General features: G+C 35.1%; 1 protein-coding gene across 1 annotated transcript; it reads left to right on the top strand.

The window, feature by feature from the left end:
- Window positions 1-27,906: 27,906 nt before the first annotated feature.
- Window positions 27,907-139,654, top strand: LOC140137887 (orexin receptor type 2-like). Its single transcript, XM_072159692.1, has 7 exons — window positions 27,907-28,037; window positions 61,872-62,230; window positions 101,688-101,924; window positions 107,336-107,437; window positions 111,462-111,658; window positions 125,870-126,000; window positions 139,001-139,654. Exons 1-7 carry the CDS (start codon window positions 28,025-28,027, stop codon window positions 139,222-139,224), a joined length of 1,263 nt encoding a protein of 420 aa, XP_072015793.1. The 5' UTR covers window positions 27,907-28,024; the 3' UTR covers window positions 139,225-139,654.
- The last annotated feature ends 4,525 nt before the right edge of the window (window positions 139,655-144,179 follow it).

The following is a 144,179-nucleotide window of genomic DNA, read 5'->3' as shown; positions in this document are numbered from 1 at the left end:
AGCTCAGCATGTTTTATGCAGTTTTTCTTCATTGTTATTCCAATATATCTAGTCTTTTTTCACACAACCTCCGGTAATGCTGGCAAACTCTAACAGCTAACATGAAAGTGATCTGATAGTCAATATTCCCATAGATAACCATTTGGGTTTTTAGTTGCACGGACGGATTCATGTCATTCTAATGAGCAATATATATACTTGAGGTGAAATAATAGCAGCAAGCTTGAGCCATTCCAATTTAGGGGTCGTGTGTTTTATTCTGAACGATAAACGATTGGAACGACATGTAATATTATGTTTGCAAGAGAGGTAACAATGCATATATAAGAGAAGGAACAGTGTAAGAGAGGGAACAATATGACAAGAATCTGAATCTGAAGAAAGGGAACAGTGTAAATATGATGAGAAAATAAGTTCAGCACCACTTGAGAGGAATTCGCTGTCATAAAATCTCAAATAACTTATAAAATAAGATGATTGAAAAGAGTTTTTAATGAGGTTCATAAAATTTACAAGACAGTATCTTTGTCCTTGTTGTGTCATCACTAGGGGTAACTAATGACCTGTTGTAGAAACCAATGAAATAGTTTCAGCAACATCAGTTTATCAGCTAATTTATTTCCTCTAATCAACCTTTTCTTGAGTTTCAATATTCCAAGTTAATTATGGTAAGCGTGGGTTTGTAAATTTCCTGTCGTACACAGAGTGTAAAGAAGATCAAAGGAGTGTGATATCTTAAGCATTTTCTGCAATTTAGCGCGTATCAAAGTGTCTCTTTCAATTCACACTTGCTTTTCTAACTTCACAGAAAATACAATTCCACTTGTTCGGTTTGGGAATTAACACAGATTGAAACTACTACTAAAAGGGTGTCCTAATTTGGGAATGATAATGTAAATAAAGTGAAGGAAACAAAATACGCTCTTGCCGACACCAATAATGTATTGTACATGTGTGCATAGAACTTAAATAAATATAAAAAGGGCATCTCATTTAAGCAATAAAAAGATTTTATTGATGTGTATTTTATCTTCATTTTCATTTCCATTACGATTTACTTCCCAAATGGGAGATTGCTTTCATTGTTTGTTACTTTTTTATATATCTTTTCAAATTAAATCTAGTTAGCCTTTTGTGTTTTCATTCCCATGGTTCAATTCAGTTGTGGCCCAATAGGTAGCACCAATATCATTTCAAATAGAAGTATTTGTAAATTATTACAATCAATATAATAATACAGTTTCATTGCGTATATCGCGGTGAAACTCAATTTATCACCTGCAGAAAGAAAGTTTCAGGCCGGGTCAAAGGTCAGGTTTTTCCCGGGTAACTAGCTTTGGCCAATGGCGTGATTCGTTGGTGCGTTTGTAGGGTCCAATCACGGGTGTCGGTATTGCGTGCTCGACGCCATGCTTGTGAGCGAGAATGTCATTCTCTGTCGATAAGCATTGGAGGAAGATCGGTGAAAAATTTTCTTAAGCTTAAAGATTTTCGTGCCGTACTTTGTGCATTTCATATGCACTTTATTTTACTTTACTTTACAAAGACAGTATAAATACCAGCTATATTTTCGTTTGGAGCAGATAATTCAGTGTGAATTTTGCCGTAAACATTGTCGAGATCGTCAGGATTTTAATGGACTAAAGATTTTCGTGCCGTACTTTGTGCATTTCATATGCACTTTACTTTACAAAGACAGTATGAAATACCAGCTATATTTTCGTTTGGAGCAGAAAATTCTTTTCTGGAGTGTGAAATTTCGCCGTAAACATTGTCGAGATCGTCAAGATTTTATGGACTAAATGTACCTGACTTTGCCACTAGCGGACGTACATGTACCATATACACATGTACAATAGCAGCGTAAACTAATTAATTTGTCAAGATTTATTGGGACTTTGCCACTACCGGAAGACAGGTAATACAGATAGTATCAGCGTAAGCTTACTAGAAATTATGGGGAGAAGAAAATCAACCAACAGAAATCAGCGCTTAAATTGAATAGTTCGATATTCAAAGAACTGGAACTCAAGCTCAGTCAGGGGCTCGTAGTACACCAGGAGACCGAGGAAGGGAAGAACAAGAGTGAAATCGGGCGAAAAATGGCGTTGAGCAATAAATACAGCCACCGTCGCCGAACTCTAACCAACAAGTAGAGCGTGCATGTTGATAAAATGCAACTTGATAGACAGGTGCAACAAAACAAACCATAGCAACCATAGCAAAACAGCAACATCAAGTTCAACAAGTGCCGGTAGAACAGCAACAAGTACGTGAAGTACCAATACCAGTCATACCAGTCATACAACAGATACAACTTGTACAACAGTATGCAAGTATGGCAGACAGGCTTATAACAGGTATATAACCGTATATTTAACAATGCTCAATCTCTTGATAATAAAGTTACAAATGTTAGTACAGCATGGTGAATCCATTGTCAATCGTCAATCAGGCAAATAATACCAATAATGCATGTACTCCAATCAATAGGTTAACAACAATAATGCAAGGGCCTTGTCAATCAATAGGGTGACCAATAGAGGGTATTCATTACTACGTCATTGATGTAATTGCTCATGCATAAATTTCCTCCTCATAGGCTGTTTGGCTTAATTGGGAAAGAAACATCTTGAAATGATATCACAGCGATCGTTATGTTATTATGAGACCCATTAGTGAACGATGCTACCGCCAAATTCGACTGACGTGTGTACAACGTGGGAAGCTGTGGGGAAATTGAACTCTCGTTGTCTGATCATGCATGTGTTTATGGTTCGGATAGCGCTTACTCAGCAACTTTCGTTTCGCTGGGGTTTATTGAATAAATATAATAATAACAATACATTTTCAATCAACAGGTTAGCCAACAATAGTAATGTAAGTGCTGCTTCATGCAATTATCCAGTAATAATACGAGAGCCTCGCCAATTAATACACACATGGTACCTGGTAGTCACAACAAATGAATTCAAATGGGGCACTCATGAATAGGGGTGGGAGAATTTAGTCAATACTTGGCCATTTCATGTGGTCGTGAATACAGCAACCATTTGCAATGATTTTATTTATTTATGTACGGTATTTATTACACTTTGAGGCTATTAGGCAACATCAACATCAATAGAAGATAAAAAGTCAATACATACACAATGCAAAAAAAAATAAAAATAAAAATAAAATAAATAAATATAAAAAAAATAAATAAAAATAAATAAATAAATAAATAAAATTAAAAAAAATAAAATAAAAATAAAAATAAATAAAATAAATTATAAGGCGCTTCTTACAGAGCGATCAGAGCGCACACAAAAAAGAAAACAAAAATAAGCAAAACATATCAACATTCTGGATACAAATGTCATTTAAGCATTTTTTTGAAAGAGTGAAGTGATGAAGCCTCCCTGATGTCACGTGGGAGGCTGTTACATAATGAAGGTGCCGCAACACAAAACGATTTGTCACCGATGCACTTTTTACCAACACGAGCTTTTAGTAATGTGGTGTCTTTGGAAGATCTTGTCCTACAACCAGTTGAAGGTATTTCTCTATGAGAGAGTAAAACACATAAATATTGAGGAGCATTACCTTGGAAACGTTTATAGACATACATACAAATCTTGAACTTGATTCTATCAAAAACAAACAAACAAACAAACGTGGGCGATATTAGATGAGAAATTGCGGGCCCTTTATGTACATGCACTCAGGTGTTGCACCGGTGACAGCAGGGAACAGGAACTACAATTTTTGTTCCTTTCGTGCAACCACGAGGGTATCATACTCAGGGGAATGCGCCAGCAATTTGGAAACAGGGCTAAAACTTGCAGCATTAATTTGTGAGAAATTAGGCGTACCATTATCCCCAGATACGTCAGTAGGCCCAACAACTAAGATCGTTTATTTGAGATTGCAGATTGCAAATTGATCAATATTAGAGGTAAAATCAAGAATGCGCTTAAGCTGACAAAAATAATGCTAAGGGATCGGCAATCGATAATAGGTTCGTTAAATTTTGGTATGTAAAGCCGTTAATCCAGGAAGGGCTTTCTACGTCGCTCAATTGACGTGCGTGTGCAAGAAACCATGGTACAAAATTAGATGGTCAGCGGGAGCACAAAGCAACTTAGAAATGCGGCGGGTGTTCTTAGGTCATTTTAATGGGGCAGCCATTATACCGGAAGTAACGTGGTCGGATGAAAGCGATTTGCAGCTATTAACCATGTTAACGGATGCTAGCGGTGAGATAGGATTCGGGGGATTTTTGGAGGTAAGTGGTTTCAAGGATAGCCAAATGAAACTGCCTCGTCATTCAATTGCGTGGTTAGAATTTTTTCCCGGTTGTGGCGCAGTAGTGTTATGGGGAGATTAATTTAAAGGAAGAGGGTCATCATCAGGTCAGATATATAATTTGCCAGTATCTATCATCAATAGACAATCTTCAAAGTGTGCCAAAATCATGAGGCTAGTGCGGTTCTTCGTGTTGCAATGTTCAAAATGGAAGCTAACATTTTGTGCTAAGCATATTCCAGGCAAACTTTATAGTATAGCTGATGCCTTTTCCCGCTTCCAGATGGAACAGTTTAGGAGGAGGCACCACGAGCAAAACCAGTGTCTATAACGGTGCCCCAGTTTTTATGGAAGCTTTAAAGGAGGAGTCGCATCAATTGGTACGTGCATCAGTAGCTTCAAGTACATGGATGTCATACCGTAAAGGTATAGAGAATTGTAGGGATTTTTGGGAGAAATTTATTAATTTAGGATCGTCATGGCCAGCGAATCAATCGCACATAGTGGCGTTCAGTTCCTTCCTATCGTCAAAAGGGGGCACCTCATCAATAAATTCAAATATTTCGGCGATAGCTTTCGTACACAATATAAATGGTTGGTTAGATCAGACAGGTTCCTTTTTATCAAAAAACAAAACAAAACGTGTATGTTACCTATTACTCCAACAATCTTGAGTAAATTGATTAAGGCAGCTTTTATTTAAGGCAGCTTTTTGCTAGCCTTTTTCCGGTTTTCAAGGGTCGGCGAATTGACATGACAGAGGAAACAAGGGAGTGATATTTCGAGATTGATATGAAAACAGGACATAAGAGTACTAGATACAAATCCAAAAGTGCTGGAAGTAGCAATTAAGTTTTCAAAAGCTGATCAGAGAGGGTCAGGGGTCAAGTTAAGGATAGAGAGTTCATCATATCAGTCATTATGTCCTGTTAGGACAATGCTAGAATTATTGAAATCCAGACTGGTACGACCAGGTCCTTTATTTATTCATTTTGGTGGTGACCATCTAACACTGTTTCAATTCTCACATATCTTAAAGCAAGGAATCAAACTAATAGGCTTGGAAATTGGAACCAGGTCATTTTAGTCATCATAGCTGTAGAATAGGTGACGCGACGGCGGCAGCTATGGGGGCATCAGTGACGAAATATTAATAGGGAAAGTGGAAATCCTCAGCCTTTCGATTATATATTAGGCTAGTCAACCTGTGTAATCCATAATTGTATGTATGTTTCAGGTAGTCTCTCCTGTGCAGATCTTGTAGTAATCAGACAGGAACTCACACAGATTGTTAGTCCATTGTAAAGTCCAATATAGACTATTGAAAGCAGCAATTAATTGTTATGAATTTATATATTAATCTTTTTTTTTTTTTTGCTCCCTAGCATCTATTCGCTAGCAGGCTGTCGGTAATCGCCTGCCCAGAAGAAAATAATTTATCGTAATAAGTATTACGATTGTACTGAAGCATTTAATAGCAAAACTTTATTATCCCACATAGATCCTTGGTGTAGTATCCAGACACAGCAAATTGGGAATGTCAGACGGCGGCATAGGAGTCAAGTTGTCTCATAATTTCATTAGCTCCTTTTCTGTTTCCGCCTATCAGGTAGACATAACTCATCAGCTGGAGAAGGAACCTTTGTAGTATTAATTATTAGCTTTTGGTAGAAACAATTTGCTGCTTGTTGTTCTGTTTTGCTTAATTACAGAGTCTTAACATGAGAATGTGTGTGGTAGGGGACAGTATCGTGAGACAGGCAGGGAAGAGCCAAACACAACTCCACGGCGGAGGCGATGTAGAATGAGACTACCAGGGATAAATTAAAAGGCTCAAGACATGGAGATATAGTGGACAGAGTAGCTCGCCTAATGTACAATGTATAAGAACCACTTTCCCGCAACGGTAATATTGCACAATGCACACAGGGACAAATGATATTTTAAAGCGCCCTACATGGGAAATCAGGAACAAGGTGAAGGAGTGCTTGGAAGGGCTTAGAGCGCTATTGCCATTCACAAGATTGATCTTGGTGGGCTACGCGGATGAAATGGGAAAAGGTGCAAGGAATATAAGTAGATATATGCTCACAAAGTCATTGGGGAGAACACTCACGTGGTCACGCATTTTGCCATTTTAAATCGGCAATTACGCAAGGTAGACAACAGGCCTGCCTATATTTGATTATGACTGTGCAACCATCAGAATTTGGTCTCTGGCAGTACGCGAATGCGATAGACCTTTTCAATGCCAACCCTCGTGCATTTTCATACCCTCCCGGATGAGCCAATAATTAAAAAATCCGGATCAGTAAACTCGGGGGGGCGGGGGGGGGGGTGTTTGGCAATTTTTTTGCATAAATGACAAAAAACTTGTTTGGCAGTTTTTCTGTCCGAAATTTTGATATTTAATGTAATAGTGTAGTTATTACATTAACTTAACCAGTTATTTCAAAACAATCATTATTTTCTGTCAGGTAATCTTCCTGAAGAGCAATTATGGCTTCAGTAGTCTAGTGGAGCATGCTATGTATTTATATGGAAAACGAAGGTTTCAGCCAGTCAATGTTTGCTTTTTATTGAGATCATGCTTTGATCAATTATCTTTATATTTGAAGGCCTCATTTTTGCAAAGACCGCGGCATTTTAGTGAGCAACCGGCTCTATAGGTAATCACGAATGGAGCTCACCACGTATTTTCATACAGGGTAAAGTTGTCTCCTTAATATTTATCTGGGCTTTTTATGAGTCAACTTACATGGACTCCAGGATGTCCCGGCGGAGTTCGTCATGAGGTATATTCACATCAACAAAGTTGTCTCTTGCTTGCTTTGCCCTTTTTTGCTACTTCTAGGTAACCACCACAAAAGTATAGCACCGGCAATCGCCTTGTTCAATTTTTTGCTTTTTATGAGTCAACTTAGTTGTCTCTTGCTTGCTTTGCCCTTTTGCTACTTTTAGGTATCCACCAGAAAAGTATAGTACCAGCAATCGCTTGTCCAATTTTGGGCTGCTTGTGTAATGGCTGATTCCAGTTTTCTTTGTTAAAAACATTTGGTAAATAAATTCACTGATCTTTTTCTAATGTCGACATGAGTCGCAAATGGTTGTTATCGTGTTGTTTTATTTCTGTCTGGGGATAATACGCTGATGGATGCAGACAACAATAACGTCAATTCCTAAAGGCCCGATAAAATGTGGATAAGTGTAATATTGTCAAACACGATTCAAATTAAAGTATCAGCAAAAGTCAGCATTGTTGCGGAAACCATCGGTCGCATGCAGAGTGGTTCAATTGTCCCAAATGCATCATTCTCATACAGCACTATCTCAATGATATTCGCAAACATGTGCAATTCTCACATTTGTTGTTCCAACAAAATTTTATTCACAAATGAGGCTAATTTTTACTGTAGCTGTCAGCTGTCTTCATTCAATCTGAAATAAGAATAAGAAGCTATCAACAGAAGCTATTTTTTCATCATTTTGAGATAGGGAATATAATTGCTCCCATCCGCAACAGTTTAATTGGCAAAACGAAGCTTTTCCAACGATGATCAACATGATAAAATACAGATATCTATGTATTTATCTTTTCTCACAAGTCGTGCAATAATTGTGCTTATGATAAAATGTGAACAAATTATCAAACTTTAAAATGTCAAAAAATGTGTAGTAGTAAAGGCATAGCTTTGTTCCCACACAAATAGACGGATATCGCTATTGTAAATGTATAATGTCGAGTCGCTTTCAAATATCTCAATGCTTTTGATAAATCTATGTATAAATAGAACAAAGTAGTACATTCGCGACAGATACCGTTGGCATTACTTTCAATTCAAAACAAAAAACAAAATCTATGTATTGTTACCATGGCTTGTTACTTCCATAATTTATATCATTAATCATAATAAATTGATTCTGCATTAGTTATCTCTGCTCTACTCTTACCAAGTTCTGGGACGGAGCTAAATTATTTATATTAACAGTCTTATGTGGCCTTTGGGAGAATTGATGGGTGCGTGTGTGCATACGGTAGGGGACAAAGTGATTATATAGTTTTACATAACTATTTACTCTGCAGGAAATGACGATAGTAAAATCCCGCCTTATCCATGTTTATTCCCTTTTATCATTCTTATATTATTTTCAACTATAAGCATGGGAGAACAAGGGGTTGTCCTCTAGTATTCTGAATACATAGCCAGACTGATCGTAAGATCTATTATTCCGTCATTCATATATTTATTATTGCTTGATGTTGAGGTACTTTTCCTCAAACTGACTTCATAATTCAGAAACTGGCGATGAGCTGTTAATTACTGACCAATGAAATCGTTGCTTCCTGAACCCCCAAATACAACCCAATTCATTGGCCAGAATGATTATAATCGGATCAAGCATGTCATAGACATAGGCATGTTGGATCTTATCTTTTATATAATAACCACGATAACGCATATTTGACACATAAACAACACAAACAGGAATTAAATGTGTGAAGATACCCTGAAAAGCCTGCGATGCCCTCAAGTGTCTTCTATCACTTTCATAAGTAACCTCGTTTTATGACTTCCGCACATTACGGAATTAAAGACTAAAATTTTAAAGATCGGCTTTTTAGGAATCAAAATGTTGATAAAGGGTCAGTCAAAAAGGTGCAATAAGGCAAAGAAGCCATATTTATTTTAAAATCAAGTTGTCATTTACTTATTGAAACTTACTTGTGCAAAAAATGAAGTGAATCAGCTCTACCATTTCATTTATATGAGTATTTATACTGCGACACTCATTTCAGTTTTTGTCCAACGTACCAGGGGCCTGCATTATGAATTAAAACCCACAGTATACAATATAGATAAAGACTACACCAGGCACAAAAAGAAACTCGTCAGTTATAGACATCCTTGCTGTTCAGCAACCTGATAATTTTGAATTATTCTGAAATATATATATTTTGTTAATTGGACTTTGCTTTCTCATTTGACACCCTGTTCGTGAAAATCGAACAAGAATTGACCACGACATGCGCCTCCAAACCCTCAAACCACAAAATCAAATTTCTACTTCTTTTGATTTTGGTGTTGAATTGAAGTGGAGTTAGCTAGTAAAATTAGTAAATTATCTAGGGCATAGAGAATCTAAAACTGAATTATTTTTGAGGGGTATGAAGTATTTAAGAAATGCGAGACACTTTATTTGAATATAAACATGATGTAAAAGAAGGCAAAAAAAAATCAGGTTTGAATTAAGTTTAGTGTGTGTTCTCATTCCATATGTAGATGCCTCGTCGAAAAACATTGAAAGTGAGTGTCGAGGTAACAAGGTAACATTCACTTAATTTTTTTACACATAATGACTATTGAACATAGCATTCACATAGAATTTCTACGACTGAAAATTTCAACTTGGTTCTATACTAATTATGGCATATTTGCCTTATTGCACTTTTTGACTCATCCTGTAACTGGGTCCTGTAAAAGACAATATTTAGAACACAGTATGCATAATTTTGTCAATAAATGATCATGAATGTCAGTCCAGAACGTCTCGAACTATCCCCAAATCTTAACCAACAATGCCAGTCAACGGCAGCAGTATCCTACATGTCTACTTTCTTGTCTATATATTGCTTTTAACAAAGTTTGAGCAACTTTGAATTTTGACCCCTGTATAAACTTCAGAATTTTAGGATTCCACAAATGGTTACAACGTCGGCAAACGTATTTTTCCTAATAAGTGAACCACACAGAGAGTAGGCTGAGGCTATATGCCAATTGCTTGTATCATCTTGAGCTTATTCACGAATCTACAGTACTATATACAACCTGTAACGAGGGGGGTGGGAAGGGGCAGCCGGCACTCAGGAGACCCGATACTCAGAAGGCCCACTATTCAGAAAACCCGTCACCCAGAAGGTACGCTATTCAGAATTCTGAATAGCGGGCTTGTTTTCATTTAAAATGACCCGCTAACCAGAAGACCCGCTAATTAGACAACCCTTTAATCAGAAGACCCGCTACTCAGAAAATATTTTTTTGAGTAGCGGGTCTTCTGATTAATGGGCCCTATGCAGAATCGCACCCTCTGTTCAGAAAATCCGACACTCAGAAAACCCAGTTCTCATGGTTAGGGTTAGGCATGTTAGGGCTTAGGGTTTAGGGGTTAGGGTTATGGTTAGGGGTTAGAGTTAGGGGTTAGAGTTAGGGGTTAGAGTTAGGATTAGGGTTAGGGTTAGGGCTAACTCAGTTCTTTAAAATGATTAAAACAGCCAACTGGTCAGAATTCTGAATAGTAAGCATTCTGAGTAGCGGGTCTTCTGGGTAACGAATACAGCCCGCTAGCCAGAAAACTCGCTAGTCAAAAAATTCTGAGTAGCGGGACTTTTACATGAAATACAACAACAAAAACCCACTATTTAGAAAGTGTGTTATTTAGAAGGCCCGCTACTCAAACAATTCTGACTAGCGGGCCTTCTGAATAATGGGTTTTCTGAATAACGGGTCTTCTGACTACCGGGTCTTCTGAGTGACGTGCTGCACCCGCTGTAACACTCAATTTTTAGCCTTCCCTATCTGATGTGTCACGGTGCAATAAGTCTGGGGTTTAATCCTTGGTAGCGGAAAAATCATCCACTCACTTGCGTAGCAAGTCCCGATCAGGGCAGCGTATAGCTTTTGAACACACTGCCTTTGAGTTCAATGCCGTGACTGAAGGATCACGGAAATATTCACCCAACTTTAATCCTAACCCTATATCTCTCGCCTTAATCCTAATATCTTGGGGTGATGTTGGTGATGGTAATTATTCTACAGCCTCGCTGAACCATCTCGCCACGTTGCCCTATAAAATTATAATCGCAAACCGACACTGTCACCTTAGCCATTAATATTCCCTGTTTGCATGCCCGATCTTCTCCCACCATTTAGTATCGATTTCCTTGGGTGTCCATTTTAGTATCAATTTCCGTCTGTTCATTTTTGTAAATAAACTGTGTGATTTGGAGTTAAATAACGTAGAATTAAATGTTAATTTCTGAATTCTGAATTTCTGAATTTATTGACCAGATCCATGCGTTTACGCATGGTATTAAAGTAAATCTTTACTTTTCCGCACTAGTTTGTTCTTGCATCTAATACCCTTACTACTGGATCAATTTAATACAAAACTTAGAATAGGACTGTTTGATAAAATCGGACAATATACTTGTAATTGGGATTTACATTGATACAATAATATTTTGACATTGCATTTCTCACTGGAAGGCAAGATGTTTAAATTAGAGAGGGCGGGTTAGTGTAGTGATCTTCTCACTCTCTTCTCACCACTGTAGCCGGGGTTCAATTCCCCACGGTGCCACATGTGAGTGTGGTTGCCGATCCATGCTCGTCCTCGGTTTTTCTCCGGGTGCTCCGGTTCTCTATACTTTACGGTTTTCCTCCTGCATCTAAAATTGGACCTCTTCCCTTCCCATATCCCTGTCCTATCCGGAGGGCATGTCTTGAATTTAGTAGTCTTGAACATACTCAGAAAGTAGTAGTCTTGAACATACTCAGAAAGTTTGAATGGCCCCCTGGAGTCAAATGTTAAACACTTACGGTACAAAAACAACTGCGCGTATTCCTGGTTGTCCAATAAACTCACGCTGTTTCATTTGACCACAGGGAGCCATTCAAACTTTCTGAGTGCGTACCACTTTAAAGAGCCATATTTTTAACAGCTCCTCCCACTGTCAAAACTAGCAGATTACACGTGCATTTCAGTTCTGACGAACACTTATTGGTATTCGGGTCCAGTAAATATCACCTCAAACCTCAATAAATTTGATAATATCAGAATAGTGTTGCTCAAGTTCGGAAATTTTACCCCCACAAAAATCAAATTCAGTCTCATTAAATCCGCCATTTTAGGCTACTTCGCTACATATGAGCGCCATAATGTAAACTAATGGAAAGTACATTTTCTGTCAAACAATTATTTTACACCATGACACACCCCAATTAATATTTAGCCCGTGCAGTCTTGGAATGTTGCGAAAAAATATTACATATTAAATGTCAAGTCTGTATATAACCTTATACATAGTACATGTATTCAAAATTATTATGCTTTAAGATGGAAAATAAACCTTCTATTGTAATTCTCTAATAAGGTGGTTATTAAAGGAACAATACAATACATGTGTTTGACTCACATTCATGAGATGCCTAAACATGATATGCAGTTAGAGGTAAATAGAAGTCATTATAACGGGCTCAATAAATATTATGTTCGCTCCATTGATATCACTGGATACTTGTTTCGTGTTTCAATCATTTGAATTATTGCACATATAATTTTGGAGGAAATATATTAACGCTTAATCTTTTGTCAGTCTGCTTTACAATAATAATTATTTGTCCATGAAAACAATGTGTATTATTTGCATTTTAATACACTCCTAGTCCTAGATAGTGCGAACAATCAGAGCAAACGTTAGTAAAATATGAGGTGTGCATAAATATTGTATAATTGCGCGGCGCGCACTCCGCGTAGTATGATAGCCAATCAGAAAAGTCGTTAGAAAAATACGTGGAGTGCATAAATATTGTATAATTGCATTGCGCACAGTATCGCGTTCTACTCGCTGTGCGTTCGCGTTTTGCAGGATTGATTTATTTTTCTTGACGGTCGGTGCATTAATATTAGTCAAATATTTTGACATTTTTAATATCTAGTTTGTTTCTCTCTCAACAAGTGATACGCATATATTAACCTACAAAATAAAACGGATGAAAACCCTGATGAAAACTATACAAAGAATATTATAAGAAAAGGTTACATTAAACTTCACCATGTAAACTGTTACATTACTGTCTTATGTAGGAAACAGTGTTAGATAAATGTATACGGTAAAAGTAAATATAAAAAAGTCAAAACACGCCAATGTTCTTTGAAGTTTATTTTCTGAATCTATATTAAAGGGGGGTAACCCTATTGGTTTTGGATATGGATTGTCTTTAAAATTACATAATAATATCAAATATCTCCCCCTTTATGCTGCTTTGTGAAAAAACGAGAGCATTTTCAGCGTAAATGTGAATAAATAGCCAAATTTGCAATCCAATACCTTGTATACGTGAATTGCATTCTGGGTAGGCATGCAACAACAACAATTCCCGTTCGTATGATGAATGCTGACATGCTGCAATGCCCGGCCCGTATTGAACGGAAAATATTTTTTTTTTTGGTTTTTTCGTAAAAATAAAAAAAAAAGGAAACAAAATATATTTCCCCTTGCAATATGTACATTTCAAATGAATATAAAAAAAGTTTGGGTTAAAAATGGAGAGGAAAAAACCTTCCGATACCGGGTTTTGAACCGGGTACCTTCGGGGTAAAAGAACGGCGCGCTAGCCAATTGAGCTATTTCACCAACTGAAATAATCAAGGAATTGTTTTAATTATATACGGCGGACCGTCTCCTCAGCGCTTAGCGTAGTTCGCTTTTTTCTCTTCCCATGATCCGAAGTAATTTTTATTGTTTACAAACTGGTATACCTGTAAAAACAGCTGTGATTCATGATTTCTCCGGAAATACATCGACTTGGAGCGTCAAATTTCAGGATAGTAATGAGAAAAATAGTATCTATTATGTGATACCAAAACCTCATCAGCTGCTTAAAGGGGGGTAACCCTATTGGTTTTGGATATGGATTGTCTTTAAAATTACATAATAATATCAAATATCTCCCCTTTATGCTGCTTTGTGAAAAACGAGAGCATTTTCAGCGTAAATGTGAATAAATAGCCAAATTTGCAATCCAATACCTTGTATACGTGAATTGCATTCTGGGTAGGCATGCAACAACAACAATTCCCGTTCGTATGACGAATGCTGACATGCTGCAATGCCCGGCCCGTATTGAACGGAAAATATTTGTTTCTTTTTGTTTTTTTTTTGTTTTTCGTACCGTTTCAGAAAAAAGGAAACAAAATATATTTCCCTGCAATATGTACATTTCAAATGAATATAAAAAAGTTTGGGTTAAAAATGGAGAGAAAAAAAACCTTCCGATACCGGGTTTTGAACCGGGTACCTCTCGGGTAAAAGAACGGCGCGCTAGCCAATTGAGCTATTTCACCAACTGGATTAATCAAGGAATTGTTTTAATTATATACGGCGAACCGTCTCCTCAGCACTTAGCGTAGTCTCCTACACAGCCAGTTTGCGTCGGTCTGACACTCGTCGATCCTCGTGATAGCCACATACAGTCTGGCCGCGAGACTACACTTAGCGTAGTTCGCTTTTTTCTCTTCCCATGATCCGAAGAAATTTTTATTGTTTACAAACTGGTAACCTGTAAAAACGCTGTGATTCATGATTTCTCCGGAAATACATCGACTTGGAGCGTCAAATTTCAGGATAGTAATGAGAAAAATAGTATCTATTATGTGATACCAAAACCTCATCAACAATGAAAAAAATCGGGGGATGATGCTGTCGATCGGGTTACGGACCTTTAAGAGACAGAATATATTATATATGACCTAGAATTATGAATTTCGAAATTACGTTTTTCATTCTAATGGGCTGAAAATAAGGTAAGTAGCAGCGACAGGCAAGAATCGTGTCGCCATTTAACTAAGTATTTGTGTTTTATAATGTCAAAATCTTAAACAAATAAAAACAAAATTATGCAATTTTACGTAATTTTACGTAATTATTATATAAAACTGACACTCTGGAGTCAATGGATCCTCACAATTCAATACCGCTAATCCTACAACTCCTACAAAAGTAATCATGGGAATTTTTCTGGAAGAAAATAAATGACCCTAAAAGTTCCCGGAAGCTTTAAAAATTAAATTGTTTTGCAAATAATTATATTTGCAACATTTTCTGAACTAAAAAAGATTCTGTCAAAATCAATCCATAAAACGGTTGTTTTTAATTCCATGCAGCTAACAAAAATCTCCAAAACACCAACATGTGGGTCGGTCAGAACTGTAGAACAGGGTTTTTTCGTCGCCTTAACCTGAAGCTTTAACTGAAATATGCATCAACGTGAGTCAACGAGATTGATACCTGAGACTGTAATTTTACTGTAAAGGCCAAATTATGGCAAATGGATGTAAGACGGTAGCAAAACCCCTCACTTTAATATCTTCTTCATACCCGATTATTTTGACTTAAACCAATCAGAGGATGACGTATCACCAACAGATAGACTAAGACCAAAAAGTTCTTCAGTTTACGGAGTAAGCTTCCGTGAGCTTTATCGTTTATTAAAGGCTAAAATAAAAATTTCCCCCTGTCGATAGCAATAGTTATTTTTAAAATTACAAATTGGGAGTTTTTTGATACCCTGAAAAAAGCTTAAATGGGTATAATGACATAATGATGTCAATTGAGAATATTTAATATGCAATGAAATGCGTCAACAATACGTGTTGTAATTTTATAATATATCAAAATATGATGCAAAATTATACTAACAAGTATAAAGGGTATGCATATTATATTTAAAATAAACTTAAGAAGGCAAATTTTCACACAACCTCAGGTAATGCTGGCAAACTTTAACAGCTAGCATGCAAGTGATCTGATTGCACGGACGGATTCCTGTCACTATAACATGAACAACGAGCAATACATTTTCAACATGGTTCAAGCGAATTATTAGCAGCAAGCTTGTAACATTTCCATTTAGTGGTTGTGTGTTTTGTTCGTCAGCCAGCTTCGCTAATTGCCCAAGTCATTTTTTGTAATTTTGAGAACAAAGAACAAAATGTGGTTCAAGCATGCAACCCTTTCATTTGTATAATTATCATTTGTTCTTGTGCAAAGATTGGTGAATAAATATGTTTAAATGTATGCTTGAACCAAATGTTGTACTTTGTTCTCAAAATTACAAAAAATGACATAGGCAATTAGCGTAGCAGGCTAACGATGAGCTTTTTATATCAATAAATGATTGGAACGACATGTAATCTATGTTTGTAAGAGAGGGAACAATGTTGAAATTCGTTCAGCACTAACTTGAGAGGAAAGCTGATACATTAAATCTCAAATATCGTGGTCAGCATGGTCAGTAAATCTGTTTCCTCTAATAGCTCTTTTCTTGAGTTTAATAAATTAATTAGTGTAAGCGTGGTGGTGTAAATGTCCTGTCCTCCCTAAGTGTGAACAAGATTAACAAGGTGTGATATCTCGAGAATTGTCCAGATTTTAGCGCGTATCAAAGTCACGCTGTCTATTTCAATTACTACTTGTTGCTTTTCTAGTTCGGTTTCACAGAAAATACAATTCAACTTCTTCGGATTTCAAATGAACCCAAATTGAACTAAAAGTACTAAAAGCGTGTTCTAATTTGGACATGATAGCAAAAGTATAATGTAAATAAAGCGTAGAATGTATCGCACGAAAATAATGGCGAGGTTTTATTAGAGTGTATTTTAGTCGATTCCTTCACCGTCTATCTTCATTTTCATACCCATTATGACTTCTTTTTAGAATGAGACTTTCATTGGTTTTTGCTTTTTTATCTTTCTCAGTTACCTCTAGTTATCCTGACGTTTTTTTCATGTCCGTGTTTTATTCAGGCATCAGCAGGTAAAGATAAAACCAATATCATTCAAAGAAGAAGTATTTTGCAAATTATTACGATCAATATGAGCTACGCAGGTAAAGGTACCATAATAAAGCCAATTCCTAAAGGCTCCATTTCAAATGTTGAAATGAGCATTAGTGCAACATTGTCAAAAACAACATTAACGCAATGCAAATAAGTAACAACAAAAGAAGCATTGTCGCAAAAGCCATTGGGTGCAAGCAGAGTGGCCCAATTGTCCCAAATGCGCCATTCTCATTCATTCATCACATTCTCAATGATAAGCGCAAACATGGGCAATCGTCACATTTGCTGTTGCTGTTCCGGTACCAAATGAAATTTAACTTTCATTCATAAATGAGGCTTGGTTTTGTTATCTACATTTGATCTTAAGTAAGCGTAACGCCATCAACAGAAGCTAATCTTTCATTATTTTGGGATAGGGGAATATGAATTTTAAGATTCGTTTGACAAAGATGATCAAAATCATGAAATACTAATGAAATACGGATATCTATGTATTTACCTTTTCTAACAAGTCGTGTAATAAAAAAATATCATATTATTGTGCTTGTTACATGCGGCATAGGACACGTGACACGTGACGTTCGAGGCTGGCGAAAATACAAGGATGACAGCCTCAATCAAAATAGACGGTTAGCAGTTATAAATTGAAAAACAACATACTTACAGTGGGGTACTTTGTCGAACCCCAACGGTTTTAGAGTAAGATAATTTTGCTTTGACACCACATAACAAATTTAGAATTGTTTGTGAAGATTTCATGATTATGTGTTAATCCAATGGCTACGTCACAAATGGCGATATCGCATCCGTTATAGAAAGTGTACAAATCATTCACTCTCTACCATTTCAAAAAACATCTAATAGTTATAGAAAGTGTACAAATCATTCACTCTCTACCATTTCAAAAAACATCTAATAGTTATAGAAAGTGTACAAATCATTCACTCTCTACCATTTCAGAAAAACATCGAATAGTTATAGAAAGTGTCTAAATAATTCACTCTCTACCATTTCAAAAAACATCTAATAGTTATAGAAAGTGTACAAATCATTCACTCTCTACCATTTCAGAAAAACATCTAATAGTTATAGAAAGTGTACAAATCATTCACTCTCTACCATTTCAGAAAAACATCTAACAGTTATAGAAAGTGTACAAATCATTCACTCTCTACCATTTCAAAAACATCTAATAGTTATAGAAAGTGTACAAATCATTCACTCTCTACCATTTCAAAAAACATCTAATAGTTATAGAAATTGTACAAATCATTCACTCTCTACCATTTCAGAAAAAAACATCGAATAGTGAATAGCTTTGTGCTCAGACAAAGAGACTAATATTCTTTGCTGTAAATATATGATGTCGAGTTGCTTTTTAATATCGTAACACTGTGTTACTATTAACACTTTTCGATAAACTGGTATAGGCTATGTATATTTGGAATAAAGAACTTCATACATTTGCATTACTTTCAATGATTAAAAAATATCCCGAAACACACATATATCTCTTGTATCGCTACTCTGTATTGTTACGTCCATAACTTATTCCATTAATCATTAAATTGATTGTGCATTATTGTAATCTATGTTCTTTCACTTGCCAATCTCTGCGACGGAGCCAAAATATTTACATTAACAGTCGTATGTGGCCTTTGGGAAAATTGATAGGTGCGTGTGCGCATACAGTAGGGAACTAGTTTTATCTACCTATTTACTCTGCAGGAAACGACTACCAAGATAAAGTCCTTATTCATGTGAATTCCCTTTTATCATTCTTATTTCATTCTAAAGCTGGCAACTTCTTCTACCAGTCACATCCATGAATCATTTTTTCCACCATCATATTCCTGATATCTCGTAACAAGCAATTAAACCACTTGGAAAACATTCTAATGACATCTGAGCATTTTGTGGACTAAAGTTTCTTCGTCTTTGCATCCAAACGGATTTCCGTCTTTCAGCCATTGTAAGCATTAGAATAGGCAAATGATGTCACCGCAAGTGCCACCTTCCATCTCATTTATTAGTCTAATCCTACTTATTTCTTGCTACATAACATTTCCATCCAGTCCATCGTGTAAAATTGACAGGATATTGAATCAATGTTCAACTTACAGTCTGCAGAATTCATCTCGTTTTGGATCCAAATTTGTTAAGGAAAAAAGTATTTTGGTGTCCTTGCTTGAAAAACTAACACCAGAAATGGATTTTAATGACCTATCACACAGTGTCGACTTCCTATTCGATAAATATAAATTTAATACTCCGTTGGTGAGCGACGGGCGACTGGTATTTCACCGAACGCAAGAAAAGGAGTTCTATCTGATTGGCTAGCAATCGATCGCTTAGGTCGCTTAGTAGTCAACTACAAACTCAAAACTGAGCATCGTATTCAATTCGATTGAAATCGATATTCTATTATTGCCGTAAATAAAGAGAGTGATAGTGTGTCAATAATGTACATTGTATTGCAGCTGGATTTTACATGCATTCTTTTATATCAATTTTTTCTCAAAGAGTTGAATATGATCAAAATTTTTACTCAGGATTTCAAATTTTTTACCCGCAAATTGCAGTTAAACATATCCACAGCAAAATACCGGTCCTCACTAATTAGTGTATTTAATTTCCAGTTAGTGTATTTAAGATAAAACCTGACAACAAATAAAATTTTCTTGCAATAGAAATATCATATGGGATACTGATATGGTAGGCCGCAACCGCCACAACGTGGAGCTGCTACGCGTAGCTGACTTTTTGCTCCGTGGAGCCAAATTGACCAATCATGATCATGTTAGAGTTTTTCATTACTCGGAGGTAAAACTGACTAATTAAGTACGACTTACTCATTACGTGAAGCGAATTTATTCATTAAGAATTTGCCAGACGAGCGTCACGTAGTTGCAAGATATCCTCGGTCACGAAAGTTATGATTCAAAAAGTAGTTTATGAAAAGTACGAACTGACTTATTATTAAGATGGACATGCACTCATAAGAAACTCATACAGTATTGTACATAACTATATAGCTAGGCAGAGTGGTGGTAAACTATGCACACAGTTCTGCGATCTGCAGTGTATCGCCGGGAGCTAATTTGTATAACTTGCGCGGTGTCCCTGCGGAATTCGACCTTCAGCAAACTGCAAACCAGTTCGGATTTACTTTATATACTAGTAGTAGGCCATAGGCCTACATACTGTAGTTACTGTCCGTTTTCCTATACACAATACTCAGTGCGCTCACCATTGACGCGTGACCTCTACAAATAATGTATGTTAGAAGTATAGGCCATTGCCTAGTTGACGTCACTACTGTGTAAAAAATAACCGGCCAATATTTAAAGTATTCTCTGAAATTCTAGAAAATATAGTTTTGCAACATGTCCTAAATTTTTAGCTAATTTAGGTGTTTGGAAATATTGGTACTTTTGTACCAAAAAATATGAAGAAATTATTTCTAAACCGTGTTAAGTCATTAAGCTTCTCATTTTCAAGAACGCTGGTTAACAATAAGCAGACTATTGTCTCATTTCGTAAACAAAAGCCCACAGTATTGTTACCTTGCGTTCGCTTTATAATCGTTCACCCAACTGAAACTATAATACCAGCTCATTGCTCATTGCACAGGTAAAACAGACACAAGTGCAGTGTGTATTTAACCAGAGAAGATCTGATGTAACATAGTTGAGCCGTTTTCATTGAGTGTTATCTTGGTTTAATATCTTTTAATAGGGTTTAAGTCCTTCAAAGGTCGTGGTGAGTTCTACTGTAGACATGACTGCATCATGATTATTTTTAAGTCAACAACATTCAACAATATGATCACCGTGATAGTATGAGAGTATCAGTACCGTGGGTGTCAGTGATCCTGGCCTGACACAGTAGACAAACAAACAAACAAACACGCCACACACATGACACATGCATGCAAGGTAACATTGACTCACTATGAAATTTTGTCAATGAAAAAAGCACTGAAAAGCAAACCTCAACACTGAAATGACCAGAACAAAAGAAAGTCAACTCTGAAATTGTGTTTCAGAAGTATTTCAGTGTATTTTCAGTATTTTGATACTTGCTATAATGAGCAATGATTCAGAGGATAAATTTACATAACAATAGCACTGACCAGCTCATTTCAGTGTGATTAAATCAATTTCAGTGGGATTAAAGAATCGCCACTGCCACGGTTGTGAACAATTTCATTGTGATTTACCAAGAGGTCAATTCTTTTCAGTAGATTTTCAGTGTGATTTGCCCCAGGTTAAAGTTTTCAGAGATATTTCAGTGAAAATGAGCATTATTCTCATTTGCATAACTGCATAACAAAGGGTTTGTTTTCAGTGTGTGATTTTCACACTGAATTTCTTTTCAGCATGTTTTCAGAGTTGAGGTAAATATCAGTGTGATTTTCATTGTGAAAATTTCATAGTGACTATACACTAATCAAACAATGGTATTGATCCTGTACAACTGGTCGTGGTTTATTTACAATCGATTCATTTAAAATCCCCATAGTAAACATTAATTTTGGCAAGAGTTTTCTCTCTCTGGAACGAGGATGCATCCACTGGCTCCGCGTAATGAAAAGATCTAACATGATTGGTCAATTTAGCTCCGCGAAGCGAAAAGTAAGCTACGCGTAGCAGCTCCACGTTGTGGCGGTTACGGCCAGCCATATATTGATCATGCGAAAATCGTAAAACATAGAATAGAAACAGTGTGGCAGGCGCTCAAAATCTCAAATTGTATGCTTAGCCTGAGTTGCACGGCTTATCTCGAATAAAATCACCATGCGTAGTTGTTGAAAAACGTGAGGATTCATCGTACTATCACGGCAATTTTTAACACGAAGATATAGGGATGATGACGGTGTGTATCATATAGTTGTCACTGAGATAGTTATCATTCATAAATAATATTACTTTCAAGTCCGGTCTAGGTTCAGATTCAGATTCAGTTGATGACAAAGAACTCGGATCCAATTCTGCTAAATGGAAAGCCTGATTGTTGTACACCCTGTCCTTGAGATAATAGGAGAGCAGTGTTTGAACTTTTAATCCTAATCCTAACCTTAACACTAAATGCTAATCTTTTGGGTTGGCGCCAATTATTCTTGCCAACACTATTAATCTATTCACTAAGGCAGATTCTCCTTTAAGAATGTGATCACCAACCGAAAGTGTCACTTTAAGCATTAATATTCCCTCTGGTTAATGGTCTACATGCCCGATTTTTCCCGCCATTAGTATCGATTTTCTAGGATGTTTATTTACATTTTACCCTCTGTACATTTTTATAAGTGGACTTTTATTTCTGATTGGGAGCTAAATTATGTAAATTTAAGTGTTCGTCTCTGACTCGCGGCGACTTATCGACCAGATCTATGTTGTAATACCAATTTAAATAGTTGGCGCATTAATATTACTTAGACTCTTTATCATGCGAATAGGACGCCAATGAAACAATCTATGCTTGCTGAATTAAATTAAGAAGACAGAAACGCATGACGCGCACTGCGCAAATGTGATGTCAACTCTCAATGTTTTGCGAACATATTCAGCCTACATTGTTATTGAAATCGTCTTATATGGGTAATACACATGATGCGCGAAAATGGCGCTCCCGCTCCCCCATTATAGCATATACCTCATTTTATACACGACTAATGTTCCACCACTTTGTACAGGAGGACAGTAAGTTTATAAGAGATTCATGTTGATCCGGAAATGTTACCCTATAATAGAGTTTTGGAATTGAATCTAATACTGGAACTTACTTAAAAGTTGCAAAAAAGTAAGTTTCAGTATTAGATTCAATTCCAAAACTCTGTTTGAAACTACTGGATGACTAAGAACATTCACTCATTAGTTACCCAATAATATTAGTATAGCAAATGCAAATAGGCCCACACTGTTTTCACAAGAATAAAATTACCGGTTTTTATATATACGAACAGACTTGATTAATTACAGCTTGAAAAACCCCATATACGTTTGTTATTCACTTCATTGATATTAAAATGCTTTCAAACGATTGCGATAGCTTGTTTACGTGCACCCACATGATCCACGCAGTAGAATAATACAACTGAAGTGCTCATTGTTTATATTGACCTATACATTATAAACCGAACAAAATGTATAATAGAATATCATTACGAATATCATGAGATTGACGGCAAGTGCACTTCAGCTTAGTCAAATATTTTTCAGTGTTATAGATCGCAACGTCCCAAAGGCCAAAAAGACCTTTTAACCATTTTCACTTCAGAATGCAGAACAAACACATTGTTTGTATAAGTTAACAAAATGTGAATCTTTAATGAAACGTATAGTATACAACCTACTATCCGGCAGTCGTCCTTGTTGTTGATTGTAAAGTTCTGTGGCACTCAATGTTCTGGACGATTAGTGTATATCCTGATACAAACTTCGCCAGTGTAGTCCACTGTCCAGCGAAGTTCACCTTTGACTGGAACTATATCCTTTGCGTACAAATCCTTGCACATATGAAAATTTCCAAAACGGTGCTGTTTTCACCATTCACAGGCTTTATTCAGAAAACAAACATTGTTCTACTCTGTTTCCACTTACATTGACAGATGTGTTGTTTCATAAACCAGATTTCAGTAAGTCGGCAGAAGAATTATTCAAGTTTTGAGAGAGATGCGCCTTTTTGGCGTACTCTAAATCACCTTCGTTTCAGCTGGATAATTGGTTGCCTATTGACTACACGAAACAAATGTGTGGCTCACTTACTTTTACTGTTACTAATATAATTATAAACTTTTTATACCATTTACTAGTATTTTGATGAAATAAATATCAGTATAATTTCGAGTTGAATGCGTTCATCATGATTAATAACCTTTTTTTATTTATCAAAAATCGACTATGGCATAGTTTACTGTTTATGCCAAACTTGTACAACTGGAAAGTTCCAGTACTATTAAAGGCTCACTGTTTCACATTCTCGTTAAATTAGCAATAGGGTTTCTCCACATTTAAGGCAATGCAATCATCATTCTGTGAAATCTTGTGATTTCCCGATCCATGAATAGATCTTACTGACTTTGTTATGTGATTCAACTTGATTGAATGAGAGAAGATTACCATCTTTGATGAAATTGCTTAAATGTAAACAAAGTTAAATGATCAAATTAAATTATTCAGGGTACATCACATTGAATACTCACTTCTGACAAAGATACAAGTGCTAAAAGACGCAAGAGAGAGTTAATAATCCTTTTAAAGGCGTCATAGTACTAAGTGTTCAACTTTTGCTATAGTTTATTCTTTTCTGTTTTTACAGTCAAAACCATGTGTCCTGCTACTGTATATCCTATGTTTTCTTGAAGCAGGTCCAAAAGGTCTTCCTGGGACGTCCCTTGGTTCTTTTCCCTTGTGTGGGTTTCTAAGTAAGCAGATCAGATGTTATTCTTCCTTCGGTTCTCTAATACAGTGTCCTGCAAACCGTAGCCGTCTTGCGGTGATTTTCGAAGTTACAGGGGGAATGTCCCAATACAATTATTTATTGGTCATATATATTTTCCAGCTAGCAATTAGTGCTAATCGTGTCATTCGCGTATAGCACCCAACCATTGCTGTACTCGGTGATGGTCCAAGTTTCACAACCATACAGCAGGACGCTTTCTTACATAGTGGCTTGGAACAGGTGAATTTTGAGGTGTCTGGGTAAGGAAGATTTCCGACTTTTACTCGTAAAATGCTTTATTTGGCATATGTCAGACCTATTTTGGAATACGGGCCAGACATTTGGAATCCATCTTCTAAGGGTCTCCTAACTGCCATAGAAATATTTCAAAGGCGTGCTACCAGTTTCATCCTTCAAAGTTCTGCCCCATATGAAGAGTGTCTAAAAGAGCTCTACCTTCTAGTCTTGAGGACCGACGCAGTTTAAAGATAACATCCTGCTCTTCAAGGGCTTACATCTCATTATCTCATTACAAGAATTCATTTCTTTAACATCTTCTGACTCACCTACAATTATCCCAAATAAGTGCAATACCAATATTTTCAAGCAGACATTTTTAACCGTGTGTACAACTCCTGGAACAAGCTCCCTGCTGACATAAAGAATGTTCAAATTTTCAAATGTTTCAAATCTGAGCTTAATCTCAAATTAATATATATATTAATGTATACCTACTTTGTGCAATTTCTCTAGTGCTTTAATGAATTCTGCAATATCTTGACATTATATATGGCAACTCAATTTTAGTAACGTATTTTATAGTGTTTTTAAATGTATGTACTATGTACTTTTTAGTTCTTTTATTTTTTGTGTGTATAAGGAACCCCATCTAGTGGGCCTGTGTGCCTGTTTGGGTTGCCCTTTTGGATCACACACCACATTTTGATATTTTTATTGTTCAATGAAGGTAATAAACTAAACTAAACTAAACTAAACTAAACTAAACTAAACTAAACTAAACTAAACTAAACTTTCTTAATATCTTACACAGTACTCCTAACCCACGACCCCAAGTATTTGAAGTCTTTAGCTTCTTCCAGTAAGCTGCCATTTTCGGTTTGGATTTCAACCTCTATCTGTTGAATGGTTGTACACTATGAATTGTGTTTTCTTCGCATTTATATGTAAACTCCTGTAAACTCCTGCAATTCCTGTGCTTGGCTGGCAGTATCAGATAGTAGCGCTATATCGTTTACGAAGTCAAGATCAGTTATCATTATATTTAGAAGACCAAAACATCAGCTTTTCCTAGATTTTATCGTGAATCCTAATTTCTCCTCCCTTCTGTCTATTGCAGATCTGAGGCAATAGTCTAGGACGATGATGAACAGATATGATGCCAGTGTATCACCTTGTACTGTTGTAGCAGCATCTGCTAAAATTTCAAATTCATCTGTGTCACCATCTGGGGTCATCACTTTAACCTCTGTACCCTGGTACATGTAGGTATCCTCAATTGCATTCACAATGATACCGGTATCTGAGATGAATTATGAATGTTATATTTTTCTTAAAGTAGATTTTATTATATCTAAGAATAAATCAAACATAGATTTTTATATGGTAGTTTGATCCTCTCAGTAGCAAAAGAGGTTATCATAAAAACTGCAACCTTCTTCTCGGATGTTACAAAATAATAATGATGAAATATGATGAAAATGAAACTAAGGAAGAATAAATGCAACCACTGAGAAAGATAAGTGCCGGAAATGCGTAATTAATTATTAATATCAGATATAGTTAGAAAGAATAGATGCAACTCAGCAAGTATAATGTGAGAAAGTTACAAAATAGGAGAGGGGGATTATGGTAGGGAGAAAGAAAAAAAAAAGAGGATAAATATAGCGATCAGTATTGTACAATTATCATTGTACAATTAGATATTACTATTATGGTAGAGAGAAAGAAAAAGGAAGACACGCGAAAGACTGTATTCATAAGAAATTCAAGGAATTAAAGAAGTTTAAAGATGAGAAAATATGATTAAAGATGAAATATCGATCAGCATTGTACATCTGGTAACTACTTTAATAGGTATTACAATAGATACCGCTTGTTATTGACTGGTCTGTTAGCATGTTTTTGTTAATGTCCGATGTTCACAACAATATCGTATTATCTTCTCTATAATATGTGATGCGATCAAGCAAAATCAGTCGGAACTCGGAAATATTGATTTTGAGATAAAGCCAAACAAAGGAACTATTTCCTTTTGTTTCCTCTTGTTTTGGAAACTCTTTAATTGCTCATATCTTTGGAACTGGTTGTTCAATTTTAATGGGGGTTTCTGCAAAAGCCAGCTTTGTAAATGTGTTTTACTATCCTATAAGAAACTGAAAATTTAATATCTCCAAGTTCCGACTGAATTTGCTTGATCGCGTCACATATTTGTTTCAAGACAAATTTATTATTATTATCTTGAAAAATACACATCTGATGACGTATGTGATTGATAAGTGTCAAAGTAGACTACGGGTTCTGCGAGATTTTATTTGCGCATGTAAGATCTAAGTACGTGACAGCGTAAAGATTTATTTGATATCAACTGCCGCTTGAATATACAATATATACTCGTATATAAGAAAGGAGAAATTTGTGGAGAATTTTATGTAAAAGGTTGACCATCAATGAACTGTATAATAGTCCTTATAAATTCCATTTAAAAGAGTAAAATAACATAAAATATTTGGTTAAATATCTCATTATCCTTGATCGGTTGCTGGAGTAAAACGAAATGCAAATAACAAGAATGCGGAAGCTCTCTTTCTGAATAATTTGAAGTGATTTTGTTATTGATTTTGGTTTATTTTTCACGTTATTTGTTTATTTTCTGCCGCAAATTGACAAATGAATGACCCGCACTTGACGGCACAATCCTTTTCAAATTTTCATTCATAATTCACTCCTACGAACGAAATATGATCACTTATAAAGTGGTAAAATGCGCACTTATAAATAAATGGGTGAGCTTCAACTTTAATCACAATATCATATGTGCGTGTAGGTAATAATGATCAATCGTATTTTCATATAGGTAAGTCATCATAAACATACATACTGTTCATCAGTAGCAATTAAGTGTGCAGTGAATAGTGGAATAATATAGGTGAAGTACATACGTTGTGATAGCAATAAAGGTCGTAGTTACCACTATGTTTTATAATAAATTTAACCATCTCTGATTAGGACAAAGAGCTTGAGACATAGCGGATTATATAGTATAAAACGCGATATTCCCGCTCAAGTAAGCTTATCCGTTATTGCACTCTCCTTATTAAACAGAGTTTTTTTTTTCCTTTCATTTTCTCGTACGCCAAAACTTGCTACAGTTTATTATTATTCCTGCTCCGAGAGATTGACAGTTGCTAACTACAACTCATCGTGTTCATAAGCCAATAGAGAAGGTTTAATGCTGATACACTACCACGTGGGATGGTCCGTTCTCGCAGTGTGCTACAACACACAGATCAATTTGGTGTAGTACGTTGTCGGTAGCGTACCACGGTGCAAGCCATTCGTAACAAACCTACCGCAGCGCATTTATCACTATTACTATTAAGCTACACTGGTTTATTTTAAGGGAATTAAACTACTTTCTTCATAATTACTTAATGCCAATTGTTGGTAAGTACAGAAAATTTAAATTATTTTACATTTACTCTCTGAATCTATTGTTTTGTTGGTTTTTCGTCTTAGTGTGATTCTGTTTTTTACGATTATTTCAGTGTACACGTGTCCAATGGGTTTAGTTTAAATGTGTACTGGCATTGTAATTGATGTCTTTAAATGCCAGTTTAACAATAGAGACCTGGTATTGAGGAGTTATCTTATTACAAAACCTACTTACCAGATCAGTTATCAGATAACGTGCTAGAAGATGATGTTTCTTGAAGTTGACTTACAACTTTGCTGGCTCGTTTTATTTGATAATTAAACCTTTAAATTGAATACGTTAGAAATATTTCAAAGTGAAATTTGTAGAAAGTTTTAGGTTGAAATTGGTTTGTTATTTTGATGGTTAATGTTAAGACTAAGTGAAAAATTGTTATTACAGCGGAAATAGACATATTACGATTTAGATATTAAGTACGAGACAGGTAACGTAGATTCATGTAGGGATGATACTTTGACAATCGGATATCATATTTAACTGATTTTATGCTTTAATAGATGGGACACTTTTGAAACTTTAATTTGTATGAGTGTTTGTTTGAATATTTCCTGTATACACTGAAAAAAACCCAGTCAGTCACATGCTTGACTAGCTTAAAACTAGTCAGTCTGGCTAGTCGTGCGTGCTTGAATACTTTATTCTAGTCAAGCGGTATTTCAAACCAGTCGAGCGAGCTAACTAGTTCCGATTATCAGGAAAAACTAGTTAATGCTTGACTAGTTTAAAATCGGCGCTGGACTGGCTTCTGCATTGGAGATTTTTTTTAAATATACAAACAGAACCCTGGAAAGTCGAATGACTAGTATAAACCAGTCGAGCTGGCTTGTAAAGCCAAGTTGAACAAAACTAGTCAAGCAAGACCGACTAAGGAAAAGTTAGTCGAGTGACTAGCCTAAACGAGTCAATCGACTAGCTAATTTTAATCGAAGTCTTCAAAATGTAGATAAAAGTGTATTTTGTTGAAATATCTTCACATGGAATATTGTCTGACAAGCGATTCATATTTATGGCAAGCAAATATTCATTTTAATTTAGAAAATTATGCATATTGAAAGTAATGCCGAAGTCTTGTTTATGAGTACAATGGTAAGAATATTTTCATGAGGTGAAATATGAACTGTTTGCCGAGTTGAATGGAACAGTTCATATTTCACTGAATAGAAATATTCTTTCCATTGAATGAATATAAACATTCAATATTTGTTTTATATAACTCATAAGTAAGTTCCTTTGCTTCCACTTAATTTTATAAATCACCAGGAAAACAAAATAAATTAAAAGATATCTAAATGCATAATTATTCATTTTAGAAGCAACACCCGCACTTATAATTGGCGAGTCCAGGTGGAAGCCTCTCGCGTATGTCAGCGTTGCTATGGTAGCTCCACGGAGTGCAATAGTCCTTTTGCAGCCGCTAAAAATAATCAATAGTAGTTGGCCAATCAAATGATAAGAAACTTTGTATGAGTTATATAATAGATAACATTTAAGACCTATTCTATGAAATGTATTTTAACAGTCTTGGTTATTACTTCCTGGCCAAGAAAGATATATATTTCGTAATCAGGCAATGATTGCCTTGGTAACGTTTGGAAGATTAACCGTAAATTGACCTTGACTCAATGACTAATCGAGTAAATAAATTTCACAGGAAAAAACATAATAAGTAATTCAAATAACAATACGCTTTTTAGCAAAATATTCAAATTACTCCAATTTTATTTCAACTTTTTATAAAATTATCACCTAATGTATATCCATTGATTAAAGATTCAATTAATACTTTTTTAAAGATCTAAATAAAAAAAATTGCGAATACATTACTTGAATTAGAGTAATGGATCGTGGGATACCATGATCAGGCACATGCTGCGCTATTAGGAAATGTTTCTCAATCTGGCAATTGGCCTGGACTTTTGAAACTAACGTTGCCTTTAATAAAACGTGTAAACTTTTCCAATGAAGAAGTAGTTGAAACTATAGTGTATTGTATGAGCTAACCACATTGTAAGTGAGTTTGTTTTTTTCTGTTTAAGAAACCGTGCAAACATATTCAATAAGATTGAAACAGTTCAACCTGTATTTTATCAAAATATTTTTACATTGAAACTGATGTTGATTTCCCGCTTTTAGGGAGGTCTGCCAATCAAGTAGTTCAAACTGATGTGTATTTTATATAAATACCATAGAAGAGTGATTGTCCTGGTTTTCACAACTGCTTAAATTAAATTAAAATTCAGTATGAGTATAAAACAATTATTGTCACATGTTATTTTGGGGATTATATAAACACCCGCAAACATTTCAATATACAAGTACCACCAATGATTTAATATAAATACCATGTTTCCTGTGTAAGAGCTGTCTTGTAAAACTTAATCCGTCAAAAATAATAGGACACAGTTACTGTGAATATTTAGGATATGTAATGTTCCTGGAGCATATCTTGTTTGCTAACATCTCATCTTGGTGATGTATTCATGGTATTTAATTTTGTAAAAATAATATATTGAATCTCAATTTTGTAATTTGTCAGTTGATTAATGCATTATGAGTAAAATTAATATACATATTGGGCTATTCCATTTAAAATCCACGCTACCCCTGTGGAAGATTTTGGAAATATCTTCCACAAGGGGAGTATGAATTTTATGGGATGAACACATTAGGCAGCTCTATTTTAATCTCTTATACCCTTTGAGAAAGATTCAATCCGAATCTTCTACAGAGGGAAGGTGAATTCAAATAGAGTTGCCTAATAATGCTCATTCCATTCCCACTGTGGAAGATATTTCCAAATCTTCCACAGAGGTAGTGTGGATTTTAAATAGAATAGCCCATTTGCAGGTGTATTTCATATGCATACAATGTTGGAGGCAATGTTATCTTTCCTGTTTACGAGTCACCTTGCAAAACGTATCGAGTAATATTTATTGCATATTAGATTTAATATTGCTCAAAATTTTTTCACAATTAAGAGCTGAGGCTTGCCTACCTCATTAAGTTACGTATTGGAAAACAGATCAACATGAATTTTATGACAAAATCATAATATTAAAACAATTATTTACTTTCCGTGTAAAGGACCTTTTCAAATAAAGTTTAAATTAAGATGTGATTTGAATAAATTATTTGTTGGTAGTAAATGCTGACTTTAAGAGAGTCCTTGCAAAACTCATTCAATTCAATAGGATATATTCAACATTATATTATTACATTGAAATCAATGAATGCTGAATTTCCGGTAAAAAGAAACGCCCTTCAAAGCTGCATTGATAGTAAGGTTTTATTGTATATTGATATAATATTATAAATTTTCCTGATTACGAAACACCTTGCATAACCTAATCACGAATAATTGGATAATAATCAACATGGATTTGAAAACCTTACTGATTGTGCAGTCCTTCCGGTTAAAGCAGCATCCTGCAAAACAAACCACTTGATTCTAAGGGGTATTGTATGTCAAATAATTTTGACTTTCCTGTTTCTGGTAGGCTATGTAAAACTTTACTAATAAGGACTAACTTGGGAACATGATTAAACATATGTACTGATCGCATTCTATGGATCTACGGAAGGCATGGTTGAATTCGGAGACAAACTTTAAAGGTGACACATTTAATTGTGTTCATATTAAAATTAATTCAGTTAATGCTCCTATTCTTACAAAATAAATCAAACATAGTGGAATTGATATAGAGAAATCCATGTGCAATATCATTAACGTCCATGGTTTGTTTCAGATTGAATTTGACCAACATACAAGATGGTCAAGATTGCAATATGTGAAGAAACAATTTGATATGGCAATATCATTACGGCTTATTTAATCCCATTACAGTTAGACGCGAGCGTACGTGCGTAACACACAATGCCACATTTGGTATGTAAGTGAATTACGTTATTGGCAAAAATCACAGACGCAAACAGGTTTTCGTAAATGAGTTTATTTTTCTTTTCTGTTAATGCTTTGCACAATTTCCAAAATATTCCGATTTCCTTTATCCAGTTATTTACTTATTTACTATTTATTCTTTTGTTTATAAGGCTTCATCAAAGATTTTGCGAACAAAGTATATCTAAATGCACCACCAAATGATCCAACATATAGGTCGATTTGATATATCACATTGCATAAAATTTGTAAATTACCTGCTCTGAAAATAACAATTACTATTTTTAGTTCACATTGTTAGCGTAGACAGCTTCACTCGTACGATAAGCAAAAACGGAAGTAAAAAAGGCCGATCATAGTTTTATTTTATCTTCACTTTGATGTCATTTATCTGCTTTTGTAGCACATCTATGCTTCACGGTTGTTTATTTATTATTATTCATTTATAATGTTCAATTCTTGACTTGAATAATACCAACAACTATCACACTAAAAAACTGAATATAAACATATAGTTTGTAGCAATTTTTAACATAGATTTTCGTTTCTATATCAAATTACTAATCTTTTTCTGTGTTTTTTTGTGATAAATTTAATTCTATAAACTGAACATATGTGTGCAAATTGAGGGCGCTATTTACATGTATTTTAAACTTGAATTAGCCAAATGAGCTAAACTTTACATTTCATGATAAAAAGTTTTTTGAAAATTTCCTTGTCATTTGTTAGTCTGTTTGCTGATATTCTAATACCATTTGTTTACCTCTTGTAAAGATGCAAACAAGATTTTAGATAAATAGCGCCACCATTGTTCAATTTTTCTTTAAAATGACCAGTTTTACATGCCATCAAACAACCGTGGCTTGCTCTAAAAAATTTGATCAATGTTAGGAAGTTCCGTAATGGCATATTGCCGATAATCCCTTTAAGGATGGGTGACCCGATTGACAGCCAAATAATCCCACTTTATACATCGTTATTGAGGTTTGAAACCTCATATGTTTTTCATACCAACTTGTAGAATGAGGTCATCCCTTTATATGGTATGAACAAAAAAGGTGGTCTCATCCGTTATGGTGGTACACTAGCCTTATTGATTATTCTTGACCATTATGATACGCGGTTTTACTTCTAATCCATAACCTCTGAATCAATTGAAGTCAAAACTTGGTTGTCGCAGTGATAGCTAGGCTTCCATCAGGGCTACGACACTCAGCTCATTTGCATGGCAAAATTACCCGTCTCCTCCGCAGCCAATATGGTTTCGCTCCATCGAAATCAAGCTGGCCACGGAGGAGACTACCCTCCTTGTTTGTTCATTTGTGTATGGAGAGCCATTATTGGAGTCTATAATGACTTAGGCTACGCTCTCAGCTAGAGTCCGACGCTGCATTGTACTAGAAATACCTTTTCTGTGAAATCGCTATAGAGCCAACCGGGAACACGTATTTGTTTTGAAAATATAGCATTAAAATTAGTATCACCCTTGTGGCCCCGTGCAGTGGTAAACCTTAATTCTTTCATTAAAAAGAAATGAAAATTAAAAACAACACGGCTCTACTTGTGCACCTATAAAATGGGCACAGAAATTTGTCTCAAATATGAGTGAATTTCAAGAAACATACGGGATATGATGAACATTGACCTGACGCCATGATAGCAGGATCTATTAGTCGTTTTATATACAATGTATATATCGTATTGTCATAATACCAATATTTGTCATAATATATAATGAGTAATATTTAGCAACGTAAACGTGCAGTTCATATGCACAAACGAATACTGATCTTTATGATATTCAGGTTTTTGTACATCACATATAACATGTCACATAGGAGGTCATACGTGTTGACCTTCATCTATTGTATTTGTTCATCTGTGTATGGAGAGGATTAACGCCATTAAAACTCCATCAGTATTAGGGCGTAGTTCAGTGAACTCATCGGATTGCTTTTCCAAGTACTTTGATAATACAGATAATATGTATTAATGGGTCGAGGTGATTGCATTGAAAAACCTAATAAATTATTCATAACAGTTACGTAATCAATCGATAGTGCGGACACTTTTCATTTGCAAACCACCAAAATTCGTGATATTTTAGCGTTGGAAAAGAAACCACGTGAATAGAGTGCCCTCTCAAGAATAGGTTCTCTGTGGCTTCCATGTAAAGGGCACAACATACGATATAGTAGTCGCAGCGTGCATTCAAACGTTGTCACAATCGCTAGCAGCATGCAGTCGCTGAAGCGTCGGAGCGTGAAAGTTGCCTTGAAGTTAACTGGTTTGCGACTTAACGCTCGGCATGTCAGCGACCTATCGATTAGATATCGGCAGTCGCTCTGCCGATCAGAGACGGAAGTATAACGATACGCTTGTAGCGATTACTTAGTATGATATGACTTTTTAGGGAGAAAACACATAATTATGAAAACATCGGACCATTGGGTTTTGATGATAAAATGATAAAAAGGATTAAAAACGTGAAAGTTTACATACTGTTATCAAAAGCATTTTGCAAGACTCTTCTAATAGACAAAGTAAATGAGTTTTTTTGTGGGTGAAGTTCTTTACTGACAAATAGAAATTATCATCCATTTTCATGTCATTCTTTTATAAGTAAAAAGTAATTCCTATTTTAAAGATTTTTATTTGTTACATACCTTGCAGTAAGCTTTCGATCACTATACTCTAGCATACCGTATTAAATAAACACCTCCACTTAAATCATTGAAATTTTTGATTTTAAAATATGAATGAACTGTGGTGCCTTTATCTTTAAGCACCAAATAAGTACTATAATATCGATGCTAAATTTAGTTGATTATATTTTCTTTGAATGAAAATTGTTACTTCCTGTCAACGCCTTCAGAAATAAACAAAAAGTTATTTTATCTTGAAGAAAGAAAAAATGGTTGCCAGTACTTTTCTAAGATATTACCGACCTTTCTTGCAACTTTTATCAATTGCTAGGGCATTACCCGGTGGAAGACGGATATATCACTTTTATTTCAATTCAATTGAAGAAGCACTCAATCAACGAAAGAAACTTTTCAAGAAAATACAAACATCAAAAGCAATATTAATATCGACAGCGCGGTATCATTCACAACACATGTCGTGTATAAATCAATGTAAGAAGGTCATTTCTTGTAGCATCCGTCTATATTCACTATAACGCCAATACAAATATTCAATTCAGCTGCAATTTGAAGTAGGCGTTTCGCATTAAACATTTCAGCTCTATGACACTTGGAACTCACAGCATGCACAGTGAAACCTAAAACTGGGCTGACAAACCGATATTATCTTCGAATACAATTCTTGAATTGTTACTTTCTAAGTGTCAGCTTACATAAACAGTGATTTTGTTATGCAAATAAAGATTAAATAGTTTTACGTCGACTTGGACGTGGATTTTTGCCATTATTATGTATCACCATTAGTTTGAATATCATTTATACCTTCCCAACAAACACAAAAACGTTTTAAATAAGTTATATTTTGGTTTTTGGTTTAGGTAAAAACGTTTGAATAACATTAGAATATCGGGTTATATAAAGGTCATGAAAACATTTTAAAACGCACTACAACAATATTTTTAAAAATGTTTTCAAAATGTTGTTGTAAACTATTTTGCAAACATTTTTTCCCAAATATTTTATCAACACTTAAATGACATTATATTAAAATATTTGCACCCAGCAAACGCAGAAATATTCTTAAGATGTTTTTCAAAAAGTTTTCATAACATTTAAATGTCGGGTTATATAAAGGTCATGAAACGTTTTTAAAACGTTACTGCAAATATTTTGGGCAAACATTTTTCGCAAAATATTTTTTCAACCCCAAATAACATTCTGTTTAGAATGTTTTGTATAAAGTTTTCTGTAAGACATTTTGTGTTTGCTGGGCAGTAGATTATCAAAAAATGCTTTTTAATGTTATTACAACGTTTTATACCCTTAATATACCCTTTATATAACCCGACATTTAAACGTTTTCTGACAACCGTTTTCTGACAACCTTTTGCTAATGATGTCAAAAACGTTTTGTGTTTGTTGAGTTGTTTGTACCATACTCTAAGTGCACAAATATTGTAAACGTCTCGAATAACATTTCAAGCAATCCCAGAACTATAAATTTGAATTAAAAGTCTCGCATCATTTAGATACTTGACCAGTGACCTGGTTAAATGTAATGTGGAATAATGTCAATTTCTGTTCATCGTATGGTAGTAATAATATTTGTCTCAATAAGAATTGTCAGCAATCAAAGAATCCACTAGCCCATATTAATTTTTAAAAGCAGTTAACACGCCATACGAACAGTCAGAGTTTAGGGTTCATGGTTTTAAGAGTAAGAGTAAGAGTGTAGGGTTTATAGTTTTAGGTCAGGCTTAAGATAAGGTTGGTATAGAGTTAACGCCTAGAAATACCTGCAAATGTACGAGATTAAATAATACTATTGCTGTTAGTTGTAGCAAAGCATTGTAGATATAAACATCCTCTCATGATCTATGATAAGATTGCAGAAAGTTTAATGTGCTGTCAGGAGCGCGTATATCCTCAAAGTAAAATATTTTGTGAATATTAAAGCAATAACATAAACTCTGACAAAAATATTTTAGTATCTGTATAATTGCGACCACAATTAATTACCATCTCTGTCGGACATTCTTTTACTTTAACATTTTCATTGAAATGGTTAAATTCCGTCTTGAAATAAACCGTCACAGTTTCGGAAGTAAGTCTTTTTATATCCATGGATAACAAGCAAGCAAGCACTGTGCGTTGATGGCTTGTGAATCTAGAACGTCAATAGAGCATTTTAGGTACAAATATTCCTGTTATTACCTGGGTCTTTATAGCTGCTTTTTTATTTAAATATTGAGCTACGAGACGGGAAAAAGGGAAAGTCTCATATTACAAAATAAGACATGAACATCCGTTGCAATGTAAATTGTTGTTTGGATGTGCTCTATATGTATTCAATTCAACTTTAAAACCTCTTCAGGTCTGGTTTTTTAAACAAGCTTTTAGACAGGGAGTTACAAAGAATACATCCTTTAAGTACGATAGCACAGCCATAATACACTATATCGTGGGACCCGCATATTCCTTATGCTACTTTAAGATCTATTCAGTAGTGTTCTGGTGGCAAACACGTTTGTTCGCTGGCGTGGTTTCCTATTCAAGCGTGATCAGAAATGGACTACTTCATGAAATTACTGCGTCTAGTTTGTAGTTTGTTGATTGGCGTGATAAGCGACAAGTTAATTCAACCTGTAACCGTGATGCATTGCATTAATCTGACTAAGTGTCGCATAGCAGAAAACTAGGTAGAGCTAAAATGATGCTAAAGGATATTTGGTCATATTGTTTTAGCTTCCACGATTTTTCTTCGATTAAGGTCATTATTTTATTAATTAAGAAGTAAATGAGAGTTTATACAGTCTCAATGGATTTGACTGGATATCTAATGAATTAAGATCTCACTAGATTTTTCGAGTCAAATTTGACCTGATTTTGGGTCAAACTTGACTAAGAAAATCTGGTGAGAGATCTATAAATCTAATCCAATCGACTAGGTCGTATTAAAGCAATAATCGACGATTTCCTTCAAATTTTAAATTTGTTATTCTATACGCAAAATGCTGAAATATTACTAATGATAATTGTCATGATTGTTGGAAAGGGTTTCTGTCTATTTGGAGCTGAAATGTAACAAGGTAGAAAGAAACCCTACTGGTTATTTTTGCCATTTAACATGCAGTTCTATAAAAAGTCATAATAAACAAAATTGATTACTCTATGTCAAACTTTGCTCTGTTGACCTACAAAGACAACATATGAAGAGCTTTGTTGCAAAACCCCTTACATCCACTTTTGACTTTTTGAGAAAAACAGCTTTTTTTAATTGTGCAAGTATTACTTGTTCGATTTGATTCATTTTGGGATTGGATAAAGTGTTGATGAATAGAAACTAAAAGAATAGCTTTGGGACAATTTTCAAGGCTTCCTATTTATTTTATTATTTCTTTTATATCGCACCTTTTGTGGATGTAAGGGGTTTTGCAACAAAATAAATTTACCCCTTTTCTAGAAACCACCTTTGCAATCAAATTTGAGCCCATTTGTTTGCACTACATTATGTAACTTGAAAATCAAAACGAAAAATTGAAATATCTCATTTACTTTTTTAATTATGAATTTTTAATTAAATTCGGGAAAATGGCATTTTTTGGGTATTTCCGAAGCTACACCTTTTGTTAATTAAAATGATTTTTTCAAACATAGTGACCCAAAAACAGTTCCTTTTGGTTTTAATATGTAAAGAACATTCCAGGCTACCATTATACAAACAAAAATTTAAAACAAAACAATTCTATATTCATTTTAAGTTCAGATTTCCGGAAATTCCCTAAGATTTCCCAAACCGGAAATATGCGACAACTCCGGAAGGGAAGGTAGTATGAAGGTCAAACAACCACCAAAATGTGTATTTTTACCCACACTATAATATTATGCCAATAACTCAATTTGGCCAAAAGTGGATGTAAGGGGTTTTGAAACAAAGCTCTTCATATATGTCCGTTTCCGTCTAGGTGCAAGTTTGGACTTGTGTATTACATATGTGCAAAAAATCAGGTTTGAACAAAATTAACCAATTTCATATTATAAGATCGTACATTATGGCTTTAAAAGTGTTCTAAGTGAGCAGTATTGTTGACTTACAATGACCTCCGTTAATCCCCAATTTAAATTGGAAGTTTTTGTTTTTGTTTTTCAGAATTGCAGATAGGCCTACTCCAATAATTAACAAGGCTATGAAAATACTTTCAATATATATATGTGTGAGTGGACGCGGCGAATCAGCCGTAAACTCGGCAAATTGTATTCTGAGTTAAAGTGTAAAATGTATGTGAAGGTCGTATTCATAGGTGTATCAATTCGTTGCGACAAGTATCTTATCAAACGCTGTTTAAATCAATCAATAATACTACTGCTGAAGAGGATAATAAGCTTCTACCTATTTCTATAGAATAGTTCTTGTCTTTGTTTGCTTTGGCTAAATCCTGTTCAGGTGGTAGATAACAAAGCATTGTATTTTGTCTAAGTATGTATGATCAACAATGAACAATGAGAGGATATTTCTGAATCTCGTTGACTTGGGGATGATTTGAAATGACCGCCAATTATGACTGTTGGATATTTATTACCAGAAATGTAGAAAAAGAGACACATGTAGAACCGATAAAAAATAAAATTTTGTCGAAGCAACAGAGTTCAACAAATTGTAACCCCGCTGTTGGATATCGTTTGAAGTCAAATGATATACCATTTTAAAGCTTATGGTATATATTTTCTAAACACGAAATAAAACAAAATTGACCGGGCCGACTTTACGGCTGATTCGCCGCGTCCAGTCACATATGTGGAATACATGTTGAAATGTCTTCATGTATGACGAAACACACACAATTGTTTGCCATGATTTCTTTACTGTTTGTGTGTTTCTGGTTCCGTTCTGCGAGCACGGATCGAAATACCTATAAATATAGTCTATAGACCAAGCAACGTATGTTGTTTCCCGTTAAAACTAATTTTGATTTTTTTTTATAGCTTATGGTATCAAATGAAGTGTAAATTTATTTTGCATCACGATATACTCAGTTAGCTAGACCATGTCATATTTATCAATCAAAAGACATTCAAAGTTTAATAAATCAAAGTCAGATGGGTCCACCATAGAATTAATAAAAGAATCTTGGAAATATATAACATATAAACCTCCCCTCCTAAAATACAATGTTTCCAAGCAAAAACAAATCTAGAATTCCTGCATGCTTTGAACACCAAATTATAACTTTGCGAGCACCCTATTGACAAAATGATGCACATAGTCTAAAGAGCAAAACCACGCTTCATACGGGTTACAGCAACGCACTGCAGGGTTTATTGTTCTATTGTGTCCGATTTGAGTGCTGACATTATTGGAAAATGTTGCCAATCACTTTTCATGAGAGTGTACATTCAACGTCCAGTTATCGCAATTGGGTGACTTGTGTTTGGCAGGTGTGAAATACATCTGCCTGAGTGTTTTAATTATGTAACGCATAAACGTTTTAGCATGAAGGGGGTACTACACCCCTCGATAAATTTGTGTCTATTTTTGCATTTTTCTCAAAAACTAATAACACAGTGGTAACAAAAGTTATTTATATTATAGGGGCAAGGAATCCAATTACTACACTGGAATTGCAGTGACCCAAGACAAGCGGTTTGTTATTTATGATAAGAAATAAGGTACCGCTACGATGTACCTCATTTCCTATCATATATACTGAACCGCTTGTCTTGAGTCACTGAAATTTCAGTGTAGTAATTGGATCCCTTGCCCCAATAATATACATAACTTTTGTTACCAGTGTGTTATTATTTTTGAGAAAATGCAAAATAGTCACAATTTACCACAGGTGTAGTACCCCTTAAATGGCTGCACAGTGCTGTTATATGTTTAGTTTCTATAATAATAATTATTATTTTCTTTATTCATTCCTTTCTTTTCCTTTCCCTGCACTAATTGTTTCGTATGCCTACACTTTAGGGGCCTGTCACTCCATCGCTCTCATTCTCCCTCTCTCCCTTCTCCCCCTCTTCCTTTCTTTTTCTTTTTGTCTTACTCCCATCCCCTCCAATCTCGATCACCCATCCACTTCTCCTCTTTACACCCCTCGACGCCACTTTCCCCTGGCTTTTAAAATGAATATTCGTGATATTAAGAAACCCATTTGACTTTATTGAATTGAACTATAACCATGATAACAACATATACTGCAAAGTATTTAATTATAGAAGGTGGCACAGATATACCTATATACCTGTCAGCCATGGTACGTTGTTACGGGTAATCGATTAGCAACTCTATTGAATTTATTTAAATGAGTCGCCTAAATTAATGTTGGTGGTAAATAATTATACATCAATGGTTAAGTGTGCTTTTGTGCTGGCGAAGACCCAGTCACACCCGTGGGTTGTATGAGAACAAAAGGTACCTCTCACTCAAGTGGGCGCTTTCACATAACAGTCTTGTGATCACTTATTGGCAGTAGCCTGTCTGGTAAAGCGTTAATACGCTGTCAGGTTAGTTACCGATTTAATGGCGGAACCCATTTGTCCTGTACCTCTCGATGAATAGCTTGTCGGTAAATCAAATCGACACAAAGGAACAATGCGTTACGTAATCTATTGCGCCTCCACGGATATGATAGTTCCATGGGTTACAGGACCGGTACAATTAGATCTTTGTCCAGAAGAATGAAGATAATTTATTACGAAAGCAAAGTTACGACTCGTTCCATCACGAACCACAGTTAAAAGCCGTACGGCACGGAGTGACTGCATTACCAATACATGTAGATAATATCTCACTTTCATACCCTGTCTGAATCAACCGGCACCGAGTCCTGTCACAGTTAAGGACTCATTGCAAGGCGTGTCTTACCTGATGGATATACAGCAATCCATCAAATGTATTGTGGTGGTCACTGTACGCTCGCAAGCCTAACAGCCAAAATTGGATTTATCACTTTGATAGACGAAAAGATAATAAAACCAACCATGTAGACTTCCGACTCTTGCAGAATGACATTTTGATTATGGTACATTTTCCGGGAATTTAATTGTGATTGAAATTAAATCAGATTTTAATCTGCTTAAATGGTAATCACAATAAACATAACGCTTAAAAGCGTAATGTTACTTTATACCCATACTGAAATTTCCATTTCAACTATATCGGCAAATTACCTGCAAATTTGACACCTACATTAACAAGTTGGATCGAATTTGATACCTTTTTTGATAGTCATTTTCACTGCTAATGTATTTCCATGTCATGTATTTACAAAATTCCAATAACCAGTTCCAGTGTTAGGTCATTGTTAGCTTTGTAAAATGTTGCCCAAGGGATATACCGCATTGTATTGCGGGATGGCACCAATTACTTCTACAGTAATGAGAAGTGTATAGTGACTAATGGTGTTATGGGAAGTCAGCCGGTGTATCGCGCGGAAATCAGTGCACGCACAGTTGACAATGCAAATTGTCGACACTTACATCAAGCTCAAATGCTTTAGGAGAGAATTGCAATACTTACCATGCTTACGGTGTTTTCGTCACAATATATAGCACATTCTTAGGACCATGAGGGATTGCAGGCAATGAACTTAATATTATAATTATATTAAACTGATGAAAAACAATGTACTTTGTTGAATATGCCCATGCGAATATTATGCCACGGTGCATGTAACTTGATGTTATGTGATTATGTATTTAAATTCAGATTCATTTCATTTTACTTAATCTAAATTTTGATGTCTGCCGAAACATAAGATAAAATGTTTCGAAGTACCTTCATAACTATTTCGTACTACCAGACTTCGTTGCATTAGCTGGGAATATACGTCTACCCCTGCTCTTTTGTTCCATAATCCATTGTATTTCTTTTGTTCAAAGTCTGATCAACTGTCGATTGTATTAAGTAATGTGGACAGGTCAAGATAGTCTTGGTCAGGTCACGATAATCTTTGACAGGGTCAAGATCATCTTGGTCAGGTCAAGATAATCTTGGCCAGGTCAAGATAATCTGGGACAGGTTAATAAATTTTGAACAAGAGAAATACATGTTCGTATTTATAAAACACTGCCTGTCCACATTGTCCAACTTTATGGACATTTCACCAAACTTAGAATGCATCAGAATGTTCGGCATTCATATTTTAATTATTTGGATGGATCCTTCCGAGCGACCATGCTTACAATACCTGGTAATGGTCTGTTTATCACCCTTTATCTAATACATAAGAATGATCCCTGTCTTTCTCTCAAATACGACACAGAACGAGTAACTGTAAAGCTGATCAAGATTGTTAAAAAGACACTTTATGCACATTACTCTATGCGAGCATAGGCAGAACATAAGCAACTTATTCGAAATCTTTTTAGCGGGTCTCCTGAGAACTGTACACACCAAATCCACGAATTGGCAACTTTTTCAGAAATCTCAAACGTGATAATTGTATTTTTTATGGAAAAATAAAATAAACATAAAGATTCACGTAAAAGATGTTATTAAAGACCGATAGACGACGAAAATGTAAGAAATTGATAATCTGCATTATTAAAGTTCACTTGTTCACTTATTGTACAAATCCACATCTTTCTGGCAGCGTGAGCTAAAATAAACCCACATATGAAAGACGAATTGCGCAGGGAATTTAAGTTTTTTTACTATGAGCAACTGAATAATAAAGGATAATCTTCATTGTTTAAAGGTCATTTATTCAAATTAGTAATATTATTTTACTGTAACTGTGTGTAAAAATTTGCATCTTGGCGGAATTAGGAGCTAAACTTTATGAAGAGTGTTTCACATTGAAATGTACTTTTTGCATTCAATCATTGAATTCTATTTACTAAAAGATTGTCTCAAACTTGATTAACGATGATAATATATTTCTTATATTTTTCACTGTACGAAATCGAATTTTACTTTTCTATGAACTTCAGATTGCTCGATGATGTACATTGAACCCCAGCAATACCTTTAAAATATGCCATGTATCGCTGCTTATCATTTAAGACATCGCTTTATGTTCGCAATTAATAAACACCAAAAGAAGCTTTTTGTCTGAAGAATATCTTGACCTAAGATAACTTTTTTTCCCTTCCCAATAAAAGAAATAATTTGAATTGGCAAACAATACAAATAATACACTTATCACTGGAATAAATATCTGATTTGTTGCTATCAGGCATTTGCACATATCTCTAGGGATAGAAAATTTAACATTTACGTGACTCTCAAACTCAGAGGATAAACATTATGTAACGAAAATACATAATTGTGTAATCTCATAACACTTCACTGTCGATATATCATAATACCAAATATATGGTCATTTTGAAACAATCTTTAATTTAATCAATCATACATCATGTAGAAATTTGCTTGACCCAAATTTGTCTCAACATGGAATGACATATCCGTAAATTTGAATGTTATTTTCATGGTTATTTATTTACACTAAATTAATGTGATAATTGTAACTAGACTAATCATTACGTAAAGTGTGCTATCATGTTCCCTTGGTGAACATGGTGAAACTGAATTTAAACATAATCATTGATATGTCTATTCTTGCCTAAAATCACAACATAAAACCATTATCGTAAATAGCTACAGCTCCCAAAACGTGATTTCATATCGCTGATGATGTACTCAAGCATCGGAATATTTATTTGTTATGTTCATCGAAATGTCGAGGGATGCAGTTTGGTTGAAATGACATTTAATAAATTTATTGTTGTTTACAAAAAAAATCAATCAACGAATGCAATAACAAATGGCTAGTGTGGATAAACATGTTATACAAAAGTATTCTTGGAATGCAATCTTATAGCAATCGACCAAGAATATACAGCTGTATTAAATTTAGAAGTACCTTATGTCTTTACGTAAATAGGTTTTAAATCATAAAATGTTTATAAGGAGGTGACAATAATTAGGGAGGGGGAATTGTCAGTAGCGTATAATCGTATTTCCAAATGTTTGAAATAAACAAATACAAATAAAATGTTAAGACGGGAAAAGATGATTCAATGAGAGTAACATGAAACAGTTGCTTGAAGGTTATCAACTATTTTAAACTGTTGCGATTTGGTTAAATTGTATTGATCAATTCATAGCGAGCGTGTAGAAGAATTCAAATATCACATATATACTTTTCTAGGTCCTGTGGTTCTTGGGTTATGTTGTAAAGAGGGCTGAAACAACAACACCTTTGTTAAACATAGATAACTCATTAAAAAAATAAATCAAGCAAGTTTTCAAAGCATATGATTTGTAGAATCAACTTTTGCAAAACATCAAGGTATTATTTTTCAATAATATATTGAGTTAGATAATGAAAATCGAGTTTTTGGCTTCGACCAACAACACATCGTGGACCCTTAATGCAAACAACTTTTAATCAGTGCAAATCATCACTGAAATATTGAAACTATTCATACTTTGTTATCTCCGTTATCAAATCACAGTATATATTATGCAAATGTTCAAATTTTCGTTCTAAGAGCTGCCTAAATCTCCTTGGAATACGATTAAGTATTTCATGTCATATTTAAGGCTTCCGATTGCTTAAAATAACTTTGTCTTTCAATACTACGCCACGCCAGGTAATTTTATTTTCATAATTCTCGTATACGTATTTTTCCTATTGAAGTAGCCCATTTCTTTCTTCAATTCTGCCATGTTATTTACTGTCTCGTCTTGTCCTTTATTTTTATATTTACATTATAATTGACTTGATCTTATTTTATTAGGGAAATAAATTCAACAGCATTCATCAATACATTTTAAAATACTAAATACAAATGCTACATTTACATTGAAAAACAAATACATTGACGAATATACTTGGATAGCCAAAAAGCCTCTGATTTTGTAAATAAATAAAGGGGCTTAATCCACAGGGGCCCTTTGATTTAACACAGTTAATCTTCCCTCTGCTTGTGTATGTTTCTGTATCTGTGACCACTACCTAGTAAAATAAATGTGTGTAATTATTAGCCTACCTACTATGGCAAACCACTGTAAATGTGCTACAAGTACGCCTGGAAGCCGTTTTACATTTTATCATGTTTATTATTAACTTTTGGTGCAGTTAGGTAAATTATTTTGCATGGATATTTTCCGCTTGCTCTTTATGAATCTAGATTATACGCAACTGTTAAACACCAAGGCGGTTAGAATTGTTACATCATATTATTCTCAGCTTAATTTCATATCCGAATCCTTAGGTTATGCATGATTTTGTGTGCTCCTATTTAGTCCCAAAAATGAGGGCGCACTGTAAAATTGTGGTCTTTACACTTCCGTGGTTTAAAACAAAAGTCTCAGATCATCATATGTAGAAATATTGGTAATTTTGGGCTTGATCTTCTACTCTAAATTGATAATAATGTCTTTTCATTTTGAGAGTTCCATGTATGAGAAAATTGTGCTTGAAATTACCTATTATTCCATTGAAAACTGTGTTACAGAGAATTACTGGTATTGAACCTTAGGGCAATGAGCTTGAACTTAAGGTGAGCGACGAGTGACTAATTGTGGACCAATCAGTGTCCAATAACAGAAGGGGCACTATATCATGTATATTTCATTGGTCAAGAAGTAATCGCTCACTCGTCTTTCAGCGACTGAATGCAAATGATAACAGTTCGTCTGTTAGTCTCACCATCAGTCAGTGGTCATTCACTACCCGTATTGCGCATACTTTATTTAAAAACAATATACTTTAACAATCAATATAGATCTTTTTTCTCCCGTATTCAAAATATTGCCGATGCTCTCTTTTAATAATTATGGACATATTATTGATTTCATTTTTTTTGTCATTTTGAACGTACGAATATTCATTTGGCTTTTGCCCAGCTTCGGCCAGACTTCTGCCTAATAGACAGAGGTATTTTGTTTAAATATATGTACTGAAGTATACGGTTACTGTGATCATAATTTTATTTGGTTTGGGTCTTCGCACATGTCTAAGAAAGTGCATGTTTTGTTTAATGTTTATTTGATTTTATTGCAAGCTGTTTACCTCTTTTCTACCATTGAATGTGGATTAATTTACGGTATTATATTTATTTATTTTACCATTTGAACCCGTGTCCCTCCACACGTTCGTTTAATATTACAACAAAGACATAATATATCCTAAGTATGGTTTTACCTTTCGTGTAGACGTGTACTGCTTACAAATTCAACGAAAAGCTGCCATAATTTGAAACACAGAAATATGTGTCTTTTAATACCAAAGATAACAAATGACTTTTGCATTCATATCTTTAGTATTTTGTTAAATCGGGCGGACACACGCTTGTGTCATGATGGGACCCGACTCAAACTAATTCCCCATCCAAGCTTAAAGCTTATAGCTGACGGTTGCTTCCAATCCACTGTTGTATTTTCAGCCACTCCTCTTCTCCCCTATCACTTTTTTGTTTTTTGTTTGTCATCTTTTTCATTTTTGATTTTCTTAATGTATCTGTTTATCGGTTGTGATGTTTTAACCTGCTACGCAATTTACAAACTTTAGCAGTAGAATACTGCTAAAATCAAAATAAGCTGAATAGAAATAAGTTCGGTGACAGAAATGCTGTTGGGAACTTCGGCCTATTTCTCCCTCCTCTACTCGCCCCCTCTCCTCTCCCCTCCTCTCCTCTCCTCTGCACCCATTCTTCTCCTCCTCTCATCTCCTCTTTCCTCCTTCACAATTTTCCATCTTTATCAGCCTAATAAATGACATAATATACATTTAAATAGATTCGGATCTCGCAATCTTGCCTGAAGCAATTATTATTAGATTACTAATTCCAATTGTTAAGGCAATGAATGAAATCGCTTGAACCCAATTCTTTTTTGTTGCATATTACCACACACGCGAGTTTTAAGGTGTATTTTTGGGCGAAAATAATTCCCCGTTTCAACTCCGTACATAATCATATGTCCGATTTTGCGTGATTGCGCGAACAAGTATACCTAATATTTCTTGGCAACACTGATTTAATATATTTCAATGCTAGACTATTTTTACGAGTAAGTCCCGCCTAAGCGGTAGTACACACAAGTAAGCCGTGCAATTTCTCGAGAATTTTTGTCCGTAATTTACATCTCACCTCGAGTTTTGAAGTCAGAAATGTACACAACTCACGAAACTGAAAACGACAATTGACTTCCTCCAATTTGTAAGTGAGTGACAAAAGGCTAGAATAAAAAGATTGGTCACACCTAAAATAACAATGTCATCCGAAAGCGAAAAGATAAAAAGACCCGTAAGGCATGTAAGGGTAGACGAGGTATTTTCATTATCTAAATCAATTATTGAACAGTAACACTTTGATGTTCTGCAAAAGTTTTTTCTACAAATCATATACTTTGAAAACTTGCTTAATTTATTGTTGCTAATGAGTTATGTACGTTTTACAAAAGTGTTGTCGTTTCGACCTTCTTTACAACATAACTCAAGAACCACAGGACCTACAAAAGTATATCTGTGATATGAAATGATCAATGCAATTTTTGCCAAGCCAAAGCTCACTACCATTCTCAAGATGCTGTGAACTACCAAATCGCAACAGTTTAAAATAGTTGCTAATCTTAATATATACATCTAATTATTCTTTAAATCATATCCAAAAGGGGGTGACCGATAGCTCATAATTAGGGCATTTTACTAATTCATTGAGCGATGAGTGACTAATTTTCGACCAATCAGCGTCCAAAGTAGCAGAATTAAAACTACATCTCATTTGTTCAAGAATCGCTTGTCGTTCATCGACTGAGTATAAATTATAAGAGTTCGTCTCATCACCGGTCAGTGGTCAATCACTGGCCATATTGAGCAATTATGTTTATTTTAACCAATTTAGCTTGGCATGTGGTAATTTTTTCTCCCTTATTCGAAAGAGTGCTAATGATTTATTTTAATTGTTTTATATTTATGATTTTCGTTTTTGCCATACTGTCTGAATATTCTTTTGGCTTTTACCCGGCTCCACCCAAACTTATTAAATAAAACATTTCAGAGGAATGATGTTTAAATCTATGTATGGGTCGTGATTTGTTTAATTTTTATTTAATTTGATCAAACTTGTATGCTTTTTGTTCCTATCATTGAATGTTTAGATTAACTTAGGGTATATCAGTGTATTTATTGTAGGGCTTGAGATCATTTAATATTTGTTTGTTTTGTCATTTAAATCCTATTTATATTATCTTCTCCACGCGTCGGTTGCGTCCATTTATCTATCTCAATTGTTTTTGTTTGTTTGTTTGTTTGTTTGTTTGTTTGGTTGGTTGGTTTTTTTCTTCCTCTGCTTTTCACATCCCCAGTAAAATAGATTATGAAAACATCAGACCACCCACCTTTAAAGTAAGAATTGATAATTTGAAAGTTTAAAAAGAGATTATTATAACACGAAAGCTTAAAAAGTATAACAAAAGCATTATACAAGACCCTTCAAATGGCCAATAATTTTTATGGGGATGAAATTTGTGACTGACAAATAGGAATCATCATTGATTATAATATATTATTATTTTATAAGGAAGACGTAATTCCCTATTTGAAGGTTTAATTTGTAACATGCCTTGGGGTAAGCTTCCTATCACTATACTCTAGCATACCCTATGAAATATACACCTGTACTTTAATCATTGAAATTTTGAAATGTTAATGAACTGTGATGCCTTTACCTTTAAGCACCAAATAAGTAGCTACCTAAATATCGATGCTAAATTCAATTGATTTTCTTTCCTTTTGAGAGAGAAAATCTAGCAATTGTTACTTTCCTAAAGCAACAAAAAGGTTATTTTTGTCTAGAAGGAAGAAAGGAAGGAAAAGGGTTGATGTATCTTGCCAGTACTTTAATAAAATATTACCGACATTTGTTTGCAACTTTTACCAATTGCTAGGGCATTACCCGGTGAAAGACAGATATATCACTTTTATTTCAATTGCAAAAGCACTCAATCAACGAAAGAAACTTTCAAGAAAATACAAACATCAAAAGCAATATTAATATCGACAGCGCGGTATCATTCACAACACATGATGTGTATAAATCAATGTAAGAAGGTCATTTCTGGTATCATCCGTCTATATTCACTCTAACGCCAATACAAATACTTCAGTTCAGCTGCAATTTGAAGAAGGCGTTTCACATTAAACACGCCAGCTATATGACACTTGAAATTCGCAGAGAGACCTAAACCTGGGCTGACAAACCAATATTATCTTCAGATACAATAAATAAATTGTAACTTTCTGAGAGTTAGCTTTGTTAAACAGTGATTTCGTTATGCAAAGAGTAAAATAGTTTCATATTATCACGGAAGTGGATTTGTCTATAATATGCATCACTATGAAAAACATTTATTCCTTGTTTGTATCACACTTTAAGAAGTGGCATGCCCAGAAAGTGAGAAACCCTGAAATCCGACTTGACAAATGTAGTATGTAAAATATGGACAGAATAAATGTAAATGTTTAAATATGGCCGCTAAGTGGCCATCACTTGGAACAAATTTTAAATCAAAGACCCATTTGGGCCTTTTGATAGACCATTTTTACACTATTAATGTGTAAAAGTTTAGTTTGGAAAAAGCAAAGGTTTTTACACAAGGGTAAAAAAGTGTTAATTTATTCAAAACATAAATTAAGGATTTATCGTTAAAATTATTTTCGGAGATACTAGTGACCAGGTTTCTTTAATAGAAGTAATAGAAGTAATGTGAACTAATTATATATGTTCAATTTGTGTGCATATGGTAGCGAATTACCTAAATAAGAGTAATCAGGAATCAAATAATCATATGGAAAGGTTTCTATACAAAAACGATTCTCTTATAAACCATCATGCGCACAGTTTCCACCTCGATACACCTGAGCACACATTTTCGTTCAAGAGCTGTCAAGCAAGCAGTGATTGTCTCCACTACAGTCTTTGATTACACTACACATGTGAGTGCGAGTGCATAGCATCGAAGAGCTGTGGAGCTTCTAGCTGACAAATGGGCCTCTTTGAATGGTGTTTGTCGAAACCTCAAGTGTTCCCCTCATCCAATCAGATTTTTTTATATCAAAGGAAAGCTAACACTTCCCCCTAAAAACGTTTTTCGTCACTAGGTCAACAGATAAATCAATTTAATGTTATAACAAGGCGAATGTGGTAAATCTGTTGAAACTACCTATCCAAGCACATTTTTGGACCAAATTGTAGGTTTTAAAAGTCAAAACCTCAAGTGTTCCTTACAATATTTTTCAAATTTTATGTCATTAAATGAAAAGGCACACTTATAATGTCCATATACTAGCGTCACTAGAATGAGCAATGGCCAATTCTCCTTAAATTGCAAATCTTGTTAAAAGAGTTACTATTTTCGCCTGTTTTGTCATACGGTTGTAAATTCAATGAACTATGACTTTTAAAAAAGATCGCTTACAAATTGATATACCTATTTGGTAAATTATGATGTAATGTTACTTTACTTCCATTACTTTGACCGCTTTATTCAAATGGTTAAGCTTAAAGGTCCGATTTTTCGAAGCTTGGGTAGTGGTCAAGCTATTCAAGCGTTGTCAGAATCAAGCCTTAAGCCCAGTTAGTCCTATATACCAGTGCTTACAATTTTACAACGTACATCACCTAGAAAGATAACTCAATAAAATAGATCCACATTGGTAGGGCGAGTCTGCTGGCTTAGGAAGCCTGACCACTAGCCAAGTTTCAATATATCGGACCAAAGAGACTTTGCTTTTTTTTATATAAATTAACCGTCACAGTTTCCGAAGTAGTCTTTTTATATTCATTATAAACAATCAAGCAGTAAGCGTTGATGGTTTGTGAATCTTGAACGTCAATAGAGGATTTAGATACACATATTCCTGTTCTTCCCTAGGTCTTGGCTGCTTTTTTATTCAAATATTGAGCTACTAGACGGGAAAAGGGGAAGCAGTCCCATATTACAAAATAAGACATAAACATCCTTTGCAATGTATTGACGTGCTCTATTTGTATTCAATTCAACTTCAAAACCACTTCAGGTGCGGTTTTTTAAACATGCTTTTAGACAGGGGTTACAAAGAATTACACCCTTTAAGTACGATAGCACAGCCATAATACACTATATCGTGGGACCCGCATATTCCTTACGCTACTTTAAGATCTATTCAGTAGTGTTCTGGTGACAAACACGTTTGTTCACTGGCGTGTTTTGCTGTTCAAGCGTGATCAGAAATGGACTACTTCATGAAATTACTGCGTCTAGTTTGCACTAAGTTTGTTGATTGGCATGATAAGCAAGAACTTAATTCTAACCTTATCCATGATGCATTGCGTAAATCTGACAAAGTGTAGAATAGCAGAAAACATGTTGGTAGAGCTAAATGCTATTAAAGGTATGAATAATTTTATCATATTGCTTGAGATTTTTTGTACTTTGTGTATTTTTCTTTTCGTTTAAAACCACGGTACGATCTTTTTAAATGACTTTGTTTATTTTTATCAAACCTGCTTTTTTGCCACATTTGTAATGGTTACACATGTCACACTTTGCACTTATATTATTTGGAATCAGCCAAATTCGTTGTTTTTGTAGCATAACAAAGCAATTTTGATTGATATTTGTTGATTAAGACATTGATGCATGTAGTAAGTCTATTGACTTCCATTTTACCTCATTACATTGACCCGAAAACCTATCTGACAGTTGTTATAAATATTTTGTCATAATTTGTGGCAAAAAAAACCCCGAATTTGACCGAAAGCGTATAGCTTTAACACAATTATTAAGAAAAAGAGACTTTATTATTGCTCATTCAACAGTTTTGTTGACTTACAATGATCACCGTTCATCTCTAATTTAAATTGGACTCTTTAGTTTTTTTTTCAGAACTGCAGACAGACATGACAGACTTACTTCCAGAATTAACAAGGCTACGCAAATATTATCAATATAAATCTATAGAACACATGTTGAAATGTCATCATAATACCGAATGAAACAAACACAATTGTTTGCTATGGTTGTATGTGTGTGTATGTGTGTTTCTCATGTTTCGACATGTAGATATCCTATTAAATGGAAAAGATTATCAAATGAAGAAGTGAATATTTATTTTGCACCACGATCGAATCAGTTAGTTCGACCGTGTCATATTTCTCATTCAAAATACATTCAAAGGTTAACCAAGGTCCGATGGGTTCCACAGAATATAAAAGCATCCCAGAAATATATAGCATAGAATGCCTAAACGTCTACCCTGAAATTGAATACACCGTTACCAAAAAAGAAACAAATATACAATTTTTTACAATTTCCTGAGCAAAGACATGCTCAGTGAAGTTTAAAATGTATGCATTGATCATCAACATCTATATTTGCAAGCGTTTTGATTACAGTTTGTGGAAACACAGTATCAGGAGTAAAACCTTGCTTTACATCACCGGTACAATTAGATCTTTGTCCAGAATATTTTCAAGTTAGAGATCATTTATTACGAGACCAAACGCGTGCCATTACGCAACCAGACCGACTGAGGTAAACCGACTGCATCACCCACGGATAATAACCTATCCCACTTTTATATCATGTCCCGCGATGTCAGAATTTACCGCCACCGAATCATATCGAACAGTTTAGGACTGATTGCAAGGTGTGTGTTACCTAATGGAATTACAGCAATCCATCTAAAGTATTACAATGGGTCACTGTACGCTCACAAGCCTATGCACCAAAATTGGAATTATCACTTTGTTGCATGACAAGATAATAAAAATAACACTGTGCACTGTAGACTTCAGACTCTTGCAGAAAGACATTTTGATTATGGTACATTTTCCGGGAATTTGATTGTGATTGCTATTTAGCTGAATTAAATCACAATAAAGGCGTTATGTTACTTTGTACCCATACTGTAATTTCCATTTCAATAATTATTACATCAGCAATTTATCTGCAAATTTGGCACCTGCATTTGACAAGTTGCATTGAATACCTTTTCGGTTAGTTCATTTTCATAACTAATGTATTTAAATGTCTATGTATCCACTAAATACCAATAATCAGTTCCAGTGTTACATCATTGTTAGCTTTGAACAATGTTGCCCAAAGGATATACCGCATTGTATTGCAGGATGGCACCAATTACTTCTATAGTAATGAGAAGTGTATAGCGACTAATGGTGTTATGAGAAGTCAGCCAGTGTATCGCGCGGAAATCAGTGCATGCACTGTTGACAATGCGAAATGCCGACACTTACAACAAGTCTAAAATGCTTTAGGAGAGAATTGCAATACTTACGGTTTTTTTGTCACAATATATGCAGGCCTTCTATTAAATGAGGGATCATGAGGGACCGCAGGCAGCGAACTTTCAGACTGTAATTCAGAATTGCAGTTTGAATAGTATAATAAAAATGGATTAATTAATTAACAATGTTGTTACGTTGTTGAATATGCCCATGTGAATATTATGCCATGGTGCATGTCACAAGAAATGTTAACATAATGATATTAAATACAACAATGTTTTGTTCAGTTCACTTCACTTAATCTGAACGTAGGCAATATTATATTTTGACTTCGATGCCTGAACATGACAATGAATCAAGATTATGACACAGTAAATCAAAATCAGAAATCAGCGCGGATAAATCAAAATCAAAGGTCAGCGAGGACAAATCAAAATTAAAAGTCAGCGTGGACAAATCAAAATCAAAAGTCAGCGCGGATAAATCAAAATCAAAAGTCAGCGCGGACAAATCAAAATCAAAGACCGTGACCGGTTCAGACAATTTCACGAATTGGCAACTTTTTGAGAGATCTCAAATACGTTGAATTTTCTTGTGGGAATATTACATAAAAATAAAGAACATAATCACCCGAGTGCGACTCACCATGGAACGGCCGTTTAAACAAATAGACTAAACAAATAGCAATGTTATTCTGATAGTTACGCAAATGCTGGGACATCATTTTGAGTTTACCGTCATTTAGAAATATATTTCTTAAGTAAACTTAGCAATCCATCTTCACGCGGGGAGGCTACTGACACTAAATGTATGGGATAAGTATAATAAGGTAGTCATTGCATAAAGTGTGATTTTATTTTCCCTCAAACAAAACTGAATTTAAACATTTTGATATATATTTGGGCTGAAATCACAACGTACATAAATCATTATCGTTTGAAAAATGCCACTAGATTAAAAAGTATTTAGTTGATAGCTGAATCGACATCTTGTCCTCCCACAACTGTAAAAATACTGGCGTGTGGCTATTAATAAGGATTCAGTAGCTATTTTTGTTGCCGTGTATTGCAGTTCCGCAAATTCAATTAAAATTCAATTGTCAGAACGCCCTGCCGAATTGTTTGACAATCGTGTGATTGCTTTGAATCACCAGGTGGAATGCCCTTTAGATCTCCTGATCTTACAGCTTTGGATATCTTCCTGTGGGCATACCGTATCTAAAATCAAAGATTGGCGTAGTGCGATTACCATGTTGAGGAGAGCTGAAATCTTCATACAGAGGAATGGTGGTCATGCCTGGGTGGCCATGTAGAAGACTAAAACTGCTAATTACTATAAAGAAACATGCAAGTTTCATGTTGCTTTGATTTGAATTGACATTATGCTCAACTGCCTTTTTACTCGGCTCACAAAAATAACCATTGAATCTTAATTATTGGTTATTAATGGTGATTTTACAGTTATGGGAGGACAAGATATTGTTTCAGCTATCAACTAGAGCATTTGGACCAAATACCTCATACTTTTTAATCTAGTTGAATTTGTCAAATTGTATACTTTATTTTGATACGCCCTGTACTAATAGCTACAGCTCCCAGAACGTGATTTCATGTCATTGATGATGTACACAAGTATCGGGCGATTTATTTTTATGTTCTTCGTAATGTCGCAAGATGCAGTTTATGTTATGACAACGTAAAATTTATCGTTATTTGCTAACACAGTCATTTAATGAATGCAATAATAAATTACTAGTGTTTTTAAACGTGTTATCTAAAGGTATTCTTGGAATGCAATCTTGTACAAAAAAGTCCATGCGAAGTTATTTTGAGAGAAAAACCCGTGTATCATTTTAATTCCTTCAGTTAGATTTACCTGGTCAATATGGTAAGTTTTACGTGCAAATGAGTGGATTAACCTGTATTAGGTATGACGATTAGCATTTCAGGGACTTCGTGGGGTTCATTTTAAATTTTGGACTTAGGTGGTTTTTGAATCATATACAAAGACAACAATGTTAGAATGAGATTACCACTAGTAAGATAATACAAAATAAAGCACACAGGTATGTATAATGTTGATAAGCATTCTGCCATGTAATATAAACCACACACTTTCCTTTATTAAACCCATTTTTTGTTCAAAAGTCATTCTCTAGCAATGAATGTGTTACAAGTGGACTTTTATACATACTGGATTTCAATCAATGTGTTACAAGACTCAAATCATGGAATTGGGTGATTCTTTCATACATGCTATTTTTCACATGCCCAATAGACACAGAGAATGAATTTGAGTTGTTCTTTCATGCATATGACAGGCCTATGTATAGCAACAATTTCCCATGCTTAACTCAATTTGGCCAAAGTATGGACTTAGGTGGCTTTTGTATTCATATATTCATTTCCAAACTCAAAATAATGATGAAAAGTAAAAGGAAAAAACGGCAAATCACCACTGAAATATTGAAACTATTAATACTTCGTTAATTAAGTATTAGTTATAGCAGTGTTAAAATTCTTCTGATATTTTCCCCAAAACTTGCAAATGTGCATCATAGTGCAGTTATGCTGCACAGCAATCATGATTCGACCTTTGCAGTACTTAAACCTGGTTAACAGGAAATTACTCAAGCAAAATCATTCGATAAAGTCTAGCCCATCCTCCACATTGAATGGTGGACTGCACTTATGCCCAAATATGGCACTTGCCAATCAATAATCACCCACTTGAAATCCCCTGACTCGCTCCACTGACCAAAGTTATTGACAGATATGAGAGTTATTTTTGCTGTTATCTGTCATTTAAATATCAGGGAGGTATGAACATTTGCAGATGCCCCACCTACTCAGTTTTTAGCCTACATGTAATGTATACATTATTCTTGATTGACAGCAAGTACAAAAATTATCCGTCAAATGGTTTAGCTTTAATGGCCTTCGGAGGAGAGCGGTCCACAAGTGAGTGATAGTTACTAAAAGTTGCATTCGATTTACACAGGGAATTTTGCAGGCCATGCCGTGCCCTTCCTTACTAAAACACCAAGTGCGAATATTTCCAAACATCTAAATTAGCTAAAAATTTAGAACATGTTACAAAACTATATTTTCTAGAATTTCAGAGAGTACCAAAAATATTGGCCGGTTATAACACAGTGACGTTAGCTATGCATGCCCTATACCTCTAACATACACTGTTTGTAGAGGCCATACGTCAATGGTGAGAGCACTGTGTATTGGGTATAGGAAAATGAACAGTAACTGCAGTATGTATCAGTTTGGTTACGGGATGAAACTTGGTAACAAAAACATTTAAAAGATTTGATCTCTATCACTATGTGTTTGTATTTTTGAACAAGAAATCTTTAGCAAATATAATATTTAAAAAGCGTAGAACCGTTTCGATTTTCATGTTCGTTAAGTTGTTTACACGTTTTATGAAACCACAGAGAAAGACTTGAGCGGAACCTAAAAATGTGTAGCTTTTAAAATGATACAATTTTTGTCCCAAGACCTGCTTAAATCTTCATGGAATATGAGTAAGTTATTTACATCACATTTGAGGCTTTCGAGTGCTTGAAGTGACTTTTACTTTCTTACTATTAAATTCAATCCTACGGCAGGGTATCTACATCAGATGTGCACTTTTCATCAAAACAGCATTTATTTGCTCTTTTTTATGTTTCATATGTCTACTCTTGGCGATTTTAAATCATCCATACACGCGCTTTTGTGATTGAACGTATTCAAGAAAACAAACAAACAGGTTTTATTTGATTTTGTTTCTACTGTTTTAGACCCATTTCTTTATTCAATTTTCACGACTTTTTTTTCTCTTCTCTCGTATTTCATTTCTTATTTACATTATAATTGACTTGCTCTTATTTTATTCAGGAACTAAATTAAACAATATACATTTTTTAAACAAATAAATTGACGCAAAGCACAGGTTTAGCATATATCTTGAATAGCTAAAAATCATCTCCTTTAGAGAGATAGACTAGATTTCGTGCTGTTTTACCATTTTGTTTTTCAAATAGAACAAGTATCCATAAAACTTGACAACTTCAACTATTTTGTATTCCTGATCAAATTAGAACAAATATTCTTGACTCTTACTTATTTGTAAGAATTCGGTGGTTCTCCTGGTTATAGAATGGACACTTGCAACAGGTTGCTTAATTCGACAACATTGCAACAAAGCAGTCCTTGCACAATTCTATTACACAAATGTAGCGATTAACCATTTCTTCTTAGCATTCTTTGTTATATGTTCTATGTTGCGTATTTGGTGAGTTGACTTATTGTTTCTTGAAAATTGAGCGCTGTTATTAGAGAAAACCAGGCCGAGGCACAGGCAGTCTGCACTTAAAGGGACATTCAGTGTTTTGCTAAAGCACTTCATGACAAAATTTACCAAAATCCAGATTTTTTCATTATTGGCATAAACATAAACAAAAACATGTGGTGATAAACAATGCAAATAGCAGGTTAGCACATGTTAATTCAATTTAAAAAGACAAACTTCAACAATTATACAGATTAAATAAAAGTACGAATATATTAGGCTAAAAATGCTATATCTCAAAGCAGTTCGTTTATCTTAGCGCGGACATGTCAACAGAAACAGCAAATTAATTGTTTATTTCCCCTTTTTTAGTAATGTTTAGATTCGATACTCGCAATCATTAGGTATATTTGTACTTCAATTTTGTAAATCAACCAAAATTTTATGCTTTGTACTTTTGAACACTCGAAAATGACATCTTAATTCAAAATTAAGTGTTAACAAATCTTTAATAAGAATAAAAAACATAATTATTCCGCATTCATTTTTGAAATTGTATTGCCATGGGATTTGAGGTATAGCTTTTTTGTGGGTCGACGTTGAAAATATCCAACACTAGCAGGTAATTTTTAATGTTCAATTTCTTAGTGCAGTTAAGCAAACTATTCTGTATAGATGATTTCTCATTACTCCTTATAAATTCATTTCAATCTATGATATATTCTTACTATTTGAAATACGCGATGTACTGGGGTTCAGATTATACGTAAAAAAGGGCACAACGCTTTGACGTTGATCCACATGCCTCAGCACACTTTACATGTTGTCGTTGGCCACTGCCCCCCCCCCCAAATTATTTAATAGACCATCAAATTAACAATTCATAGGGACTTTCCTGCTTAGAAGCGCATACCCTAGATATTCCACAATTGAATTTTGCAACCAGGATCAGTTCCCCGAGTTTCGTACGGGTTACAACGAGACAATTAGTATGCTAACTCAAGCTAACTCAAGTAGCAAACTAAAGCCAATGAGGTTGGAATTGTTACATCGTTTATTCTTAGCATTAATTCATATCAGAATATGGATGCATGCTTGCTCTTAGGGCAATGAGGTGGAACTTAAGCTGAGCGACGAGTGAAAAAATTGTGAACCTGAGGTTCTTAGTGGAAATGATCGATGTGGGGCGGATTCGGGTGCATTTTCAGCCATTTACCTTAGTCTTTTTGATTTATTATGGTCCTCAATTTCATGAAAATTAATTGGTTTATGAAATTGTTTTTTTAATTTGGTCAAAAAAGTGCAATTTTTTCACTATTTTAAACAAAATTCCCGAAAATTGGTATAATTTCGAAATTTGGTTTAAAGTCAGGTAACTGAACATCTCCACCCACACCAAAGTTGAGAACCCCCAGGTAGTGGAACAATCAGTACCCAGCAGCAGCAGGGGTACCATGTCATTGGTCAATAATCAATCGCTCGCTCGTGTTTCAGCGACTGATTGCAAATCATAACAGTTAGTCTCATCACGGTCAGTGGCCAAACAGTAGCCATTATGGAGCATACCTTTATCTTAACAATAAATATTTAGCGTGGCTTGTGGTAATCAGTCAAGTAAACAATATGGAGTCTGTTACGTTCTTTAATATTTCTTTATTTTATCATTTGAATCTGGATTTCTCCACATGTCCGTTTATCACACCAAAGGCACATCCTATTTAAGACTTGTTCTTGTCCTTTTGTTTTTTTCTTATTTTTGTTTTCTGGGGTTTTTTTATTGTTGTTAACTTGTTTATTATCGTAAAAGGTATTTTATTCTTGATTTGGAGTAACAATCTATATAGAACAGGCCCAACCCCCTTATAAACCTATGACCAGAACCTATTATTAATCTTAGTCAGTAGAGGATAGTATAATATTACATTAGCGTCGAAGGGGATTATGGGGTAAAACTGAGCCTGGCCCATTTCGTGAAATTTTGTAAGAAAAACCGTAACAACATAATGCAATGTTGTAGCTCAGATTGATCCACATTCCATGGTAATTTAATGAGAAGGGCATACATACAAAACGATCCACATTGTAATATCAGAGGCTCCACAAGATTTTTAATATGGGGGAGGGGTTCAATATGAGGCTTGCTCCGAGGCGCGAAACGTCAACGTTGAAGGGGTGGGTGCGGACGATTTTTAAACGAATTATGAATGTTACCTTATAATTATGATTTTGACCCTAAAAATATGAATTTAACCCTAAAATTATGAATTTGATCCTAAAATTGTGAATTTTACCATAAAATCATGAATTTTACCTTAAATTATTGCCCCCAGGTTCCGGAGCCACTGCACATATGTGGTTCCACTTTTAATATGTTATTTGAAGCCTAGCCCTTGAATTCAGATTTTGCTAGACTACAGAAGTGCTAGACTTGCATCTCCTCAGCTGCTGATTTGCATTGCACTACATACCTTTATTGCATTCATGGAGACTTGAAACACTTTCAAAGAGGACTTTATCTCAAGTGAATCGCAATATGTTTGTGTTAAGCAGATATACATACTCAACTATTATTGCAACTTGCAAAAAGTGGGTCAGCTTTGCAGTTATTACTGTTAATATTATAGTAAACCGCTTATAAACAGCGACTTCATTATCTGATCTACCAATTTGAAACAAATGGGAATAATCTGAATTATTGCCTTTTATACTTACGGGCTTAGGGTTTTCAATATTTTTAACTAAACTGAGCTCAAAAAGAAACTTATATAATAACTTAGAATCACAAGGTCATATCTTAAAATCCGTTCATCAAAATAAACCCAAATTACACAGGATTACTTCAATACTCTACTCAAAACATATGTCAGTAACCAAGTAGTTGTCCAACTGACACAACAGCAAAATGCACTGACACGGAACAGCTTCCTGGACCACTTTCACAGCCCAATATTTGGCACCCAGCACAAAAAATCTGTGAGAATGCAAACAAGATCCTTGCACAAATGGTAAACAGGTCTTGTTCCACACTATTCCACTTTACTCCGTGCAAGGATCTTGTACTCATTCTCACAGATTTCTTATGCTGGGTGCCAATTATTGGGATGTGAATGTGGTCCAGGAAGCTGTTCCATGTCAGTGCATTTTGCTGTTGTGTCAGTTGGATAACTGCTTGGTTGTGTTTAGATTATAGAGTACTGAAGTAAACCTGTGTGTAATTTTGGTTCATTTTGATGGACAGGTTTTAAGATATGACCTTGTGAAAATTTATTTTGAGCCCAGTTTATTATACATCGTCTTGTACTATATATAACATTTGTAAATGTTTGACTTAATCAGCAATATAACACAATCTCCACCAGCAACGTATAAATAAATTGCCATTGTTTGTGTGAACTCAAAATGCATAATTAGACCTTGGTATTTTAAACGGCAATTCTTCGATGAATGATCTCAGTTTAATCCGCAAATACAATTATTGGTAATACCCATGCGTGACAATGCACCAAAACGGATATCTATAATTGGTACCAGTATAATTATGAGGAAAAAAGCAGGCTGAAACATAGAGATTTTATTTATTATTAATGTATTTAATGTTAAATCACTAGCATACATGCCAATACTATTGCACAAAGACATAATTCACATAGCATACAATGTTAATGTATGAGGACTACTAATAATTGTCTTTTTGATGGTTTTTCCCCCCACAGAGTTCATCATGGAGCCGAACATGACCCAGGACATTAATTCGACTTTCGGCGACTACTATGATTATTTAGACTACATATATCAACAAACTAAAGAACGAGTATACCCACAATCATATGAATGGCCACTCATCGTAGCCTACGGCATTATATTTCTACTTGCACTTTTGGGGAACACCCTCGTTTGTGTGGCAGTATTACGTAATGAACATATGAGAACTGTGACGAATTATTATATTGTGAATTTAGCCGTAGCGGACATATTGGTATCTATAATATGTCTTCCGGCCACTGTGACACTCGACGTGTCCGAGTCTTGGTTCTTTGGAGATCGGCTTTGTACATTTATTCCATATTTTCAGGTAAGTGTACATTTTCCTCTTGCTATGCAACACATCCACCCCTACCCTCACACATCCCACATACAAAGACACGAAGAAGCAAAACCCACAACGGGGCCGCGGCATTCCGAACGTTTCCTTTTGCTTATTAATTTTTCCCTCAATATGAATTAGCGCATGTAAAATCATATTGTGACTCAGCTAAGGCACCAGAACCAAATGTGTTCGATTTCTGGATCAACCGTCGATGCTGCTTTGATGTTTGTTATTATTGAACTATCAACTAATTAATCAGAATTACTGGTAAATTTGTATTAGTCAATATTATTACATACTCAGATTCATATGTAATCACAGTTATAGTCAATGAATTGATTTTATTGCCCAAGTTCTTGCATGACGTCATGGGTTCGATTCCGAGGGTTGTAAACCTGCTGGGATATTCAATTGGAACATTAAGTCTGATTTTAATTGGCAACATCTGTAGATTAAATTCATACTTACGCATTCAGAATTACAGTAGAGTCATCCCTGCAACCCACAGCCAGTTTCGAGAAGAGTAGTGTGTTAACCACAGACTATTTCAAATCCATTCTGGTGTTCAAATGGACCCCAACGGAAATAAGCTTCAACATTTATTGGATAAAATCAAATGAAATCAAAATATCAGTATAAATACGACAAAATCCTTAAATACCGGTATGTTTCAATTTGTTGAAGTGGTCATTATTTTCACCCGTCATCAACAGCAGTGATTTTGTTTATATCTTCCTGAGAGAGCCAGCGTGATTCAAAGTTGATGTTGGTCATATTTTGAAATAATTCTTTCATATTTTTTTACTTTGCTATACTATAGAGCACCTTTTTGCATAATAGGCCACCAAAGTCAAAATTGTATTCCAAAAATCAAATTTTGAGTAAATAATAACCAGATTGGGCAACTATGTTTGGTCGCTTCAGCCATGAACAAATAATCAGATTTACACAATACATTTCCCGAATACTAAACTCAAACGTTCAAACACTTCGTTAGCATAATACCATTACAAGTAAATTAGTAAATATATCCTTGCCACTTAGCCAGATTTAGTGTCGTGTTACCAATTATTAGTCTTGGATGGTTTTCTCGTAAATGAGATCCTTTCGTTCACACTTATTTTCTTTGTCAATGACCGTGGTGTAATATCAATGTTTTATTAAGACATTGCCTAAAGTTGTGAAGACATTGATGAAATGTGTCAATCGCTCTAGATGATCTTGAAAAACAATATTGATTATATTAGCATAATGTAAAGTCTGATTAAATCTATCGTCTGGGTAATTCCTGTACAATAAGAGATGTTTTCACGGTGTTAGCAGTGCTCAGTTGCGTAACTCCTATGCGCTCTAGGGTCCGCACGCATTGCAACATAAATTGTCATTTGACTTAAATAATCCAAATTAGAGGTATTTATGTACATTTTCGCGCGCTTTCTCGCGCCCACGCGCAATTGTTTTAGGAAAAGGGGGTATTTTGTATTCTTGGCCCCTGGGCGCCAGAATCCCTAGCTACGTCACTGCAGCTAGTGACGAATCTTCAAAAGTTAAAGACATTGGAGAAGATGAAAATTTTTTTCTGAAACACTATTTGTAAGTTATTCGGTAGGTCTATAGCTTTCAATACCAAAATTGATTAGCTCTGCACCACGCACTCTCTTGGTCAGGGGCACCCGATCTACTTTCGCCCCCGGGCACCCTAACCATAAGTTACGCAACTGGCAGTGTGAAGACTTTTAAAATATGGCCAGTAGTGTTTCAGTAACGACTTTCAGTAAGAAGTGAATGTGGGTGCACGGCGCACCGTGTGGGCGTCACAAGATACAGGTACAAACTTGTATTTATCATAAATAAATGTCATCAAAGTCATGCTTGAGTTGCGGGAACTTATTGTCAGCTCCTCGTAAGTAATTATCTATTAATTTATAATCTTGAGAGAATCTTGGCAATTCAACGTTGGCGTTTGGTCATTATTCTTTAAGTAACTCTTTTATATTTTACCAGTTTTCTATACTCTAGCACCCTTTTCAAAATAGGCCTCAAAAGTCATTAACTGAAATTGTATTCCTACAGTTTATTATTAAACTTATTCTAAATATGTTCTTTTTCCAAAATAAATTAAATAAGGTTTCACCTTGATCAAATAATCAGATTTGCATATTATATTTAACAAATACGACCTCATCACACAACGTTCAAACACTTAAATTTGTTAGTTCTATACCATTATAAGTAAATTAGTCAATTATACCCCTGTCATTTAGCCTTATAGTGTTGTGCTGGCAAGTCATGGATGGTTTTCTGGTATATGTGATTTCTTCATTGACGCTCTATGTTATTTTCTTTGTCAATGACCGTGGTCTAATGATCAATGTTTAATTAAGACATCGCCTAAAGGTGTGAAGACATTCATGAAGTATGTATCGTTCGCTCTGAGTGATCTTGAAAAACAACATTGAACGCAAAGTCTGATTAAATCTACCGTCTGGGTAATTCCCTCGATGATATGAAACAGTAAGCGATGTTTTCATGGTGTTAGCACTGTTCCAAACAATGAAGACTAGGCTAGGCTGGCCAGAATAGCAAGTACTTGAAACTACTGATGTTGAGAGGCACATGTTAAAAAGTGTGACATAATCTGTTCCAACCAACTCATAATGAAAGGTACCTCTGATACTGTGCATTGATTTATCAGGCATTATATAATAAATATTAGAATCTCCAGTAACGACTTTATAAGATACGGATGTGGGTGCATCTTGTGGATGTCACAAGGCATCATGTACACCCTTATCGGTCACAGCGTCCACTTTACCATATTACCCAAACGTCGTAATTACGTATTTCATTAAGATCAGATTAAATGAAAAATTCATTTCTTGACCGGTGGTTGAACTAATTCTCCCTTAAGACATTTTAGGAAAATACAAATGGCCCCTCGGGAAATGGAAACCCGGCTTCATACACAGAGGCACACACCGTACCACAATGCGTCACGCTCGCATTTGGAAACAGATGAGAAGTTTCCTTTTCCAGATTGCTTCAAAATTTATAGTATTTTATATTTATTTTTATATGTAAAGTATCATTTTCATTTTCCTGCTGCCTTCACTAACCACGGTTTATAAATCATCTTTCGATTCGCATGGAACCAGAGCTCGTAATATAAAATTTAACACATCATTATACATGATCCGCTTATCTACTCTTTCAATTTGATGATTTCGCCTCGCATGGTACCTAAAGGTAATACATAATATTTAAATTACCTAAAGCTGCAAGATTGATAGATCCCTCGAGCTGCAGGTTGTTGACATGAAGATTAAAAATCAGACTAGAACTTGAATAACCTAAAGCAAATAAGGACAATATTTAAAGCAACATTTAGCATCCCGTCGTGATATATTTTAGTTACAATTAGTTATACAAACCAGATGAAAAGATGTTGTTGGAATACTGTGCAGAAATTGTGTTTTTGAATAGTACCAAAGTAAACATTCAGGCAAATGAGGAAAGATTTTCTTTTTTCCTCTTCATTTTTTCTGGAGGAGTGTGACGCAGTGGTTTAGGGCATACGCCTTTAGTGCATTGATGCATTATTTTCAATTCCCCATGGGACATTTTGCGGGGTAGTGACCGTGGACTATGTGGATAGACTCTAAATTTGATTTGTAACATCCATAGGTAGCGTTAAGTTCTCCTGTCTCCTCATTGTACGTCTATAATCGGGTAAATGAACCATGAGGGTACATCGCCTTCCGTAGGGAACGTTAAGCCGTCAAACCTGCGCACATGTACCTCACCATAAATTTTGAAAGGTTAACTTCTGACCATCAAAATCCGTTCTGGTGTTTGAATATTCACAATCTAAACACAGATGTGATGTATATGTCAAGTACCCGGCCTCACTCAAGAAAGACATTGATATTTTTTGATATAAAATTGATGTAAAGAAAAAACAGATAATTAGTGACTCTGAAAAGAGCATTTTGTTCATTAACACGATTTAGACTTTCATATAGGATGAGCCTCGGTATCTTTAATCAGTTTACTTAGCCATGCATGCGGTTGCTTTGTATATAGAACCATAACGTGTTTGTGATTTAAACCCTGTATATTCATAATGGCATTCTTCCATACCCAATAACGAATTTCACAATCATGATGCCTCTGATTATGGATTATTCAATATAAAGTTTCTCGCTTTATTGGATCTTAATATCAAGAAAGCCGGGGGGTGTGGGGGTGTGTGTGGGGGTGTGTGTGTGTGTGTATCTGCACGGATCGATCACTTAAACAATTATTTCAACTTGATCTGTCTATCTGATATTTAGAGAATAAAGGTATTGTTTTTAGCCGCTGGAGTGCATCTATCGTCTCATATAACACGGGCGACATCATTATTTTAAGTAAAACAACGAGGCGAAGCCGAGTTGTTTAACGCCAAAAATAATGATGTCGCCCGTGTTATATGAGACGATAGATGCACGACAGTGGCTAAAAACAATACCTTTATTCTCATTCTTAAACACTTCAATTCAAATGAAAATATCATACAAATTTTAATCAAATTAAATCCTACTTTTTGCAAGGAATTACCTAGGGCTTAAAATCGATCAGTCCCGTTGTTGCTGTGCGCCTCCGATTGGTCCAAATAGCGAGTACGCGTATCGCGTCGACGCAAACGCGCTATCCCGTGTGATATCGTGTCATATCACACGGGTAAAGCTGGGTAAGAACCAATAAGATTGCAGGAACGTTCTCAAGTGTTTAAGAATTCTCCTTTATTTGCCATGATGATGAAGCGACCCAATACGTAAAATCAAGACAAATACGTACTATCAGGCTACGATCGCTTGTTAGAAGTAAACAGGGTAACATTTTGGCAAACCAGCCCAATACGTGCTATAGCTTACAACAAACTTCGTTTGGCAAACCGGCCCAATACGTGCAAAATATTGAACCGTTTTCATCTAACAAAAGCGATCACAACCCAATTCATGAATATGTACAATGTTATGCGTATTGGGCATTTTGTACGTATTGGATCACTTTAGCCATGCTCAAGCAAGCTCAAAATTAAAGCGATTAAACACAAACGATTAAACATCACAACAAATTCAACCAGCAGACAACCTTTTTAAATGTTTAAGGTAATACACTATTTTAAAGTGTTGCGATTTGGTAGTTCACAACATCTTGCGAATGGTAATGAGCTTTGGCAAAAATTGCATTGCTCATTTCCTTGCGAGCGTGTAGAAGAATTCAAATATCACAGAAATAATTTTATAGGTCCTGTGGTTCTTGAGTTATGTTGTAAAGAGGGCTGAAACAACAACACTTTTGTAAAATGTACATAACTCATTAACAACAATAAATTAAGCAAGTTTTCAAATTATATAATTTGTAGAATGAACTTTTGCAAAACATCAAGGTGTTATTTGTCAATAATTTATTGATCTAGAGAATGAAAATCGATTTTTTTGTTGCTTCGACCAACAACACCTCGTCTCCCTTAATCAACAAAATGTCACAGCGTGGTCAAAAGTCATGCCTGACATATTGACCTAATTAAACGTTGCTTGATTCCCTCTGCTTCAATATTTACCAGTTTATTAGTTGGTGTGGATGAGAGTTGAGTTTGGAAGAGAAATAAATGAATTAGAATGTGTTAACAGCTTTTTGGAATAGCGACTTTGATGGACAGTTATGGATGGGAATGAAATATTCAATTGGCTACATATTTTGACTTTGGAATTGAAAAAGGACCCCGTTGGTAATAAGTTCATAAGTGATCCTGTTTTAATATTTTGTTTGGAATTGTAATCTTTTTATTGTTAATGTATTTTTACACTGTACTTTTTATATAACACCTGCGTCTGATACTCGTTAGGCATAACAAATATTTTAAAAATATATAAATTGTTAAACATCTTGTAGTTTCTGTTATCTTTCCAAATACCTGCAATATTGCAGTAATGATCCACTTTTTATCATTCATGCACACCCCTACTTTGTTCAACTTTTAAATTGCAAGACTCATATCCTCGTGGATTAATATAGTATGGCGTACACGTAGGCAGCATCTACGGTAGTTGCGCCTTGCGTAATGCATCACTAGCATGCGCTTATGTGACGCGAGCGCATGTTAGGACTTCATCAACGTGCGCAGAAACACAAACCAATAATTATTGACATTTATAAGTTGAACAAAGTATATATAGCAGCCAATCAGAATAGCGGTTAAAACGCGAGGAGCGTTCGAACGCGTTCGAGACGCGTAGGATTGATTGATTTATGGAGGTGCACACATTGCACAATTCAGCGTGATAGTTATATGTTTATAGCAAAAAACAAAGCTATTCATAATTATTGTCGCGAATGTAGTTAAAAGCAATCAGTAAATAGAAAATAGAACGATAACCGTCTATTTATATATGAATGTTTCTTTCAAATACTCACGCTTACACGTTTGTCTTAATGACGATATTAATTGTTTTTGTTTATATAGAGTTTCAAAGTTCAGTCTGTTGCTCTCGGATCATTTCGACAGCTGCTCTTTTAAATGAGTTAACCCAATTTCCCTCATTTTAAAAAAACTTGAAAATAAATGCTGATAATATTTTTTTATTAATGGCGCGGCGTAGTTGTCTCAAGTTATAATGTAGGAATTACCAACCAAAGTATGCTATTAGGAAATCGTAATTTCCGACAAAGTGGTCCTTCAAAATTGTGTTATGTGCATAAGAACAGCACATTAAAAATAAGAATATTTAATCATTTCTTAAGCAAATCATTTTTTTTAAATTAAATATAATCGAAATATTTCTTGGATTTGAAAAATGTTAAAACGAAGCCTGCTACAAAGTTCTGCACAGACATGCATATATTATGCTTTAAGTTAAGCCATTCTGGGGACTGGTATTTACAGTCATGGACAAAAGTTTGGAATATTTTTTATTTTTTGTATCAAATGCAGTTTTCAATCATATTAGGAACAGATTTATTGTTCTGGAGTAGTGCTCAGTTGAATTTAATTGAAATATATGAATGTCCTTTGATGTTTACATCACACAGTTTGTCAATTAAACAAAGATTTACATTACAATGGAAGGATCACACAATCGCAACACTTTTTGGCGGTCTCTTTGTATCACAAAATGAGATTAAAGACACTAGGAAACTTTATTGTTTAAACAAAAACTTAAACTCTCACTGTGACATGTTCAGATAAGTCTCTTGCTTGAGAAAACACATCTCAATATTTGATGTGTCCACCCCTTGCCAGCTCAAGGTCATTTACGCGACGTGGCATTCCCTCGACCAGGTTTTCCAAGGTCCATTGTGGAATATCTCGCTAGCAAGCAATGAGGGTGTGTCTAAGTTCCTGCAGGGTGATTGGTTGGTTGTCCATGTTACCTATTCTGCGGGATAGTTCTGCCCATAAGTTCTCTATAGGGTTCATATCCGGGCTCAAAGCCGACCAGTCCAGGTGTTCTACATTCTCATTTTCAAGGGATTCCCTCACGCGTAGGACTCTGTGCGCCGTGGTGTTGTCATCTTGGATCACGAAATTGTTCCCGAAGTCTCTTCTTGCAAACAGAAGCATAACTGTATCAAGAACAAACAGGTATTGGTCCTGGTTCACGTGTCCTTCTAGCATGTAGAGATGTGATTTCGACCTACAGTGAAATGCTACCCATACTGTGATTCCACCACCATCTCCCTGGACTCTAGGAAGGATACAATCCTCAAGCAGGGCTTGACCAACCTGTCTTCGGACCTTGAATCGGTCATTTTGTCGGGAGAGGAGGAATCGGGCCTCTTCACTGAAGATCACATTACACCAGTTGGCTGCTGTAAAATCCCTATGTCTCTTGGACCAAAGCAAGCGCGCATGCCGATGTCTTTGCAGAAGTATCGGCTTTCTTATTGGTCGTCTTGTGCGAAAACCTGCACTAACCAGTCTATTGTTCACATGTTTCCTGGTAACAGGCGCGTTTATGGACATCAGCCATTCTGTTCGTAGCCGAGATGCAGACTTCTTGCGGCCATTGCGGCAAAGTCTCAGGAGAGATCGGTCTTCCCTGGCGGTTGTCTTTCGGGGCCGACCGAACCTTGGTCTAGGTGTAGTAGTTCCGGTCTCTCGACGTCTCTTCAAAATTCAAAACTGCACCTTATGTAATTCCTAAAGCGGCACCAATATCCTTCTGTATGTAGCCGCGATTACGTAAGTCAATGACGCGGGCGTATAAATCTGCGCTCAACTCGTACCCCATGATCAGAAATATCGTATACAACAGACAGATGCAACAAAGTAAAGCTGGTTTCTTCACACCGTAATGCAAAAGCCAATGTAACTTTATGAATCATATCGCTCATATTGAAGCTTAAATGGTACAATATAGTTTAAATTGGAACTAAATTTGGTTGTTTGAAAGCTGAAATGATCAAATAATGAGATTAATCTTATCAAAATCACAGGCACATTGGCGTTTCATGGGGGCAAGGAAGGGTTTTTTTTAAATCGCCAGCCAGGCAGAAAAAAAAAAACTTTGTACACTAGTCAGACGAAAAAAGATATGTAAAGTAACTTCCTTCATGATCATGATATAAAAATTGGTGTCCAAAGTGGGTGTCCTTCTTTAGTCACCCTGAATATCCATGAAGTTTTCCGTGCACTTGTTTTCGGCAACAAGAATATAATATATTATGCATATGGAGTCATATGCCCTACGTTGCATCTTCTACCCTGTACACATGCTGTGTAAGAATATATAATATATAAAAAAACTGACATAAATTTTGCTTGTTTAAACTTGTCAAATATTTTCAAACATATCATCAATAGAGTGCAACTGCTTCATACGTCAAGCCATAAAAACTTTCAAATGAAAAGAACTTTATTGAACTAATTACGTCGTTCATATTTACATCTGAGCCGTATCACAAAGTTAGTCCGTCACACTTTGATTCAGACTATTCAATATCGTTTCAACTAAAACGTGACAAAATGTTCGTTATTTATAATGACGCAAATATATTCAGCATCAGGAAAATCTAAACAAATACTAAGACACTTTGATATTTCGATTATGCTGTTTACATTCTCTGAGCGTCACTGAGTGAATTGTCATATTTTATTTAGAATTAAACGTATGTATCACGTCAAAAGTTTGAAAAGGTTGAAATAATCACGCAGTTCTGAAGCCTTATTAAACTACTTTTCCCACTTTTCCACGTCAAGTATTTGTGTACTGTAGAATAATTTACTCTATCATATTACATTGTAGGGAATGTTGTCATCATGAAAGACGAAGCGTTTTGCCAATTTCATACTTGTTGATTAAAGGTCTCTGTTTCGATTTGTCACTTTCTCTTTAATTATTATATTCCTGTAGCTAGCTGAACACTAATACTTACTTAAAATTAAATTTATGACACGTGGCGCAGCTGCTAACGGAGAGATCTCGTTGTGATCAGTATCATAGAAATGCTCACGTATCTCATATACACCCAGTTACCATGGATGGACTTTAACTCCTCCAAACACATGCCACCCCCGCGCATACACCCCCCCCCCCCCACAAACCCCCACACACCTATAACATTCATGCAGACTTAATTAAAGCACTGTCATTCATTTCATTATGAAAACATTTACAGCAAATTTTGGGCAATGATCGACATTTCTGACATTTAGGATCTTCAATTATTTAAAGTTATCTTCTTTCAACTGAATCTCAAAGTTGGAAAAGGTGGGTTGTTTGTGTAAGATTTAATGAAACAGGATTGTTGAATGCTAAACATAGACTATAAACCAAATGTATTAACTATTTCAGGTGTACGACATTGCATCGATCCCTTCTCAACCTTCCTCTCTGTAAATTTTCAAATTCACCCAAAAGTACTTGATTCTCAGCTGTTCTGACAAAGCTGCAATCAGGGGAATGACATCCCCGAGGCCGAGTATAGTTTTGATATTTGTTATCATCCTCTAATATGCATATGGCACGTCCCTAAACTGCTAAATTTAGATTTTAATGTCCCCAGCAGCGTGAGGTATCCAGCGTTTTGACTTTTACGCATATCTCTTTCTCGCTCGATCTTGGTTTCTGAAGGAGGTCTGCAAACATTAACTAAACATAATTGCATCAAATACACATTAAATGTACCATTAGAGTTACACATTGACTTCCACGTACCAGTTGTCTTATTAATTCCTACGTTTAGTGAATCACGGTCAGGGTAAATATTTACTTTTTCATTTTTGTGATTAAATAATCATTCTTTACCTTCACATGCTAACATTCTTCTTTTTTTCTTATCTGTTTTGTCTGCCGCTAATTTATCTGCTTTCTCCTTTTCCATTTCCCCTTCCTTCGTTTGTTCGTCTTATTATCCTTCTTCTTCTCGTTCTTTTTATCCCGCTTTTCAAAAATACATGCTCACGTTCCAAGCGCATAAGGACATACAATCTCAAATTCTGGTGGCATTATTCTTATACTATGATATGCCGCATTTCCACATTAAAAATGCATTTAATTTGCAAACACTGTTTATCTAATTTTAATATCGATACAACTAAAGGGCGTATCTTTGTTAGTTCCTTGTCTGTAACTGCGATAAACATAACTTTACATCTCGCCCCATCTCAGGATCCTTATGTTTATAGCAAATTAAAAAGTAGTAAATCTCATGTTTCTAAATTTAACAACTGGGTTAAATAGTATAATGATAACGGGTGTCTGTTATTGAATATAAGTATAAGGCGAATACAATGACAAGATATCTAATACGCTGTCAGTATTTCTGGCGAATTGACATATCTTAAAATCAGTGTTGACATACGATGAAAACTATGATGCGCTATCTGTTACCAAATTGAGATGACCATTATGTAACCAACTATCTATTTGTGTCATCATTACCTCAGGTTGCAACAGTTAATCTCCCACTTATATTAAAGTTCTAAGCATCAAAGCGATGTCAGTACTGTTCCATACCTTGAAATAATATACTTTCTCCCAGTGGTACGTATGTAAGTCCACTTAAATCTAGGATGCATTTCAGTAGAGAGGGCGATTTGAAAGCTGGATGAAGTTTTGATCTCGCTTTGCGGCCTGCAACTGTCATGTCCAATATAAAGTGTTGCTTTGCGTTATAGTATCAGTATCTGTTTTTGCCGTATCAATTTGTATTACAAATCTTACCATTCGTGGACAATTTTCAGATGTTAACACGCGCTTGACTTTGTTATGTATGAATTCCATCTCATTTGATGAATGTATCATGAGATAAACCAATTTCTACAAAACAGAAAGGCATCGCAGGGATGAGTGCTTTACTTTCCATATTTGAATAATTTTGTATGTTACGATGAGTTTATAAAACTGCAGGAAGCTGAATTATGGTTAATGTTTCAATTGAGGAATTCTTGGGTATTTTACCATCTTTAGTATACAATGCTCACTAAGTCCAATTTCGGTATGCGCATTTTGAGGATTAAGGATTATACTACATATCTTACATTTCTATCTAAGTAATATGGGTCACAAGGATCTCCGATGTACCCTGAGTTGAGCTATACCAATCTTGGTTTGTGCCGTAGAAATCTGTATTTATGTGGAGGAATATTAAAAGAAGGATTTATGCATTTTAGGTTTGTTTGATTTTTGTTTTATTGACAAACTACTGGGTTACAAGAAACCGCTGGTATTCAATCGTCTAAATCTGGTACAAAACATGCTGATGAATGTTGCCATGTTAAGCAGTAGAATGGATTATCTTTCTGATGATAATGTCAAGAGTATTTGTGATGCGATCAAGCAAAATCAGTCGGAACTCGGAAATATTGATTTTGAGATATAGGCATACAAAGGAAATATTTCCTTTTGTTTCCTGTTGTTTTGTAAACTCTTTAATTGCTCATATCTTTGGAACTGGTTGTTCAATTTGAATGTTTTTTTCTGCAAAATACAGATTTGTAAATTCTTTTTACTATCCTATAAAAAACTGAAATTTTAATATATCCGAGTTCCGACTGATTTTGCTTGATCGCTTCACATTTGTTAACGGTTTCATTTCGTGCAATCACACATGAAACCGTTAACATTAGTATCAATAAAAATTAGAAGATTGAGTCCTCACCCAAATGACCACAGTTTTAACATACGAGAACCTCATTGACCTGATACTTTTCTTATTTTACACCACTGAAGTGTAAAGATCACAAATTTACAGTGTGCCTTCCTTTTTGGGGACCTGCGAAAACACCAGTAGGATGGGGAAATCAAGTTCCAGCGGATGAATTTGGACAAAGCTCTCATCAAAATTGTAAAATAATGATAGAAAGCATGTCATATCTGCATGTCAATTTGACATTTTGGCTACATAGCTTGGTATTTTTCAGTAATTCTAACCCGTTTTCAGATGGCCTACAAGAAAATAGTCCCTCCTTTTGCCAAGCACTGCCTTCGGTATGTTTTGTAGTGTTTTTTTTTTATATCTTCTTGCCCAATGATGGAGTCTTTCAAAATAGACGCCTGTTTGTCTACTTCAGATATGGTAGCTCAGAAAAGAGTCGTACAAAGTACGTTGCCCATTGATAAATCTATTCACAGACCCATTTCTACTGAAGCCAGCTAGGCTCTAAGATTACCTATCCGATGCTTCTTACACCAATTCATATAGTTAGTTGTAACTATTATGATAAACGTGTTTCTTATTTAAAGCTAATATATTCATAAATGACAATATTTGATGCATGCACTAAATTCCGTGTGATGCCTTCGATTTCACGAGTATGAATAATTTGCTTTAGTTTCGCTTTATTAATATGAGAAGGAGGGGCCAGATAAGGCAAGTTTCCAAGTGTTTTTTTTTTGTAAAACTTGAACGTAATTCCTACGACGCATGTTATTAATTTCAAAAAGGATATCAGCATCTTGTTCACTTCATTGCTTCCTTGTTTGTTATGTGATATTTCTCTTTAATTGACACGATACTCTTAAGCTTAGTATTCAAGCAATGAAACATAAACGATTGAACACACTAAAACAAATTAATAGAGCTGTAGACAAAGGCAGTAAGTGTTAAGTCGCAACATGTCCCAACGTGGTCAATAATAATTGGGTTTGGCAAGTTGGCGTAATTTAAGGAGGTTAACTAGTCGATTTACTTGCTCCATTCCTTCCGCTTTAACATTTACATGATATCTTTGTGCTCATCAACAATGTGGGTATGGGATTAGATGAAGAAGTTTGAACAGCTTCTTAGAAGATAGAGTTCACTAAATGAAGAGAAAACAAATGGATTACGTTACATATTTCAACTTCAGAATTTAGGAAATATGTTTGATGGATAAATGAAAGAACTAAAACACCGAAGAGAACGAAAAATAATGTTCTCTATGGATTCATTATCAGCAACAGAGAGAAACACTTGATTGGTCTCATAGTTCAACTTCAGAATGTAACGAAATGTGACTGAAAGTCAAACAATGAAAGAGGAAGAATAGAAATGAATCCCCGAAAACGAGAACCAATTTGTAAATAAGCAGACTACCTAAAACCAACTTCCAAAAATCGCAATTCTGAAAATCCTCATAGCCGGTGTCTCTCTAGATATTTGATATCTTTCTAAATACCTTGTGATGATAGTACGACTGGTAATTACCATCAACTGAGTATCAATAATACGTGGGATTGGGTAATTTTGTGTGATTGTTGCATGCTAATTGCAAAACTAAAGCATATCGTTTATAGTCTTCCAAAGCAAAATGTAACAAAAAAAGGTAGTTCCTTTCCAATAGTTTCTGAAATGCGTGGAGCTTACACGTTTGTTTTAATGACGACGTAATTGGTTTTTGTTTACATAGAGTTTCAAAGGTCATTTTATGTTTACTTGTTATTGCTCAAAGATCAATTTGACAGCTGCTCTTTGAAATGAATTAATCCAATTTCCAACTTTTTTTCTGCAAAAACGTAACAAAATATCTAATATTCGTCTTTGAAAAATCGTAAATGAATTCTACTTGTCTTTTATGGGTTTTAAAACATAAACCAACTAAAGTATGCTATTAAGAAATACGTTCATTTCCATCAAAGTGGTCCTTGAAATATGATACGGTATTATTCATATTAGTAAAAACCCACTCCATGGACTAGCCTTTAGAACAAGTAAACTCTGTTTTACCTTTATAGCATTTAAGATAATGTTGGATTTGGTCAGACAAACAGATCGTAATTGAACAAATCGCAGTTAAAGTTTATAGCTTAAAAGCTTTCATTGTTTTCGTCAATATAGAGTCATGTAATCATATCTAGATGAAACCAATTATGGGGGGGGGGGGGATTCTCAGCATATTACCTCGAAATAGGCTCTAGAGTTTGATCGACTCTGACAACAAAATGCCGACTGGTTTGTCGAATAACTTATACCCACCAAGTTCGCGCAATTAAGATCAAATATCCAAATCTACGTTTTATCTTTAATTCCAGATTTGAGCCCAAATTGACTGTTCAATAAGTCATTTAAAGCTTTTCTTCCCGCCATGATATGTTTCCTTTTTTATGGGTGTGTGTGGGATTAGTGGGTGTGTGTGTGTGTGTGTATTTGTTGTTCGTTTTGTGTTTCCCTTGCCTCGCCTGAGATCGGTATGGATCTCAGTTATTATTGAGTTTTGTATGTGTTCTTCTCTTAATCAGTTAGCAACCTGGACAACCGATTCTTTAGAAATGCTTAGTCGCGCTAAAAGTCGATCGATACATGTTAAAATCAGCACAATTCAGAGATACACCTTTTTGCTATGAAATTAATTTTCTCGGTCAAATATAAAGCAATATTTTTTTTTCTTCAGTAATGTCAGTTAAAAACTTGGTGCTTGGATATACATTTTTTTTACATATCCTGGTGTTAAAATTAAGCATCAAATTGTGTCTTTTAGTGTGATATTTTTGATTTTTATAGGCCTTCAGTTCGCCCGCGAGCTTTTTACGGAATTCATTTTTAGCGTCTCAAACTAATATAGTGTGCTAAAGAAAGATATTTCCCACCCCTGTAAAGCACATCGTGTGGGTCTATATGTTATAGTTTTGTCAGAATTTCCGTTTTTGTTTTACCCTTTTTCCCTTCATGCTCCGAAAATGTCTAACTCAGTACTTGTATCTCGAGAGCAACCAGCAGAAATAGTCGATATTTCCTTTGTTGTTTATCCAGGTCAATTTTCCATTGAAAGCAAATTGCCCGACCAGCGATTTGGTAGCCCAAATCCCCAATTGAGTGTTCTGGTTAAACATGATCAGTAGGAGCGCTATAGGCCTGGGAATTTCTTTGCTATATTGAAGTTCTAGCAACACTGTAGCCATGCCGGTATTCCTATTAAACCCAGGGATATCGATCCACAATGCTAGTACGAGCCTTATAGATTTCACGCGTTGATTTTGAAAATGGTCAGCCGGCAGTAAAAATGGTGAAATGAAAACGCAAATTCTGACAAAACTATGATATATCGCTCACGGTGATGTGCGTTAGAAAGTTGGGAAAAATCCTTCATTAGCGAACTATCTTACTTTGAAAAGCTAAAAGGTTGATCCAAAAAAAAGGCTCGCGGGCAGAGTTTAAGCCTATCAAAATCGAAAATCTTACACTAAATGACTAAATTTCACGCCTAAGTTTAACACTAGAATTTGAAAAAAAAACAGTATCAAGCACTACAATTTTTCTTGACATTTACTGAAAAAATGAAAATGATTGCTTTTCATTTGGCCGAGAAAATTAATTTTACATCGAAAAGGTGTAACTAAAAATTTAGCTCATTTCAACACCAAATTCGATCGTTTATATTGCCTCATTAAATGACTGAGTGAGCCTTGCATAACAAAAGAATCGGTTGTCCAGGATGCTAACTGTAATTAATAAAATGGATTTAATAGAAATAGGAGATAATTAGATTTGGCCTATACCGTTTTACAGCTCTATAACTTGAAACAGGTATTTAACATTTAACTTGCGATGATTCAGGTTGGCACAAATGTTCCCGTTTCGTAACTCTACAAACTTAATCTTTGAAAACCTTTTTTTTCAACACTCTGCTGTATTTCCCATTCCTTTTCATTTCACCTTTATTGCGTAAATCTTAATAAAGACCAGTTGTATTTTTATGTCAAGCTTAATGGAAAGGTTGCCTCTTCGATACATGACAATTTCTGTAGAACTTGAGCTCGATAGGATTTGCCTTAAGGTATATTATCCGGTGACTTTAACAAATGGTTCAGAACACTAAACCCAGCGCTAGACTCATTAAGTTGAAGAATTTGATATCTCAATGGATCATCATGCGAGTATAAGGACCCTTTATACTATTTGCGTGACTCGATTCTATACATTCTGACCTCGTTCTAGATACTTTTGACAGTGCATTGCTTCTTTACTGGTAAATATTTCAAAGAAGAGTCAGTCATCAGGAAAACTAAAAAATAAAGTAATGTTACAACTGTGCACTTCTATAAACGGCAAATTATTGTGAAATCAAACAGACACGAATATAGCGAGTCACGTTTCTTACTAACATGAATACAACCATGATGATTTTGTTATTATCGGTGTCCTCAACATGTTAATATATTAGGAAACCGTTAATTTTTTTCACCAACTCTTAAATGTTATCTTTCTTAATATTTGTGGTCAGTATTATTACAAAAAGCAATTATACGAGTAGATTCGATATTATTTCAAAATATCAAACAAATATCAATCACTGACATTGACAAATATACAATCTCTCAATCGCGTGTACAAATATTATCGGACACAAATGCAACGTCGCTTTTATTTCAGACATTTAATATCGCTAGTATTCTAGGTAAAATGTAATGTAAATGTTGTTTACCTTGAATGTACAGATTCAATTACGTGAAAGGTCCATAATGCTTTTTACAAAGTATTTTAACCGAGCTATTTATTATAACCTTCATATTGTTATTGTGATTTAAAAAAATTATTTTGGAAGAAATCACTGTTGTAATGCTAGTCTGGGGTTCTTTATAATAAATAATATATATTAATTTTATTTTCAATTCATTGCAGTTGTTGTTTAACATGCTAAAGGGTGGCCTTAAGCAGTTGTAACCCATGTGTTGATAGATAGTATAATATGAAATTAACGACTTTTTGTTTGTCACGTCCTTTGTTTTGCTTAAGTTATTATAAACTTCATATTTTTGCTACCAAAAATTAACACATTTTTAAAATAGTGAAAAATCAAGAATATTTTGTTCCAGCCAGTTCTCTTTCATAATATATCATAAATTAAACCAATATCTTGATTACAACTTTACTTTTATTAAGGTGAAGTCATTCATTTTATTATGAATAGGGGCCTACTTTGGCCAATGAATGTTGGGCGATGACAAACATACTAAAACATACCATTTATATTTGTATAAAAATATCTTCTTTCAAGATAAAATTCTATATTCCAAGTTAAACACTCAGCTGTATTGCCTTTAGCAACAGTTACTTTTGTGTTCATATAATATGCGGAATCTTAAATATCTTTGTATTACAAACATGAGACTGTATGAAAGCTGGATTGTTTGTGTAAATTTGAATGAAACCGAATTGTTGACCTTTCCTGAACCTGGACGATACAATTTCTGTTTACTAACTGAATTGCTAACTGTGAATTACTTTTAAGAAGACCTCTTACTATTTCAGTTGCACGACATTGAATCGATTTCTTTTCACCATTCTTCTCTGTAAACATGGTAAATGTTCACAAACTTCCAATTCCTCAGAAAGTACTTAATTCGTAGCTGCTCCTACAAAACCTATAATCAGGGACTGATATCCCGGAGTATATATAGTTTTGATATTCTATTATATTCTTATATTCCTATAATTTGCAAATGAGCACGTCTCTATATTTCAATGTTAATGTAGCGTTTGGATTATATCTTTTTCTCGCTCGATCTTGGTCTGTGAAGGAGGTCTGCGAACATTTTATTAAACATAGTTTTATCAAATACACACTGACGTTCACGTACCAGTCAAGTTGTCTTATTAATTCCTACGTTTGGTGAATCACAGTCAGGTTGAAGTGAAACGATACGCAATATCAATAAACAAATTTTCCTTTTTTCTTACGGTGGTTTTAGTAATCATTCTTTACTGTCTCATTCTAACACTGTTTTCATTCTCTCTGTTTTGACTGCTGATTTATTTGCTTGCTTTCTCCTTTTCCATTTCTCCCTACTTCGTTTGTTCCTCTTATTGTCCTCCTTGTTCCACAACTACTTCGCGTTCTTTTTATCCCGCGTTTCAAACCTAGATGCTTTCTTCAGTCTAACTCCCACGGATAACAATAGCAAGATAAATCTCGACTTATTCTTATCCTTTGATATGCCGCATTTCCATTTCCAAAATGCATTTAATTTGAAAACACTGTTTATCTAATTTCAATATCAGCACTTCTTAAGGATGTATCTTTGTAAGTTCTTTGTCTGTAACATCGATAAACATAACTTTACATTTTGCCTCATCTCAGGATGTAAATGTTTATAGCAAATTAAAAAGTGGTAAATCTCATGTTTCTAAATTTGACAACTGTTTTAAATAGTACAGAACGGATAACGGATGTCTGTTATTGAATATAAGTATAAGGAAGACGCTGCCAATATTACTTTGCTGGCGAATTGACATAATCTTACAATCAGTGTTGACATATGGGGACTATGATGCTCTATGTGTTAAAAATTGAGGTGCACATTATGTATCAAAATATTTATTTGTGTCATCATCACTTTAGGTTGTAATAATTAATCTCCCACTTATATTGAAGTTCTGAGCATCAAAGTGATGCCAGTGCTGTCCTTTACTTAGACAAAAACATAGTTTCTCCAAATGGTACATTATGTAAGTCCATTTAAATCTAGGATACTTTTCAAAAGAGAGGGCAAATTGAAAGCTAAATGAAGTTTTGATCTCGCATTACAGCCTACTCAAGCTCAATTCAAAGCTCTGCTTTGTGCCCTAATATCGGTATCTATTTTGGCCGTATAATATTTATTACACATATACTCGTGGAACCTTTCTCCTCCGCATTGCAAGAGGTTATCACGCCCTTGACTTCGTTAGGTATGACTTCCATCCTATTTTTAGTACAAAATTTAGTACTAAAATTTCAAAGTTGTGAATTTGCCTATTATTATGAATGTGGATGCAGCGCACAGGAGATGAACCCATTTCTATGAAACAGAATGAAAGGCATCATAAGAAATAGTGACTTTACTGTTGTTTGTATTTGCGTAATTCTTTATATTAGAATAGTTTGGGGTTTCAAAAGCTGCAGAAATCTGAGTTTAAATTTGAAAATCTGAAATATGAACATTTTCTATTGACATATTCTTGTGTATTTTACCATTTTTTAAATACAGTGTTCACGAAGTCCAATTATGGTATGCGTATTGTGAGGATTAAGGATTTAATACATATCTAACGTTTCAATCCAAGTAATACCAGTCATACCAAGCTTGCTTGATTTGTGTGCCGCACAATTCTGTATTTGTGTGGAGGAATATTAAGAGAAGGTTTTATGCATTTACAGCTTTAGAAAAAAATATTGACAAACTACTGGGTTATACCGCTGGTATTAAATAATCTAAGTCTGGTACAAATCATGCTGATGAATGTTGCCATGTTAAGTAGTAGAATGGAGTCTCATTCTGATGAAGATTTTGAACAGTATTTGTTGACGGGGTCATGCGTGACTGCACAAATGACGTCATGTAATCCATGTATAGGCGCCATCTCCAACGTCATCAACACTCACCGGCCCCTAGACACAAAATATTATAGAGTTTTGACCTATCATGCGTCCGTCCAGCTCACATATAGGACAAGTTGGGGGTATGATAACGTGTTTCTTATTTAAAGGTAATAATAGTGATGATGGCAATCGTTGATGCCTAGCGTTGATGTCTACACTAATTCCTAATGATGCCTCTGATTTTTTTTAAAAATATGAACAGTTCATTCAAATATTAAGCTGTTCAATTTAGTGGGGCCTCGAAGAACGTCAGGCCAGATACGTCAAGTTTATAAAGTTTGTTTGGCTTACATTATAATTGTCGTAAAGTATTCGGTTTCTGTTACTGTGCACGTCAATGAAGTTCCAACTTACGCGCTCGTAATTTCACATAAGCTCGCGCCAGTCATGCATTTATACGCAACTCACGTGCTACGCTAAACTACGAGCAGTCTTGTTTTACAAAAATTATAAGCCGAACAATCTATAATTATTTTTCCCAAAAGGATATCAGCATCCTGTTCAACATTCCCTTATTTATTATGTGATATATCTCTTTAATTGGCCACGTTACTCACAATAGCTTAAATATCAAGCAATTAAACAATTTATGATTAAACAAAGAACAAACCTGCAGACAAAGGCCTTAATTGTTTAGTGGCTACAAGTCGAAACGTGGTGAAAAATCAGGTTTGACAAGCTGACCTATTTCAACGTGGTTAATCAGTCAAGTTCCTTGCCCAGTTAAACCAGCTTCAATATTGACCAGATATTTCAGTACTCATAAAATAATGGGGGACTGGGAAAAGAATTAAATGAATTATAGAGATGTAGTTTCCTTGGAAATCACAATTCATAAAACATTCTTAAGGAAGAAAAAGAAAACTTAATATAGGTTACGTATTTCGACTTCAGAATTTAGGAATATGTATTTGATATATGAATAAAATGATTTAAAAAAATAAAATGTTCCATGGCTCAATATCAGGAGCAGACAGAAACAATGGACACGTAGTTAGACTTAAGTATTTAAAGAAAAGTAACTGAAAGACAAATTATTGGAAGAGCGCAAAATGGTAATTGATATTTAAAAGGACACTTCCACAGCCTCATCCACCCACTTTTCTCAAAAAAAAAAAAAGTTGAGATTTTTATACCACTGGCTACATAATATTTATGTACCAAAGTATCTTGTCGATTAATTCGTTTAGCAAAAATATCTTCAAATTTGAATTTCGTTCTGGTATACCAGAACGCAATTACAACAGTGGCCTATGGAGCAGTGTAATACACATTATCATGCATATAACTCGCAAAAGCAAAATCGGGGTCAACTGAAATTTTGGGAATAAGCTTTTTTCGTGGTTATCTGAAAAATTTCACAAAAAGAGGATGCTGGGATCACGAAATCCTCCTTTAAAAGAAGCGCAGAAAATGTAAATGAGTCCCGGGAAATGAATTAAAGTTGAAAGATGAGAGACTACATTGGCCTTGAATATTAAATCTTAACTCACCCTTTGCACGGAGCCATCTTACTAGCAAAACTAAGTTCTCCCTGCAAACGCAATGCTCAAAAAGTGCATTTTTGCGCTTTTCTAGTAATGCGGCAGAATGCTTTTGCAAAGCATGCGCGGTAATTAAAGCACGCGTTTGACAGCCGTACACACACGCAACATACACTTTGCGGATAGAATCTCGTTTTGAGATGACCGTGCGATGACCTTGTAATGATAGTACAACTGATAATGACCATCAACTTAGTATCAATAATACGTGGGATTGGGTAATTCATCGAGATTCTTGCATATTAACAGCGAAAACAAAGTTTATTGTATGATATGGTATATTGAATATAACTCGAAGCAATTAGTAGATACCGAAAACTGTCAAGTGTCATTCCAATAGATTTTTGAAATGCTGTTGAGCTTACACGTTTGCCTTAATGCTCTGCATGCTAGCCATTGCCTTCAACATAAAAAGTTCAAGTTTTCAGGTATTTCCTCAAAATATCAAAAGCTATCTTAAGAACCACTGAACCAATAGTAGGCTTGTTTGTACTCATTTTAATGCATTTTTCATGCTGATTCCAAATATGTTCATGAACATTCATATTTCTGAAATTTTTGAATTAAAAAAAAAAATTAAACTTGTCGTCTGCAGTCGACACCCACGTGAAGAGAGTTAATGACGACGTAATTGGTTTGTGTTTACATAGAGTTTCAAAGTTCAGCTTATGTTTACTTGTTATTGCTCAAAGATCAATTTGACAGCTGCTCTTTTAAATGATTTAACCTAAATTCCAAACCTTTTTCAAAAAAGGATCAGCCAAAAACGTTTCAACTACGTAACAATATATCTGATAATCGTTGGTGGAAACCCATATTTTCATAAATGGAGTCTAGTTGTCTTAAGCTCTAACGCATGAAATAACAAACCAGAATATGCTATTAAGAAATACATTAATTTCTGACAAAGTGATCCTTGAAATGTGTTATGAGTATAGGAAGAGCACATTTATATTAATAAAAAGACACTAGCAAAATAACCGTATTTAGCCAATTATTTTCCTCATTACCAAAATATTACTGATAGTTAAAGCAAACACAACATTCCATTAATTTAAAATATATAGTAATCATATTCCTAAGTGCATGTGCTCTAGAATACCTGAATGTGTTGATTCGTTCGCAAACAGCTTAATGCAACTGTAAGACTTGAATTAATGCCACAATTTTCTACATAGACATGCATATTTGAGATATCTATGCTTTAGATTAACCCACTATGTGGACTAGTATTTAGAACTCTGTTTTATGAGTAAACTCTGTTTGACCTTAGTAATACAAACTATGCTATCCTAGCAAAATTAATCATTTGTTTTTAAAGCATTTTAAAGAGAAAACCAAGTATACTTACTAACTATAATTAACACTGTGTATACTTTCAGTCATCTGGGATTTGTTCAATTAGTGGGTAATTATAATTTCTGGTTGACCAGATTTAATTATCAACTAATTACTAACTATGAAGTACAACGGAAAGTTTAAACGATTGCGGTTATACTTCATTGTTTTCCGCAATATAGAATTATGCAATCATAAATAAGAAACCATGAGTTTAATTACCGAGTGATTTTCAGCATGTTAACTTGTATTTAATTTGGCGCAATTGTTCCTGTTTTCAAGAAACCAGTTGTACCTTTATGATAAGCTTAATAGAAAGGTTGCCTTTTTGACACATGACAATTTCTGTATAACTTGATTAAATTGAGTACGATAGGATTTGCCTTAGGGTATATTATCTGGTAACTTTAACAAATGGTACAGAACTCTAAACCCAGCGCTAGACTCATTAAGTTGAAGAATTGGATATCTCAATGGATCATCATGCGAGTATAAGGACGCTTTATACTATTTGCGTGACTCGATTCTATACATTCTGACCTCGTTCTAGATACGTTTGACAGATAGTACATTGCTTCTGTACTTGCAAATATTTCAAAAATATGGGTAGAGCTATAGTTATGTTTTTTTACCTGTACGAAGACAACCATTATGATATTTCTTTTAGTGGTTCAGCTCCTAAACAAACGAGTTTGATAAACCTTTTATTGAATAAGATACACGATTTGTCTGATATATATTATTTATTTGTTCACCGTTACAAAAATAATAATTACAGATTTAGTATTTGTAATATCAACAAATATCTTAATCACAGTTTAAAATATTATCGGAAACAAGGCCAACAGCGTCGCTTGTATTTCTTTTGTAATATCACTCTTAATTAATATAAGCATAATGTAAATGTAAGAATATTACATTGGATGTATACCCACATAACATTGCATGAAAGGACGATAATGACTAATTTCATTATTTCAACAGAGCCGTATAACTGTAATAAGCTCGTTCGCAAATTTAAAACAAATATAACTTATTCGGATATAATATTTGTGATTATGTTGACAGAAATGATGGATTCCTTTGATACAAATATTTGTTTTATATGAAATTACATACTTTTCTCATTTCAATGTGTTATTTTCTCAAGGTCAACTATATATTATATTTAAAACCACCATGTTGCTAGATGCTATGCACGAATATGCGTGTGAACATTTGTCGTTCGCCCACCATGTCTTAATTTGCTTTATTTGTGCCTACAATTGTATTGATGCTTTTCCCCCTTCTTCTTTTTGAATGTTCACAAACATCCAATTCATCTGTGCTTGCGATAGCTAATTATAAATCATTCCTCTCTTGGATTCCTGCACATCAGAGCACATGGGTCCGTGATTTTCAGCTGTTACTACAAAAACTGCAGTCACGGGAATGAATACCCCGATTAGTTTTGGTATTTGCGAACGTACATTGTTCCTATAATTTGTAAATGGCACGTCTCTTAATTTAGTTTTTAATGTAACCACGTGAAGTATATAGCGTCTTGACTGTCACATCTCTTTCTCGCTCGATCTTGGTCTCTGAAGGAGGTCTGCAAACATTAATTAAACATGGTTGCATCAAAAACACATCGACGTCCACGTACCAGTAGAGTTGTCTTAATTAATTCTGACGTTTGGTGAATCACGGTCAGGTTAAAGGGAAACGATACGCAATATCAATAAACAAGTTTCTCAATTACGCTTTTCTTCCGTCGTTTTAGCAATCGTTCTTTTCTGTCTAATGCTAAAATTGTTTTTCTCATCTTTCTTTTGCCTGCTTGTTGTCTGTCTTCTTGTTCTACAACTGCGTCTCGTTCTGTTTTCTTTTTCTCCTCCTCTGTCTTCTCCCTTTTCTTCTAATTAATTTTGTTCGTTCTTTTTCTTCTACTACCATGACTTCTTTGTCAACCTCCTCGTCCTCGTCCCTATCGTTTTCTTCTTTCTTTCCTCGTTCCTGCTTTTTAAATCAAAACGCTTTCTTTAGTTTAACTCTCACGGATAACGACATAAATCTCAACTTCTGGTAGGATTATTCATATTCTTTGATATGCCGCATTTCCATATTAAAAATGCATTTAATTTGCAAACACTAGCTGTTTATCTAATTTCATTATCAGTACTACTTAAGGATGTGTCTTTGCAAGTTCCTTGTATGCAACTTGTACGGTCTTCTAAATTTAACAATTGTGTTAAATAGTGCATTTGTAGAATGATAATGAATGTATGTTATTGAATATAGCTATGAGCACCAAACAATGGCAAGATATCTAAAACACTGGCAATATTGACATAATCTTAAAATCAGTGTTGACATTATGCGGCAGATATGGCAAGTATTATGATGCGCTATTACAAAATTGAGGTGCCCATTATCATGATTATGTAACCAACTATCTATTTGTGTCATCATTTCCTTAGGTTACAATCGCTAATCTCCCACTTATATTGAAATTCTAAGCATCAAAGCGACTGTACTGTCCTATACTTATAAACAATATAATTTCTCCCAATGGTACATATGTAAGTCCACTTAAATCTAGGATGCATTTCAATAGAGAGGGAAAATTGAAAAAAAAATCAAAGCGTTGCTTTGTGCAATTTGTATCCGTATCTATATTCGTCGTTTAAATGTTTATTACAAAATCTTGCCACTCATGAGATTTTTCTCCGCTTTACAAGAGGTTAACATGCACTTAACTTTACTAGGTATGATTTCCATATCATTGAAATGTATCATGCAAACACATTTCAGAAGTTGTGAATGTGACTTGTATTATGAATGAAAATTAAACTCAATTGGATTCGGATACTGCGCACAGGAGATAAACCCATTTCTGAAGAACATGAATGATTCTATTTACCATGTATTTGAATAATGTTTCGTGTTAGATTTTAGATGTTAGTTAGGGGGTTTGTCAAACTGTACGAATCAGCATTCTAGTTAATGTTTCAATTGAGGATTTCTTATGTTTTTTACTGTCTTTACTATACAGTGCACACTAAATCCAATTGTAGTATGCGCATTTTGAGGATTAAAGATATAATACATGCCTTGCGTTTCTCGTACAAGTAATATCAGTAATATAGGGATCTCCGATGTACCTCGAGTTAAGTCAAATCAAGCTTGGTTTGTGCCATAGAAGTATGTACTTGTGGAAAAGAATATTAAAAGAAGCATTCACAGCGTTGTGTTTTGTTTTATTAAACTATTGTGTTACACCATAAACAAGAAACCGACAAACTACTGCGTTACAAGAAACCGTTTGTATTCAATCATCTAAGTCTGGTTCAAATCAAGCAAATGAATGTTGCAATGTTGAGTAGTAGAATGAAAAATCATTCTGATGAGGATTCTTTTGTTGATTGGTGGTATCATGTGTGACTGCACATCATGTTTAACTTCCAACAGACATAACTGCCATACATGTAATGCATACGCACCATCTGCAACTAGACTCAAAATATTACCGAGTTTTTACCCACATATCGTACGTCCGTCCGAGGGCGAATTTTCGTCTTTCCCAAAACAAAATTGTAAAAAGTATCATGTAGAGTCTTTCGAAATATACGGAGGAATTTAAACATATTTAAGTATGTTTTATTGTTGTTGTCTTGAAGACGGCACTTTGCTTAATAATGATACATCGAGTCGTTCAGAATAGACGCCTGTTTGTCTACAACAGATATGGTGGTTCCGAAAAGCGTTGTTCAAATAACGTTGACCCTCAACAGCCTATAATTGGTGATAGTAGACAGACTCTTCTCTACTAAAGCTATTTGGGGTCGTATATAGGGTAAGTTAGCGAAATCTGATTACTTAGCCAATGCTTCTTTAATCACTTCAATTAGCCTTGCTGGTTGCTACTAGTATGATAACGTGTTTCTTATTTAAAGGTATTATAGCGATAATGGCAACCGTTGATGTTTGCATTAATTTCACATGATGGCTCTGATTTTTGAACTATGAATACCGGTAGTTCATTCAAATATTGTTCGCTTAATGCATGGGTCTTTATTAATACTACTCGTATAGAACGTCAGGTCAAAGTTTCTGAGCATTGTTTGTAGATCATGGCCGTAATTATTACGACGGAGCAGTTCAACATTCCCTTATCTATCTCTTTAATCGATCACAATAATCATAATAACTTTAAATTAAAGCAATGAAACACAAGATGATTGAACACAAGAGTAGGTAATATGCATTTAATTTTAAGTCGTTACATGTCAAACCCCGTGGAGCAACATTGGATTGGTCACGTAGTTCAACTTCAGTATTTAACGAAATGTAACTAAAAGGCAACTGAATGGAAGAAGGGGAAGCAGGGTAATTGAAATTAAACAGAAGGACAGAAATGAGAGACTACATTCTACACAACGAACACTTCCAAATTTTAGTCTAGTTGGTGTAACACCAAATACCCTGTGATAATAGCACGACTGGTAATTACCATCAACTGAGTATCAAGAATACGCGGGATTGGGTAACTCAGGGTGATTCTTGCAGGTTATTAGCAAAAACAAAGCTTATCATAATAATGGTCTTGAATATAATCCAAAGCAATAAGTAAATATAACGAAAACAGTCTATAGTGCCATAGTTGCGATTTCAAAAATGCTTCCACGTTTGTCTTAATGACAACGTAATTGGTTTTTGTTTACATACAGCTTCAAAGTTCAGTTAATATTTACTCGTTATTGCTCAAAGATCGATGTGAGTATCTGATAATCATTGTCATAAATAGATTCTATATACTAGTAGTTGTTTTGTGCTATAAAGCATGAATATATGTAACCAAAATACGCCATTACATTAGGAAAGACCTTTATTTGTAAGTGGCCCTTGCAATATGTATAAAGTACAGCACATCTTTATCAACCAATAACCTGCTCATATAAAAATTACCGAAATATTACTGGGATTTGAAGCTAACTTTATATCACTTGCATATTTCCATTAACTTAAAATATAGTTATATTTAAAAGTAATCATATTCCTAAGCGCGCGTGCTCTAGAATACCTGAATCTGTTGACTGCTTTTATTTTAATGTTTGCAAAATGTATATGAAAAGCAGTGATTCATTTTCAAGCAGATTAATGTCACCTTAATTTTATGCCACAAAACAAGTCTGCTACAATTTTCTATACAGACATGCATTTTATTATTTAGATTTAACCCAATCTATAGACTGGTATTTACAACAAGTAAACTCTGGCCTTCACGGCACTTAAGATAATGTTGAATTGGTAAAAAGCAACCTTATTTTTAAAAATTGTATATATTTTTTTATATTGTGTTTACCAGCTTACATTATGGCTAGCCATTAAACCAATCTGTCCTCAAAATAAACGGGGTTTTGACTGCATGTACAAGGAAAACTGTGCATAACAATGCCATAGAATAGTACGTACTTCATTTGGTGAATACCACTTTTTAATACTTTCAGTTCACACCATTTAAAAGAAATATCTCGGTGTAGAATTTACTGAGGTTTAGCCTATATGGAAAATATGAGCGTTCTTCTGATATCAAAATCCTAGTTTTGAAGAGATGTGGTATGAGGCTAACGAAATGAATCATTTGAATTTAAAAATAAAAGAAAGCCAATTTTAATCTACTTGGAATACTCGGTTGTAATTTATTTTTCCCGCAACATATATATGATGATGTAAACAGATTAAAAACCATGAGTTTAACTTTGAAAATATTTTCAGCATATTCTTACTATCTTAGATAATTAGATTTGGACTATGCAATACCGTTTTACAGCTCTAAAACATATTTAACCTACAATAAAATACCATGCAATTCTTCCGCTTATTCAGGCTGGCAGAATTGTTCTCGTAACTCGGCAAACTTAAACCTTTTTTGTGCATATCCCATTCTTTTTCCTCAATTTCACCTTAAATCATTTTGGAAACCGGTTGTATTTTTATTGCAAGCCTAACAGAAAGGTTGCCTTTTCGACACATGACAATTTATGCAAAACTTGATCAAATTGAATACGATTATTTGAAATGGTAGATAACTCTACACCCAGTGATACTCATCCCAGTGATAGAGTCATTAAAACCATGTGGGATTTGCTCCACAGCGACGCCCTCAATTTTTCTTAAATTTCTGCTTTTTGCATGGTGTACTAAAATACTATGTGAATGACTAAGCCTGAAGTGCTTTAATTACCCGGTTATATTCGCCTATTCCCTCATAGAGCTCCACAGTTAAACAACTAAGTAGTTTTCTTTTATTTATCTCATTATTTCGGCTTAATATGATTAGAAAACCTTCTTGACAGTTGTTACTAATATTATGTAATAATCTTTAGAAAAGAATAACAAAATTATAATTTGACCAAAACCATATACATGATGGCTTTAAGTTGAATAATTTGATGCGAGTATAAGGACTACATGCGTGACTGTACATACATTTTGACCTCGTTCTAGATACGTTTGGCAGTGTGATGTCCGATTTCAAAAACAGTTACGTCTTTGCAAACGCTTGCATCGAAAAAAAAATAAGAATGTTACTTCTATAAACTGCAAATTATTGTGAATTCAAGCAGACACGAATAAGGAGATGCGAGTCACGTTTTTACCAACATGAGGACAGCCATAATGATTTTTTATGGTCCATGTCCTTAACCATGACGTTGCATGATTTTTTCACAAAACCATTATATTTGTCCTGTTTCAATATCGTGGTCATTACTGTTATAAAAAGCATAAAGATTCAATATTTCATAATATCAAATTAATATACACACTAAATATCCTACTCTCTTCATTTCGTTTATAAATACTATGGCAAATAGCGTCGCTTTTATTTCAGACATGTAATATCGCTCTTAATTAATCAAGGTATAATGTAACATGTAAGAGTATTTACCTTGAAAGTAGCCAAACTACACGAAGAGTCAGTTATGACTTATTATAACATCTGTATTGTAATAAGCCCGTTCTGTCAACTTAACAAAAATATGACTGTATTAAAAATGGTGGCTTTGATAAAACATATATTAAAGAAAATGCATTTTTAGTGATTACGTTGAAAGAAATCAGTGATTCCTTTAATAACAATAATTGTATTTTATGAAATTACTTACATTTCTCATATCAATGTGTTTTTTTTGCTCAAGGTCAACTTTATATTGTATCTAAGCCCAGCCAATAATTTTACGTTGATACAACGTCGTATAAAAGTAATCTACGCTGTACTTAGGCTGTCATCTACGTTGTAAATTTACGAACACGTGTTCGTGTTGTGACAACGTTATTTTCTACGTTGATTTTCGGACGATTATATTCCCTCATTTATGACGTTGTTTCCGTTGTGAACGTATTATTCATACGTTGTTACGACTTTCGACCGGACTTAATAAGGGGCATTTGAATAATATGTTCACAACTTGGCGTCAAAACAACGTCATTACAAGGTCATAATGACGTTTTATCAAGGTCCGAAGATCAACGTCGAAAATAACCATAACGTTGTCACAACACGAATACGAGTTTACCAATTTACGTATTTACAACGTAGAGGACAATCTAAGTGCACCGTCAGCGAACGTCGTGAAAACGTAGCGTGTTGTCTGGGAACCCACTATGTTGCTGGATGCTACACACGAATGTTCGTGAACATTTTTTGTTTGTCAATCATGTCATTAGTTTTGCTTTATTTGTCACAAACTTGATACTTTTTCTTCCATGCTTACAAAATTCTAATGTTTGCAATAGTGATGATTGATTAAAGTACAGTGTTAGAGTTTGATCGAAGCAAATATGAATATATATAAATATATAAAGCATACAACTTTACTTGATGTCTAAGGAAAATACATTCATTTCACGATGAATCAAAATGTGGCACAATAACTAATAATAGAAATCAAATTTCTTTTTTGTTTATAGATATCTTCTTTCAAGATCAAATTCAATTTTCTAACTTTAACATTCAGCTGTATTGCTGTCAGCAACAGTTACTTTCGTGTTCACATAATATACGGAATCTGAAAATTACGAATCTTTATCACGTACATTACAAACCTGACACTGTAGAAAAGGTGGGTTGTTTGCGTAAGATTTAATGAAACAGGATTGTTGACCTTTTCTGAACCAAGACGATACAATTTCTGTTTACAAACGGAATGTATTGAATGTGAATTACATGACATAAGACCCCATTTCAGGTGCACAACATTACGTCGATGCCTTTTCACCCTTCCGCTCGATACTATTTCGCAAACTTCCAATTCATCTGTGCTTCTGATGGCTAATAAGTATAAAACCTCAATACGTGAACATACTAACGTCCGTGATTCTAAGCTATCAAGGAATGAATACCTCGATTAGTTTTGGTATTTGTGAACGTACATGTTATGTTCTATAATTGAAGATTTGAGCGCAAAGAAGACCGTAAGTCCACTTGGCCTCTCAACATGTATACACTAAAGTAGCGTTTAGTTTCGTATGGTTTGGTAATGTTTTATACATGTTCGGGGGCCAAAACAAATCAAATGTTTTCACCCTGGAACATGTATTAAACATTATAAAACCCTAAGAAACTATAAGTAACTTTAGTGTATACATGTTGAGGGGCCAAGTGGACTTACGGTCTTCTTGCGCTCAGGTCTTCAATTTGCAAAAGGCACGTGTTTTGATTTAGTAACAGTGTGAAGTAGCCAGCGTCTTGACTTTTACACACATCTCTTTCTCGTTCGATCTAACTCTCTCAATGAGGTCTGCTGTCTGCAAACATTAATTAAACATAGTTGCATCAAATACACACCGATTTTCACGACCGGTAGGGTTGCCTTAATTAATTCTGACGTTTGGTGAATCACGGTCAGGTTAAAGGGAAACGATACGCAATATAAATACGTAACCGCTCTTCTCAATTACACTTTTGTTTTTCTCTCGTCTTTTTAAGCATAATCCTTTTACTGCATCATGTTAACATTGTTTCCTTTTCCTTTTTTCTAAGCTATTAAATTTATCAGCTTTCCGTTTCTTCTTTCCGTCTCATCCTCTCTTTTTTTTGCTTATTTTATAGCTCCTTATCTCCTCTTCTTGTTATCCTACTTTTTCTTTTCGTAGTTTCTCATCTGTTTGTGCGTCTGCTTCTTCTCCTTTTATTCTACTACTTCGAATTTCTACTTCGTTGCCGTGTTGTTGCTGGTGACGCTCTCTATCTCTCTCTTCTCGTTATTCTATTTCTATTTCTTTTCCTTTTCTTGTTGTTCCTGATCTTCTTATTTTATTTCTTCCTATTTAATATTTCTTCTTTTTCCGTTCCTACTTCAAATTGAAACAATTTCGTCAGTCTAACCCCACGCTCCATACGGATAACAAACATAGATCCTAAAATGTTGGGGGGATTATTCTGATCTTTTGAAGTGCCGAATTTCAATAACAAAATTGCATTTTAATTTCTAAATAGTGTTTGTCTAATTACAGTATCAATGTCCCTAGGATGTATCTTTGTTGGTTGCTTGTTGTAACTTCTATACCAACTTAATAAACATGACTTTGTATCAAAGAGGTTTTAAGGAATATTTTTCAGCACAAAATGTCAATTTGTGAGTAGAACATGTACAATTATTATTTTATTATTTATTATTTCAGGTATATTTTATTAAACACTCAAATAGCAGCCAAAATGGCTGAGTTGCTTGGTGAATTACAATTAAATTTTATAAAGAAAGGCAAATAATAATAAAATACATAAAAAGAAACTTGAATTATTGCACGATACATACTCAATGAAATTTTTTTAAAGTACAATCAAAGAATTAAAGGACAAAAATAAAATAGCTGTAGCTCATACTCAACCGTACTCACCCCAACACCATACAATGATAACAAATGACTGGTTCACAGCGTCATCATCCCTATATCTTCATGTCAGAAATTGCCATGATAGTAGGGCGAATCCACTAGTTCTTCAACAGCCACGCATCGCGATTTTGTTCGATTTAGGTCGGCGATTCAGGCTAAGAACATCATATGTACGGTACAAAGATAAGTTTCTTTCCCGCTACGAATGCGGCGTTGCCATTCATAAGCTGAAATAACTCATTTTTACTATCTGCGTAATCCAATTACACATTTTCAACGTTTCCAAGTTAAATAAACTGGAAGTTGTATTATATTCATTATAACAAATGTCAATTATGATTAAAAATAGTGCAATTAAGATATTCTTTAGTATTCCTTTAAAAGTACTGAGTTACTCTGATTTACGGCTTCTAACAATCAATGTTGTCTATAGTGGATCAAATGTGTTATTATAATCTCTTTACAATAGAAGCCAATAACCATTCAATTGAATACATGAATACAAAAGCCACCTAAGTCCATGGGAAGTGATTTTGAGAGAAAAACCTGTGTATCATTTTAATTCCTTCAATTAGATTTACCTGGTCAATATGGTAAGTTTTACGTGCAAATGAGTGGATTAACCTGTATTAGGTATGACGATTAGCATTTCAGGGACTTCGTGGGGTTCATTTTAAATTTTGGACTTAGGTGGTTGTTTGAATCATATACAAAGACAACAATGTTAGAATGAGATTACCACTAGTAAGATAATACAAAATAAAGCGCACAGGTATGTATAATGTTGATAAGCATTCTGCCATGTAATATAAACCACACACTTTCCTTTATTAAACCCATTTTTTTTCCAAAAGTCACTCTCTAGCAATGAATGTGTTACAAGTGGACTTTTATACATACTGGATTTTAATCAATGTGTTACAAGACTCAAATCATGGAATTGGGTGATTCTTTCATACATGCTATTTTTCACATGCTCAATAGACACAGAGGATGAATTTGAGTTGTTCTTTCATACATATGACATGCCTATGTAAAGGAACACTTTCCCATGCTTAACTCAATTTGGTTTAAGTATGGACTTAGGTGGTTTTTGTATTCATATATTCAATTATCTATTACACTTCTGTAACTACACTAATAAAGTACTTTGAGATTGATTAGTGTGAAGTATCAGGCACTTCAACATAATTGTTAACCTCAAGTGGCATGAAAGTTATTAACAACTGTCTTAGGAATGTATATATAGCAATTATTATAACTGTTCAGGCCAGAAAGAATTATCTTATTGTGTTATATCTGCAATATGAAGTTTGATTGGGTTAAATGTTTTTGATTGGCAGAATCTGTGCGTGCTGGTGATTATTTTGGTACCAAAATCTCAAAATGGCCAAAAAGGTATGAAAGGTATCTTGTGTCAGTGGCGATTACATAATTATTTAAATCCCACCTCAACATAATGCAAAGGGATTTTTGGCGTGACCCTTATTCTTTGTGTTCTTGAGAAATGTTAGCTATTCTGTTGAGGTGGCTGGCGGCTTTTATTTCATCTCAGTGCGTGGTAATTATGTTTTACATCTCACATACAGATTATAACAACGACATGAAGAGATCATTTACTGACCAGCACCTGTTGTATATAGCAACCTTTTAGATATATTAGAAATGATGTGTTGGAGCCGACATATGACATAAGGTACCTTATGTTGTCACATGTCACATGCTTTTGACATAATTATGGGAGTTATGATGGGCTATTCTACATGTGTATCTTTTTGTGTCATCATCACCTTGGGTTGCAAAAGATAATCTTTTCCGTCCTCGACATTAAAACGATGACAGTTTTGGCTATAGAAGTAGTAGCTTTTCCCAGTAGTACGCATGGAGTGGGCAAATTGAGAGCTGGAATCGAGAGAAATTTTATTTTATTTCCCACTCTGGAATTGTCCAGCTCAATTCAAAGTTTTGTATCAATATGCTTTTGCAATGACAATTGGTGCAAGGATTAAAAAATCTTAAGGTTATTAATTATTTTAAACTGTTGTGATTTGGTAGTTCACAGCATCTTGCGAATGGAAGTGAGCTTTGGCAAAAACGGCATTGCTCATTTCATAGCGAGCGTGTAGAAGAATTCAAATATCACAGATAAACTTTTGTAGGTCCTGTGGTTCTTGAGTTATGTTGTAAAAAGGATTGAAACAACAACACTTTTGTAAAACGTACATAACTCATTAACAACAATAAATTAAGCAAGTTTGCAAAGTATATGATGTGTAGAGTGGACTTTTGTAAAACATTAAGGTATTATTTTTCAATAATATATTGATCTAGATAATGAAAATCGATTTTTTGGTTGCTTCGACCAACAATACCTCGTCTACCCTTAAATTGCCACTTGTGAAAGTTGTTTCCGCATTGCAGGATAATTGGACGCGGGTAGAGCGCACAAGAGATGACCTATTTCTCGATACATAGGCAGTTATAATAACAATTATTGACTTCGCTTTTGCCCGTATTTGAATGAATATTCATTTATTTTTAAATAGTTTGTCAAGTTGTAGAAATCTGGATTCTAGCGAATGTGCTTGTAGTGTACACATGCAGTGCTCACTAGGTTCACTGGCAGTATGCGCATTGTGAGGATTAAGGATCCTTGTCTTGTGTGTCCATCGAAGTAATAACAGTCATCCTGGTCATATAGTATATATCTTCTATGTATACTTGGGGTTGAATCATGCCATAGCAGTTTGTATTCGTGGACATGAATATATTAAGAAGCTTTTATAGCTTTGGATTTTTGTTTCAAACCGCACATGAAATGTTAAGTATAGTAGAATGGAGTGCCATTCTGACGAACATTTTAGTAGTTTGTTGACAGTGTCATGTGTGACTTGACTTCACATTATTGGTGGCTAGATAGTGTTTTAGACTGGCATAACATCCATGCTTACTTCTTTTAACCACATTCAACGCTTCCTCCTACACATAAGATAAAAAAAAACATTGAACCACCTATAACGTAACATATGATGAAATAAATAAAATGACTAATCGCTTCCTAAACGTCAAAATTGTTGACAAGTTTATCAGCATGGCTACAATTATGCACAAAACAGTGCACAAAAGAGTTAAGGTACCAAGTAAGTTTACCCTCTGTAATCCTTAACAAACAGATATGTCATAATTGCCACAATAGCTGCATATTTGAGCATGAATTTAAGACCTCATTCTAGTGTGTGTGCCCGGGGGTTGGACGGTACCACGGGGGGGGGGGGCAAAGCTGCACTTTTAAAGTAGTTGACATCATGGTCACACAAAAATGCCTGATAGCAATTGAATCGGAGTAGCTTTTGGCGGGAAAAGGTCATCGAACTTTACACAGGGTCAAATTTCACAATTGTGTAAAAACCATTCCAATGTATTCCTCGTTCTTGAGTTATAACCGAAAAGGTCAAAGGTCACGTTTTTGGCTCTACGGGGATTAAAATGTAAAATCCAGCCACGTAACTGTCTGATGATCAGTCTTGCTTACGTGTATATGTGCCTGTAAATATTTAGACAGCATTAGGCTGGATTTAGGTATTCAAGGAGTGTACACTTACTCAAAACTGGGTGTACGTTTTTAAATTCGACGGCTTAATCCCTCCGAAGGAAAGATGACTCTCATGATTACTAAATTCTGCTGAAATGGGTTAATGAATCGTTCGGATGGCAGGATTCAGATTTAATGTAATAATTTACTCCACTAAACATTATCTGTAAGTAAATATCCATGGAATAACCAGGTATTGGACAGGGGAAGTATCCAACCACTATGATTATGAATACTTCCACGGATTAGAAGCATGCAGGGTTTTATCATATGGAAGGTTTCTGTACAAAAACGATTCTCTTATAAACCATCTATGCACAATTTCCACCTCGATCCACCTGAGCACACATTTTCGTCCAAGAGCTTCCAAGCAAGCAGTGAATTGTCTCCACACAGTCTTTGATTACACTACACGGTTGAGTTGTGCATAGCATCGTAAGAGCTGTGGAGCTTCTAGCTGTAAAATGGGCCTCTGTGATTGGTTTTTGTTGAAACCTCAAGTGTTTCCTTCATCCAATCAGAATTTGTTTTATATCAAACGAAAGCTAACACTTCACCCTAAAAACACTTTTCCCCAGCAAACAAAAAAACGTTTTAAAAACGTTTTAAATAAGTTATATTTTGGCTTTTGGTTAAGGTAAAAACGTTTTAATAACATTAAAATGTCGGGTTATATAAAAGTCATGATAACGTTTAAAACGTTTTCTATGAAAACACACTACAACAATATTTTTAAATGTTTTCAAAAAATTTTATTGTAAACTATTTTTGCAAACATTTGTGCCAAATATTGTGTCAATACTTAAAAAACATTATGGTAAAATATTTGAACCCAGCAAACACAGAAATGTTCTTAAAATGTTTTTTTCAAAACCTTTTAATAACATTTAAATGTCGGGTTATATAAAGGTCATGAAAACGTTTTTAAAACGTTATTGAAAATATTTTGGGCAAACATTTTTCGCAAAATATTTTTTCAACCCCAAAATAACATTCTGTTTAGAATGTTTTGTATCAAGTTTTCAAGAATGTTTTTGGAATGTTATTAAAACGTTTTTATACCCTTTATATAACCCGACATTTAAACGTTTTCTGTAAAACATTTTTGTTTGCTGAGCAGTAGATTATCAAAAATGCTTTTTAAGGTTATGAAAACGTTTTATACTATTAATATACCCTTTATATAACCCGACATTTAAACGTTTTCTGACAACCTTTTATAACCTTTTGCGAATGATGTCGAAAACGTTTTGTGTTTGCTGGTCGTCATTAGGTCAACAGATAACGCAATTCAATAGCTAGGCGAATGTGGTAAATCTGTTGAAAACTACCTATCCAAGAACATTTTTTGACCAAAGTGTAGGTTTCAAAAGTCAAAACCTCAAGTGTTCCTTATAATATTTTTCAAATTTTATGTCATGAATTGAAAAAGCACATTTATATTGTCCATATACTAGCGTCATTTTCGCCTGTTTTGTAATACGGTTGTAAATTCAATGAACTATGACTTTGCTAAAGAGCGCTTATAAATTGATATGTTATATAACCCAGATATCAAATCATTAATAAAAAATATATAAGTAAATATAATGATACAAATATATGCAAATTATTAATAAAGGTTAATGTAGGGGTTTAATAATGGAATAGGACAGCATTGTAATGGTTTTATTACTATACTCTCCCCGTGGTCTCATGTCCATTTCCCCCGGAGGTACAGAATTATATTCTAATCTACGTTAATCATATCAATTATACAAGGTGGATTTTGTAATACGTACGAAGAGGTATATATTCTTGTTTAACCGACATTAATATCAATTTCTTAATGCGTGGTACGGTACTAGCTTAGGGCAAGAAGAGTTTGTCATTACCTTGTTATGCTTAACGTACGGATGAATTTCAATAATAAATCTAATTTAAAGGAAATGAATGCAGGGAACTCGCTTACATCTCCGATAAGATGAATCTAGTGGATCTTGGTATTGTATTGCTCACGTGTAATTACAAACCCGTTTAGGTATCGCGCCGTTTGGGTATCATATCCAAGCGGCATGTCTTGGTATTTTCAGTTGTGTTCAAAGAATAAAACTGCAAGTCATTCATGCATGACCCCAGTTTAATCCGTCAACACAATGGGTGATGCCAAAACGGGACGATACTGCACGGTTGTTTGATAGCATGTAAAACTACGTCATTTTAAAGAAAATTTGAACACTGATGGCGCTATTTATCTTAAATCTTATTTTCATCTTTACAAGGGGTAGACGCTGGTATAATGGAATTAAAAAATCGGTGAAAGAGTAACAAATAACAACGACATTTTCAAAAACTTTTTATCATGAAATTTTAGGAATAACTTATTATTATTTGGCTAAATGAAATTTAAAATATATCTAAATAATGCCCTCAATTTGCACACAAGTATACAGTTTATAGAATATAAAATACCACAAAAAAGCAGAAAAAGATGAATAAGTTAGAAGAGAAACGAAAATTTATCTTTAAAAGAGCGGGGAATATTAGTGTGATAGTCGTTAGTATTGTCCAAATCTAGAATTGAACATTATATAATGTTTTGTTAGAAAATTTCATAAATTACTAGTATCACATCAAACAACCGTGACTGCCGATATCATCGTATTCATCTAGGTGTTACCACAGTTACTGTAATCGAAAATACCAGCGAAATCTTTGTCAACGACTCCACCTGTCAAAACATTAGACATCATCTGGTACATGGTAAATTGTTAGGCTTGTTACGCAGAACAAAATGGCAGAGAGCGATTTAATGATAACCATTTTACCATAAACCACAACCTCATCTCCCCAGCTTACTGTAAAATGAAATTTTTACACCATCAGAAACAGAACCACGAGGACTACATAATAATTGTGTGCATAACCTTTCATGCAGATTTGGTCGTTTGATACAATGTACAGGGTGTATCAAAATGATTGGTACTCATCAATTTTGATGTTTATTGAAAACTTGCCTCTACCAAATACAACATTGGATACTCTTGAAATGTCCAGAATGTATAGTGTATGACATGTTTTACAATCATTCTACAATGTTGCGTCAGGCTCATCCATTATCAATGAAAACTGATGGGTACCAATCATTTTGATCCAGCTTGTATTGTCCATACAACTTCTACTGGATGATTACAGAGTTTGGTTATTTCGCATGCTTTACATATTATTCATATCAATGTATGAACACATTTTTAACAATAACTATTTCTTAATTTATTTCAGAATGTTTCCGTGGCAGTCTCTGTGTACACGTTAATGATGATAGCCGTAGATAGATATCTTGCCATCTGTAGACCACTCAAGTTTCAAACTAGCGCAACAAGGACAATAAGCGTTATTATAATTGTATGGACAGTGTCATTTGTCATTATGATACCTGATGCAATAGTTCACGACACACAAGCAAATAAAGCCACAGCGATACTAGGAAAACCTTTGTGGTTGATGGCGTGTTATGAGGTAAGAAATCACACGTAAAGTAGACAAAAATTATTAATATATAATGATATATACATATGCAAACCCCAACACACCACTCCACCGACTCGACCATGACTACACATTCCGACCCTCACACACCTAACCAACCCACCCCCTCACCCCTCTACAGCCCAGTCACCCTGAAACACCTAAACCGTCACACCCCACCTGCCACGTTTATTCGCGATCGTAAACCGAAAGAGGTAAGCCAACGTTTTAGCTTTTCAATATATATTTCGCTAATGAAATACATTTCCCAACTTTCTAAATCACATCCGGGATCACATCTTACCGGGCTGTATATCATAGTTTTGTCAGAATTTTGGTTTTGATTGCACCATTTTTCACTTGCGACTGCCAATTGTTTCAAAATCAACCCGTAAATATACCCATGGATGATTTTGCACGCGACAATAGAAATATCGATTATTTCTGCTGCTTGTATTCGAAATAAAGTACTGAACTGGACATTTTGACAGTTGCAAGTGAAAAATGGTGAAACCAAAACTATAATAATAAACCCGTACGATGTACCTTATAGAGTTGGGAAAAATTTCTTTAGCGAACTATATTAGTTTGACACCCTACAAAGTTACACCCAAAATAGCTCATGGGCGAGTTGAGGTCTGTAAAAATAAAAAAGACACAATTTCATGCCTAATTCTAACACCAGTACTATGTTTTTTTATTTTTTTATCTGACATTACTGAAAAAAAAGATAAAATTATTGTTTTTTATTTGCCCGAGAAAATGAATTTCAAAGCAGAAAGGAGTACCTCTGAATTGTGTCGATTTCAACATATATCGATCGACTTTTAGCACGACTATGCGTAACAATAAATGATGGTCAGTAGCGTTCTGAGTGCATTTGCATCCATTTTGTTTAAAACTGAGATAGCAAAAAATAAGCCCAATTATGACATGCAGAAGTTTTGCATGTCTTCCATTGTGATGCGTTCACGAGTGCACCGTTGATTGTAAGTAACTTATTTGCGGTCCGGTACGGTAAAGTAAATCAAATATTAAATCATTTCCCGAGAAAAAAACTAAAAAGAACTTGGATAGTAATTGCAATAACTCTTTTAAACCCACGTCATGATTGTTAACGACATAACATCACACGTAAGAACATCAATCGTACTGATGGTATTATGACAGAAGAGCCAAATACCATATCGCGGCATAGTGATATCAAAATGTTATCAGCTCTAACTTAGGGACGGTCACATTACGAGATCACGGTTTCAACGAAAAGTATTTTATGCCTCAAACTTTCACAAAATAATATCAATTTTAATACTTGCTAAGTGCAACAAATAAATATAATCATGAGATTTAGGCATTTCTATTATTTTTACGTTATCAATTAAGAAACATACGTCATAGCATTTACAGGGTCTATAGCAACAATATACACGCATCATACTTGTACATAATACACTACACTGTTATTGGTAACTGTACATCAAATAATCAATCATCGTTTCAGTCCAGTTTCAGTTTTCTTTGTCTGGACGTAGTCTAGCCAATCTCTACCCATATGATAGAAGTCATTTAGTTGTTATGTTTGAGCGAGATATTTTAAGAGTCCCCATGCATATTTTTCCGTTCCAATTCCTATCCAAGACTTGACTTGAAAACGTTAATCATATTCCGCTCATTTCAGTAACCGAGAGATTTCAACAAACGACCTGCATATAAACATATAACATGAAATATCCCACCCTCCACACCCACTCTGGTAGTACTAACCAACACACCCTCGGTCACATATTGGAATTAAAGAAAGACATTTAAAACGACGTACCATGGTATGCATTTCTGACCTGAACCTACAAACGCATTGTGTTGAATTATCGATTTTGCAGAGTTGGTCGTCCAAATTGTTTTTTATATTAAATATGGACAGTTAAAAACATGTGAATTGTGCAGGCGTGTGAGAGACATCACCAGCCATTCTCTGACCTCCTATTTCAATTGACCTTTTCGGTAAATCCCATAAGCCTTTGCGAGTACACCTAAGAACTCGTCATTTGACGTCACGCCGATCTGCGCCAATGCGCACATCGTTTATCGAACATCGTCACTGCGCATTTCAAGTCGGCGTGATGTTTATTTACAATTCTCTATGTATTTTGTAATTTTTAAGAGAATCAAGAACGCGTTTAAGCAAAAAAACCATTATAAATGTTTGTTTTGATATGTTTTACATCAGGCATCAGGTAAAATTGTGTTCAAACGACTCTCGTTTACATAATACATACACATATAAACCACTCCTAAACGCACAAGCCATCCCCCACAATAATTATGCTAGGAGACCTACTTATTTGATATAATATTCCTAGTCAAAACACTTCAATAAAGTAATAAGCTTGAAAGGCTAGCATTTATCACCCGTTCATCGGTGTGAAATATTACAGACACGGTAACCTGATACAGGTAGTCCAGATAGTCTTCATACACTTCTAAAAGAGTTTTGATCGACTTTCAATGTATTTCAATATCAAAAAGTGGCCAACCTCTTGATATTACTAGCGGGGTTGAGTTACAATTGCCTTTACAGACGCGTTTCTCTTTTTCTTTATATTTTTTAAAATTAAAACCTTATGTTTAAAATAAGTAAGACCGAATAGGCAGATTAATTTATCAACTTGAAGTCAGTTTGTGACGTCGAGATCGAGAAACAATATACATTGCAACAGTATTTTGCTGAATAAGTTATATCACCGAAATTGTTTTCCATTAAGTATGCACAGTTTAACACATCTGAAATGTGCAGGCGAATAAAAGATATCACCAGCGATTCTCTGACCTATCTGTGTACATCCTATATACAATATGCCATTGCATGTTTGCAATCATGTGTCGTCACTCACTCTCCTTCATCATTAAAAACATTTAGAATGTATTTCGTGGCCGCTGAATAAGAATAACACAATACATTGGATGCTTTATGCTCAATATTTATTGGTCTCGCTATGAGTTTATTTTATTTTATTCCAATATTTTAAAACTCATAGGTCGATCAATAAATATGGGCTCAATCGGTCCAATTTTATATCAAAATTGGTCAAAGCATTTAAGTGCTACGGGAAATAATCAAAATATACATTTGAAATATTTATTTCGTATGTTTTACTAAATAACAAAATAATTGTATAATAAGAATACAAATGTTTATAGTAATAAGCACTCCACAACCAAGAATAGTTAACAAATCTCTCCATCAAATCATTCACGGTAAAAGCACAGCTCTAAAGATGTTCGATCTGTGAAAATGTACCTTGTGCCAGAAGCAAACATGTCGTGAGTTTTTCGCAAAATCTCCTGTCAGCGAGAGAGAGGTAACAACCCAACTAAAATTTTAAGAAAGTTGGTACTTCCTAAAAAAGGCCATTAACCGTTGGCGATGGGTCGGCATTGGTGACAAATTCAGTTTTATCACCTTTTATTTTTGCAGATCCGAACCTATCATTCCTTACCAATGACTATCCTTACCATATTTCGGTATCATATGAAAGAAAGAAACGTAAACGCAATTCCATTATCAGGCTTATTAAAATATTCCAGTCTTAAATCCTTAGCTATAGGCTGTAGCCATGCCCATCGATGTTTAAAACGTCAGCTGAAACGTTAATCAGGTTTCGTTCAATTCAGTAACGTCTCAAAAAGGAGATAATTCTAGACAATTTCTACAAATGAATTGTTCAAAACATCACATATACATACCCGACCCTCTACACACTCACCCCACATAGCTAGTGTCACATTGGAATGCAAAAGTGCCTGTTGACCCAATTAAAGTTGGCTTTCTAGCCCTCAACCTCATTTTACCGCGCTTTTGCTTTCTACATTATACCATAAAGCATTGCCCAATCAACTCTCGTACACATACACCCCACACACCCCCCTTCGTATACATAAAGAATTGTACACACCCCGGCCCCATGTATACCCCCAAACCCAATATTCAGTATATTATGGTGTACAATGTATAAGGCCTACCCATTGGTACGCAGCATTGAATATTTTCATTCTAATACAGACCTTGCCAATTTAATATTTACTTCAGGCAAATTAGACAGTTACCTGCCACATCCAATTATCATCTTAACTCCCTTCTTGATGACTTATTGACTCCTGCAATGGTGTCTTGATCACAATTGCATCGGTAGACCATATATTTGCTTTAATCAAAAAATATGAAATAAGAAAAATTGGTACCAATTTTATAATCACTATAAAATAAGTACTGGTTGCTTAAATTATCGTATCCAATTATGAGAATAATAAGGTTTTGAAAGGCAATTATGATATTGGCGTGTACCAGTGGACGGAATGGAGTTGGTCGACCTCAGAACCTCTGTATTACTAGACAATTTTCAAGTCTGTTGCAGGGACATGGTTGGACGTATTATTTGTTTATCTTGTATGCGATTTTCATTACGTTAAGAATAAGTTTGAAAGGCCATGTTGTGCACGTACAAGGTGTATCAAAATAAAGTATACAGTGCCACTAGATTAAAGTATGAGGTATTTGGTCAAAATGCTATAGTTGATAGCTGATTCAACATGTTGTCCTCCCACAACTGTAAAATCACTGGCGTTAATAAGGACTCAGGGGCTATTTTTGTGAACCGTATAAAAATGCAGTTGCACAAAGTCAACTAAAATAACATGAAAATCACAGTTTTACCGCTTTCTTTAAAGTAATTGACAGAACACCTTGCAGATTTGTTTGGCAATCGTGTGATTGCTTTGAAGCACTAAGTGGAATGGCCCCCAAGGTCTCCTGATCTTACACCTCTGTATTTCTTCTTTGTGGGGCTATCTGAAATCAAAAAGGTTTTGACAAGTCCTCCTGTATATATCTTGATGAACTCCAGAGACACATAATTGCACAAGTTTATTACATCCCCATACAGGACAGACCTCTCATATGTGGTGTGAATGCCATGTTGAGGAGAGCTGATATTTGCATACAGAGGAATGGTGGCCATGCCCTGGTGGTTATGTGGCAGACTGGCAGACTAAGACTGTCAATTACTGTAAATAAAGTGGTTAAAACATGTGATTTTCATGTTGATTTTATCTTAATTGACTATGTTCAATTGCATTTTTTCTCGGCTCACAAAAATAGCCACAGGGCCTTATTAATGGTTACACGCCAGTGATTTTACAGTCGTGGGAGGACAAGATGTTCATTCAGCTATCAACTATATAGCATTTTGACAAAATACCTCATACAATCTTTGACTAGGCATTTCTCAAACGGTATACTTTATTTTAATACACCCTGTATCAAAATATTATGTTATCTTACTTTACTATATTCAAATTACAAGACAATTTTAAATCTCATTCATATCTGTTTTTTTAATCAACAGGCAAAATGGTACGGAAAAGAATGGCAGAAGCTATTTTACGTATTTAAATCAACTGTTTTATATGGCATGCCTTTACTGGTCATAAGTGTGGCATACATTATGGTAAGTCTATGATGGTGAATGGGCTTTGCTGTTATTATAGTCCATGTGGCTTCTTCGAGACAGCGACATCAATGCGTGCTTCAGTGAGCGTAACATTAAATCGCACGCGTGAAGTGGCGTGTTTACACGCGCGATCAAAGGCGGTGCGTCTGTACACGCGCGAAGTAACTGCGTCAAAGTACTGACGTCACTGTCTCGAGGAAGTAAAATGGACTAAGTGTATTATTTAACTAGGCATGGTGCAAGGATGGTATTCTTCCGTTCTCAGTGATTATGGACAAGGCTGCTACACAAAAGGCCAAATTATAGCTAATAGATTAATGTTTAAAGAAGGTCATAAAAATGTAACTTCAAGAGGATCCAAAGTTGCACTAGACATGCTAGAAGGAAACAGACTTTCACTAAACATTAAAATGATGGGTTCTTATCATATGTTGATACTGTGTGTAGTAGTAGTAATCGCAGTATCAGATAACAGTAAAACCCTCCTTGAATAGATCAGTTTTTGAACATTTAACAATAATTGCTGCTCTTAAAGCTCATCAATCATATCCATAAATCGCAATCAGAAAAATTTAATAACATGTTATTATTTTGAATTTTGAGTTATGACATGTAATATGATCTACAATGACATAAACGAGAGTTTTGAACATATTATTGTGAACTTTTCCTTCATCAACTAGCTTAAGGGTTTGTTTATGTTGGCATTTCTGCATGTATTGTTGTACTATAGTCTGGCACCTGACTTAATCAATTTTATGAAAGAATCTTTAACCTAGTGTTGATAGACAGAAAATAGACAGCAAAGTATTATTATAAACCATGTAGACGGGAGATAAATATCGGCACAGCTCATTGGCTCAATCGTTAATACAAAGCAAGTTATCTTTGAGCAACATGAACTTATGAGTGGCCAAAGAATAATATTCCCGGATGCGTTTTAACTGGTTGAACATGTTGAAGGCAGAGTGAACGTGTACGGAGTGTGCCACGGTTTGGGGATACCTTTTCAGCAATTTTGGTATATGGTTGGGTTTTAAGCTAAGACCAATTGGGCGCATTTGGGCAAAAGTGCCATTAATTGTGGCAATTGTGGCAAATGAGGATTTTTTATGAAAGTCTTATACTGATGGTTCGCAAAAACAGCAAAAAGTAGCTATAGAGAAAATCAGCATCTTCAATTCTGTGTGGCACATCCCCAATACAAAATGTTTCGGACCCCCCGGATAATGTGTTATTGTCGATGATTACTTTCTTTTCTGTCTTGTTGTTAAAGGTGTTTGCTCATTTTCATCTGATGATGATCTATTTATTGGTATTAAAGGTCACTACTGTCTAGTCTTGGCATTTCTAGTGGCCAAAGAATAATGTGTTTATTCCGATGATAAACCATGCACAAAACCAATCGTATGACCATACATAACACTGACGCTAAAGCTTCGAGCCAGTTATACCATTTACCAGATTAAGATAAATATTTTTTTAACTAGCTCCTAAATTTAATTCTGATAGGGCTACGTACGCAATGGTGCTTATGAATTATCAAAATGAGAGCCGGGCTTAGGAATTATCAAAATGAGATTCTTTACGATACCTCTATACCGACTGTTAGTTTATAACACTCACAGGCAAAAATATCACTTACCATTTGAACAGATGACTACAGTGTATATTGATACATTAGAGGTGTTTGGAGGTGCCTTAAGTAAAACGTTGGTATTTATAGTTAGGCAGGTGCTCTACGTTTGTTTGATCATGACGATTACTTTAAACCAATAATCTGCAACTTAAAATCGAACCAGATCAAGTTAGTGCATTTAAAATCTATGGTTAGTGTAATAATTCAATGATTGATATCCCCCATAGCATTGTAGCATAGATCTATGATTGTAGTTTTACATTTAGAAAATGTACCCCAAATCTGTTTTGGTAGTGTTATATCAAGGTTAGTCGTATATTTTGATTAAGGGTACATTAAATGGTAGAAGAATTTCATTTTTTTTTTTTCATTTCACAGACGCAATCTTATTTAAGAGCATGATCATGGTAATCAATATCTGTTAACAATCTGGCAAATGATGTGCATAATTTTGAAAAACCTTTATTTTCAAGGATCTGTACATTCTTGTCTATACGATATATATTTTTGATTATGTATTGAGAAGCAAAACTGTTTCCAATTTGGAATATTTCGTTAATTTGTCAAAAGAATTTTTCTCATTGTTGTGATAGGCAAGAGTATACTCAGTATAGCATGGCTATACGACCTTAAAAAGGTGCATCTTTGATTTACAAAATAACAGCATCCATTTTCTGGACATCGTATATTGTTGTTGATGATAATATTATTTAATATTTTTAAAAGGTCCATTATGCTCATGCATTTAAACTAATTATTGCTAAAAGGAAAGATAATGACAATTGTCAGCAAACAGCAATCCCATTTTCTTAGATTAATGCTTTACCGATGTGGTAAAGTTGTATTGCATTTTTACCAAAACATAATTAGCAAATATCCAAGGCGCATCACTGATTGTATTGAAAAAACACAATCCTGTTACTCAGTTTGAGTTCATTTCATCCATTCAATTAGAAACATATTGCAAAATTGCATAAATATATATTATATACAAAATAGTGAGGAACAATTTATAAATATGACAATAGTATGAGCAGCAGTGGATGAGGACAGCGTGATGTTGTGGCACCCTATACCTATGGTTTCAATTATACAATAATACTAAATAAAGCAAAACAAATTTAATACAATGATACGCTTAAAAACTAATACGCTTATTATTTCGAATCGAATACAGATTTCAAATCTAAAATATTTAATCACTTTGCTACATAAGTATAAGGTTTTCTCAACGTGGTATTATGATTAAATCTCATAAATGTCAAATTGTTGCTCATATTAAGCAAACAGATTTCCTGATCATATCTATAATAGAAATGGTGTAATATTTCATTTCCGTTTTACCCACCTTAACAGTTTCTGTTTCAAATAGCTGTTACCATGGTTACGGGTAGTTATCAGTTATAATATTTAATATACGTACTTTCAAAATACCATGTGCTTCTTTAAAAGTCAATAAAAGCTTTCTTTACCAGAATTACAAGAACAACGACATTTTGAGTTTGAAACTAACCGAAAATGCCTAAAATAAACATTTCTTGCTGATGACTAATTGTATCCACATCTTTCAACTGTTTGTCACTTAAATGCTTCCCATTAGGTTGTTAAGGAGAAATTCCATGAGAGGCTTCTTCAAAAAGCGATATATTTTAAAGGTTATAATTGTTAGTTCAATTGTTTATACTTCGAAAGCTTACGACGATCATTACTTTGATGTTGTCAATGATCAGGATTGTTAGTTTCAGCGCAAGGCCAGGGTAGCATTACATTTTCATAGGGTAGTTTGCAACAGCTCTGTAAAACCTAAAAAGAAAAGTTTGTATTATCCTTGAAGCAAATTTTTGGGAGTAGAATTTTCGCCTTGCCTTTCCTAAATAGAATGTTGGGAATATTTGTTGATGCAATATGACCATTTCTTTGCACTATAATTTTACGTCTGCGTAAAAATGTCGCGCATGTTTGACATACAGTTTGTTGAATGCTGGTTGCCATCTTTTAATTTCCCATCATCCTTAGGACATCCGGCCAACTTATTTTTCGCTTGTAAAATTTAATTTCTCGATTCATAACACTCTAAAAACAATATTTTTATATATTTATATGATTTGCATAGATATTTGAAAATATTTAGAAGTGATTTTGACAAATATTTTGAGACAGGAAGAAACTTGCAACCAAAAAAAAATCATTGTCACTATTTTCTAAGCAATGCATGTGTCAACAAAAGTAGCCACCTTTTCGATATCTTTTAGCGAGTTTTATGTGAAAGCTGGATGTTTGGCGGAATTTATATCCGTACACAATGATATGCGAACTGATGATATTTCAATTTCAATCTTCCTATAATCTCACACTAACATTCTTTTTACCTTCCCCCTACAGGTTTGTATACGCCTATGGTCTGGGATTCCTACTGAAGAAGGGTCATCGACCTCTACATGTAGAAGCGATCAGAAGGCGATATCTAAGACAACTGCGGCACAGCTGCAATCCAGGCGAAATGTAGCACGGATGCTCATTGTTGTGGTCATTATATTTGCAGTATGCTTTTTCCCGTTACATTTACTAAATCTACTCAGGTAAAAAACAATGATTTTTCCCATCTTGCTTGATTGTTTCTTTGATTGTCTTATTTTCTTCTTTAATATTGGATACTTATTAAAAAGTACACTATTCAGCTGTTCTTTCTGTAGTCCCAGTGAATATTTCACATTTTCCAACATTTGAATGGTATTTTCATATCATTATGAAATTTAATTGTCGAGTTCAAAAGCTGACGGCAAGTAACGTAAGTATTGTATAAAAGGTTGACACAAACGGGTTCATTACATTATTGATAAAAGAGCCAAACACTTAAATTGTTAATTTTATGTTCATCCAAATCTAAATGAACACATCGCACACCGACACCGCCTGGCTAATAATTATTTGGTGCAGAAGGGACACTAAAATGAATACACGGGATCGATACACGTGAATTGCTATGCACGATTTTGATATCAGACGAAAATCTTCTGATACCGGGTTAGAAAATGATGAATATCTCCCGCCATGATTTTTTTCTCAAGAAACCAGATTTGGTCTCATAAACTTGGAAATACGTGTTGAACAGATATGATAGTCGCTAGAATGCGCTTTGAAAATTGGCCGTGCGCTTTGAACTCAAAATTTGACCATTTTATATTGCGTTGGTCCTGTTATAGACTACAGCGTGCAGCGTGTAGTACAGCTGCACTCACTGTAGGCAGTATAAAAGTCGATGACCATTGACCTCAATGGGGTATACAAGCTTAATCACGCACAACCAAGATCGATTACCCGGCTATTGTGAGTAGCCTTAGTTATGTCCCTCGACTAATTATTAGTTTAAAAAGAGCTTTAAAGGTTTGAACCAAATGGCTAATCGTGGCTGTGGATTTAACCTACCATGGCGATTCCTGCCATGAAGATATAGGGTCGAAGACACTGTGCATCGTCAAACTAACATATTAATCAGAGCGTCAACGAAGTTGCACTTAAAAGGTTCCTATATCAGTCTGGTAGGTTGGTTAATTAATGCTCTCCAGGACTCCAACAGTATTGCACTTATTACAAAGGTCACACACCATCTGATATGCAAGTTATTTCTCTCAAAGGATACAGTATATAGATACTCTTCATTAATCAAACACCAACAATGCTAACAGGACTTAAATAAATATAAAACATGCCTGCAGAAGAAACATTGCCATATATGACAAGACTTCTGAATAGCTGTCGCCACCCGAAAAGATTAGGTTTTAGGTTTTAAGGTTAGGATAAACAGAATATGAATAGGGTTAGGCTTATAAAAGTTACAATAATGATTAGGGTTTAGATTAGGGTTGTGTTATTATTTTTGGGACGGCGACCATAGTCTAAAGTTGTTGTGACTTAAGAAAGTATATCATACTACACCAGGCACAAAAAGAAACTCGTCAGTTATAGTCATCCTTGCTGTTCAACAACCTCATAATTTTGGATTATATACATTTTGTTAATTGGACTTTGCTTCTCATTTGACACCCAGTTCGTGAAAATCGAGCAAGACTTGACCAAGATATGCGCCTCCAAACCCTCAAACCCTAAAATCAAAGGTTGCAATTTTAACGATTCAATTTGCCTGTTACCTTGTGTGCTTTATTGAGTGGTGCTGGTGTGCAATACAACGATGCGTTCCCATTGAAAATGGAGGCGCATATCTTGGTCAATTCTTGTTCGATTTTCACCAACAGGATGTCAAATGAGAAAGCAATATCCAATTAACAAAATGTATAGTTCAGAACAATCCAAATTTATCAGGTTGTTGAACAGCAAGGATGACTATAACTGACGAGTTTCTTTTTGTGCCTGGTGTATTTAAATAACGCAAAGCCATAATTACGGAAATCAGTGCAAGTAAACGATATTAATGTGTATGATTATGAAAATATAATTCATAATTGCGTAAAATGCATTGTATTACTCGGGTAATAAACTATGATTTAAAAAAAAGTGTTTATACTTTCGATTAGCACATTCGAGTATTGACAGAATTAGTAGAGTGGTAATACTGCATTGGAATTCAAGGAATATTTCCTTTTCAAGAGTGCATATTCTAAATAATCTAAGGTGCTTCCTTTGTGAACAACAAGACTCGAAGACTTACCACACAATGAAAACCATTGCAAGTTAACTTACAATGAAACATTGTGAGTTAAGGCTTTCTGGTTTCAACACTCTTAGTGTTTACATTAGAAAAGAAAGAACACTGCAAGTCATTCTTTATGTGAAGCAACTTTATAGTGGAATGCCATTACCATTTCATTTTTTATTTAAATGCAATATGTCCAATTGGTCGATTTAGATTTTCTAACAACCTTAAGAATCCATCCTATTTAAGAGCATTAAATGTAATCAGGACTATGCATCTAGTTAAATTGCAAGTAGCTTAGTATTATTGAGCGACGGAATAAACAATTGAGGTAGAGCAATGAGAACGAATCATTTTGAAAAGGCAATATTCATAGCATTCCAATGTGAAAAAATAGCAGCCCAGCTGTGCTATTAGCCAGGTGTCGTATTATGGTCTGCAGGCGCTAGGCGCCCATTTGCCAATACACAATTTCATATCTACGTGTCTATGGGACTCACCGTAAATATTTTAATACCCTTCATATTCTGAAACTCTTACCAATACAGATCCGTATGAACCACTAAGGCAATAGCCTAAATACGTAATATGTTTTACTTGTTACTTTCTCCAGCAAGGCAGCTAAGCCTGTGTCGTGTGTCCTTACAGAGAAGAAGATCTTCTCTGGTCCTTATATCCCTCCGGTTTTCAGGCACTGCTCAACCACACGATTAGAAGAAATGGGGAAGCGCCGTAAAAACAATGGCATATGAAAAGGTTTGGCTACAAAAACGATTCCCTTATAAACCATCTATGCACAGTTACCACCTCGATACACCTGAGCACACAATTGCTTCCAAGCTAGCAGTGAATTGCCTCAACACAGTCTTTCATTACATTACACGATTGAGTGCATAGCATCATAGAGCTGTGTGAGATTCTAGCTGGAAAATATAGGCCTCTGTGATTGTTTTTTCTCAAACCCTCAAGTGTTCCCTTCATCCAATCAGTTTTTTTTATATCGAACGAAAACTAACACTTTCCCCTAAAAACACTTTTTTTTCACTAGGTCAACAGATAACGCAATTCAATGTTTATAGTAAGGCGAATGTGGAAAATCTGTTGAAAACGACCTTTCCAAGCACGATTTTTGACCAAAATGTAGGTTTTAAAAGTCAAAACCTCAAGTGTACCGTACAATATTTTTCAAATTTTATTTCATTAAATAAAAGAGCACACTTATATTGTCCATATACTAGCCTCATTAGAATTGCAAATATTGTGCAAAAAGCTACCATTTTCGCCTGCTTTGTCATACGGTTGTAAATTCAATGAACTATGAATTTGCTAAAGAGCGGTTACAAATTGATATGCGGCTGGTGGCAAGACTTTTCACACCACTTACGTCGAAGTTCACTTTTCAAAGGACGAACTGTTGTTGCGAAAACAAAACGACTGGTGAAAAAGTTTACTAAATGACCTCAAAAGGTCAAGTCGTGTGTGAACATTAAAATGGCGAAATTACTACACGAGTGAAAATACAGCTTATTTAGCCAATGTCAACATGGTGTCATCGATTTAAATATTTTCCTAACACATTGGACTAACACCACTGCTAAATTTATATGTTTTTCACAATATAACAGTAATGGGAAGAAAAATGCAAATGTTCGTCATTTTTCGGTACAAATAATTTTGACAAAAATGACGTCACGGACGTGAACATCAATCTCCTAATTTGCATATAGCCGCCATTCGTCCAGCTAGCTCGTCCCCGTGATTGGTCCTTTAGCGATTTAGGTATTATTTATGTCTATGTTCTCCAAAAGACCTTGAATTTATTGTATCATGATTATCTACTTTTTCATTCAAATTTTAATATCATATTCTCAGAATGTTGGTTTCAAATACACATTCGTGACAGAAGGATTAAAAAAATTAATTTCTATTTCATTCGCTGAGAATGATGTATGAGTTTTACCAATATATACATCTTACTCCTACGATCTCTCTTATTGTGGTAAGGTTTCATCATCGCTTGATAATAGGAACGTAATCATGACAATACAGATTAAGATTATGCTAAGTTGTTGGATCATCAGTATTATTAGAACATATTAAATTTTCCCTGAAAATGAATTCATTCAGTATCTGGGAGAAATTATGCGAGTAAATTTACCACTTCATTCCACGAATTTTGTCGAATCTGTAAGCTGCATTATCATGTTGCTGTTGTTTATAGCGTATACTTATCGCGCGAAGCGTGACCAGAAAGTAGGGATTCCGGAATTAATAACAAATTATTTTTTCAGGATAATAAGATATTTATAACATCATGCGTCTTAACTTTTGGAATTATTATGATACATTTGTAATATGATACCCGGTTGGCTCAGCATTACATTTCAACCAATTACAAGATCGATAATCACATTAAAAATGTTTAAGGGTTGTAAGTTATCTAGTAAATCAAATATTCATTCAAATCATTTTCATCAATCTCTGCATACGCAAATAAGATTCTGAATTATCATACTATGACTTCCACTAAGACTTCTACTATCGTGAACTTGTCTTGTTTTACAAGCAGTGGCGTAGCCAAGGATGGGAAGCCTGGGCCGGTGCCTTTTCCCCCACACCGACGGTCCATCGGTTCCACAAATACGTTCATCAGGATTGTCGGTAAAATAGATATTTGAAGGTTTCTTTGTACAAATCCAAAATTTCGGTTGATATTACGTGTACCTCAATTACTGTCATTGAGGTACATAACATCAACCCAAATTTTTGGATTTGTACAAAGAAACCTTCAAATATCTGGTCCATCGGTTGATTGCTTCCCATGGGATGACATATCTGATGATTGTAAGGTTTTAATAATGTCACATGACAACATACTCCCGATAATATACAGGCTGTATCAAAATGTTTGGTACCCATCAGTTATTGGTGTTTATTGACAAGCATGTACTCCAATATGCAACATTAGATCCTCTTGAAATGCCCATGATTTATAATTTCATGGCTTTTCTTAACATTCATCTACAAATAAGGTAGCTCCTAGTCCTATGTTGCATTTTGTTGTGGTGGTCTTGTCCATAATCACTGGAAACTGATGTGTACCAATCATTATTTGATACACTTTGTATTGCCTAAAAAATAAAGTCTAAGAACATTAAGCATTCCCAATGTACGTTTTTGCGAATCGGTTGAATTTCTGGGCATTGTCGTCGGAAAATGCAACTTTGCCAAGTGGCGTAGCTAGGGTCGTGGCGCCCGGGTGCAAGGATACATAATAGCGTTCTCCCATTCCTGAAATAATTGCAGGAATATTTGCTAATACCACCAATTTGGGTATAATCGACACTGTAGGGGCACAGAATGGATAGGGCCCTGAATTTGTCGCGACAATTTTGATTTTCACCGCTTGGAGGGACACAAAATGGATATGGCGCCCCAAATATAAGGGCCCCGCAGGGCAAGGAAGCAAGAACAATTTTAATGTAAAACAATGACCTCGATATAATGACCTCGGTGACACCACAGAATATATATTCTATATATATATATCTATTATTAATGGTTTTAACTTTTACCCCTTCATTTCCCTCAATTGTCAAGCCCTGCCCTATATCGGGGGCTTATTAATAGTTTAAGCTCGCTGGATATGCATATTTCGCCGTTAGTGAGTCTTTGTAGCCCTGCGGGGCAAACTAGTTGGATTTCCAAATTTAGCGGTTAGTGGTTGTTGTTGTAATTTATATCGTCATATTGTCATAATGCTGATAATTAGTCGACATGGCAAGTTAATTATCTTGCCAAGTCGTGGCACTCAGACGCTTCCATACTGACATTATAATAATTATCATAATTATTGTTGTTGTTTATAGCGTAAAATTACCGCGCGAAGCGTGACCAGAAAGGAAGGATCATGGAATTAATAAGAAATTATTTTATCACGACATGGGATGAGACATGTGTAACTGTGTCTTATTTCTAATGATATACATGTATTTGTAAGATGATACCCGGTTTACTAAGCAATGCATTTCAAGTAATTACAAGATAGATTATTAACATTAAAAATGTTTGAAGGTTAGAAGTTATCTGGTAAATCAAATATTCATTCATATCATTTACATCAAGCTCTGCTTACGCAATTATAGATGTTAGAATATTTGCAGTAAGTTATCAAAAAAGTTTTTGAATGTTATGAAAACGTTTTATACCCTTTATATATCCTTTATATAACCCGACATTTAAACGTTTTCTGTCAACCTTTTCTAACCTTTTGCGAATGATGTCGAACATGTTCTGTGTTTGCTGGGAATACAGTATCAGGATTTTGCTTTTTTATTAGATCTTCTGACATCAAGCACATAGCTGTATATTAAGGCGTGTGAGCTGGTAGCAAAATTAATTATTAAGACAATGGATATTATATCGTATTATCCTTCTCTCGACAATGCTCGAGTTACATTTAAATTTAAATTTGGTGTGAAAGTGTCAAAAAAATGTACCTGCGGTGGCTGCCTTTTTCTTTTCTAACTGATGCATATGGTAATGAAGAATCTTATTATCTGTATTTCATATTTAATTTTAATGTATGTGTTTAAAAGATTTTGATGTATTTTGTTTGACCCCTGGGCACCCCTGAAAAATAGTGCTTGCACTGATGGGGTTTCCCCAGGCAAAATAAGAACTAATAAAATAAAATAAATAAAAATATTATTATAATTTCTCTTTCAAGAAGCGTTGCTCTTCAAATAAGTAGTTTCTTAAATGACCAGTCGTTAACATGGTCAGTGGAACTCAAAATATTCTATCATCTTCATCTGCCGTGCATAGACATTGAAAAACAGAGATAATGAGAGGGAAAGTGAGGGAAAGATTAATTTTAGCCATTAAATGATTGACCAAATTGGCCAAAATGTCCTTTGACCGAAAACAGATTTCCTGTATAACTTTTGCTCATTTAGACCATTAGCCCTTCCACCAAACAAACAAAAACAAGGCAGCTATTTTGTGTGTGTCTCTTTTCCTTTGAAAAACAGAAATGACCTTGATACATCTGTAAATGTGATAAAACTTGGGTCACAAGTAGCAAAGGGAGTGTAAGCACGTCTTGATTAACAATTTATAATATCTATTACACTAGCGTGGAAGAGAATGACAAGAATGTTCAGAAAGATGGAAGGTTTAAAGTATAGAATGTGGTGGTGGAAATGTAAATGTAACATAATCTTCAAAGGAAGATTACTTTCCACACCCGGTCTCAAAAAACTACCTACGCCACTGTTCAAAAGTATAGAAGACTCCAGCAGTATGTCTCAGTATGAACCTGCAACGCAAAAAGAACTGCATAAAGAGTATACATAGAATGATCCCTTTGTCGCAGTCAGGAGTAAATGTTGTTATTTACCTTCAGCTGTTAATCTAATGATGCTTATCATTTAGTTATTCATTATGTTTAATCTCAGCGGACAAAATGCTACATTAGAATACGTGCAAATTTGAAGACAAACACGTAACGGAACATCCCAATGATTTTCTATAGCAGTTGCTTCCGTCTCTCCAATTGAATGGAAATGACTTGATTTTTTCTCTAACATTACTTTTGATTCCATTAAAAACGATTTAAGAAAGAATAATTCAAGGTTATTAACCTATGTGCCCACTTATTTGTCACCTATTTATAGATGGAAAGAAACAACTGTCTCTTTGTTACTATAAAACAATAATTGCAGCATCAAATACAATGATTTGTCAAAAATAATGCAACATTGATTGACAATCCATATGTAAATGTAAACGGAGTTTATTTATTGCTTTCAAGGTGTTAAATACATTTGCAATAATTTCCAAAGGGCAAAACCTAAAATTAGTAGACAAACAATAGTTGCGTCAAATACAATTGTCAACGTAGCTAGACGTCATTGATTGCATATTATAACATGAGCAAGAAGCATGATTGATTTTAACTTCACATTTGAGGATATTTGGCGAAAACTTCCAAAAACCAAATTCTGAAAATAATTACTGAGCCAATACTGTAGTAAGGATATGAGTATTTGTACTCATAAAATATTTTCATGTGAAGAATGTTTCTCCCTTCCATTTGTGCAAAAAAGGCAATTTTGATTTTTCCACCCTACATGTATACATACATTATTTGGCGGAATATCTCAAAACTAGGATTGCCGAGTTCCTACTGATTTTGCTTGATCGCATCACATGTTATGAGAAACATTTTTAACACAAGTCTTCACATACATAAATGACAGCCAGAGAAAAAAATCACTGACTATCCAGGATTTGAACCTGGGTCCTTAACCGGACCGATGTTCTACCAACTGCGCTAATGAGTCAGATGGAGAATAGCAGTGATATAAACATCTAAAAAAAAGTAACTAACCCCCCTTAAATAATGCCCATTATTCAAAAAGGGGCTATTGTATTACAAATGAGTCAAATGCGTTGGAAGCCGAATTTAATTTTGCGCATTTTGACACTTCATTTAATACGATAGCCCAGAAAACAATAAAACACCGGTCAATTTAATGTAGTGGTCCAGATTTGAAAGTTGCACTTACATACAAATTTTTACAATACAAAAACACTAAGATATCATTGCACATATTTCCTTCCATTACACTGAATACAAAATCAATACAATTTACTGCAACTTTCAAATCTTGGGTTACATTGATTTAAATGTACGCTGTGACGTCAATATTTAGTCAATTGCTGCAAATGAGGTGCCAAAATGTGCAAAAATAAATTCTGCTTCCAACGCATTTTACAGATTTGTAATACAATCACCCGTTTTGGTTAGTTACTTTTTTTGAGATGTTTATTTTCTATAGCCGAGGCCTTCAGTTCAATCCCCAATCCTCTGTCATATTTTCATCAAAGAAGCTTTGAAAGAGGTCTGCTCCATCTGACTCATCAGTTCAGTAGGTAGAGCATCGGTCGGGTGATTCGAAGGTCTCAAGTTCTGTGATTTTGTTTTTATATACACTGGCCGTCAATTATGTAAGTGGAGGTTGTGTTAAAAACCATTCTCATAAATAATTTCCCACATAGCTTCATTTTCTCAATATCAACATACTTTTGGGAATATAGGAAAAAGTACTTAATACTTTTATAGGGTCATTGAACATTATGAAATTCAACTAAACGCGTTTATTTTCCTAGTGTCTCATAATTCTGTGCGTTAAGTTGGATTAACGAAATGAATACTTTCATGAGGACGGAGAAATGAGACAGATAGTACACCCGTTGAAATGAATATGCGTTGTTTGTTCATATTTATACATTACAAACATGTCATGTGTCAGTAAACTGTCACTTGCCAATATCTTGGAGTGTATGACAGCATGAATGATAGCACAGTGGGTGTTTATACGATACTTTATAATTCACACCAATCTGGACTGACATGGATCAGGGCAAGACAGGGGTATAATTTCATTTCATTACTGTTCAGAAAACATGAAAACAGGCCCGTACGCAGGATTTTTGTTGGGGGGTGCTGATTTTGAAAAAGTGGACCTTTTTTTCTGAGGGAGTGAGCAATTTTGAGAAAAGTGGACTTTCTTCCCAAAATTTGGACCTTTTTTGGCCAAAAAGGCGTAAAAAACGTGATTTTTTTTGGGATTTTTAAAGACTTTTTTAGACTTTTTCAAATTTGCAGGCCTACGTACGGGCCTGCATGGAAAACACACTGGTCATGCAGAAGGGCCGCTATTCAGAAAAGTCCGCTAACCAGAAGGCCATCTAGTCAGAATTTTATGATTAGCGGGCTTTTTGATTAGCTGATCTTTTGTTTGCTGTAACTACTAATTGCCGGATATAGCCTGCCCCTAACCCTATAACCCTCTTATCGTAACTCTAATCTTTACAATAACTATAATGCTAAACTCTAACCCTAAACTGAAAATTACGCTTTATGTTTCATTTTATGGCCCGCTAGTCATAATTTACTACTGACAGGCCCTCTGACTGACGGGTATTCGGATAGTCTTCTGAGCTAGGGTACCTGTAGGGAATACCGGAGAAGTTGGGAAACCGGACACTTACGTATTTCACTCCCTTTACGCAGTGTCATCTGCATCTGCTTGTTTTGCATTTCACCGCAAAGATGCTGCGGTGAAATCCAAAACAACCAGATGCAGATGACACTGCATAAAGGGAGCGAAATACATAAGTGTCCGATTTCCCAACTTCTCCGGTATTCCCTACAGTTACCCTATCTGAGTAACGGGTTTACTGACTGACGGGTGAACACCTCAGATTCTGTCCTGATGTGTATCGCCGACTCTCAGTGTTACAGGTTTGCTGATATTATGGTTTATACCAAACCTGCATACACGAAACAGCATCAATCCAGTTTTAAATGCCTCGTATAGACAGCCCAAACGAATAGTACATAATATTACATGTTACGCATTGAACTTATGAACATGACATGCGTTACTCACCATGCTCACGATTTTAACACATCATCTTTGTATTTTATTGAAAAGACCCGTCTCTCGGAATTTCAAATAGTTTCTTTTACTTGACGAGAGGTTTGCATTTGATATTCAACAAACTTGATGTGTGGTGCAAATATTTTACTTTCAAACTGCTATCACTTATTTATGGTAATTCTAAGCAAAAATTGATTGTCAACATTTATTTATAACCCGCAATTTCGTTCGTGCATACCAGGAGGAGGTCATACTCCGCTGATTCAGTCGGAAATTTGCGGAACTACGCTTTAAAAAGTATTCTTCTACTGTGGCGAAAAAAAGTTATGTCATGAAGCCCATGGCAGTTTAAAAAACTAAATGTAGCTGCCTCTTACTCCTTTTTTTAGAAATAAAATATTATGGAAAATTGCTGTTCTTCCTGCATCCTTAAAACCCATTGTTCTATTTTTCAACAAAGGAAACAGAACCAAGCAAATGAAATCAGAACAAAGGTGTTTTTTAGTTATAATTTGATATGCGAAGCAAAATCGTGTATAACAATGTCCATTGGATAGTACATATACAGACTTGACATTTAATATGGAATATTTTTCGCAAAATTCCAAGACTGGTTTGGACGGAGTCTGCATAGATCGCATGGGCTAAATATTAATTGGGGTGTGTCGGGGGATGGTGTAAAATAATTGTTTGATAGAAAATGTGTTTTCCATATGTTTACATTATGGTGCTCATAATGTAGCGAATTTGCCTAAAATGACGGATTTAGGGAGGCTGAATTTGAGCTTTGTGGGGGACACAATTTCAGAGTTTATGCAACATGGTTCTGTTATTATCAAATTTATAGGGATTTAGGGTGATATTTCTTAAACTTCGTCAGCAACTGGCGTTCATCACAGCTGAAATACGCTTACAATGTACCAAGTTCTTGAACAGGGGAGAAGCTCAAAATGGGGCTCTTAGAAGCTGTACGTACTCAGAAAGCTTGGCCCCCTGGGGTCGAATGTTTTAAGCTTACGGTGCAAAAACAACTGTTAGGATTCATATTTGTCTAATGAACTCACACTGTTTCTTTGTGTACAGTAAGTTTGTAACATTTTGCCCCAGGGGGTCATTCAAACTTTCTAAGTGCGTATCACTTTTAAGAGCCATATTTTTTAAAGCTCCTCCCACTTTCAAAACTGGTAGATCACAGGTGAATTTCAGTTCTGACGAACACTTATTGGTATTCAGGTTCAGTAAAATCGCCTCAAACCTCAATGAATTTGATAATATCAGAATAATGTTGCTCAAATTCAGAAATTTTACCCCTACAAAATCAAACACAATGATATGTTCTTGTGTTGTATTCGTATTACGCGGGCTTCGGATGTCGACATTTCCCCATGATGCACTGCGTATTTTAGCCTTTCATCAGCTACCGCTAAGCGCATCGTATTGTGAATCGACCGAGTTGTCTGATCATTTTTGCACTCATTTTAGCGATAGCATTTGACCCTAACACCTTACCCGGTGGTAACGAGGGTAGTAAGGGTGGTGGTGAGGCCTGGTACAGATTTTTGTCCATAACAACATAAAATGACAGGAGGGAAAAGAAAGTCACGTGATATCAGTCCACTTCTATTGACTGCTTTGTCTTCGTGTGTTAAATAAAACGTGATGGAAGTATAAGAATTTGAAAGAGCAGGCAGTGGGCGGAATTTAGAGATGGTTGAACCCGGGACCTCCGATTGCAGTTGCAAGTGTTTGTATCGGCCTGTACAAAAAGGGCGGGAGAAAGGGTAACTTACTTCATTAAATGGAATATGATAAAAAAAGTCTTATACTCCCCTTATTGTTTTTGACAATGTGGTTAATGTATGTGTATCGTACTTCTCATTAGTTTGCTTTTAAAAGATGCTTTTTAATCCAGTAAAAAAAATTAGGTATTTTGTCAAAGATTGTTGTCAACATTATCAGTATAGCTATAATTAGTTGATGGTATCCCATTTTGAGCGGTAATTGTTATTATTAAAATCACGTTCCGTATTCACGAATGACAGTGCATGGAGCTCCCTGAAGGGGTTATTCATTCCGGATGCACCGTGGTTTACTCCTATTTGATGTGCTTTAATAGGCTCATTCCAGACATTAGGCGACTAGTGCATTATCTGCTAATTCTTTTATAAACTTATTGGGAAACAGTTAATGCAGATTAGAAAAACGCGTAAGAGTTTAAAGTTTTTATTTCAAAGCAAAACGATCTTGAAAAACTAGGTGATTGCATAATATAGTCGTTTTCAATAAAATCCAATTGATCGACCAAATATCAACTAACTTTATAAACAAACTGTGAATTAATATGGCAGTGAATAAAAATTTTTTTTATTGTTCGATTCCAATTAACAGCATTTGTGTTTTATGTGGGCTTTATTTTAATGTCGAAATAAAGTATTTTAATAGTAAAACAGTTTAATCAAAATGCTTTAACGATATATATCAGGTCACGTCGTGAAATGTAAGTCAAACTCAAAATAAAATTAGTTTGGTATATAGTTGGATGCTTTTACATTATGTTTAGATCATATCTCTCAATTCCAACAATGTCCAAAATGCTTCACGAACCATGCGTATTATAAAAATCAATCAAATGGTATACCAAAGGACAGACTAAAGATACCTGATCATATTCAGGTACTATAGAATTTCCCACAATTTGCAAGATGTTTGTCCACAGATCGAACTGAAGTGTTTATATCAGATATAGGTATCTCTATTTAGCATATCGCTGGTGTTATTTTAACCCAGATTATAGATCTGATTTAGCCGGTTCATCATGAGGCTTCTAATATGCGGTCATCTGCTGCAACGAAATGAGCGAAAGTCGCAAGTTGGTAGTTTCGAGACGTCCTGGCTGCTGCGTTGGTATTCCATGTTTCACACGCATATTCAAGCCATGTCTGCATGTCCATGACCTTTGTGAATGGGCGCACATTGGACCATTCACAAAGGACATCCTACTGGCTAGTACAGGTGCGCGTTAAAACAAAGAACATCAACTCAACTGCCAGGATGTCTCGAAACTACCAACTTGCGACTTTATACTTATTTCGTTGTGGCAGGTCACTTATGTTCTTCTTGTGGGTATTTCATTCATCGTCTCTATCTATAAAATTGTTTTAAAACAAGATCTGTAAAAGCTCGAAATAAATGATATCACGACTTTGACTATAGCATTTTTATATTGCTTGCAGTATATTCCATAAATCAAAAAAATGAGGCATTGGCAGTACTCATGTTACACTTTGAATCATAATCAGCACCATCATTAATTCCACATATTCCTTAGCATCTGTAATAGACGAAAGTGCCAAAGGTGGTAATTTTTAAAATCGATTTATCGTTATCAGCAGCAACTTGCACAGTAAGTGTGCTATTGCTGGAATCCTTACATCCGAAACATATTAGTTCTTATAATGCCAATTTTCATAAGTTTTCTATAAGTTGGTTGTTTTGCACCCTATTTTGCATGTATTTTAATTTTACAATTGCCGCCGTTGGCTTTGGTATGCAATGGTTAGGTCAGATCGCACCACTCTCTTAATTTCTAATTAAGCGATGTACATGTATTGCATGTAAATTTTGTACCAAGACTGTGTATACTGCAGTTAACTCACATATTTCTTATTCTTCTCTTTTTGTTCTAGGGTATTCGACGCATTTAAAGGTATAGATGCAATGGTCGATAGCCATCAAATAGCGGTTCCCTACCTAATCGCCCACCTCATGGCTTTTATCAACAGTGCGGTTAACCCCGTCATCTATAACTTCATGAGTGGTAAGAAACATCTTACTTTTTTATTAACCGTAGGATATTCCAATTTTGTGGCTTGACTGAGTGAAGCATTATAAATGGTCCTACAAAATGGGGACCACTCTGAACAAAAGGAATAATCCCAAGCGGCATAGGAAGTTTGCAATCAATTGTGGGAGAGTTTTTGCAGTTTTGGGACATTTTGCCCTTTATGAATTATGAATATTAGATAAAATATTGGCAAAATTCAGAAAAATTGGTTTTTGTTCTTACAAGAATAAAAAAACAAACCCAAAAACATTGTTATTGAATAAATTAATTATTCAAATATTTTTAATGATAACATTGTGACAATAATTAATTAATTAATAATAATTACAGCAATTTCTCCGATATGTCAGAGGTCTGGTCAAAGTGTCCCAAAACTGCTCTCAAAACCGGAAGTTATAATGGCGATTGGGCTTATTGTATTCGCTTTGTATCGCTTGGTTGTTTTTTTATTATATATTTATTTCCATTCTCCTCGTTTCCTTTTTTTTCTTCTTCTTCTTTACTTCTTCCTTTCTTCCGTTCTGTTTTTTGCTTTATTAGATATACGTGGTGTCCTTTTGTCTTCGCCTATTGACTTTATTTTACAGCGATGTTGATGGTTTTTTCTCCTTTTATGCAAGGAAAATACAAACATAACGCTGTATGGAAGTTTGGCTCCAAAACAGTGTCAAACAAACAGTGAAAAATATTCAGTGAAAATGAAAAATATCCTCTATATCACTTGTAGATATGATGCATGTAAATAAACCTGTTTTTATTCATTATAAAACAGCAGGTCTGCAACATTTTACCGTCTTTAGATGCGTAAGGTCGCATCTAAATAGTTATGAGCCACTTTATAAGCCCTCCATTATGAATATTAGATAAAGTTCTACAAAACTAATCAGTTGTTAAGACTGTGTTCTTGAAAGGGTATATACATTTGCAAGTTTATTGTATATAACATTAAACTGTGTGGGAGTTTTCCTGTTTGCTTTTCAATTCAAATTCAGTAACCCCCAGTTACATTTGTAACAATTAGCATAGTAATATCGTCAAGTATGCTTTTAACTATCCACACGGGCCATAATCGTCTACCGTGCTAACAAACAACGTTTTTCTAAAAACTTTTTTTGTTCTTATCAAAAAACTAAAAATCTAATTACGTACTATTAAGTGAACATTTTTTTTCTGTCACACAATGTATTGCCCGTACTCTCATAAAATGATTGGGCGATTACTACTAATTTGGAGTATACATGGGGAGGAGCATAGCATATGCGATGCTAGCAAGTAACGTTAAAGCCATATTATAACATTGGCTGAGGAGGACGCCCTCACTGATATTTTAAAATTCATTTTTTACACGATTATATTGTACTTTATAAAACCAATATACCCTGCAAAAATCAAGACTCTAGGTGCTGTAGTTTGGTCAAAATCCGAGATTTTGAATAAAACGATGGAACCGGCGTTTTATTATTACGATGTAATTATTAGTCGAATGCATACACAATGTTCATAACACACAGTACGCACACGGCGTGCGGGACGGTGATCTACACAACAAAGGGTTGTACCATAACGTGACCGAAGGAGTGGTACGTATTGGCGACATATGCGCTGGTAGTAAATTCCAATTTTCTTTGCTTTGCCGTAGTTGTTCGCCTCAAAAATAAAAAAGGGATATATCTGACAGTAAAACTAACATTTTATGGCAAAGAAATGCTAATCTATTTTGTATGAAAATGTTATAATATGGCTTTAAAGTAAAGTTAAAGTATATGTTCAAGGTTTGTCTTTAATATGAAAAGAGACAATAATATAGAAATTACATAATTCAGTGTTATAATGGCCTCAATACCCAATAAGTGTAAATACACATTAATTTTGCAAAAAGTGAAAGTGGGGTAAATATTTCAGAAATTATTTAATTTTGTTGAACGCAGAAAACTTGTTATTTCTTGATATTTAAAGGTTTGCGATATAAATTACTTTTTTGCTCTAAGAATAATTCATTTCCAGCTGAATCAATTAGAGCAATATTTCAGAGACGCGTTATATATATAATAAAATAGCACAGATCATTGCAATTAGGTTAAACAATGCCAAACGTTGGCTTACATGGCGCCCACGAGTCCAATAATGTATGCTTATTATGTCAATTTGTATTCCTCAAGGTGTTGACTTTGATAATAGATTTTAAACAATTATTTTAATTAACCTACCTTTTCTTTTTTCTTCTCATTCATATTCTCAAGTTCAGTTGCTAATAAAAAATCATACCCGCACACCCATTCAAATCCACACACATTTGACAAGCTTAGTTTTGCGTATGTGGACTTGTGCTGTTTTAAAATGCGTCATGTCATTATTAAGTGCTCAAATCGCAAGAACATCCCCTCATTTCAAATATATAGTTTTGGTTTCTCTATTGTTCAGAAACCAAAAATCAAGGGATTAAAATGTGGAGATGAACTGGTATGCAATCATAACACTATTGTGCTGAGAGGACACAAGAGGGTATATATAATCAAAAGTATAATGGCCTATAACCATACGTATATAATAGCCTATTGTGCTAACATTTTCATTATCGATATCTATCAACGCGGACGACTTTTGATGTTCTCTGCCGTAGCTGGCACACTTCCATGACACCATAAAATTACACCGAGATTCGTTTGATTATGCATAGACATCATGTGCATATATTGAGGGGTGGGGGTGGGGTGTTTTGTTTATTTGTCTGAAATATAAACGATGCATGATGATGTAGATGATTTGATTATGAATTAGATTATTCCCCGGAAAGCACAACCCATACCTCTTACCTATGTTCCCTCCGCCACCTATATATAACCTCCTCCCTCCCCCTCCCCACACTCGATATCGACGCGACTCTTCCCTATTATTCCACTCCACTCTTGAGCCCCCCCTCTCCCCCTCCTTCCCTTCCCACTTCCAATGCTCTCTCCCCTCTGTTTCTCTTTCTCCCTTACCCTTACCCACACACAAACACACACATACCCTCTTTCCCTGGCGATCTCTTCTATCTCTCTCTATTCTCTAATAAATAAATTGAATAAAAGTTAGTTTCAACCAGCTTTCTATGATATTGATCTTCCGTCATGCGACATGCACATAAATAGAATTGTGCATAATAGTGTTTATATCACTGAAGTCATAATCTGTCAAGTGCCTATTGTAATGTCTGTGGAAATATTTCGATGGTCTATATATTTTCACAGTGAAATCAGCTTAGGCTAATTCGTAGTCTCAAGTCAATGCTTTCAAACTAAATCAATGCTTTCAAATGTAGACTGCTTTGTTCGACTTCTCTGCTCGTGAATATTGCACTGCGAAATTTAAACATTTCTTTTGTATATTTAAAGTAGGTAACTTCAAATCAAATAATTTTACGATCCACACCACTTATAAGAAACTGAAACCAAAACCGAAACTGACTGACACAAATGTTCGGTTTTAAACAAAAGGTAGAAACAATGAGTTCGATATCTTATGATTCAAGTGGTTAGGCAGGACAATAGGAAACCACGTGACCAAAACCAAAACCAAAACTAAAACTATATATTTGAAATGAGGCATCGACCGCATCGTCATTAAGCGTTACTTTCTTCAGGATTGCCTGTCCGATACGTAGTACCATATACACAGACAGGGTCAAAAGCTAGACCTGGTCTAACCATAAGGAGGATAGACTTACGGAGGGATCCTTTTAATCTTTTGGTTTCCTCCTTTACTCTTTGGAATGTCCAAAGTGAAACTGCAGCCATCTAATATAACGCTACCCTTAAGGTTGGTCTGAACCCTGGAATTATGGAAACTTTCGGGCCTCATAACTGCTAAATTGTTGGTCTAAAGTATATAAAAGTATACATATTTAGAATGGCAAAGACTTGATAAGTTCATCTGTGAGGTCAAATTTGGGCCAAAATGTCATTTTTGGCCCCAAATCCCAAAAATAACGGTTTTTGGCCCACTTCTTTTTCGTGCACCGTAACAAACAAATTCTTGGGCCAAATTTTTTTTTATTAATTTTTGAAAACTAGATCAAAATATCTAGGACCCGTTTTTTCATTTTTTAAATTTCGACCAACTTTGAGAAATTTGCACCAAAAATGGTCAAAAATGCTGATTTTTCAAAAAATCATAAAAAGCCCGATTTTGGCCCAAATTAAAATTTTTTTGGTGAAATTGGTTAAAATTCAAAAAATGAAAAAACGGGTCCTAGATATTTTGATCTAGTTTTTAAAAAGAAGTGGGCCAAAAACCGTTATTTTTTGTGATTTTGGGCCAAAATGGCATTTTGGCCCAAATTTGACCTCACAGATGAACTTATCAAGTCTTTGCCATTCTAAATATGTATACTTATATATACTTTAGACCAACAATTTAGAAGTTATGAGGCCCGAAAGTTTCCATAATTCCAGGGTTCAGACCAACCTTAACATGATCTACAACAATAGAATAACGTATACCAAAAGGTTCCTTCTCCGTTGGACTAATCTCCATAGTTAAACCACTTCACACATATGCGAACACCCAACCGCAAACACCTCCCCCCCCAAACACCTCTGCACTTACTCATTACACGAGAGTGTGAGTTCCAAATATGGAATATGAGTATTGCATAATAATACCTTCGTCAACAAGTGGCTGCATTGAGTTAATCTCATTATCTCCCTGTGTGCTCGGTTTGCTCATAGACCGTGAAGAGATGGACGGTCGTCTGGATAGTGATTCTATAGAAATTTCACATTATGCTGAAACCATGTACGTCTCACTCGCACCTGTTGGATTAGCGTGTTTGAAAGAAGCGGCATTCAATCGAAGTATACACGTTGTCTCTGACACAGTTACGACTGCAATGTAAACTCTGTTGTCGCAAAACAATTATAGTTACAAGAAATGAAACGGTAAAAAACCCTTATTTGCTGCAGTTTCAAGTTAATTAAATACATACATATATTCACCGTTTCGAATTTATCTAACACTACCTGTTACTCTGGCATTGAATGAGTTTCAATTTGCGTTATATAAGCCTTCGTCTCAACGTCACACTTACACGGATGCTCCGAGCGCAATTCAGTTGGATTGCGACTGATAATGCAATTGAGTGGACGAGAGTTGGGTTATTGACCTTTTGTACGGTAAATCGATTCGATGGCAGGTTTGAAGACTATCTTGCCTTTGTGTTTGTGCGAGACGATCATAGCTTCAAAGGATATGCCGCAGATGACCGTCCATGTCTTCACGGTCTATGGTTTGCTTAGATCAGGTAGTCTACAAGGTCAACCAAAGTCTGTACATGTATCCAATACATGCGCCCTATCCTTTCCTGTGGCAGGCAGCTTTCTGGTTGATTTAATTGCAAATGGATACGATCAAAATTCTAAGGTTTCCTCAAATCCATAAGGAGAACCAACTCTAGTGATTGATGTGGATCGAAATTATATTGGGCGTTGCAATTCTGACAGAAATGGGATTTCTTGATGTGTTCAGTTCCCCCATAGATTAATAACATATAGATTGGAATATTCCATCCATATGCTCTTTATAATTCAGCTGACGCCTGTACAGCGTTCAGACCTGGCGACATCGCTCATGTTAGTTGTTACGCGCGGAGTCTCTTTTGGGTAAGCTCGCGCTATTTTTGAGTTCATTCAAGCATCCCATACTTAACGTCGACCTCCATAGGTATCATGCCCACATTGCGCGGTATGAGGTCCCCATTAGATAACCATAGACTGCGTTACAGTCACAGGTCGTACTTTCCATATTTGGCCTTGTTCTGGAACTGTCATTACAGGCACGTATGGGGTGTGTGTGGAAAAGGAATAACGATGATTTTTAAAAACCTTTAACTTGCAATGAAAAACAGTGTTTACTACACGGAAAGAATCGCTACCTGTATTGACTTACTTGAAAGAAACGCATGAAATGGTATTTGAAAATTCATACAAAAACCATTACCTGTTTCCCGTGCCCTGAAAGGTCGTCATACATTACAAAAAGAAAACGGATGCTGATGTAGGTTATCATGGTCATTTGAGATGAAAAGTGTTATCCTTCCCTACAGTCTTTCTGTTTGCTTGTACATGCCATTTGTGTTTCCATTAGCGTTATCGAAACAGTTCTTTGTAAAGATAACCTCGTAGGAGGGAAATACATACATTTTCATGTGAAATGTTTAGTTTTCTTGCGGTTTTTGGTGCACCAAATCCTGTTTTGTTTCCTGGTTCATCCATAAGAAATATCAATATTACTCTTCATTAATGTTTATTTATATAATTCCCGTCGATCATGCCACTGTTTTTCCGTATTACTCTTCATGTTGTATTTCATACTCCAAAGTACTCGTATTATCATGCAAAGTGCGAGAGGCTATTGTATAAATGAAGTCACGACACCTCTTAGACAACTTTTTGAATATTTCCTCACATTTCTATAATATATATGTACAGGCACATAATAGAAACCTCGACAGACATCATGTCAAACACCCCGACAAACACACAGACACCCAGACAGACAGAACGAGATACAGATATAGTTACATAGACACACATACCTCCCGTTACTATACTGTTACAAAAAAACAATTCTGTCTATGTACAAAAGTATAGGCAAACTGAGCGCAAAGGATGGATCTACAACTAGCTTCGGTCGTTTGGGCGTAAACGCGTGCGTTGTTTTTATGACGGATAAAGAATCTTAGGGGGTGGTACAACCCCCTTAGTAGTTAAAGTTAATACAAATTTACGAGTACATGTCATCAAAACACCCCCCTACATGCCCTATAACCCCACCTACAAAAACCTAAACCACAACAGCCTTTTCAAAATTGAGGAATATCAAAAATGTTTTCCTCAAGCATTATACCATTACCATAAGGTTTTTAACATCTCACCCTCACATAAAAGCCACATTGGCCAGAAGGTTTATAACATCTCCGAAAGGTTTCTAACATCTCCCCCTCACATCGCCACATTGGCTTTTCTATTCGATTTACACATAATCCATAATACCGTGGCCCAGTTCCTCTTTTGGCGTCACCTAGTATGATCTATCACCAGCAAGTAGCAAAACCAATAGCACAGTAGTTTTTCCAGTTCACGGATCACCGCTGTGGGACGTCTTATTACTTATTCCTCACGTCACATCACTCTATACTGTAAGCGAAGGGGGAAAACAGGCAAATACACATACATATCCACCCCACACACACCCCGACACTCCTCCTTGACAGTGGCGTGCGCAGGATTTTTTGACTGGTGGGGCACACAATCCTGTTCCCTCAAATGACTGCGCCAAAAGGTTGACCCAATTTTTAGATGGTTTGAAAAAGTGAAGCCAAGGAAAAAAAAAGGAAAAAAGGGATAACAGGCGCTAGCGACCATAAAGCTTATTCGAAGTTTAATGCACAATTCATTGTTTCATCTTAATGATCTTATAACAATTTTGGCATGAACAGTGACCACTATAGTTCCCCTGAATGACCATTTCCACCGACTGATAGGTCAAACTGGGGGCCTGTGCCCCCGGCCCCTCTTTGCGCACGCCACTGCTCCCTGACACACCCCAACCATGGACACATTTACGTTCGATTGACACATATGGCTAAATCCATAATGGTCGTTTCTTCTTTTTGCATGATCAAACATGCATGATATATCACCACGACAAGATGCATGCATTCAAAGTTTATAAGTTGCAGTCAGTCGGACCCTCAGTACATATGTGATAGCGAAAGACATGTGAACTGTTGGCGACATCAATGTCCCTTTGCAATTATATAAGGTTATTTTTACATTGCAAACAACAAAAAATGACATTCAATGCACGAAGTACTCATGGATTAAATTCCTGCCCTTAGAAACAGGAATATTATACGAGTTATCAATTCAGATGGGGAAATGTTAAGGTGTGCGTGAACACAAATGGTCATAGTTATAGCGGATATGTGCGGCCACGTTCACCGGTCCCTTTGGCTAGTTTAAGCAAAAAACACACAACTTTGCACTTTTGAAAATAAAACAATTCGTTTTAGTCATAGACATTAGAAGTACGAACGTCTTTAAAATGATTTGTATTTTAGTTGTGTGTTTTTATAACAGTCAAACGAACGATAGCGATTTGTATGAAATTTTTAAAGTTTTCTTTTATTAGGGCGGGTCGGAGGGGAGCATGGCCTTGCGGCGTTTTCTCTCAAATATTTAGACAAAAGCTGACGTACAAGAAGAATGGTATGGATTCTATATAAAAGGAGATACAAGGTTTGATATCAGAGGATGATTTAAGCACTTCCCAGCAAGTCTTGCGGTTAGCACAGCTGTGTGAGTGAACATGACGCCACTGCCCGCCCACTGCATACACACGTGCATGGTTAAATTTGAATTTGGACAGATATATTTACAATAAAAACACCTCCAAAAAGTTGGTCGATTTCACATTTTATGTTATCTACAGAAGGTGTGAATTATCCTTCATGCATACATCACTTTAGATCTGAAATCGACCAATATAATGACGACACACGGGCAATTCTAAAACAACATCTTTTGCACAGAGTTCAATGGGATTTGAAAAGTAAAGTGGCAGTTGAAACTCTAGTGGTAACACTTTTACAGTGCATGATGGGGCTTCCTTAAATCATCCTCTGGTTTGATATAAAGGAAAGACGCCCAAAAATTTCGTGTTTACATATTATTGGCCTAAGCCTACTTTGTGACTTTTGGATGGAAAGGGCAGTTTTTGTCTTCAATTTGGGTTCATTCAGCCATGAAGTCATGGACATCTTTCATTTTCACAAAACACTTAGTAAACAACCATATAATTATTTCTAAGTACGTTTTATTGGTACAAAGTTTTACTTTACGATGTTATGATGATATTTTCAGAGGGGGAATTATTTCTTTTGATGTGTTTATATAAATGCGATTATTGCTTTCCTTGACTCGTTTCCTTATTCGCTTACTATATGTTTCAATTTAGTTTGCTTTCAGCTATTTTAATACTAATTAAAATGAAAATGAGAAAATAAAACACTTATACTTACCATTACCATTGCTTACCGATGTTATAAGACTGATAGATTTATATCTCGAAAATGAATTGGAACATTTATAACTCCTTGTCCTTTGCCTTCGCCATATCTACAACCGAGCCGAGGTGTTTATTTAAATAGTACTTGGCGAACATAAATATGTTGACATTTTTCAATTTAGTTTGCTTCCAGCTATTTTAATACTAACGAGAAGACAAAACACTTATTGATATTCCACAGTGGGCAGAACAGTTATTTGTGTAACCTTGATTGAATAAATCTATTGTTATTAATTACTTTATTAACAAATCTGTTTCCTGTTCAAACGGTAATAAAAAAGAATGATTTGGTAACCAAACAAAATGGTTATTTTGCGGTTTCTGAATTTCTATCTGAAACATTTGTTGCACCTGTCCACCTGTTTTCTTCGGGACATTTTTAACTAAGGCGGGTGGGATGACAGGAGTCATGGCTTTCCCGTTTTAGCCATTTAACTAAAAACCTGCAGCGTACATCTTGATATTGATACATTGATCTTATAGGAAGTGATTCAAGGAAACTAATAATCGCATTGATATTTCTATAGGAATTGCAGTACTTGGGTTAAGGCCAATAATATGTCAAAACTAATGAAAATCTTACAAATGGGGCGAAAATGACAACCCTTATATTAAGTCTTGGAATTAAATATAATCCATACCATTCCTCTTGTGTGTCAGCTTTATTATCTCAATATATGAGTGCACACACCACTAGGTTAAGCTCTCCTCCGATTCGCTTTAATGGCGTGAAAGTATATATCAGATCATCGGAATGGTTTTAATTGCACCGACACGTTTTGAAACTAAAGAGAACGGGGAAAACACCCAAACATTCTTTTTAAAAGAAGCTTCTTGTGGAAAACTTGATCAGAAAGTTAGTAATAGATTTAAGATTGACGTAAGAGTGTTGTCATAATAAGTTCACTTTACCATGTATATGTATGAAATCGATGATTGGTCAATAAACTATGACAGTGCGTCGGATATAAAACACTTACTGATGTTATAAAACTTATATTTATATCACGAAAATGAATTAGAAAAAATTCACAACTCCTTGTCCTTTGCTTTCGCCATATCTACAACCGAGCCGAGGTGTTTATTTAAATAGTACTTGGCGAACAAAAATATGTTGACATTTTATTGGAAAACATGCTGAACAGATTTAAAGTTTCATACAAACAAAATATCATTGATAAATAAGACTTGGTGTTCATCTATGAATAAATGGAAATATCAAAGACGTTTGACGTGAATTCAAATTACAAGAAAATGTAAACAGTCCGGAAAGATCGCAGTCGTGCCGTATTAAATTACCCTTGAAACTGTTATAGCGCGATAAAGTGTTCCTAATTATTGAAACCACTTGAGGCAAAATTTGAAGCAATTTATATGTGCAATACACAACGTGGTGAACTGAATACCAATTGATTTGCTAAAATAATGGCGATCGCTCAAAACTATCCTGCTTTATTACTTAGTACAATAGTTTAAAAAAGACACGAATTTAACAAAAGGTTAACATGTTAGATATTTCTTTACCGTGTTTAAAACTATATGGTTTTTCCGAGTCTACCACGTCAGACAATTTGTAAAAAAACCCTTGTTCAGTGATGGTTGCTCAATCGGAAAAAGCTCTTACCACACAGCTACCCTAGCTCCTTCATAACTCTAATAATTTGGAGAGCTACACGCATGATTTGTCCCTCTTCTATACAAGAAACTCTGCCTCTATTACATCACGCTATTGACAGTTGATCATTTTTGTACGTATTTATAAATTGTTCTTAAACAGTTTAATTATCCAGAAATTGGGTTCACATGTGTTGTCTGAAAGAGCGTATAAATTGTCATTATCACGAAAAGATATTAATTGAGAGCTTTTAGAGAAAAAGGCTTAGTTTGATTCTTCAGATTCAATGACGCGACAATTTTAAGAGACACTGTTTCTCTGGCTGGTAAAGGGGCAATGTACGGTACAGCTCTTTTCAACGCCATCAAAATCAAGACGTAGCTATGATAGCTAAAGTGTTTGTTGGTGTTGAGGTCTTGTGTGTTTTACGTAATAGGGGTGTGTTAACCCAGTGTGTCTTTGATGAAAATCAATTTAAGGTTGTCAATTAGGTCAAGACCCCCATTTGCATCACAGACAACATCGTGTAAAACCCATGGAACCACATACTGACATTGTGGGTCTTTTTATACTTTCCGTTTCGTAAGTATTTTGTTCAGAAACGAAGACGCAAAGGATTAAGTGAGTTGATCTGTAACTTGAATTCATTGTTTGAAGTACTAATCAGCTTATTTCAATAGAGGTGGATGCCAATAAATGCTGGATAAGACAAGATTATGGAATACCGGTGTTTTAGTGGTCATTGGTGGTCTACCGCCCCTCTCGTCTTTGATGTTGTTAAATTGGTTCAACATTAATGTGACCAAATGCCAATCCGGATAAAAAGGTCCACTTTTTTTGAGTGAAAACGTTCAAAATAAGCCATTGAATCACAAAAGGTCCGCTTATGAGCCGACCGCACCCCCAATAAATCCTGGCTACTGGCCTGTACAGGGCCGCAGTGTCGCCCATCCCTCGTATCAATGTATATATTCCTATTTCGCTTCCTCCTCCTCCTCCTCCCCACCTGACCCTCCGAATCAGTATTCCCTCTCCCTTTCCGGTCCCTTCTCTCTCCTCTAGTGTTCTTCTCTTTCTAGTATTTCCGTCTCGCCGCTCCCACTCTCACTTGTTCAGTCTGTCAGGCTCAAGTATCTCCCCCTCTCTCTTTGCGATATTTGTCGTTTTGATCAATTACTGACAAAAACATCAACTCCGCAAAAATAAAAATTTAAAATTAACTCGTGTATCGCATGTAGGCCCAACCTATTATCAGATTACTAATTCTAATTGTTACGGCAATGAATGAAATCAATAACTTTCGCTTCAACGCAAGTTTTAAGGTGTATTTGAATTAAAATAATTCCCCGTTTTATCTCTACATAATGATATGACCGTTTTTTTGCGCAATTGCACGAACAAGTATACCTACATGCCCGAAGCCACCCAATACTTTCTGGCAACACTGATTAGTATATATTTCGATGCTAGACTATTTTTGCGAGCATGTCACGCATAGGCGTAAGAACACACAGGTAAATGAAGCCGTGCAATTTCTCGTGAACTGTAAAATTTAAATACTGCCTTTGTCTAAATTGAGCACGTACCCACTTACCTGGGGGTTTGAAGTCAGAAATTTACATAACTTACGAAAACGAATTCACTTGCTTCAAGTTGTTAGTAAGTGACAAAAGGTTAGAATAAAAGATTGGTCACACCTAGGAGGCTAACACTTCAGAATAACAATGACATACGAAAACGGACACGAATACGGAAACAGAAACTGAAACTGAAAATGTGTATAGCGAAACTAATTGTAAACAAATTCAAACGTTGAGTAAAACGTGAACTATGTCAGTTGATAACAGGAAAGCATATCAAATTCCGAACATGAAACTTAATTTTCAGCAGAATAATCAGAAATCTACATTACGTTTCACTTCCTGAAGAGAATTGATCAAAAATTGAATTCCCTCCTGAGGTTGGAATCTGTCAATGAGTTGACCACATCACCAGGCTGTCATTATAGCTAGGGGCAGTAAATGGCACACATGGGTCAATGAGTTACATAAAAATGACCTTGTGTGGTATTTGGTTCCCAGGATGTGAGTTTTGCCTGAGGCAATTTGTGGTTAAATGTTGATCCCTCACTATCCATACTCCCCGACTCTTCTGGTAGAAGGAGCCCTACGCTACCATTTTTCTTTACATAATATACTATTTACTTATTTTTCAACACTAACATTTAACTTTTTCATCTGTCATCCACAGCTAAATTTCGTCAAGCTTTTTTATCAGTATTCGGTTGCTCTTCAATCAGCGGGAGAACGCCGCCAGGTCATCCAAACACGAGAGGGTATAATCGCAGTATAGGACACAGCACTACAGCATATTCAGAAAGCCGATCGCATGGGACAGAATACGTTCCGCTCTCTCATATGGGAAATAAAACGAACTCCAATTCAGCGGTTCAAAACACCTACGTAATGTCATAGCCAAACTGGATTATGTATAGTTGGTCTCAATACAGATTAGGATGCCAACCACACACAAACATAAGTATTGTATTGGAACCAGTAACAAACATTGGGGTAAGAGCCCTTATAGTGCAAAATTTAGGTTTCGATTCAGAAAATGTTTACAAAGCAGAGTGGGCATCAAACAATAACCTAATGTTCGAACCAGTGACCTACATTAGGCGTAAGAACCCTTAAAATACAGAGTACGATTCTAAATTACCACTTTTGCAAGTATTCTGACCACTAGCCTACGTTAGTGGTAACGTCACTATATATACTCCTACCTCCATAAATAATGGCTCTTACCTCAGCCCACAGTGGCAGGAAATATATGCTGGAGCACATGGGCAACGATAAATGCTGAATGTATTATTGTATGCATACCAAAATGTGACAGTGAGAACTGCGGGGACGTTAGTCTCAGGTGAGAAGAAGGGTGAGCTGAAGAGTTTGGAAAGTTAACTTTCCAAACTCTTCAGCTCACCCAAGAACGCCACAGAAATGGTATTCCAACGTTTCAATTATATCGATATACCACTGAAATACGTATAAAAGTTTAATCGATAACAAAACTACAGGCAATTCGAAAGAAGAAAGAAAATATGCATAAGATTTTTCAGAAAGGGTAGCGCAATGTAAGAATGTATAAAATGTATATAATATAATATCTTCCCAGCTGTTTGTTGGGAATAATTATGTGTAATTTAAAAATAAATTTCCTCCAATGAAATTGCAAAATACAAAGGGAATGAATGTATATTACTGTATTATCAGCTTCGTAAATCTATGAATGTATGTTGACCTGACGAAAAACAAAATCAAAGCTGTATTAACTAATTAATGTCTGCAAGGTAGTTATTTAAAGACGCCGGTCGTCTAATTTCATAAGGTATAGGCCTAAATGACACCGACTCGCACACTCTCTGATGCTGATCATTTTTACAATTGGTTTGAAACATGCTCTCTTTACAATCGGAGCAGAGAACCAAACAATCGGAGCAGAGAACCAGTTAACTGCTAACTGCACACTCTTCGGTTCGATATCATTGCATGTCTTGTGGATATATTTGCTTGCGCTTAGCATTACAACGGACACTTCAATTGAAGTAACGTGAGCTATCGGCTACTTACGCCAAACGTACTACGAGGGTCATTCAGAAAAGTTCTACCTTCATCATCACATCTCTGTTAACTTTAATAACTTTTATTTTGAAGCCAAGATTTAAGAGTTTAATCATAGGTAATTTCAATTTCCTGGCACGTAAGATAACATAGATGTGACGATGGAGGTAGAACTTTTTGAATGACCCTCGTAAATGGTGCAAGTTTTATAATCTGTACGACTGTAACTCTTTCCTACTGTAAAATTATGTTGACGTGAACTTAAAGAAAAATAATGACAGAGTGGGAGGCACAATTAAAGCCTTAATGTACGATCTTTTTTTAGAATATACCTTTATTTTTTTCAAAACCGATTTTTTGGCATATTTCTAATACTTACACATGTTCCAACTTACATCTATGAGCAAACTGTCAAATTCGCCCTATATTTGTGGTAAAACGGGATGATTTTCTGTTGGTCCGACATATTATCATAATTTTCAGATTATGATTATATGTCGGAACGATCGCAAGTCTTAGTCTCCTACGAAGCCAGTTGACTAACTCTGAGGCCGCACTCGGCGTCCTAATCCAAAAAGTGTGAGATATTTCAAGTGATAGCGGTGAAGTTTATGATGTTGTCTCTTTGCAAATTACCAATGTTTTTCGCGTCCAAATGTATTGGCAACTTTCATAATGATTGCATATTAACTATTTTATCATTTTGGAAGAAAAAAGAAAAATCTAAAAATTTAAAAAGATCGTACATTAAGGCTTTAAATGACAGAATTCGGTATTTGTAATGTTGTGTTAATATGTAGATACTATTCGTTATACGGTTTTGTTGATCAATTTTTTGTATCGTCATCATGAAGTTAAAGTATTTCCTTTTGTCTAAGTAACATTCGTAGCTATTTTCAGTACAAGTAACTCTTCATACTGTCGAACCAAGAAGAACTATAAACCGCCCTTTGTATTATAGACAGAGGGCAACGTAATCGATTTTCTAAAGTGTAAAAGCCGCTAATTGCCAAGTTCATTACTTGCTCTGAGAGAATCGTGTTGTTAACCATTGCTAATGGCTTAAATAGTTGATACATGACTATACTGTTGATTGTGATCTAGTATTCACCACTATGCGCAAATGACGACGAAGCCCTTGAGAAATCATTGAGAGGATATATCGGCCGACATCAATTACCATGATTACCTGGCAGACACAAAACGTTTTCGACATTATTCGCAACAATTAGAAAAAGGTTGCCAGAAAACGTTTAAATGTCGGGTTATATAAACAAATTCATGAACACTTACTGCAAAATATTCTAACATAATGTATTCATTTGTTGACAAAATATTAAGCCAAAAATGCTTTGTAAAATAATGTTATTAGAACTTTTTTTACCAAAACTAAAACCCAAAATATAATACGTTTTAAATGTGTTAAAAGCGTTTTGTGTTTGCCGGGGTATTTGCTGGGTATGTTGTTCAGATCGTCTTGTATGAGTTTGCAATGTTCATTTTTGATACGATGCAATTTCCCCCAACACTGTACTCATTCGGATGATAACACATTAACGAATTTTCAACTGACTTTTCCTCCGAACACGCAAACAAAAGACACAGCGTAAAGGCTATAAACTTGGCACATTGCATTGAATAGGAAAAGCGCCATGAGCGCGGGAAACAGCCTTTATAAGGCCAGATGACTGCGATGAAAATGTCATCTTTAAAACTCGCGTTTTGTGATTCAAATAGTTTCCAATGACAATATCTGAATCAAGTTACTTTTATTGAATTAAGTGCAGTGTCATATTTCACAAAACCAATTCCTCCGTCCTAGGAACTAAGGTCGTCTGCTTTCTAAGTAGGCCATACTTACTGCGCTTATATTGCGTATATTTTGACCAGATCAAAAGTCTAACCCGCCACTGTTCCTCATGAAAACTGCGCGATTTTGGTAACAAAAGAAAGCTCATATAGCTCATTTATCCCAGTAAAAAATAATTTCCGAGATACGTTTCGTTTGATGGTCTGAACTAAATCGTGGAAACAAATTGTTTTAATGATGGGCCTCAATGTAAGATAGAAAACAAAATATGAACAAATCTGCCCGGCAAATCTGATCACCCAATAACTTAATTGTACTACTAATTAATCGTCGACCATTTAATTCGTCGGGATTTCTACATACCGATTACAGATTACAATATACCGTCCCTATAGAACCTGTGAAGCGCAATAGCCGATTCGCCAGTTGCCCGTACGCGACTACGAAAAAACCAGATGATGGTGGATGCGATATCGCTATTTTTGACGTCGCCATTGGATTAACACATAATCATGAAATCTTCACAAACAATTCTAAATTTGTTATGTGGTGTCAAAGCAAAATTATCTTACTCTAAAACCGTTGGGGTTCTGCAAAGTACCCCACTGCAAGTATGTTAATTGTCCATTTATAATCGCTAACCGTGTATTGTGAATGGGGCTGTCAGCCCTGTATCTTCGCCAGCCTCGTACGTCCGTGTTGCGTGTCCTATGCCGCCTGGAAAAAACAGCTTTGCACAAGATCGCCCTCTATAGTTAGTACAAATCAAAGAGACGGTTTATAATTATGCAATTCGTCAATCGAGAAACCCATTTTAAAGAAAGGTCATATTTATATAATTTTAACAGGACCGAATGACAACAACGACAGACTGACAGATTAGCACAAATAAATATTTACTAATCAGTACCATAAAATATTAAATAAAAATTGAGTATTCCATTTCTGGATCAATGACATTGTTAAGTAAATGGACACCTGCGTATCTAGTATCATAAATATTCCACAGGCGTAATAGGTAACCCTATTTTATATAACCTAAAGCTACCTAACACGTATAAGATTAAAATAGGTTCGATTGACTATAATGACATGCAAATCAGACAACTAACCACGAGACCAACACACGACATTTTGACCACGGATTAAGGCACACTTGGATTAAGGTATCTTTGGGCGAGTCAGGTTATACCGATCCTTTATTTAACCTCGGGAGTTACCAAAGTGTCAGTGGATATAATTTATTCATTGGATTTTAAAACCCATTTTCCTGTTGCTTTAAGCCATGAATACAGGTTGTATAAAAATAATTGGTCAGTGCCCATAAGTGTCCAGTGATTATGGACAGGACTGTACTTTTATACATGTATTGAATAATATAGATCAAAGTTATCAAATGTCATAAAAATATACCCAGTAAACAGAAAACAATTTAAAGAATACTTATTGTCGGGTTATATAAAGGGTATAAAACGTTTTAGTAACATTCCAAAAATATTCTTGAAACTATGCAAAACATTTTAACGTAAAGTTATTAAAGAGTGGACGTAATGTTTTAACATCAAAAATGTTTGCCAACAAATATTTTACAATAACATTTTGACAACATTTTTAGAATGTTGTTGTAGTGTTTGTTCATATACATTTGAATGTTTTGGATAAAACCAAAACTGATTTATAACACGTTTATAACTATAAGCCGCCCCTTTTCTGGTCATTTCAAGATAATCCGATGTTGCATTTCGCGGAAGTTTGATTTTCAAGTCCTCAATAAACATCAAAACGGATAGGTAACGATTATTTTGATACAGCCTGTATTTTGAGTACCAATTCATCTGATGATGTTTGCAGTCGTAGTTTTGATCAATTCTAAAAATGGACGAATTAATAGTCGGTCAGCAGCCTTTTATTTGATTATCTGAAGAAACGTTTTTGGCCCAGGATCTGTGGTTCAACCCATAGTAATAATATCGTAATTTACCTTGGGTTTTTTTTCTCG

This window comes from Amphiura filiformis, chromosome 17, assembly GCF_039555335.1.
Source record: "Amphiura filiformis chromosome 17, Afil_fr2py, whole genome shotgun sequence".
Taxonomy (NCBI): domain Eukaryota; kingdom Metazoa; phylum Echinodermata; class Ophiuroidea; order Amphilepidida; family Amphiuridae; genus Amphiura; species Amphiura filiformis.
Note: the sequence above shows the minus strand (reverse complement) of the source record. Positions and strands in the feature narration are given on the sequence as shown.

Excerpts from the sequence above, each read along its gene's own strand:
- LOC140137887 (XM_072159692.1), top strand. Across the intron at positions 62,231-101,687 it reads CATTTATTCCATATTTTCAG|AATGTTTCCGTGGCAGTCTC; the intron begins GTAAGTGTACAT and ends AATTTATTTCAG. Across the intron at positions 101,925-107,335 it reads GGTTGATGGCGTGTTATGAG|GCAAAATGGTACGGAAAAGA; the intron begins GTAAGAAATCAC and ends TTTAATCAACAG.